Source organism: Mustela nigripes, chromosome 17, assembly GCF_022355385.1.
Source record: "Mustela nigripes isolate SB6536 chromosome 17, MUSNIG.SB6536, whole genome shotgun sequence".
NCBI classification, from domain to species: domain Eukaryota; kingdom Metazoa; phylum Chordata; class Mammalia; order Carnivora; family Mustelidae; genus Mustela; species Mustela nigripes.
Window position 1 is genome coordinate 32,978,019 of NC_081573.1, and position 131,039 is coordinate 33,109,057.

General features: G+C 50.7%; 3 protein-coding genes across 17 annotated transcripts in view; all 3 read left to right on the top strand.

The window, feature by feature from the left end:
• Positions 1-10,429, top strand: part of HERPUD1 (homocysteine inducible ER protein with ubiquitin like domain 1) — a 12,003-nt gene extending 1,574 nt beyond the window's left edge. Inside the window, exons 2-8 of one of the 2 annotated variants that reach the window (XM_059383690.1) lie at positions 1,551-1,628; positions 1,718-1,792; positions 2,887-3,017; positions 5,815-5,937; positions 6,431-6,781; positions 8,529-8,631; positions 9,667-10,429. In XM_059383690.1, coding sequence (XP_059239673.1) covers positions 1,551-1,628; positions 1,718-1,792; positions 2,887-3,017; positions 5,815-5,937; positions 6,431-6,781; positions 8,529-8,631; positions 9,667-9,831 — 1,026 coding nt within the window. In that variant the 3' untranslated portion in view covers positions 9,832-10,429. The remainder of the gene's footprint in view (positions 1-1,550; positions 1,629-1,717; positions 1,793-2,886; positions 3,018-5,814; positions 5,938-6,430; positions 6,782-8,528; positions 8,632-9,666) is intronic. The other variant, XM_059383691.1, reaches the window with a different exon arrangement.
• Positions 10,430-36,102: 25,673 nt separating this feature from the next.
• On the top strand, positions 36,103-121,029 carry NLRC5 (NLR family CARD domain containing 5). Of its 12 annotated transcripts, none has more exons than XM_059383269.1 (50): positions 36,103-36,184; positions 61,849-61,965; positions 64,851-65,157; positions 66,181-66,240; positions 70,677-70,745; positions 71,631-73,305; positions 74,378-74,461; positions 74,609-74,692; positions 76,079-76,162; positions 76,281-76,370; positions 76,993-77,052; positions 78,513-78,578; positions 79,067-79,150; positions 81,122-81,205; positions 82,088-82,177; positions 84,197-84,265; positions 84,816-84,884; positions 85,726-85,809; positions 86,242-86,325; positions 87,820-87,909; positions 88,655-88,699; positions 89,644-89,733; positions 90,619-90,702; positions 94,483-94,566; positions 97,285-97,374; positions 97,565-97,627; positions 100,358-100,444; positions 100,736-100,819; positions 101,478-101,567; positions 101,931-101,996; positions 103,470-103,553; positions 103,640-103,723; positions 106,479-106,565; positions 107,067-107,144; positions 108,106-108,189; positions 108,532-108,615; positions 110,066-110,149; positions 110,807-110,890; positions 113,309-113,392; positions 114,619-114,702; positions 114,840-114,989; positions 115,109-115,192; positions 115,491-115,574; positions 115,718-115,795; positions 116,487-116,570; positions 116,656-116,727; positions 116,994-117,077; positions 118,684-118,767; positions 119,062-119,145; positions 119,946-121,029. In XM_059383269.1, exons 3-50 carry the CDS (start codon positions 64,863-64,865, stop codon positions 120,055-120,057), a joined length of 5,757 nt encoding a protein of 1,918 aa, XP_059239252.1. In that variant the 5' UTR covers positions 36,103-36,184; positions 61,849-61,965; positions 64,851-64,862; the 3' UTR covers positions 120,058-121,029. The 12 variants fall into 12 exon arrangements, with proteins under 12 accessions (XP_059239252.1, XP_059239262.1, XP_059239251.1 ...); XM_059383268.1 differs by lacking the exon at positions 36,103-36,184 and adding an exon at positions 39,297-39,349; XM_059383272.1 differs by lacking the exon at positions 36,103-36,184 and adding an exon at positions 39,297-39,349 and having other exon boundaries at positions 100,361-100,444.
• A 7,789-nt stretch (positions 121,030-128,818) lies between these two features.
• The window catches only part of CPNE2 (copine 2), a 44,486-nt gene continuing 42,265 nt past the window's right edge, over positions 128,819-131,039 (top strand). For all 3 annotated transcript variants that reach the window (XM_059383873.1, XM_059383875.1, XM_059383876.1), the window contains exon 1: positions 128,819-128,917. The gene's annotated coding sequence lies outside the window, so the exon portion shown is untranslated. The remainder of the gene's footprint in view (positions 128,918-131,039) is intronic.

Below are 131,039 nucleotides of genomic sequence, written 5' to 3' on the forward strand. Positions count from 1 at the left end.
CAGTGTTTTGGAGGAGAGCTTCCCTTAAGGGCTTCCTTGGGTGACAAACATCACTCCTATTAGTAAGTCTGAAGACCCAAAGAAAAGACACCTCAGGTGTGTAAATTTGTGCTTAAAAATTATGGCAGGAGAGCACTCATCATTTGGTTTCTAAGCTGAGAAATCTTACTTTTATATAGTTTGTGTACTTTCATGTATAGTTGTTATATGCTTTCATATAGTTGTATAACATATTTAATTTTTTCAAATCAGCCTTCTGAGTGAAGACATAGAATGTCATTTCAGGCCTTTAGAAGGAAAACCACAAGAGCGCCTGGGTGGCTCAGTGGGTTAAGCCTCTGCCTTCAGTTCGTGTCATGATCTCAGGGTCCTCGAACGAGCCCCACATTAGGCTCTCTGCTAGGCAGGGAGCCTGCTTCCCCTCCCTCTGCCTGCCTCTCTGCCTACTTGTGATCTCTGTCAAATAAATAAACATTTAACAAAAATAAATTAATTAAAAACCACAGGCAGCTATGGTTTTCAAACCTTTACTAGTGTGGAACTTTTTAATGTAATGGAGGACCCCGCCTCTGAGGTAACATTTTACAAAATTATGTGTGTAGCATTACCTGTAAAGTCAATCAGAACAGTGGTGAACACAATATCCGATTAGGTTCTGTAGTTTGAGGTGCATAGTGTCCAAAAGTCCTTATTTTATACAGATAAGTAGATGCAATTATTGTTTTGATTGTTTTAAGCAGTTCATAATCTCCAGCTACTTGGCAGGAACAGCTTTATTCCAAATTTTGCATAGTAGTTTTTTTTGGCATTGGTTGATGATCTCCAGTGTACTGGCTTTGGTATATATCATTTGAGGCTATTAGTTTTAAGTATGATTTTTAAAGGAATTAAAAATAGATTTTAAAAGTGAGATTTGTATGAAAAGTGTGGAGGGTCCCTGTGGTTTTGAAATCACTGGGAAGGAGAAGAGAGGTTGGAATCTTTAACTCTTCTGGAGTAGATGACCTTAGACAAGTCAGTTTCAGACTTTTCCTCCCTTCAAACAGGGATACTAAATCTCACAGGGTTGTAAGAAGTACTACCTACACACCATCTCCTCTATACCTGCATTTGCAGGTAAAAGTCTCTTTGAGAACTTAGTTTAGAATTGCTTTATGTTATCTTAGGACAATACTAGGTGATTTTGGTGAAGGCTGACCTTGCTTGGGAGTACTTTGAGTTTTCTCTACAACTTGTGTTTTCTCTATAATCTGTGTTTTTAGTGGCAGAAAAGAATTTCCTTGGGAATTTATAAGTCAGATAGGTCACCATAGGTTTTGTGGACTGGAGATAAATTTGTCATCGTAAATTTATTTGCAGGTTAGAAATTCAAAGTTCACCACTTTCTAAAGAAGAGCTTTGTCTTTGAGACTTTTGAAAAAATGCTTTCCTGTGATTCTAGGGGGAAAAAAAGACCCATATTCAAGTTATTTGTATAGAAGTTTCTTCTGTGTTTGGGAACTTGTGGGAGCTAAATGCTGACCTGTGCTACTCTTTCTTTCCCTGACTAGCGTCCAGAGGACCAGAGGTTGATTTATTCTGGGAAGCTATTGTTGGATCACCAGTGTCTCAAGGACTTGCTTCCAAAGGTACATCATTTACACCTTAACTTTTGAACGTTTTTTAAGTGCTTACCAGGTCGAATTCAGGTCCTAAGGTACCTCCTTATTATTTTTAGCAGGAAAAACGGCATGTTTTGCATTTGGTGTGCAGTGTGAAGGGTCCTTCAAAAATGTCAGAAACCAGCGCAAAGGTATGTCTGTTTTTTCAAGATTATGACATTCTCTGTCAATTCAGACTCTCATGGTAGAAATAAAGGGAGTTGGAGAAAACTTGAGATTTTATTGCCTTTTATCAAGTAATAGTTTGTTTCCTCCCCAGTAAGAATCAGGAATTAGAAACTTACCAGTACAAGTGTATGTTTGTTACTACAGTAGTAGACTATACCATTAGTGGTACAGTGGAAAGTAGACTTCTACGTTACACTATCTTCTGGGATATGATTTGACCTTCAGTAGCGGTATATCCAACAAGGCACTCTAAAATGGGTTTTTATTGACTTTAGCACATAATAAGCTTCTTCTAAAGAATCACTAATTCCTAATATCAAGTGATATCTAAAGACTTACTTACGTTTGATGGCCAAAATCAGTTATTTTTTATTTCACAGTGTTGATTGAATATATAGTAAAGATATTCTAATGTAATGACACATTCTAAATTAGGATTATGACTCTGTTTCCTGAAACATCTGAACACAGTATAGGAAATTTCTTTCCTTTAGGTTGCTGGCTCGGTTGTACTTACAAATCTTGTTGGTCAGGTTTTATTTCTTGATTTAGTAAATTTAGCACCGTAAGATTTGTAGAACATTATCAGAATTCTTTCTGACCAATGATAACTTCGTTGGAAGATTTTTTTTTTTTTTTAAGATTTTATTTATTTGACAGAGAGAAATCACAAGTAGACGGAGAGGCAGGCAGAGAGAGGGAAGCAGGCTGAGCAGAGAGCCCCATGCGGGGCTCGATCCCAGGACCCTGAGATCATGACCTGAGCCGAAGGCAGTGGCTTAACCCACTGAGCCACCCAGGCGCCCCTCGTTGGAAGATTTTAATGAAATTACAGCATAGTTACTCTAGGAAAAAATAAGGACTTTTAAAATATAGATTGAAATTGGATTGACAAATTTCAGAATTTTTTTTATGTAACACTGCATCTGTTTAATTTTGTTAAGTTCAGAGGTGGGGTGAGGGACAGAAGCCATTCACAGCAAAAAAATCCTTTTAGTTTGGTTGCAGACAGTTGCATCAGATCCTTTGTTCTAATATTGATCTTGCACTTCCTTAGGTCGCTGAATCCACAGAGCAGCCTGCTGGTCTCCATCAGGGACAGTATCCTGGGGATTCCTCAGGTGATAGCTTAAGGCAGAGGGAGGTTCTTCGGAACCTTTCTCCCTCTGGTTGGGAGAGTATGTCAAGGTGAGTATTAGAATAGAGAACCAGGTTTATACTATGTGGATGGGCATCATTTGCATCAATTTTAAGAATAAAGTATGCTTATAGTTACAGTCAAGAACTTGAAAATGTACAAAATTTTGTTTTTTTAAGGGCTTCACTTTCATGTATAACTCTTCTTAATATAGAGAGCCTTTTAAGAACATATAAGTATATGGGGATCCACATGTCGAAATGTAGGTATTTCACCTCCCACATGGGTGTGCTTTGCATTGTGCTGACTTCATGACTGGGACTTAGTTCTGCTTCAGAGACAACAGCTGGTGTAAGCATCTCACAGCTGCTTTGCTGAGTGGCTCTGTGCTTTGTCTATCATAACAAAGAGTGACAAAAGATGAAAAGATTGTTTGAGAAATGCTGTGCCAAGGACTGAGTTGGCAGTACTGGAGAAAAAAGGTCTTTTCTTTAGACATTTTTTTTTCTTTTTGTTTTTAAGATTTTGTTTACTTGTCCGAGTATAAGCAGGGGGAGCAGCAGGCAGAGGGAGAGGCAGGCTCCCTGCTGAGCAAGGAGCCAGATGTGGGACTTGATCCCAGGATCATGACCTGAGCCGAAGGCAGCCACTTAACCAACTGAGCCACCCAGGCATCCCAAAAAGGTCTTTTCTTTAGAGCAAAAGTCAGGAGTGATTAAATGCTCTGATGTTTGGATTTCATAGCTCTTGGGACCTCCTCTTACAAAAGTTCTTAGGAGAAAAAATAATAATTACAAGTTAGAATTGTATAGCCCCTAAATTCCCCTGGTTTCCTTTTCCTGGTAGTTTTTAATATTTCATTTTGACAGAGTCAGGTATTTGAGGAATGATGAGTTGTTTTTTTTTTTTCCTCCGTAACGGAAATTTCAAATACAAAAGCAGAGGGAATGGAGTAGTGAATCTTCACACAGCCATCACCTGAGCCCAATAATAATGATCAGTTTTTTTTTTTTTTTAAAGATTTTATTTATTTATTTGACAGAGAGAGAGATCACAAGTAGGCAGAGAGGCAGGCAGAGAGAGAGAGAGGAGGAAGTAGGCTCCCTGCTGAGCAGAGAGCCTGATGCGGGACTCGATCCCAGGACCCTGAGATCTGACCTGAGCCGAAGGCAGCGGCTTAACCCACTGAGCGACCCAGGCGCCCCAGTGATCACAGTTTTGTTATGCTTGTTTTATCTACTCCTCCTTTGCTTTTTCCTTTCTGAAGTGTCTAAAAGTAATTCCTAGACATCATGTCAGTTCACCCCTACATACTTGAGTAAAACCTTAGTTACCTTGACTATCTACAATGCATGTCCTCATCAGAGTTACAAAAGCACTTTGTTATCCTCTCATTGCCTTGAGCTGTAATATTTTTAAATGATCAAAAACGATATCATACCAAGACTTACTTGATTGGAATACCATTTTAAAAACACTCTGGGTAGGGAATTTGGTTAAAAGATTGTCAGCATAAGGGCACATAGGTAGGTCAGTCAGTTGAGCGTCTTAACTCTTGATCTCAGCTCAGGTCTTGATCTCAGGGTCATGAGATTGAGCCCAATATTGGGCTCCACGCTGGGCATGGAGCCGACTTAAAAAAAGACTATCCACATATAGATTGGATAATTGGATAGAAACACTTAAAATTGCTTCCCTTATTCAAGCTATACAACTTGAAATTTGTGGCCCATATGTATATGAATTTTACCTTGATAAAACTTGTCGATTTTAGGGATGCCTGGGTGGCTCAGTTGATCAGCCATCTGCCTTCAGCTCAGGTCATGATCCCAGGGTCCCGGGATGAGGTCCCACATTGGCCTCCCTGCTCAGGAGGGCCTGTTCCTCCTCCTGCCTGCCGCTCCCCCCTTTTTGTGCTGTCTCTCTCTTTTGCTCTGTGATGAATAAATCTTAGAACAAAACGAAAAACAGTGATTTTATTCAACATATAATTTATTGAACAGCCAATACACATAACTTTAAGGTTGGGAGGTAACCAGCAGAGCTGATTATATAACCAGTTCCCAATCTTTCCACAGTACTTTTGGTTTCAATTTTGTGAACTGCTGCCAAAGGAGTTCACTGTGTCAGGGACACAAAGCCAAAGATGACACCCTAGGCTCTGCCCTAGGCTGTTTAAAAAACAGGATTTTGGTGTCAAAACAGGTCTCAAACTCAGGCCTGCTATTTAGCTCAGTGACTTTGTGCAAATCCCTTGTCTTCCCTGAGCTGTATTCAGGCTCCCTTCTGTGAAATGGAGGGGAATGCCCCCTCCCCACAAGGTTCTTGGGGATCTGGTGAGCTAACAGCCCAGCCTGTACAGGGCACAGTGTCAGCAAACACATGTGAGTGAGGCCACATAAGCACATAACTCTGACCCCCGTGTAGCTCAGATTTAGGGGTAGGGAGAAACGGGTGGCGGGAGAGGGGGTAGTTTTCTTTAGGAAAGGCTTTGAGAGAGATGTGGCTTTTTAGAGCTGCTCTTTGAAGGATAAGCTGTGGGTTGAGAGCTGCAGTGACACTCAGCAAATGGAGACTGGGGGTGAGGATCCACCTAGCCTGAAAGGGTCCAGCTGGTTTCTACATCCTAGTAATGACGCAGTGACCTTTGTGCCCCTTTGGGACCTGGACCATGGTGGTAGGGCTCTGTCAGCACTTCCTATGCTGGTATGACACAGGACATCACAAAGTAATCTGCCTGCAACTATCATAAAGCCTCTCTCTTTGAAGTCCTAATTATAATTTAGACCTTTCATTTATTCATACTAAACCAAGTCAAAATGAGTGTTTTAAAAAAATCTTTCATAGACCTGAAGCTGCCCAGCCAGCATTCCAAGGCCTGGGGCCTGGTTTCTCGGGCTACACAACCTATGGTTGGCTGCAGCTCTCCTGGTTCCAGCAGATCTACGCCCGGCAGTACTACATGCAATAGTGAGTCCTTCCTGTCCTGCTGGGGGCAGCCACACTGGGGATGGATGGGGGAGGGTATCCTCAGTGTGTGTGCAGAACCCTGCTCTGTCTGGTCCGGGGGGTGGAGGAGAATATACATCCTAACTGCTACCTAATTTGTGTATTAATTCGGGGGGGCTTGTGTCTGTACGTAGTTTGATGACTTCACTTAGAATCAATTACTTCCTTTTTAATACAAGGTATCTTTGGTTTTGTGAAAAGTTGAATTTGCTACTGTACCATACTTCTGTGGTTTATATTTTTAACTACAGATGAAATTTGCCATGTGGCTCTCTCAGGAGCAGAAGAGACATTTATAGATTCAATTATAGTGAAGAAATTCTTCACTAAGTTTTTCATGTACCTACTTACAATTCTTAACAGTAAAAGACCCTTTGTAACTAAGACTATGAGAAGCACAGTCTTCACAGTGCTTTGCTCTCAACAGTATCTGCCTCTGTTGATTTTATTTTAGTTTAGCTGCCACTGCTGCATCAGGGGCTTTTGTCCCCTCACCAAGTGCACAAGAGATACCTGTAGTCTCTGCACCTGCTCCAGCCCCTATTCACAACCAGTTTCCAGCAGAGAACCAGCCAGCCAATCAGAACGCTGCTCCTCCAGTGGTGGTTAATCCTGGGGCCAATCAAAATTTGCGGATGAATGCACAAGGTGGCCCTATTGTGGAAGAAGATGATGAAATAAATCGAGATTGGTTGGATTGGACCTATTCAGCAGCCACATTTTCCGTTTTTCTCAGTATCCTCTACTTCTACTCCTCCCTGAGCAGGTTCCTCATGGTCATGGGGGCCACCGTCGTTATGTACTTGTAAGCAGATGATTTTGCTTTCCTTTTTCCCCTTTACTACAGATTAGTGCGGCATGGTGGCTCAAACCAAGTACAGATTTTTCTCTTTTTTTGAGCTGTCGTAGTCATTATTTATGGGAGTGTGTTTTTGTTTTAAGATTTTATTTAGTATTTAGGGAGAGAGTGAGAGCAGGAGGGGCAGAGAGAGAGTCTTAAGCAGGCTCCATGTCTAGTGCAGAGCCCGATGTAGGGCTCAATCTCATGACCCTGAGATCATGACCTGAGATGAAATCAAGAGTTGAACGCTGAACCGACTGAGCCACCCAGGTGTCCCTGTGGAAGTGTATTTAATAGCATATTATTCTGGCACCTTCAGTGCAAAGAATTGACAGCCTCATTGGGCACTGCTGAGAACACATTAATTGTATGTTAATGCAAGAAGAACGTTCTGTTTTCTTCTGGGTAAGGTCCCTGCCAGGCTCATGAACCACAATAATATGGTCATTCTAAGCCATGAAAGGGAAAATTGTATTTGTTTTGAAAGTTTATCAGTCTGTAGTTGCTGCCTCCCAGGACTAAAGGTCAGGCACTTACAGCAGCACAGCTCTCAAGGGCCACGCAAAGCTCTGAACCTTTACAGACCTGACATTGGCTTTATCCTTGACTCAGAGTAGTGCTTCTCAATCAGGATGATTTTGTACTCCTAGGATGTGACACTTTGGACTGTCAAAGCTGGAGGGGCAGTCCTCCTGGCATCTAGTAGGTAGAGGCCAGACCTGCTGCTAGACATCCTAGAATGCACAGGACAGCCCCACAGTAAATATCCGGCCCTATATGTCAGGAGTGCCAAAGCTGAGAAACCCTCGCCTGGAGTGATATGTCTTCTTTGTGGTCATAACTGACAAATTTTTCCTATAGAGTGAAAATGGATTTTTATTTTAGTTTTAAAAATCTTAAGAGTGGGGCGCCTGGGTGGCTCAGTGGGTTAAGCCACTGCTTTCGGCTCAGGTCATGATCTCAGGGTCCTGGGATCGAGTCCCGCATCGGGCTCTCTGCTCAGCAGGGAGCCTGCTTCCTCCTCTCTCTCTCTCTCTCACTGCCTGCCTCTCTGCCTACTTGTGATCTCTCTCTGTCAAATAAATAAATAAAATCTTTAAAAAAAAAAATAAAAAAAATAAAAATCTTAAGAGAACAATATTTGAATAATATAATAATTACTCTTATATCCAGAATTAATCATTGTTAATATTTTGTCACATTTGCTATAAGACTTAGAGTTAATTGGATTTTCCAAATAAAATTTTAGCAACACTTTTAAGTTTTTTAGTCTCTAGAATCATATTTGTGACCAAATTTAGGTCTTATTTTTTATGTAGGTTATTAGATATTATAATCCCAGCTCTGTGTGCATGTGTGTATGTATCCCTCCCTCACCCCCTGCTCAGGGTTCAGCAAGTGTGAAGTTTAGTTCGGGATCAGCAAGAGCACTTAAACTGTATTCTGGGTGCTGTTAATGTTGAGGGGCATGCAGTGCTGAATGAAACAGTCCTCATAGTGACCCTGAAGAAGCTGATAGGCCGGTGAGGAAGTCTAGGAGATGGTGAGGAAGGAAGTCTCTGCAGATGGGCCTGTGAGCTTTTAATGAGAGCACTGCTGTGATTAGAGGAGGAGAGCAAGGGGGACCTTATCTAATCAAGAAGCCCCTTAAATTCTTGTACAAATTTCACTGTGATTAGCTAAGATGAACTTTTATGTGCTTCCTTTGAAGGCATCATGTTGGGTGGTTTCCATTTAGACAGAGGCCAGTTCAGAACTTCCCAAACGATGGTCCTCATGAAGCTGTGAATCAGGACCCCAACAACAACTTACAGGTAAGGAGCTCCGGGGGACCCAGCAAGCTTTGTGTGAAATGCCAGACTCTCAAATCCTTAACGTTTATTTAGCCTCATAGTTTACCATTTCCTTAGGCTGAAGTTTCAAGATTTTTTCAAATTTGTTCTTAGAGCACTAGGTTTTTGGTTTTTGGTTTTTTTATAAGATTTATTTTGAGAGTGAACAAGAGCATGCATGCGTTCAAGCAGGTGGGGGGTAGGGAGAGAGAGAAGGGTAGAAAGACTCTCAAGCAGACTGCCTGCACAGAGAGCAGAGCCCAGCACGGGGCTCAATCCCAGAACCCTGAGATTATGACCTGAGCAGAAACTACGAGTCAAATGTTTAACTGACTGAGCCACCCAGGCACCCTGAGCAGTAGCTGTTTTTAAAACACATTGAGTATGCCATAAAATCCATCAGGTATTTTAGTCTTCTGGCAATTTGCATTTTGGCAAATGTAAATAATGTTTTTTAAACTCACTATTTTGAGCATTCAGAGGCCTATAATGATGTGTTATACCATGGAAACTGCTAATGGATAGTTACTGGAATTAAACCTTAGGAAGATAAGCATGTCTCATAGAACAGATTTCCTGGAGGATTTCCCTAGATTTGTAGAATAGTTTAATCCATAATCCTAAAGGATATTCTTTTTTAATATAAATGTCACCCTTGCATCTGTTTACAGAACATTTTTAGTTTCTTAACTCAAAATACTGCCAAAATCAGAATATCCATATTTAATGAAGTGGTTAACTTAACTCATGAGTTTAATAATGAAGATGTAGTTACTTCATTTGTTCTAATACTTAACTGCCGGGGATTTTCAAAACTGTGAGAAGGTCACCAGCAGTTGTGCTGTGAGGCCTGAGAACTCCATCTAGCCTTGGACACCATTCCCTTGGGTCCTGTCTGCCTGATTGCTTGAGTATGAGACCAAGGATTAACTCTGTCCTTTGCTAACATTATTACATTATTTGGCATTTGTCATGGTCCTAATGGCTTTCTCACTGTGTTTCATTATAATGCTGTAGGAAGGCTCTGATGCTGAAATCGAAGACCCCAGCCGCCTCCCTCCAGACAGAGACGTACTAGACGACGAGCGGACCAGCCCTTCATTTATGAGCACAGCCTGGCTTGTCTTCAAGACTTTCTTTGCTTCTCTCCTTCCAGAAGGCCCCCCAGCCATAGCAAACTGATGGTGCTTGCTTTCTGGCTGCTGGAGGCTTCGACAGGCATGGACTGGATCATCTGACTCCGGCTGGATTTCTTCACCTGGACATGGCAATGGCACAGAATTTAAGAATCAACAAGGAGGAGGATATGCTTTTGTGATAAAGCAAAAGCAGAAACTAAGACGTGAAGCCAAGATACAAATTGATGAACAAAAAATGTCCAAGGCTTCTCATGTCTTTATTCTCTGAAGAGCTTTAATATATACTGTATGTAGTTTCATAGGCATTGTAAGTAGAAGGCATTAGTGTCGCATGTTTATGCCTGAGGAACTTTTCAGATGTGTGTGTCTGCATGTGTGTTTGTACATAGATATCATAGATGCAGAAATGGTTCTGCTGGTACGATTTGATTCCTGTTGGAATGTTTAAATTACACTAAGTGTACTACTTTATATAATCAATGAAATTGCTAGACATGTTTTAGCAGGACTTTTCTAGGAAAGACTTATGTATAATTGCTTTTTAAAATGCAGTGCTTTACTTTAAACCAAGGGGAACTTTGCAGAGGTGAAAACCTTTGCTGGATTTTCTGTTCAATAAAGTTTTACTATGAATGACCCTGGCAGAGACTCCTGTCATTTTAGCAGTTTGCTCCGTGTCCTTGTCACAGGATGGTCAACAGTTGAGTTGCTAACTTGTAAGTCACCTGCATGTTCTGCTTCTTTTTATAAAAGAACTGTTTGTACTAATAAAGAATGATAAGGTAAGGCCATGAAAGTTCTAAGTTCCTAAGAATATACTTGTGTTTGTCCATTCCCTGATTCCAACAGTACTGGCTTATGTGGTAACCCAACAAAGTTGAATTCCCCAGGTTTAAAGTTAGTGGCATTGGGGCACCCGGCTGGCTCAGTCGGTAGAGTGTGGGACTCTCTATCTCAGGGTCATGAGTTCAAGCCCCTGCATTGGGTGTGGAGCCAACTTTGAAAAAAAAAAAAAAAAGGTCACTACCTCCCTCCCACTTGGCAATTCTGTGATAATTACACCTGCTCATCTAGCACTGGCTTTTGTAAGCTGAGCTTGCTTTTGTGATTTTTATCTTTTAAGAATTAATTTTGAGACTAATCTTAAAAACACAGTTGTGTGTATTTTTCACCCATGAATAATGTTATAGGCAGAATGATGGAAGCCTGGGCAGGGTGTTTTTGGCACAGTAAACACTTCTAGTATCACGGTTGTGATCATTTAATCATTACTGAAAACTTCTTTTACATTAAATAAACATTGAACAGCTCATACTAAGGCCTTTTTCAAGTATTGGGTAAAAAAAAACATTGATTTTTCAGGGCAGGGGGCATCACCATCTGACAAAGTGCCTAGAGCTCCAGACAGATGGCGGCGTTCATCTCATGTTTCTGAAGGACTGGGGCCACTCGCTGTGAGGTCAGCTTGTGATGGTGAAACTCCAGATTCCATGGCCCAAAATAGTTCCAGGAAGATGGTCCTGAAGACAGCTGACAAGGGTTCACATTGGCCCAACCTGCACCAGGACAAAGGGAGGAATCTTCAAACATCAGATAAGGCTTTAAGACAGCTGATGGGTGGGGGATGTGGCAGAAATGTCAATGCTTCCACAAGAGTTATTAAATGTGGTATAACGTACTACCTACCACCATTCATACTAGAAAATGACTGGTTTGGATCTTCATGACAAAGTAGCAGTTAAATATCTAAAACCAGCTTAAACCATAGCAGCTTTTTAAGTTTGCATTTTCCCAGGTATGTTTTCTTAAATCCTGGTTGCACAGGAGAAACATTGCAAAAAATGAGCTCATGGTCAAGTAAATTTGAAAACTGCAGTTTGATCCTACTGTGGGCTTCTGGGATCTTCAAAAATGCTAATGGGCCTAAAGGGAAGGCATGTGGTCTGCAGCCTCTTCTAGGAAGGTGCCTAGGACCGAACCAGGTGGTATATTTAGGAGGCGATACTCCACAGGGCTGGGCCAGGTTTCTCCAGAAGGCTATATATACTCTAATCAATGTTGCCTTATGGTGCTATTTCTCACAGAGCCACGATTCACAGGTCCAGAGAGCAGGGGGCAGAAATGGGAGTGGTACCACTCACTATGACCCTACTGATCCATTAGAATAAAACTTTCTCTTTTCCACAATCTTCTGCTCTGCTCTAGAGGTCTTGTTTCCTAAGGGAGTGTATTCATTTCTTAGAACTACCTTAATAAAATCTACAAACTGGCTTAAAACAATAGAAATTTCTCTCAATTCCAGTAGCTAGAAGTCTGAAATCAAGGTGTTGGCAGATGACTTCCCCCTTCTGTAGTCCCTGGGGGAAAACCTGTTCCATGCCTTTCTCCTGGCTTCTTGTGGTTGCCAGCAGTTTCTTGATGCTCCTTGACATAGCTGTGTCTGTTTCTGCCTCCACCTTCTTATGACTTTCTTCCCTCTGTGTCTCTTGTGTCTTTATATGACCTTCTTATAAGCACACCAGTCATCGTATTTACACCTGCAGAGACCTCCTTTCACATTCCAAAGTTCTGAATGGACATGACCTTGAGGGGATACAGTTCAACCCCCAAGAGGAAATAATGCTTCCACTAGGAGACAGATTCCATTAAACTGGAAACTAAGATCGCCACCTGGCCACTTTGGGGTCCTCCTACTTTTGAATCAACTGGCAAAGAAGGGAGTTGTTCTGCTGGCTAGGTGGATCCAACCTGATTATCAAGAGGAAATTGGGCGGCACTATACAATGAAGATAAGATTTCTGGAATACGGGAGATCCGTTGGGGTGTCTCTTCGTATCATGCGCTATGATTAAAGTCAATGGAAAGTTACCACCCAATTTAGGTAGGACTCCTAATGGCTGTGACTCTTCAGGAATGAAGTTTTGGGTCACCCCACATTGTAGAGAACTATAACCATTTGCAGGGCTTACTGAAGACATGGAATGGGTAGTGGAAGATGGGGGTTACAAATAACCAATTACAGCCATGTGACCAGTTCTAGAAATGAGGACTGTCATTGTCACGAATATTCCTCATTTTGTTGTGCCTTTGTTTCTATATTCACACGCACACTTGTAGTACATGTTTTCTTCCCTTGTCTCCTTATTGTCTAACATAAGATGATGTAATCATACCTAACATTACATCACAGGCTTTTAATTACAGGCTATCAAGGAGAAGAGGGACCATCACCCAAGGATTTGGCATCCTCTCCTGGGGAAAGGGTCAGCATGTTTTTCGTGAGAACTGCAAGATAGTGGCATTACAATAAGTAGAAGCATGACTTTGTTACTGTCTTTATCTGGAGATGAAGTGTGGTTTCAGAACACGAGTGCGAGCACAGAACTGACAAAGGGTGATCTTGACTACGATTACTTTGATGTATCAGCCGTGGTGAGGCCCAGCTATGTAATAGTCATTAACTAGTGCTGACCCAAAGGTTATTTTGCAGATGTGATCAGTATCTACAATCAGTAGATTCTAAGTAGAGGCAATTATCCCCTCTAATCAGAGTGGACCTCTTCCAATTCCCAGAAAGGTCTGAAGATCAAAACGAGGTTTCCCTGAGGAAGAAGCAGTCCAGCCCACAGCCTACAAAGATGTTTTTGCAGTCTCCAACCTACCGGCCTGCCCCACAACTTGACACTTGCCTGGCCAGCCTCTTCAATCACGTTAAGTTCACCCCATGGAGTAAACAAACAATGAGCTCATCTTCTACAGGTTCTGTTTCTCTGGTAGAACCCTGACTGATACAGGGTCCTTGCCTGAAGATGATGGGTCCAGAGCCTCATCCTGGGGTGCCTTGGCCAATGGGAGCCTGCTTCTGGGACAGCTGTGTCACTCAGAAGAGGGTGCCCCTCTGGCTGTGCTTCAGACCAAATGCCTTTGGGAGAGGCTCCAGGGAAGGCTTTGCTTTGTGTCTTATAAAAGACTTCCGTTCCGGAGAGGGGGCCAGGTAGGCTTGCAGGAAGGAAGTTGGGAGGCCGGTAAGTGGCGGGATTTCACTGGCGTGAGGACCTGGGGAGTGGGTCAGGGGAGGCTGTCTCTGATTCAGTGACATCCAAGAGTAGGTTTGCTCACTGCAGTCCCAGTGGCCTAGGCATGGGGGCAAATTCTCTGATGCACATTGAATGTGTCCATGCCTAAGTGCGAATGAAGTACAAGGGTAAAGGAGGAGCTCCACTAAAGTCTGCCAAGAAATCGCAAATCCAGAGTCAGAGCAAGAAAGTGGAGCAAAGTCGTCCAGGGGATCATGGAGATTGCTGATGACAAGGCAGGATTAGGGGAAGGCAGAAGATAGGGTTTCTGACTGTAGTTCTTGAATGATCAAGGTTCAGGAAACACTCAACACCAAAAATTTTGTGAACATAGGGCCCATGAAAATGTTTTTTCAAAAAGACACAAGGAGGGACGCCTGGGTGGCTCATTGGTTGGGCAGCTGCCTTCGGCTCAGGTCATGATCCCAGCACCCTGGGATCGAGTCCCACATCGGGCTCCTTGCTCAGGAGGGAGCCTGCTTCTCCCTCTGCCTCTGCCTGACTCTCTGTCTGCTTGTGCTCACTTGCACTCTCTCCCTCTATCTCTGACAAGTAAATAAATAAAATCTTAAAAAAAAAAAAAAAAAAAGACACAAGGAGCGGCGCATTTCTTTGCATTCTGGGGGCTGGGCGGGGGGGCGAGGGGGGCGTGGACAAGTGTGAGCAGGTGCGTCTTAGAGGTAGATGCAGCTGGGGTTGCCACGTAGGCGGCCCGTGTGTGCACGCGGGTGGGCGTGTCTGCACGTGCGTTGCTTTATCTGGGGAAGGTGCGTGGGTATGGGGGCCTCAGGTGTGCGTTGTGAAGTGACACGCCCCCCTCCTGCTGCCCTCAGCTCTACCCCGTGGGACTGGTTGGGCGGGAAGCCTGAGGCTGGGTGGTCACCAGCCACCAGGGGGCAGCAGAGGGCCGGGCAGGGGCCTTCTCTGGCTTCCTCCCCAACTCAGCCTCTGGATCCTCGCGGCCTCTGCGCGCTGCAGGCTGCGTCCGCTCTGATCCTGGCCCTGGAGGCCATGTGAAGCCTCTCTCTGCCCCTCTCCACCAACCCCCGACCTCCCCCAGGCCGCTGCCCGTTGCCCTGGCTGAGGGTTTCCGGAAGGCCTAGGACTCAGTAAGTGGAATGTTGCTTGCAGGGTGGGTTGGAACTTGTCGGCAAACTAGGGTGGTCTCATGGGGACCTGGGAGAAGGGACCCAACTGGCCCCGAGTCCTGGGGTTCTGGCATCTGGCCCTCTGGTTCTTCCGCAGCTTGGGCTCTGTCTCTCGGTCTCTTTCAGGGGTGCTCGGTAGCTGTCCGTCTCCACTCTTCTCAGTACTAAGTCTGGTCAGAATACTGCTGAACCCCTTGGCCCCTCTGAGGCTCCGAGGTGGGTCTCAGAGGGGCAGCCAGAGCCTATGGCCTTCCCATTCAGATGTGCCCATGTCCAGGGCCACCACCTGCACTACCCCAAACCAGACCAGCCTGGAGACAGCAGCACTATTGAACAAGAAACCCTTCCTTATCTTCAGAGACCCCCAGACACGGCAGCCTGCTCTCTGCCTGACGTGTGCCCTACCTGTGACCAGACGCAAGGAACCAGGCAGTCCCCTGCATCGTGGGGGGTGACATTACTTCCCCATTCTTGCCCCGGCCCCAACCTGGGGCCGTGGTCCTTACCTGCTTCATGGAAGGGGGCGCCTATAATAGGCTTCTCTCCCCCGGTGACACTGGTCAGCAGGGTGATGCCCGCCCACCCCCCAGATAGGCCTGTCCTGATCCCTCGAACCTGTGAATGTGATTGTATAAGGCAAGAAATTTTTTTCTTTTTTTGCAGATGTGATTAAGCTCGTGACTTGAGACAAGGAGATTATCCTGGATTAGCCAGTGGCTTCTACATGTCATCCGGGAGAAGCAGAGGGAGGTTTGGCACACGGACAGGAGAGGAGACAGCCATGTGGACAGGGAGGCAGAGATGGGAGAGGCGTGGCCACAAGCCAGGGAGTTCTGGCAGCCACCAGAAGCTGGAAGAGGCGAGGAACGGGATGACCCTGCAACCTGGATGGGGAGAGCAGCCCCGCACACACCGGGCTGCTGATTTCGGACCGCTGGCCTCCAGACGGTGAGCAGATGCATTCTTGTTGTTTTAAGCCATCGAGTTAGTGGTAATTTGTTATTTAGGAAGCTAATCCAGACCCCAGATGTTAGCAAACCATCACCATAATCGCCATCATAAGGATCATAAGGAGATCATTTTTGAGCAGCAGGATACATAATAGTGGGTAATAGGAACCTGTTTTGGTAAAAAGAAATGTGTGTGTGTGTGTGTGTATCCACGCAGCCACAGAAAAATAGTGAGGGGGAATGAGAAGACAGACGTGATCCTTACCCAGCAAGACTTCCTTCCAGCAATTTAAACCCAGGACAGGACATAATTCAGGCCATACGTGAAGATTAGCTGACACAATACAGTCCCGTGTGGTTCAATTAATCATATTACAGCTGCTAAGTAGAACATTACTTACTACAAAATAAAATCTTTTTTTGAGAGAGAGAGAGAAATAAAGGGTGCACGCATGAGCAGGGGTGGGGGAGCAGAAGGAGAAAGAGAATCTCAGGCAGATTCCCTGATGAGCAATGAGCATGGAGGCTGACTCGGGGCTCGGACCCATGATTCTGAGATTATAACCTGAGCAGAAATCAAGAGTCAGAAGCTTAACCGACTGAGCCACCCAGGTACCCTGAACACTGTGCAAATTTTTAAACAAATTGTATAATTGTACTTATTTTTATAGAGATTTTTTAAAAAAGATTTTGTTTATTTGACAGAGATCACAAGCAGGCAGAGAGAGAGGAGGAAGCAGGCTCCCCGCTGAGCAGAGAGCCTGATGTGGGGCTCGATCCCAGGACCCCGGGATCATGACCTGAGCCGAAGGCAAAGGCTTTAACTCACTGAGCCCCCCAGGTGCCCTATTTTTATAGAGATCAAGAAGAGGCTGTAAGTAAGATGGCAAGTAAAAAAGGCAGTTATAAAAGAAGTTGTATAATATGATCTCATTTAAAAATAAATAATAATCACCTAGATATAAGGTAAAGTGTTTGAAGGGACACAGACCGAGGTGTAAACAGCAGTTGTCACTGGAGAGGGAGATGGGATCATGGGTACTGTCAAGTTTTCCTTTACTTGTCTGAATTATTTCCCGTAATGAGCGTGACTTATAATAAAGAAAACTATATAAGCAAAGAAAAAAGTTTGTAGGGAGGGGAAAAAGAGCCAGGCTGAAATAGTATGTGAGGACAGAAGAGGTGGGAAAGAATTTAGGGAGTTCAGGCTAAGAAATCAGGGGAGGCTTTCTGGAAGAAGTGTCACTGGACCTGGGAGGAGAGGCATGATAGAAGTGGACGAAGCCACGGGCTGGGTGGTAGAGCCAGTTGACTAGATTTCAGGTTCCTAGTGAGTGTTGGGTCGACAGAAGCTGAAGAATCAGTTTGGGGAGGTGGTGGGAGTGCAGAACAGAAAGCCTGGTATGTAGCCTTTGCCGGTTTCTGTGGTATAAGTACTCCCACCACTGACAATTTCAAGGTCCCACCATGATGTCACCAAATGCCAAGTTGGCAAGAGAGGCACAGTAGCCCAGCGTTATGTAGTGATTTCAGCTCCACACATACTGGATGTCAATAACCCCAAGGACATCCTCAGTAGTAAAGGAATTTGGAAGTGATATTTTGAATTAAATTTGTTTATAATATCATTTATAGCATTTAATTTCTAATAGTTGCTGTGTTTAATAACTGGCTTGGAAAACTCCTAAAAATTTAACAGTTGACTCCCACGAGTTGATCGGGGTCCCTGTCGACTCCGTGAAGCTGCCTCTGGGAGTATGATGTGCTCCGAGCCTGAGACCCCTCCACTGGAGTGGAGCTGTGACAGTGGCCAGGTCTGTGTCCTCAAGCATGCATTGACCAGCAGTAAGAATTTCAGCCCCTCTCTTGGTCCTTGGTTGCCAATAGGAGGCCACAGGCTCCTCATGTCCTTCTAGTGAAGGGGAAGGTCCCTCCTTGCAGCCAAGGTAAGGCCTTCCTGCCCCAGCTCGCTGACCCTTTGTCCGGCCTCTCTTTTGAACCTAGAGGCCACCAGCTCTGTCTCTGGGAGGGGCCATTCCAACCATCCCCTATCTCCCAGGCTGGGACTCTTTGCATGAGAGTGAAGGGGCTGGGCCACAGCTGCTTCCAATCCATGCTGGGGTATAGGTCCTGCCACCCCAAATCCTCAGTCACAGAGTCCCCCACACTGGGGCAAATGATGAAGTCAGTCCTCGCTCTTGCCTCAGCATCACCAGCCTAAAGCCTACATACACCTTCCCTTCTTCATGGTCAACACTGACTCTCAGGAAGGGAATTTGTTAGCAAGTTCTTATTATCGTGTAGTTGCCTAATATGGCAAAGTCAGTGGGAAACCCTTATTAGAATGGGGAGTTAGTGTTTCGTGGGGACAGAGTTTCAGTTCCAGTTAGTTATTCTGGAATTTTAAAAATGATTTAATTAATATTTTAAAAACCCACCGTGTGGATGGCAGTGTGTCAGAGGGACCCAGATGCCAACTGAAAGAGATCCCCGTGGCCAAAGACGGAGCCATTTTAGCAACAACAACCAAAAATAAAGTAGTGTTGGATTACAACCCAAAGTATGAAATAAGTACCCGTGAGTCCACACAGATGTAAATAAGTGATTGACTAAATTAGTGAATGAGGGAGAAGAGAGAACTCTTCCCATGTGGAAGAATTCCAAATAAACTAGGCAGATGCTCTGCCCTAAAGGAGGGGAGCTGTCTTAGTGACTTTCTTCACCTTGTACAGTATAGAAAGTACGAGAGTCACTTTACGGTAGAGAAATGCACTTTCCACGTGTACTAGAAAGTGCCTCGGCCAGGTGGTCAGGGTCAAGGTCAGCAGCCAGGGCACAAGTCCTGTCCATCAAACACACCCCTCAAAGGAGGAAAGGACACCCTAGCTGGTGATGTCCCGACAACCCCTTCCTCATGAGGAGACCAGCAGACAGGTCCCAGCAGATGGACATCCTGCCATATACCTGGCCAGTGTTCCCCCAAACCGTCAAGATCTTCAAAAGGAGTGTCCTGTAACTGTCCACAGGTGCCTAATAAGATATGACAAGCAAATGCTATATGATATTCAGGATGGGACCCTGGAACAGGAAAAGGACACGAGCTGAAAGCTAAGGACACCTGGACAGCTATGGCTTTAGTTCATAATTCATTGTATCATTAATTGTAACAAAGTTATCTTACTAATAATGCAAGGTGATAATATGAGGGGCAAGCAGGTGCCATAGGGGAACTCTCTATACTGTTGCTTAATTTTGCATTAAATCTAAAACTGTTCTGCAACAGTAAAGTCTAGGGGTGCCTGGGGGTCCTCGGTTGGTTGAGCATCTGCCTTTGGCTCAGGTCATGATCCTGGGGTCCCGGGATCAAGTCCCACTTGGGTTCCCTGCTCAGCAGAGAGTCTGCTTGTCCCTCTGGCTCTCCTCCTGGCTTGGGCTCTTTCTTGCTCACTCACTCACTCTCTCTCAAATAAATAAAATCTTTATAGAAAATTAAATTAAAAAGTAAAGTCTGTTAAAAAAGATCAACACAGGCTTTGCATCCCCTCCATGGGGAGAACTGGTTCTGTAGGTTAGCATGACAAAGTGGAAAGGACAGGTCAGGTGACCCCGGGCCCCTCCCCGCCCCAGGGTGCCCCTTCCCCAGGAGCCACACCAGGGTGAGGGGCACGGGAGCTGCCATCCTCTGAGTGTCCTTGGTCTCTGCATGTTTCTCAGATTCTGGACATCAAGGAACAAAGGGACAGCGTGGCCCACTGGCTGGCCTACCAGCCCCAAAGCCCAACTCTGAGTTCGAATGCTGACTTTATATCCTCATGTGCCCTGGAACACGTTAACTTCTCTCTGCTTCATTTTGTAACCGGTGAAGCAGGAGCGATCGAGGACCTTGGTGGGGTGGGTTCGCAGAGCGAACGAGATGGGAAATGAGCCAAGAGTCCATGAAGGACGAGAGCCGAACACAACGTGGTCTAGCCATACGGTGGGGTGCCGTCCAGCCACATAACGGAAGCAGGCCCAGGATGCCTGCCATGACAGGGACCAAGAAAGCATCATGCGACCTGGGAAAAGCTAGGCACAAAAGTCATTGTATTATAGGATTCCATGTAAGCTGAATGTCCAGAGTAGGCAAAACCATAGAAAGAGAAAGCAGATCTATGGTGGCAGGGTCAGTGGGGGTGGGAGGGCGGAAGGAAGCATGCCTCATGGGTATGAGGCAAATGTTCTGGAATGTGAGGATTATCCCACGTTGCCAATGTACTGAATGTTGCTGAACGGAACACTTTAAAATAATAAATCTTAAAGTATGGGTATTTTACTGCAACCAAAAAAAGGAAGAAAAAGGGTCAAATGAGATCATGCAAAAAGCCTATGGCCCAAAAATATAGCTGACGTGATGATGTTGGTTATGGTGGCGACAATGACATTTTAAAAGTCTAAGATGCAGGGAGAGGCATTTCTGGGTTTCTTTTGGTTTTGCTTTTTAATCTCAATCCCATGACCTCTCCTGCTCCTGGGCCAGGCCCCTGGCACCCGCTCCACGGGCGGAGGGACAGAGCTCCCTCTCCTTGGCAGGCACGGCCACTGACCACCAGTACCGCAGCCAGGGGCACCCACAGTCGCTGCCCTGCAAGGCCTCAGGAACAGAAACTGTAGCCACGAGGACCACAGCCTGCCCAGGAGCCCTCACCCCTGCCCTTACCAATTCTTAGGAAATGGAGCCCATTAATAAGGCTCCCCCAGCCAGATGGGGATATTGAGAGGTGTGGCCAAGCCAGTGCCCTCCAACCCCTGCCCTGGCGAGGCCAATGGGCACACACCAGGTCAGCTAAGGGGAGCCTCCGCAATGGCTGGGTATGAACCCCGGAGGACTGCGTGCCTGGGGCGGGGTGGGGAGGGAATGGGCCAAGTGGGCTGTGCCTTGGGAATCAGTGAGGCCCACCCCACTCTGTGAACGGGAGCACAGCATGGGGCTGGGCTGGGACCTCCCCAAGAGGTTCTGCCTCTGGGGACAGCATCGGGCCACCTCCTTACAGCCCTGGCTTCCTGCGCAGGAGCTCTGAGGAAGAGGAACTGACCATTTGGTCTTTGGCCAAGGGGAATTCTTGACTCCAGCTGTGGGTAAAATTATGTTGTAATGTTTTCTTATTTATTTGACAGAGATCACAAGTAGGCAGAGGCAGGCAGAGTGAGAAGGAGAAGCAGGCTCCCTGCTGAGCAGAGAGCCTGATGCAGGGCTTGATCCCTGGACCCCGGTTTCATGACCTGATCCAAAGTCAGAGGCTTTAACCCACGGGCCTCCCAGGCGCCCCTGTATTTTGTAATGTTTTTAAAAATAACACATTCATGTGACTCAAGTTCAAAAGCCACAGGGGTCACCTATTTTTTCTCCCAGACACCCGACTCCACCCAGAGGCAGCCCATCCTTCCAGCAACTCAGGTACCGCCCCAGAGGTACTGAGAGCAAATCAAGCGAAAGCCTGTGTCTAGGACGCTATGGGGTCCACCCCCTTAATCTCCTTGAATGCAAAGGACAACAATCGACACTTTCCCATTTTACAGATGAGAGAACTGAGACTCAGAGAGAGCCAGTGACCAATCCGTGGTGACATAGTGAGCGAGTTAGGGGGCGGCTAGGTCCCCTCCCTGACTCCCAGTGCTTGCCCTCTCTGTCCCAGATATGGGTCTGGGCCTTGTGTGTAAATCCTGGCTTTAAAGGCCACCAGCTGTGTCATCTAGAAAAGCTCCCTACACCTCTCTGAGCTCAGAGTCCTACCTGGGGGTTGGAGACAACAGATGGTGACTGCTTACAGAGTGTGAGGACAGAACAAGGCATGTGAAGAGCTCGGCAGAGCACCTGCTGTTTCCTGCTCCATTCAGTGAACATTTGTGGGCCTACTGTGTGCCACACACCTACTGTGTGTGGATGGGCTGGCTGATTCTGGCTCAAGTTGCTCACGATCTAGCAGACCCATAAGAGAGCTAGGGAACAGCCGCTACTATTACTCAGCAAATATTCACACGGCCTTCTGGCTCTGGCCATAATGACAAGACCACACCAGCAGAAGCCTGAGATAGCGTCTGCATCTCCCACTAGAACACAGGACCGTGAGAGGAAGAGCCAGCGGCTGTCTTGTTCTCCCGCCTCTGCGTCCCTGCCCTTGACTGTTTATTGCGTAGATGCTCAATAAATACTCATTGAGTAAATGGGGGTATGTGTCCGGGGACAGGCACAGTGAGGATCCATCGGGGAGGGAAGGGCAAGGACAGGTGTTCAAGGAAGGAGTCCTATAGCAGGCAGGGCGGCAACCAGCCATAAAGGCCAAGAACTTGGCACAGGGAGCCAAGGTCATTATCGGCCTGATTCCCTTTACTAGCTTAGAATGTGAGGCAGGTCTGCCCTTCACTCTCTGTGTGTCCCCCGGGCCTCCTGTCCCCTGGACCCAGGCTCCCCAGACCTCCCAACACACACCAGTGAGGTGAAGGTGGGTGCTGGCTTCTCCTGTCCTGTGTTCACTGGTCTGTAGGGCTCCTGGGGGCCACTGTGGTGGTCTGCATACAGCATATAGCATGGCCATGGCAGGCACTCCCTCAGACTTGCTCCCCTGCCATCTGGAAGCCAAGGACAGAGGAGCCCAGGTGCAGGAGTGGTCCAGACACCCAGAAAATTCTGATACTAGGCAGCTGTCACAGGAAGGAAAACTTGAAGGGTGCCAGCCAGGGGACCTGAAGTTATGTTCCTGGAGAGCACCTTGCTTCATCCTGCCTCCTGAAACAGGTTACTGGTGCATGGACAGGGTTTGGGAACCTCTAAGGAGGGCAGAAGTGCTGGAGCGAGGGCGGGTCAATGTCCCAAGACCCGAACGCCCAGGTTGGGGGTGACAGGCAAGCCTGGCTGGGGAGGCCCTTTCAGCCAGCCACTCTTCCCTCTCTAGGCCTCAGCCTTTTGCTCAATACAATAAGGGAATAGGGGGGCTAAATGCAATGACCTCTGATTGAGGATACCAGGGGTCAAGACCCAGGAGTGTAGACTCTGTTTGTATCTGGGGGGGAGGAGGTATCCCAGGAGGGACTGGTGAGGCTGGGCTTAGCATGGCCTGGTTCCATTTGACTGGGATCACGGGACTCCTGTAGGTCAGGATCAAGAAGCCAGCTTCGGACCGGGATCTCTGGCCAAGGTCAGGGGTCACTCTCTCTGTGTCCCCCGCACATAGCCATCTGACTTACACCAGCGTGCAACCCAGTCCCACCTCTCATCTTGAAGAAGCTGAGCTATGGTCCAAGGTGGGGATGGTTGTAGGGGCCTAGGCCTGAACCTGTAGCCCCTCACCGCTGCCCTCCATCCTAGTGAACCAGGAGACCATCCAGGTAGCCCAAACAGCCCTCCAGTGAGCTGGCTATGCAGATATCAAGGGTGAGAGGCCGTGATAATCATAATCTTGACCAAGTCAAATGTGGTCTGTTCAAGTAAGTCGGGCCTGGGGTGTGAACAGACTGGACATTGGGGTCATGGGGAGTAGCCTGATACTTGCCCCAGCCCAAAGAGAGAACTCGGGCCTTCCCTCCTGACTTGGTTCCTGGGGCCAGAAGCCTGATACCCCTTTACAGATCATGTCTCAGTTTATCTCTGTCACATCCCACCACTCGCCCTGCTCACCAAAAAAGGAGGAAGCAACTCAAAGAAGTCAGGTAGTTTGGAGGTCACTCGGACACAGACAGCAGCTGGCTCAGGCTGGGTCCATGTCTGCGTGTTTGTCTGAGCCCCAAAGGATGGGGAAGACACTGTTCAGAAACATTATCTCTGTCCTAAAACTGACCTCCTCGATTTCCTCCGCTTCCCTGCAGTTAAGCTCCCCCCAAGAGGATCCGGCTTTACCCAGATAATCTGATGATGGAGTCTGTGTAAACGTCTTGCAGCCACTAGGGGGTGCTGGTGATGCTGGAATGCCCCTTTACCTTTCTCAAGAAAGGCACCAGCCCACTGGGGCTTAGAGTGAGGGTATCCTAAATCCAGCCCCTCCTTCCCTGTGGGATCTTGGTCTTCAGTTTCCCCTTCTGTAAAATGAGGATAAAGCCATCCTAGACCTGTGTCACAGAAGGTCACAGGTGGCAAATGTACCTATAGAAGTTCAAGGAAATATTATTCTTAATGAATCATCAACTCAATAAAGCCAGATTGCCATAGAATAAATTTCATTAATATATAACTGTTATCCAAAACAGACATGGGTAGAGTAGAGTTAATATATGTTTGGCTATGATTGACATTAGGTGGGGCTGGATAATGGGGACAATGAGAATTCTCTGTATCACTCTCTCAAGAAGGAACAGACAGAGAGGGAAGACAGCAAGTATGTCTGGACCGGGGCTTCTGGGCACAATGCAGCACAGTGGCTTAAAATGCAGGATTTAGGGGTCGCCTGAGTGGCTCAGTCAGTCAAGTGTCTGCCTTTGGCTCTGGTCATGATCCTGGGATCCTGGGATTGAGTCCCACATCAGGCTCCCTGCTCAGTAGGGAGTCTGCTTCTGCCCCCTCCCTCTGCCTGTCACTCCCCCTACTTGTGCTCTCTCTGTGTGTTAAATAATAAATAAAATCTTTTTAAAAAAATTACAGGATGGGGGCGCCTGGGTGGCTCAGTGGGTTAAGCCTCTGTCTTCGGCTCAGGTCATGATCTCAGGGTCCTGAGATCAAGCCCCGCATCGGGCTCTCTGCGTGGCAGGGAGCCTGCTTCCTCTCTGCCTCCTCCTCTCTCTCTGCCTGCCTCTCTGCCTACTTGTGATCTCTCTCTGTCAAATAAATAAATAAAATCTTTAAAGAAATATACAAGATGGGGCTGGAACAGACTCAGGATCAAATCCCAGTTCTAAGGAGGCCACATAAGCTCTTTGAGCCATTTCCATCTGTGTTCAGTGGGTGCAACAGTAATAGGCACCTCGTGGGGGTGGTGAAGATCAGAGAGGGAAATGCATCCAGTGACTGGAACCCAGTAGATGCCTGGTGCATGAGAGCTAATTCCTTGTGTTGTGTTCCATGGGCTAAAGTCAGGCCGGTGGTGCAGGCCCGGGTGCGTCAAGAGGTGCAGGAGTCTGAATGTGTCCCGGTGGCCTCCTGCCTCCAGTGTCTGCCATCTGGTCTTTGCTTCCCCGGGGACCTCTTCAAGACTCCATCAGCCTCCTTGTGCCCACCCCAGAGATCCAGGACCTGACCCCTCAGCTGCATGGGTTTTATCTCCTGCACTCCCAATCCTGCTCTTTTCTCAGAAGCCCCCCCATAGCCAACAGCAGTGACAGCCATTATAACAGCTACCACTGAGTCCTTCTGGGTGGGAGGCCCTGAGCTGGATACTATATGCGTTGTTCCATTCGGTGCTCCTAACAATCCTATGAACAAAACATTTTTATGCTTATCATTTACAAGCCCGGAAACTGTTAGTAAGTTCCAGAGCTGGGTCTGAGCCCAGCCATGATGTCCCCAAAGATATGCCCCATGTCTGGATGGGTATTACGTGGGCCATATGGCCTAGGGGGAAGGAGGGGCTGAAATCCCGCCCCCCCAGGCTTAGAGGGCCCCCAGCAAGAGGTTGTGCCTTTCAGTTACTCCTAGTTCCAAAATTGACCTTTGGTCAACTCCCTGAAGGTCATAGGCTCTTTGGAGGTCATGGGCCCTGCCTGCTCTGCCAGGGCCAGTGGTGTCCATACTCCACTTCCCAATGTGAGATTCCACTAAGAATCCATGACTCCCCACTTTCAACAGAACTTTGCCCTTTCTGCCTAAGCCCTGCCTCCCTCAGCTTTCTGGTCAACCTACTTCCCTACCCACAACAATGACGTCTTTCATCCTTCCCTACCATCCTGAAAGTTCCAACTGCCCCCTCCTGTCTATCTTCTAGCTCTTTCCACACAGACAGCCTTGCCCCTACTTCCCAGATTGCTGGGCAGTGTGGCCAACAGACTCTCCCTCATCTTCCTGTTCCCCATACCACCGGCTCACTCATTTCCCGCTATTCTCCTGTTCTAACAGAGGATGGTTCTTCCCTTCTGAACCGCAGACCGCCCCCTTCCAGCCTGTGCATTCAGCTCGGGCACGTCTCTCTTCTTCCAGGTATGCAGCTCAGAATCCTAGGCTTGCCCTTGACCTGCTCTTCTCCCTCAGGCCCATCACTGAGTCCTCTGTCTCCATCTCCACCCTAGGCCAGGCTACCATGCTCTTTTATGGAGACTAGATCTACAGCTTCCTGCACCCTGAAATCCCCTGCAATCTCTCACCCACAAGAGTAGAGCAGCCTCAAGAAGCAAAACTGACCACTCACTGGCCTGCCAAAAACTCATCAAGGATAAAGAGAGTCTTAGGACACAGGAAAAATCATCTGACATGGGCTCCAGGTTCCTGCGTTATCTGACCTCAGTCTACCTCTCAACCTAGTTGTTTTGGACCTAGCATAATTGTTCAGTTCTGGATCATGTTCCATTCGCTCTGGAAAATTCTCAGTCACTGTCTTTCCCATTACTGCCACTCCCCTGTCTTATCCACTCTTTTTTTTTTTTTAATAGATTTTATTTATTTATTTGACAGAGATCACAAGTAGGCAGGCGGGGGTGGGGAGCAGGCTCCGCACTGAGCAAAGAGCCTGATGTGGGGCTCGATCCTAGGACCCTGAGATCATGACCTGAGCCGAAGGCAGAGGCTCAACCCACTGAGCCGCCCAGGTGCCCCTGTCTTATCCATTCTTAACTTCCTTAATTTCCATTAGACTTGTGTTGGACCCTCTCACTCCACCTTACATGTCTTAGCTGCTCGGCATACTTAGTTGCTTTCCACAGTGTTATGAGCTCTATACTAAGTTCTGGATCATTTCCATAGCTACCTCTTTCTTTCTTTCTTTCTTTCTTTCTTTTTTTTAAAAGATTTTATTTATTTATTTGACAGACAGAGATCACAGGTAGGCAGAGAGGCAGGCGAGTTGGGGAGTAGGTGGGAAGCAGGCTCCCCACTGAGCAGAGAGCCCAATGCGGGGCTTTATCCCAGGACCCAGGGACCACAACCCAAGCCGAAGGCAGAGGTTTTAATCCAGTGAGCCACCCAGGCGCCGCATGTACCTACCTCTTTCAATGCTCCCATTCTTTTTATACCTATGTCTAATTCATTTACTTATTCATGGAGCTTTTCATTTTAATATCAATAATTTTTTATTTCTAGAAATTCTATTGAGTTCATTTTCCAAGCTAACTCCTCTTCTTCTCTCTCTCTCTTTTTTTTAACCCCTGGAGTCCTGTGGTTTCATTATGGCTCTATTTCCCTAATCAGTGAAAAATTAGTTCCTTTGTGCTTTCTTCCAGGTGGTTCTATCCCATCAGATCCTTGGAAGATTTCATCCTCTAATTGGGTGTGTTTTGCCAGCTCTCTCTTGTGGTAGATGGTTTCCTTGTATGGCTTTTGAGTTTCAGTTTCAGTTTCATTTTCCTTACAAGCTCATCTTTCCTGGAATTTGGTTGTCCCATGGACAGACTGCTCTCTGAATTGCCTGCATTTCCTTAGAGGACGGTTTTGTGCCGACTCCCGCCAGGAACCCCGGAGTTTACATTATTCATTAGTCTGGATGTTTTTCTGGGCTCCTTCCTCAGCTCAGGAAGTCCCCCAGCATGCTGGCTGTATAAATACATTCTTTATCACTTCATGTGCATGAGCTAGAGTTTTCCATTTATATCCACACCCAGCCCCACCCCAATGTTCCCCATGGCTGCCTCATTCACTTTCTTTTTCACAGATAGGAGACGCCTTCATCCCACCTTCTCACCTTCCCTCTTTCCCTCTAAAGGTGTTAAAACCCCAGGCCAGTGTGGTTTGAACCCACATCCTCATCCTCATCTCTCTGGGATACTTTATGTATGGTTTTAGCTCTCAGTTCTTTGCATCTCCAGTCCCTGGGACTATCCCTTTCTTTCTTCTGAGCTCAGCTATGTATTAAATAAAACCTTTGATTGTAAGGTAGCCATTGGTTCAATTGATTTTTGAGGAGAGGCGTCCTGAAGCCCAGCCCAGCGGTCCACAAACTGGAGGTCCTGGGGCCCTGCCCAGGCCACCTCAGGTCTCATCCCCAGTTCCATCACCCGCATTAGCCATGCTCCCTCCACAGGGCCTTTGCACTTGCTGTTGCCTCTGCCCTGAATGCTTTCTATCTCCCTTCCCCCATCTGATCCCTCCTCATCCTCAGGGAACGCCCCTACCACAGACACACAGTAGGTCAGATCCCCTCTTGAGGGTCCTCAAACCACAGCCTGTTGCATTTCTCCAATAAAATACTGCTCAGGTACCATTTTCCGTTTAGTTCTGGGGTTATCTGATGAATGTTGGGCTTCCTGAAGGTAGAGAGCATGTCCATTTGGCTCTCTGCTGCAGCCCACCTTCTCACCCAGGACTGAAGCTGAGTCCATGTTCCAGGAATATTCTTGACTAAAAGCAACAGACTCTCTTGGAAGGTCCCCAGACAGCAGGTCCTGTTCTGAGCTCTATATGTGGATTATCTCATTTTCCCTCACAACAACCCTGTGAGTTAGCTACTATTATTATCCGTATTTTCCAGAAGATGAGGCACGGAAGGCTAAGCAAAGGCATCCTTCTCACACCCTGAGAGGCAGGCAGGGAAAAAGATTGCTTCACTACCACCAACAGGAAAGCCAAGGGCCAAAGAGGGCAAAGGTCATCACTGGCAAATTAGTGACAGAATGGGGCCTCGGATTCAAGCCATGGGGCCCTAGCTCCGGTCTTAGGCAGCTTCTTCTTTTCCCAGCCCTGCACAAGTGACCAGAGCTGTCAGTTTCATTCTTCCCATCTCCAGGGGAAGTACCACAGCTAGTCTCACGGGGCCCTGTCCTGGCCATGGAACCTTTTATGTCTCCCACAGCTTTTCCTTGGTTTCCCCACCAACCAGCCCCAAGTCACTGTCCACTCCTGCTGTAGGCCGCCCAAGGTTGCTTGTCAGGACTAGGTATGAGCAGTTCTTCCGTGATGGTATAATTCCTCCCCCCACACCCAAGCAGGTGACTCTTGGTGTCTTACTTTTGAAGAGGTGAGGTGGGTATGGGGAGAGGTGGGGGAAAAGGGGCCCCGGCCCACAGAGGCGTCTCTGAAACTTCCAAACTCTTGTCCCCAATTCTTCTCACCACCCCTGCTATGACTGGCTATTTCTCCAACATCTTCCTAATAATCGAAATCTCGAGTTATAGAGGGGTACATAGGGAGGTGTGGACAGTTTTAGTAATATTTCATTCTTAGGCTCAGGGGTAGGACAGGGGATTTGGTACACAGAGCCATACCCCTGTCCCTATCCATGAGGGCCGTGTGAATTTCCACATTCAGAATTTTGCAGATTTTGGAAAGGTGGGACAGCACGCATGCGCACTGGGGATATTGCTGGATGCCCCTGTGGGATGGGGGTAGCACCCCAATAGTCCAGCACTCTGATAGTTCTCCACATGTGAATATTCGCAGGAAGCGAGGTAAATACCGTAAATGGCCTCTTGTCCAAATGGCTGTGTTGACTGACGAGCTTAAGGAGAATAGTTTTCAGAGGTGGTTTGCTTCTGTTGTTGTGGATAAGGAATCATGGGTAAGGAGTATGTGTGTCCTCAGTATTTCTTAAAGCACGAAAACTAAAGACAAAGGGAACGCAGGCCCATCGTGGAAAATAAAGTATTTTTCAAAAGACCCCACAGTCATTCCTAGTCATGGTCGCTTTGTCATAACGGGAAGATTAATGCTGGTACATTGCTAGGAACCAGACTCCAGACTTTTCCCACTGATATTGCCTTTCTTCCCAGGATCGGATCCTGGCTAGCACACTGCAAGTTGCCTTTCAAAAGTCTCTTAAAATTTTGTATTATTTTATTCATCTCTCTTTGGTTGTTGGGGAATCCGAAAAGTTCAGAGTCCTCGAACACCTGTCAACTCTCTGTCCCAGCACGTCCTGTTTAAACCATCAGCCACCAATTTTTCTAGGCGTCCTTTCCTGTTTCTGGCTCCCAAAGACTTCCCTTCTTGCTTTTGAGTCTGACTGTGACATAAAAGCTTTTTAGCAATCTGTGAACCAAGACTTTTACGGGCAGGCGGGAAAGCTTCCAGAAGGCAGATTTAACAGGATCTCGAGGGGCAGGGAGAGAGCTGTTGGAAACTGTCCTGGCTGGGGTTGGGGGTGGGGAGAGACAGATGGGACAACAGTAATGGTACCTGAGGGGGCAGGAAGGGGAGGGGGACTCCCACTGTGGCTGAGGGGAGGGGTCGTTTTGGGGTGTAAAGGGGTTGAGACTCAGGTGAAGAGGCAGATTGAGATCATCCCTTAGAGTCTTAAAAGGCCAAGAGGAAGCAGCAGAAACCACAAAGGCTTGGGGTTGATGGGGAGGAGATGACATGAGGGAGCTGGTACGGGCTGTCTGGACTAAGGAGGCATGACACCAAGTCCCTGCTAAAATGGCAGAGAGCAGGAGCAGCCCTCCAGGATCAGCTGGGCTCACCCCTGCACTGTACAGAAGGAGCTCCAGAGGCTGGAACCGGAAGGACACTAGTTCAAGGTCATATGTCACATTCATCCCAGAGTCAAGAGTTTCTGCATCCCCAGTACTTGTATGTATGTATGTGTGTATGTACATCTGTATGTATTTTCTTTTTTTTAAAGATTTTATTTATTTATTTGACAGACACAGCAAGAGAGGGAACATAAGCAGGGGGAGTGGGAGAGAGAGAAGCAGGCCTCCCACTGAGCAGGGAGCTGGATGCAGATCTCCACCCTAGGACCCTGGGATCATGACCTGAGCCAAAGGCAGATACTTAACAACTGAGCCAGCAAGGGGAACCCTGTATGTATTTTCAACAATATCTATTGAATTCTTACTCTGGGCCAGGCCCATAGGAAGTTCCTAACTTTATGAAACTTAACAGTCTAATGTGTAGAGATGCCAATAACTAACCAGCCAAACAAAAGACTGTCTAACCACCAACTGCGCCCCAAGTTATGAAGGAAATAAACGGGTCGTTGGGGAAGGTGCTAATAGAACTCATGACTCCCACTCAGGAGGTTATTTGAAAGTTATCTGTGGGTCACACATGAGTATATATCAAAATCACCTGCAGGGGTGGCCAAAACAGATTCTTGGTTCTTTCCCTACCCCCAAACTTCAGATTCAGTGGGGACGGGGCTGGGAATCTGCATTTCTAACAAGTTCCCTCTCTGCACTGATGCTGCTGGCTAAGGGTCTACACTTGGAGTAGTGCCCAGCTAGTGGTCTCCAGAGAGTAAAAGTGCAGGTAAATTCCCCAACAGCAGATGAAGCCTCACCCTGCTTTGATGCTGGTTTCATCTGGGAGGCATGAACCCATTGTCATGGGGCAAGGTCCTGGGGCACGTTGTTTTCTGACCACCAGGAAGAAGTTGGTAGGAGGGAGGAAAAGTGAGAATCTGGGACAGGAAGGGCCCATGTAGCCCCAAAAGCACAGAAGCTGGGAAACCACTAACTTGATCTTTCAGCAGAGTGAGGCCTGACCCCATGATTCCCGGGGTCCGTGGTTGCTCATACTCTCCAGCCACTCAGTATAGGGAGTCCAGGGTCCCGAGAGGACCCCCGTGAAGTGGCTCACTTCCCCCCAGGATGCCATCACTACCAGCCAGGCCCTCTATTCCAAAAGGAAGCTCTTTCTAAGCCTCTGGGATTCCCCGTATGTGCTGCTGAGAGAGGAGGGGGTGGTGGACTCCTCAGATCTCTCCCTGGTCCCTCTGGTGTCAGACACAGACATTGGTGGGGAGATAGTATTCCTTCCTTCCAGGACTTACGGCCTAATTGCTGGGGAGACAGGACCCTTACCTAGACTTTTTTTTTCTTTTATTTTTAAATTTTTTTTTAATTTTATATAAACATATATTTTTATCCCCAGGGGTACAGGTCTGTGAATCACCAGGTTTACACACTTCACAGCACTCACCAAAGCACATACCCTCCCCAATGTCCATAATCCCACCCCCCTTCTCACAACCCCCCTCCCCCCAGCAACCCTCAGTTTGTTTTGTGAGATTAAGAGTCTAAGTAAGCTCTACAGCCAACATGGGACTTGCACTCAGGGCTCCGAGTCACATGCTCTACGGACTAAGCCAGCCAGGCAACCCGTTCTATGGAGACACTTCTAAATAGGAAGAAGAATCAGCATGAAGGGCACCAGGAGGGCATGTCAGGAGGAAGGGACTGTCTGAGCAAGGGCAGCTGGGTTGGTAGATGTCCAGAGAGGGGTCAAGGGGGCTCTTTTGAAGGGTTATAAATATTAGACAGAGGCACTTAGAATTATGCCTAGAGTTTATTTTTTCGGGGAGAAGGGCAACAGAGGGCCACATTCTCCTTTCTTTTTGATTTCACAATTAAACTGAAGACTATTTCTAACTTTTTTTTTTTAAGATTTTATTTATTTGACAGAGAGATCACAAGTAGGCAGAGAGGCCGGCAGAGAGAGGGGAAGCAGGTTCCCTGCTGAGCAGGGGGCTCGATCTCAGGACCCTGAGATCATGACCTGGGCTGAAGACAGAGGCTTAACCCACTGAGTCACTCAGCACCTTATTTCCAACCTGAGGTAGGAAATGGTCTTGGGTAGATGGGAAGAGACAAGCTCTCTAGTTCCTTCTGCCTTACAGAACAGACAGGAGGCCCTGCAGGAAATCAGGCAACAGGACAGAAGGCAGTAAGACTGAACAACCCTTCCCTTGTCTCTTCCTGTGACCTATCCCTCTCCCTGTGTGTCTGCTGGGAGGCCCTTAAGGTTTCCGGTGGTACGGATGAAGGGGGTTGAGAGATGCAAGAAAGCAGTGGACGACTGGCCGCTCCCCGGGCCTTGATTTCCCCTCTGTGGAATGGGATGAGAGTCGGAGCTCACTCCAGGGCCTAGGAGGGACCACTCGGGAGCGGTTCCCCCTGATGTGGGGAGTAGGACAAGAGGTGCCGGATGGGATGTACTTTATCATGGGCATAGAGATGAGTGCCGGCCAGACTTTAGGGCCCTCTGCCCCATGGGTCACTTGTGTGCCCAGGGAGCACACTGCTGGGCACAGCAGCTCCGAGTCCATCCAGAGCTTCCTGTGGCCAGTGATCACCAAAGAGGTCATCCCTGAGGTCAGGTGTGGGCCGGAGGAGTGCTGGGGGACATGAGTCTGCAGGGGAGGCACTCATTCACCTTTTAAAGATTTTTTTTTTTTTTTTTTTAATCAGAGAGAGAGAGCACAGGCAGACAGAATGGCAGGCAGAGGAAGAGGGAGAAGCAGGCTCCCTGCCAAGCAAGGAGCCCGATGTGGGACTCGATCCCAGGATGCTGGGATCGTGATCTGAGCCGAAGGCAGACGCTTAACCAACTGAGCCACCCAGGCGTCCCACTCATTCACCTTTTAGCTCTCCGCAGGCAGAGCTGCAAAGGCCTCTGACCCTCCAGCCACAGAGGATCCTGGGTCCCCTTCCTTCGAGGCCCCTATCCCTACTGGTGGCATTGCACGCCGGTACCACGGTCAGCGTGTGGATCCCTGTTTCCGGGTTGACCCAGAGAATACCATGTCTGCTACCACACAGGATGGCTTAACCCACTTTAAGGGTACAGGTCCCCTGCTGGCAACCTGATGTGGCAGAAAGGGCCGAGGGCTGGAAGGCTAGGACCTGGTGTAAGCCCAGCCCTGAGCCTCAGTTCCCCTTCCTATAAAATGAGAGTGTTGGATTGGAGGATCTCCGAATTCCCTGTTGACCCTGGCACTGTAGGATTTTCATCTATGTGTGGTGACACTAATGGGGGAATCTTAAGACAGCCTTACTGGCGTGTGCAGGGGGTACTTTGGAAGGCCCCATCCAGAGCTTTCTGCTCCCTTCCTCACAGGATACAAGTTGGCCTTGCCTTTCTTTTGTATATCTGCGTGCCTGTGTGGCTTTGGGAGAGGAAATGGTAGAAGCAGAAATGGCCTGGTTAGGTTTCCTTGTTTTTCCCTTGGTCAACAGAGTGTCTCTCAGACCCTCTCTCCCTTCCCACCCACACAGCATTGGCTCCTTTCAGCCCCTTTGCTCACCCAAACCTGGGCATCATAGAGGCCATCTCCTCTGACCAGCTTCCTGCATGAGTTGTCACTTATCCTCTGTTACATGTGCTTCCAGTGTAGGACAGGAAATATGGGGGCACCAGGGAGCTTCAGATCCCGAGGATAGCGGGGATTGCAAGGGGCCCTCACAGAGGTCTGCTTTCTGGTAGAAGAGGAGGAGGGGGCCCCTAAAAGGCCAATCAGGCTTTAACATGGAAGAGACATTTCTCATAAGCAGATTTTCGGCCAAACCGTCTGCTCAGAGCAGGTCTTCCTCCTACCCTCAGGCCATAATACAAAAGATTTCTATCATCCCAGCCTTGGGAGACACCAGGCTCCACAAAGGATGCGTGGAAAAAACCCCTATTACCACACTGGCCGAATGGGATGGGGAAAGAGGAAGACCCGAACATGTGCAAAGTCCCTGGGGCAGAAGGACACAATCATGATAGATTCAAGAAACAATGGAGGGAGACACCTGGGTGGCTCAGTCAGTGGAGCATCTGACTCTTTATTTAGGCTTGGGTCATGGGATCGAGCCCTGTGTTGCACTCCATACTGGCGGGTGAGGCCTGCTTGTTCTATTTCTCCCTCCTCTCTCTCTCTCTCTGCCCTTCCCCTCCCAAAAAAGAAAAAAAGAAAAAGGAACTGAATGGGGGCTGCTGTAGCACTGAGAACAAAGGGGGGGGGGGGGGGGGAGAGAAGAGATCAGGGCTCACATCAGGAATGTGCCCAAAGGGCCTAGCCTGGATTTTGCTGGTTCGGAGGCAAGAGAGCTGCCCCTTCACCTTTGGGACCATTTCATGGGAAACCACCAACTTCTGAGCCCTGTTCTAGCCCCTCCAAGTGCTCTCTTGGGCTTGTTTTTTGTTTTTTAAAAGATTTTATTTATTTATTTATTTTGAAGGAAAGAAAGCATGGCAGAAGGAGAAGCAGAACCCCTCTGAGCAGGGAGCCTGTGGGGGGGGTGGGGGCGGCTCGATCCCCAGACCCTGGGTTCATGACCTGAGCCAAAGGTGGATGCTGAACTGACTGAGCCACCCAGGTACCCCTCTCTTGGGCTTGTTTCTCTTTATCTCTTGGGACCCAAAGCAAGGGTGGGACACTCACTAAGCTGACCAGGACCTCTTCTGGGGACTGGCAGGCAGGGCCTTTAGCAGGGTCAAGGTGGCCCGAGTAAAGGTGTTTGGCCAGTAGCTGGAGAGCAGGACTTCAGTCCAGGGCTGTCTGACACTGATGTGACCGCTCTCCTGCAGTACCTTCGTACTCACATGGGACGGAAGTGAGTGGAGAGTGCAAGCCAGCCCAGGGAGGTCAGTGGAGGACCTTCCTAACAGGCTGACTTGTCCCCAGGACGGATGTGTCCCCAGCAGAATAAGGGGAGCTCCCTGTCCCAGGAGGGGTGCAGAAGAGCCAGAAGCTTGTAGTGGAGCTTTGGGAGGGTAGTTGGACCAGTCCTTGCTCAGGAGGGCTGCAGAGCCCCTCCCCGGGGAGCCTCATCTTCCTTCTGACCCACCAGCGCTCTTGGTTCCTCTCTTCCTCTTCTCCGCCTTTGTGACTGGGGCAAATTCGTTCGCCTGGCTAAGCCTCAGTTTGCTCATCTGTAAAATGGAGCCATGCTTGCGTCTGCATTTTAGGGTTATTCTGAGGATTAGATACTTTCCGAGATAGTGTCCTGGCACCGGGTCAGAGAGCCGAAGGCTCAGTTAGTAAGACCAATTATTGCTGTTACCCCCTTCACCCCTCCTTTCAGTCTGGAGAGCACCGCGGGACAGGAGCCGGGCCCCTGAGTTCTGTCTCCTTCTGCACAGCGATCGTCTTTCCCACCCTGTCCCTGCCTCCTTAGTGTCCCCACAGGCCGGGAGAGGGGAGTTCAGCCCGGGGTCCTCCTGGAGCACCCTGATCTCCTCCACGCGCGGCCCTCCTGCCTCCGTGTCACCTGCGGGGGCCGTGCCTGGGTCGGGGCGACCCGCATGCAGAGCGCGGGAGCCACGGTGCGACACCGCCCGGCCGCGCCCCCGCCGACGGCTGCACTTGGAATCCACGTGATTTCTCGGCAGCGGCCGCGGGCTCCCAGCACCAGCCCGGGTGCTCTCCGCCCGCTTTCAGTTTCGTGCGCAGCGCGGCGGGGCAGGAGCGCGCCGGGTGAGTGGAGAGCGAGCCCCGGGGCTGCGGGCGAGCTGCGTGGGGAGCACCGGGCCAGGGGTGCCTGAGGGTGCTGGGCGGGGGGGGGGGGGCGGGGGGTGCTCCGCCGGCCGCCGGCTGGGTGGCCCGGTGGCAGGCTGCAGGGACTGACCGACTGGTGGACAGATGGGGCGCCCGCTGCCCGGCCGAGTTTGGGGGCAGAGGTGGGAGCCGCAGAGGGAGGCAAGTCGGGGTCACACGAGCTGAGGGACGGGGTACCCGGCTGCGCTCCCCTTTCTCCCCAACCTCCCAAAGCTGTGGAACTTTAACTCTTAATTGCTTTTTAAAGAATTAGCAGGGATAGGGGCGAGATAGGTAAAAGGGATCAAGAGGTACAAACTTTGTTGGCTGCACAGGTCATTCCTAGAGATCTGTACAGCATCGAGCCTAGAGTTAACACGCACAAATAATAGAGGGCGGGAGAAACTTTTGGAGGTGATGGACGGGCTCATGGCATAGATGGTGGTGCTGATTTCACAGGTGCTTGCTCACCGCTAATCTCAAAAGGTTGTATACCTTAAACACGCAGGGCTTTTTGCATGTCCATCATAGCTCAGTAAAGTGCTTTACAGAAAAGAGGTGCAAACTTTCAGTTATGAAATAAGTAAGTCAGAGAGATGAATGTACAGTAGAAGGAATCTAGGCAAGGGTATCATCGTAGACGATAGCTGGACGTGTGTGGAGTTGTGGCCTTGCTGTTTTACACCTGAAACTAATATAACATTGTAGGCAACTCTACCTCGATAATAATTAAAAAAAAAAAAAAAGGCATTTCGAAAGTCTCGCGACTCATTCTGCACAATTCACGCTTTTAATCCTAAACATGCTTTATTATTATTACTATTATTATCGTCATCATCATCATCATTATTATTATTGACAATGAGGATAGAAGGAATGGAGTTAGTGAGGCTGAGCCTGCCAGCTTGCTGGTTTGGATGTAAGGAAGCGCCATGTAACCATCACTCAACCCCAGCGTTCCTCAGCCCACTTTCATCTCTGCCACACCTCATTTTGAAACAAATGGCCAACAGACATCATAGCATTTAACTGAAATATCTCCGAATGTACTAAAAGATAAGGAATCTTTAAAACAACAACAACAACAAAAACCCCACGGCACCATCTGAAGACTGGAAGCAGTTGAACAGTAATTTCTTCATGTCAAGACCCCCCAGACTATACCCGATGAATGTTTTAACCTCATAATCGGGTGAAAACATGGGCGTCATTTTGTTACTTGCTTTTGGCATTTTATCCACTGAGCTACCCAGGCACCCGCTTTTGGCATTTTATGTGGTTTTCAGCCGTTTTTCTCACTTGGGAGGTCAGGACTTGGGGTTTGCTGAGCCAGCCATTTAGGGAGGTCTGAGCGAGGTCCTTTGCCTTCAGCCTGGTTTGCATCCGTTTTATAAGTTGGGGGTTCTTCCATTTCCTTTTTAGAAGATTGGGGGTTTGCAGACTTTAAAAACAGTTGGGAAACCAGCACTTCCTAGCCTCCCAAACCTGGGAGTGTCCGGAGGTGGGCCATACTCACAGGCCAGTGCCTAGAGCCTCCTCCCTCCAAACTGCTTTTCCTTCTAAGAAGCAGTAAGTCCAGAAAAGCATTCGGCTTGGTCTCCCGCTGCCAAGCTGCTGATCGTGCCCACCTGCCTTGTCCCCAAAGCCCGGCACACGGCTTGGCCGGTGCCTGGTGTGGGAAGCAGAGGGATCATGGCCCTCAGCACCTGGTGTTTGCTGGATGACCATGTCGATTTCCTCAGGAGGTCAGTTTCTCATCTGTGAGCTGGGGGTGATAATATGTCCTTCAGAGCGTGCCTCAAGGTTGGACGAGATACGCCCCAGTTCCTGGTCCACCTCAGTGCATGGAGAGCAGTGGGTCCTCCGTGAGGGCAGACCCGCAGAAGGGAAAGTGCTCTGGAAGAGTTTTCACAGGTTGCCTAGCTTTGCGCCTCCGACTGGACGTTTGCAGGGCTGGGTCAGTCTCTCTGTTCCTCCAGGACACATGCCCACTGCGCCCGCGAAGGAAAATTTTGCAGAACTTCTTGGGGTGTCTTTTCCCAGCTGTGATGAATTGAGCTATGTCCTGGAGAAAGATATGTTGAAGTCCTTACCCTCCGTATCTCTGAGTTGTGACTTGATTTGGAAATAGGGTAGTAGCAGATGTCATGAGTTAAGCTGAAGTCATACCAGAGTTAACTGGGTCCTTAATTCAGTGTGACTGGTGTCCCTATAAAGAGAGGAGGTCAGCTTATGAAGATGCACACATGCCATGAAATGACAGCCAGGTGACAACAGAGACAGAGACCAGAATTGATGCCTCTATAAGGCTGGACACCCCAAGAATTGCCTGCAGGAACCAGAAAAGCCAAGGAAGGCTCCTCCCCCTGAGGGTGCTTTGTTCCAACTGTAACCAAGCTAGGTAGCTAATTCACCAGCCCAGAACCTAGCTTCTGCTTTCCAGAGCTGCATTAAGGCTCAAGCAAATTAACACAAGTGCCAATACTTTGTAAAAACTTTTTGTCAGTGTTCTGAGGACATAAACTACTGGGGTCCTTTGCCAAATCTATTTTTTGAGCATTGGCTAGTAGCCCCAAGTCTACCTTGGCTGAAACCCATTCTGCAAGGGAAACACCTAGAAGATTTGCAAAGAAAAAAAGAAAGAAAAATGATCAGTCTGGCTGTTGGTGTAGGCTGTGCGGAGAAGGGAAGGTTTTTTGATCCCTGTGGCCACCCTGGAGAACATGTGTTTGCCACACACTGTACTTAAAACCAGAAGGGATGGGGCAGGCAAGCGCTTGGTTGTATGTAGGACTTGTTGCCTGTAAACTGGGCATGATTGTATTACCCATATGCTATCTGAAGGCTCTTGGGTCCTTGAGGACTGAGTAAAGTGCATGAACCCCCATTCTGTTCCTTTGGGAAGCCCCACATGTCCTTCAGCCCTCTGTGAATCTGGAGGGTAGAGGTAGAGGGTAGAGGGTAGAGGTAGGTGTGAGCTTGGTTCCTCTGGCCATCTCTGATCCCAGACTCTTCTTTTTTTTGTGGTCATCCTTTCTCCCTGATTGACCAGGGCATGAAACCCGTCATTTTCCTGGGATGGAGAGATGAGAGTCATGGGGAAACGTGAGTTCACTCATTTATCTTGCTTGTTTCAAGCCTGACTCTCTGTGATGGGACTCCTGCTCCAACCTGTGGGTCACTCCAAAGTCTTCCAATAAATTCTCTAGACATAGGAGTCTTCCCCAGAAAGGTTTTTTAGCAGACCCTCTATCTGAGATGCCTCTGACATATAGCAAAGGAGAACTTCAGAGAGCCTGAGGGAACATTGACTTGACCTTGGATGACCTCTGCTTCTACTGTGGTTTATTTCCAGTCTTTTTTCTATGTTTGTATATTCATATTTTTCTGTGGACTCATACATAAAAACCAAAATGGAATTATACTTTTTAAACTGAATAAAATGGAATTATATATTAGAGGGAAGTACATCCTATATCATTTTAAAAATTATTTCATTTTTAATAGCTAACATATTCATATAGTAAAATGATATAAAATATACAAAGAGTTTATGATGCAGAGTAAGTGTCCGCCTTCCTGTCTCCCAGCCACCTGATTACCCTCGCTGAAGGCACCAGTGTTACCAGGTTCTCATGTGTCCTTACAAAGATCATTCAGGTGGGCCTTTACAAACATGGATATAGAGAGATGGCTAGATAGATACAGATATAAATATGGGATATACATATCCCCCTTCTTACGAATGGTGATATACTCTATAGTTCTTTTTTATCTAGAGAGGAGGAAGCAGGCTCCCTGCTGAGCAGAGAGCCCGATGCGGGGCTCGATCCCAGGACCCCGAGATCATGACCCGAGCCGAAGGCAGCGGCTTACCCCACTGAGCCACCCAGGCGCCCCTCTCTTTCTCTTTTTAAAGATTTTATCTATTTGACAGAGAGAGACACGGCGAGAGAGGGAACACAAGCAGGGGGAGTGGGAGAGAGAGAAGCAGGCTTCCCACCAAGCAGGGAGCCTGATGCGGGGCTAGATCCCAGGACCCTGAGATCATGACCTGAGCCGAAAGCAGATGCTTTACACCAGTGAGCCATCCAGGCACCCCTGCTTTTTCCTTTTAAACAGCTACAGAGTATTTCATTATACGGTTGTGTCATCATTAATTTAACTACTGTTAAATTGGGCATTTAGATTGTTTCCTAAATGTTTCTCTTGCTATCCCAAACAGTATCATGTTTGCATATGTGAGAATAAGTCTTTAAGAAAAACATTCAGGAGGACAGAGAAAAACTGGAGAAAAAGATTCCGTTAAGCCCTGCTTTCGGCTCAGGTCCTGATCTCGGGGTGCTGGGATCGAGTCCCTCATAGGGCTTCCTGCTGGACAAGGAGTCTGCTTCTCCCTCTGCCCCTCCCCACACCTTGCACACCTGCACGCGCACTCTCTCATGCTCTCTCGCTCTCTCTCATAAATAAATAAAATATAGAAAGAAAGAATGAACAAACGAACAGATCCAGGAGTGGATTTGCAAGGTCAAAAAGAAATATGCAGTTTGAATTTTGATAAATATGGCAAATTACCGTCCTTATGTGTTGGACTGACTCACCCTCCCAGCAGCTATGTGTGAGGGGACCCTCTTCCCACACCCGCCCCAGCATGTGTGTTATCAGACTTTCCCCTATTTGCAGATCTGCAAGATGAACGACGGTATCTTCCCCGCTCCATTTCTCTTATCTTTTCAAATATTTAAGGGTCACTTGCAGTTCATTTTCCAAAGACTGTCTATTCATATCTTTTTCCCACTTTTCTGTTGGGTTGTTAGTCTTTCTCCTATTTAGTTGTACAATCACTGTGCATATTAAGGAAATTCACTCTTTTTTTTTTTTTTAAAGATTTTATTTATTTGACAGAGAGAGATCACAAGTAGGGATAGAGGCAGGCAGAGAGAGAGGGAGGAAGCAGGCTCCCTGCTGAGCAGAGGCCCGATGTGGGGCTCGATCCCAGAACCCTGAGACCATGACCTGAGCCGAAGGCAGAGGCTCAACCCACTGAGCCACCCAGGCACCCTGGAAATTCACTCTTTATAACATGAGTATATTGGCATTTTAAGTGGCTGCATAGTTGTCCATAGAATGGTGGACCCATATTTGCCTTTTAAACATTTAGTTTGGTTCTTGTTTTCTTCTACTATGCATGGACTGTTTCCTCTGTTTTATTTATATATATATAGATAGATAGATACAGATATGTATAAAATATGGAAAGAATTTTTAAAAAATATATATTTATATATAAAAACATAAATAAATATTTATTTATATAATATATAATAATATATAATATAATATATAATTTTATATATATATATATATATATATATGAAGGTGACATTTTAATTCTTTCCACATTTCCCACCAGATTTCTCTCAAGAAGGGAAGTACTTTTGGGAAAGTACCTTGATTAGGATCGGGGTGGGTGGGGGCCATGTGCAAAGTGGTCAGGAGGGACCAGGACAGGGCAGCAACAGGGCAGGCTCTGTGTGGGTTGGGGTGCTGGGGGTCGGTACTGTATTTGCTCCCAAGAGAAGGGAGGAGAGAGAGAAGGTGGAGAGTGGCTAGGGCCATGCAGGGAGGAGACATCCCCCCCCCCACACACACACACACAGAGAAACTTCTTGGAGGTAGGATGCTCAGTACTGACTGCACCGAGATTCCCGCCTGGCTCCGCCCAGCGATCATTAACCACCACCCCCCACCACCCCCCGCAAAGAGTTTCCAGAACATGTCAGGTCCTGCGCCGGGCACTGGGTTAGAGCTGAGAACAGGACAGGTCTCACCGATGTGCCAACAGAAGCAAAACAAACAAGTACACGACGTGTGACTGCAGTGAAGAAACACAAGTTAGGCGAGGGGGTAAGTGCACGGCGGGTGCAGGGCTGGTTGTGTTCGGAGAGGCACAGAACTTCCCACGAGGGGCACTGGGACAGTTGAGGGGGGTGCCAGGCAGGGGGCCGTGGACCGTGATGATGTCTGGAGGAAGAGGGAACCAGGCAGAGACAATGGCAAGAAAAAGGAGGAGGAGGAAACTTTGTTTCCGGTCTTCTGTGCTCAAAATGCTTATTGCAAGTTTATTTTTATTTTTTATTTTTCCGTGTAATTGAGCAAAAGGCTGGGCTTGCCGCAGGAGCCCTCCACCCAAGGAGACCTCTCTCTACAGCCCCTCTCCAGTCCCCTGGGGGGAGGGTGGGGGCGGGAGCCGGCGACGCTAACCTTCCCGAGGCCCTGGTACTTGGGGTGGCTTGGTGTCTGAGCCAGTTTATCTGTGTCAGGAAAGATCGGGCACGGACATCCTGCTAGCTAGAGCTTTGCTCACATTCTGGAATGTTTCCTTAGGCTAGGTTCTCTTCTCAACGTGGACTTCTAAAGGAATATATAGACTCTATTTGTTCGAAGTTAAAAAGGCACATGGCATAAAACTTACTATCTTAACCATTTTAACCACTTAAAATATTCAGGAGTGATAGGCACCTTCACACTGCTGTGCAGCTCTCACCACTACCCGCCCCCAGGGCTCTTCTCATTCTGTACAATTGAACCTCTATGCCCACTGTCCAAGAATTCCCATTCCCCAGCCCCTGGCCACCACCATTCTGAAACCTTCTGTCTCTGTGGATAGGATACTCTGTGTGCCTCATGTAAGTGCAAGCATGTCACCTTTGTCTTTTTGGGACTGGCTCATTTCTTCTAGTGTTAACACCCTCAAGGGTTAGCCATGTTGTATGTTGCAAGATTTCCTTCCTGCTCAAGGCTAAATAATATTCCATTGCAAGAATATACCGCATCCCGCTTCTCCGTTCCTCCACTGAGGGGTACTCGGGTTATCTCTGTGTTTTAGCGATTGCAAATAAGGCTGCTGTGAACCTGGGAGACTGCTTTCTGTTCTTTTGAGTGGATGCTCAGAAGTGGAACTGCTGGTTCATATGGTAATTCCATTTTTAATTGTTTTGTGGACTCACCATCCTGTTTTCCACAGCAGCTGTACTATTTTTCCATGCCCACCAGCGGCACACAGGGGTTCTGATTTCTCCACATCTTTGCTGGTATTTATTGTTTTCTGTTTTGTTTTGTTTTGTTTTGTTTTGTTTTGGTAGTAGCCATCCTAATGGGTGTGAGGTGGGATCAGTCTCATTCTAGTTGGTTTTTTAAAAAAGATTTTATTTATTTATTTGAGAGAGAGAGAGCACATGTGTGCAGAGTAAAGGAAGAGACAGAGGGAGAGGGAGAAACAGAAGCTCTGCTGACCTGGGAGCCTGATGTGGGGCTCGATCCCCGGATCTGGGATCATGACCTGAGCCGAAGTCAGCTGCTTAACAGACTGAACCACCCAGGGGCCCCTCATTGTGGTCTTGATTTGCATTTCCCTAAGGATGGGTGATGCTGAGCATCTTTCATGTGCTGATTGTCCATTGTTACATCTTCTTTGGAGAAATGCCTCTTCAAGTCCTTTGCCCAGTTTTGAATTGAGTTGTTGGTCTCTTTGTTGTTCGGATCCACGCATTTAGTTTTGTTACTGAGTTCTAGGCATTCTCTATGTATTCCGATGATAGATTCCTTGTCAAATACGTGTTTTGCAAATAACTTCTCCCATTCTGTGGGTTGCCTTTTTACTCTGTGGATAGTGTCTTTCGATACTCAAAGTTTTAAAGATTTTCATGAAGTCCAATTTGTATGTGTATATGTGTATATATATGTGATTACCTGTGCCTTTTGGTAAGAGGCAATCATTGCCAAATCATTGTGGTTCAGCTTTTGTCCTGTGTTTTCTCCTCAGAGTCATATTGTTTTGGGTCTTATACGTAGGCTCTTGATCCTTTTTTTTTTTTTTTAAGATTTTATTTATTTGACAGAGCGAGACACAGTGAGAAAGGGGACACAAGCAAGGGAAGTAGGAGAGGGAGAAGCAGGCATCCGGCCAAGTGGGGAGCCCAATGAGGGGCTCGATCCCATAATTCCCCCGGGAATTATGGGTCTTACAGTTTTGTTCTTCTTTTTAGGATTCTTTTGAATAATTTGGGGGTCTCTGGAGATTCCATATGAATTTTAGGATGGGTTTTTCTGTTTCTGCAAAAAAAATCATGGGGATTTTGGTAGGGATTAGGTTGAATCTGTGGATGGCTAATATTGACATTTTAGCAGTATTAAATCTTCCAATCCATGAATCTGTCATGTGTTTCCATTTATTTATGCCTTTAATTTCTTTTGACAATGTTTTTAGTTTTCAGTGTACACGTTTTTCACCTCCTTGGTAATTTCTAAGCATTTTATCCTTTTTTTTTTTTTTTTTAAATAGGGTTTTATTTATTTCACAGAGAGAGAGAGATCACAAGTAGACAGAGAGGCAGACAGAGAGGGGGGGGAAGCAGGCTCCCTGTTGAGAGAGAGCCCAATGCGGGGCTTGATTCCAGGACCCTGAGATCATGACCTGAGCTGAAGGCAGCGGCTTTAACCCACTGAGCCACCCGGGCGCCCCTATTTTATCCTTTTTCATGCTATGGTGTGTGGAATTATTTCTGTAATTGACCTTCCAGATTCGGCTTCCTTTTTTGTAGAGAAACACAACTGATTTTTGTGTGTGGGCTTTGTATACTGCAACTTTGCCAGATTCTTGTATTAGTTTTGGCAGTTTTTCTATATATAAGAATATTGTAGGGGCACCTGGGTGCCTCAGTGGGATAAAGCCTCTGCCTCTGGCTCAGGTCATGATCTCAGGGTCCTGGGATGGAGCCCCACATCGGGCTCTCTGCTCAGCAGGGAACCTGCTTCCTCCTCTCTGTCTGTCTGCCTCTCTGCCTACTTGTGATCTCTGTCTGTCAAATAAATAAATAAAATCTTTAAAAAAATATATTGTATATCATCTGCAAACAGATAATTTTACTTCTTCCGTCCTGATTTAGATGCATTTTATTTCTTTTTCTTACCTAATTGCTCCAGCTAAAAATTTCACTACTGTATTGAATTGGGGAAAGCAGACCCCCGGCGTTGTTCCTTATTCTGGAGAAAAAGCTTTCGGTCTTCCACCATTGGGTATGTTATTTGCTGTGGGTCTGTATACTTGGCTTTCTAAATGGAGATTGTTTCCTTGTATGCCTGTTTGGTTGAGGGTTTTTTTTTTGTTGTTGTTGTTTTTAAGATATGAAAGGGTGTTGAATTTTGCCAAATGTGTTTTCTGCATCAATCAAGATGATCACGTGTGTTTTTCTCTTCCTTTTGTTGGTGTGGTGTGTTCCACTGATCACGTTATATGCGGTAAACCATCCTTACATTCCAGGAATGAGTCCCGCTTGGTTATGGTATATAATCCTCTTTTTTTTTTTTTAATATTTACTTATGTATGTATTTATTTATTTGAGAAAGAGAATGCACACAAGTGTAAGCATCAAGGAGGGACAGAGGGAGAAGGAGAGCGACTCTCAAACAGACCCCCTGCTGACAGCAGAGCCCAGTGTGGGGCTCCATCTCACGACCCATGAGATCATGACCTGAGCCATAATCAAGAGTCAGACGCTTAACTGACTGAGCCTCCCAGGCACCCCAGTGTATGATCCTTTTAATAGGCTTTGTATTCAATTTACTAGAATTTTGAGGATTTTCACATTAATGTTCATAAGTGATATTAGTCTGTGGTTTTCTTTTCTTTTTTTTTTAAAGCTTTTTTTTTTTTTTTAAGATTTTATTTATTTATTTGACAGACAGAGAGAGATCACAAGCAGGCAGGGAGGCAGGCAGAGAGAGAGGGGAAAGCAGGCTCCCTGCTGAGCAGAGAGCCCACTGAGCCACCCAGGCGCCAGTCTGTGGTTTTCTTAAAGTGCCTTTGTCTGGCTTTGGTATCAGGGTTATGTTGACCTAATAGAGTAAGTTAGGAAGTGTTTCCTCCTATCTCATTTTTGGGAAAGTTTGGGAAGAACTGGTATTAGTTCTTCTTTAAATGTGTGATTGAGGGATGCCTGGGTGGCTCAGTGGGTTAAGCCTCTGCCTTCAGCTCAGGTCATGATCTCAGGGTCCTGGGATCGAGCCCTGCATCAGACTCTCTGTGCAGTGGGGAGCCTGCTTCCTTTCCTCTCTCTCTCTGCCTGCTTCTGATCTCTGTCTGTCAAATAAATAAATAAAATCTTTTTTTAAAAAAATGTGTGATCGAATTCACCAGTGAAGCCATCAGGTCCAGGGCATTTCTTCATTGGGAGAGTTTGGATTACTGATCTAATCTCCTTCTTAGCTACAGCTCTGTTTCGATATTCTATTATTTTTTAGGTAGTCTTGGTAGGTTGTGTGTTTCTAGAAATTTCTCCATTTTATCTAGGTTTTCCAGTTTGTTGGCATACGGTTGTTCATTATACTCTCATAATCCTTATTATTTCTGTAGAACTGGTACACTTTCAGTTTTGATTTTACTAAGTTGAATCTTTTCTCTTTTTCTGTTAGTCTAACTAAAAGCTTATTGATTTTGTTGATCATTTTTAGAACCAATTTTGGTTTCATTGATTTTTCTCTATTGTTTTTCTGTTCTCTGTTTATTTCTGCTCTAACAATTATCATTTCCTTTTTTTCCCGTTGGTCTTGGTTTTAGTTTGTTCCACCTTTCTACTTCCTAAAATTGTAAGGTTAATCTGTTGGTTTGAGACCTTCCTTGTTTTTTAATATAAGCATTTGCAACAATAAATTTTCCCCTTATAATTGCTTTTGCTGTGTCCCATAAGTTTTGTGTGTTGTGTTATTTCATTTATCTCTGAATATTTTCTAACTCCCTTGTGGTTTCTTTTTTGCTCTGTTGGTTGTTTAAAAGTCCGTGGTTTGGGACGCCTGGGTGGCTGAGGAGGTTGAGCTTCTGCCTTCGGCTCAGGTAGTGATCTCAGGGTCCTGGGGTCGAGCCCTGCATCGGGCTCTCTGCTCAGCAGGGAGCCTGCTTCCCCCTCTCTCTCTCTGCCTGCCTCTCTGCTTACTTGTGATCACTGTCTGTCAAATACATAAATAAAATCTTAAAATAAAATAAAATAAAAGTATGTGGTTTATGGGTTACTTAGGTGGCTTAGTGGGTTAAGTGGCTGCCTTCTGCTCAGATTGGGGTCTAGCCCTGCAGCCAAGCTCCCTGCTGAGCCAGGAGCCTGCTACCACCTTTCCCTCTGCCCCTCCCCCACCCGGCTCATGCTCTCTGGCTCTGCACTTGTTCTTTCTCAAATAAATAAAATATTAAAAAAAATAAATAAATTCAGGGCGCCTGGGTGGCTCAGTGGGTTAAGCCTCTGCCTTCAGCTCAGGTCATGATCTCGGGGTCCTGAGATCAAGGCCCACACTGGACTCTCTGCTCAGCAGGGAACCTGCTTCCCTTCCTCTCTCTCTGCCTACTTCTCTGCCTACTTGTGATCTGTCTGTCAAATAAATAAAATCTTTTTAAAAAAATAAAATAAATTCAATTTAGTTAACATGTAGTATATTATTAGTTTCAGGGGCAGAATTTAGTGATTCATCGGTTGCGTAGGACACCCAGTGCTCATTCCATCACCTAATGGATCGGCCATTTACCCCATCACACCCCCCCACCCCCACTACAGCAACCCTCCTTGAGTTTTGTTTGTTTCCTAGAGTTAAAAGTCTCTTATGGTTTGTCTTCCTCTCTGTTTTGCTTTTTTTTTTAATCTTTTACTTTTTGTCCGTCTGCTTCAGTAATGTCCATTGTCCTCTCTTGTAGTTCACGGATTCTTCTGCCTATCCGCATCTGCCTTTGAATCCCTGTGGTGAATTTTCCATCTCAGTGATTGTACTCATCAGCTTCAGAATTTCTTTGTGATTTCTCTTTAAGTTTTCTCTCTATTGATATTTTTATTTTGTTCACACATCGTGTTCTTGACTTTCTCTTTCTTTAGTTCTTGGAGCATCTAAAACATTTATTTATTTATTTTATTTTTTAAATATTAAAAAAAAATTTTTGTATTTGACAGAGATCACAAGTAGGCAGGGAGGCAGGCAGAGAGAGAGAGAGAGGAGGAAGCAGGCTCCCTGCTGAGCAGAGAGCCCGATGTGGAGCTCCATCCCAGGACCCTGGGATCACGACCCGAGCCGAAGGCAGAGGCTTTAATCCACTGAGCCACCCAGGCACCCCTAAAACAGTTTTTTAAAAAGAGATTTTATTTTTGGGCGCCTGGGTGGCTTGGTCATTAAGTATCTGCCTTCGGCTCAGGTTATGATCCCAGGGTCCTGGGATAGAGCCCCACATCATGCTCCCTCAGGCTCCCCGCTCAGCAGGAAGCCTGCTTCTCCCTCTCCCACCCCCTTTCCCACTTGTGTTCCTTCTCTCGCTGTCTCTCTCTCTCTTTCTCTCTCTCTCTCTGTCAAATAAATAAATAAATAAATAAAATCTTAAAAAAAAAAAAAAAGATTTTATTTTTAAGCAGTCTCCACACCCATTGTGATCCTCAAACCCACAGCCCTGAGATCAAGAGTTTCAGGCTCGGCTAAGTGACCCAGGCGGGTGCCTCTTTGAGACCGTTGTTTTAAAATCATTGTCTGCCATTATGTCTCTCTCAGGGACAGATTCTGTTGATTTTTTTTTTCTTCGAATGAGTCATCCTTTCCTATCTCTTCATATACTTTGTGATTTTGTTGTTGTTGTTGTTGAATCCTGGACATTGCAGTTATAATAATGTGATAATTCTGGAAATCAGAATCTCTCCTTTCCCCACCGTTTGCTGGAGTTTTGTTACTGTTTCTGTTTCTTGTGTTGGTTTTTGCATTGCTGTGAGATGTCTCTGTGCCAAGGATCATCAGTCTGAGGGTAAGCCTAACATCTTCTGGTATCTTTTCTGAGTTTTCCTTGGGCATATGGGGTCATTTTCTAATTTTCTTCTTATATTGTAGTCATTTTTGAATGTCCGAGTCTTTAGTATCTAGCTCCAGAAAGGGGAAAAAGGAAGAATCATGATGGGAACAAAGGGATGTGGCCTTCTCAGTCTCCAGAGAGTTAAACCGGAGGGAGAGTGTCTTGAAGCAATGAGGGGAGACACGACAACAATGACTGCTTTTCTTTCTCCACTTCGGTGATCAGAAGCAATAACTAGCAAGCAGAGCACAAATCTCCAGTATTTGGAGGACAGGGTCCTTTTCACTCACCCCGATTCTTGTAAGTTGTGTGCAAGCTGCCCCAGGAACATGGGCGCATCTGTCCACCATGTGGCTGGGTCTGGGGTGTGGAAAGCTGCTCCTGCTTAGAGCTGGAATTGACCGAAATTAACCCCAGTTTACCACCCACGTGTTTCCCTGGACGTCTGGACGTGGCAAGCATTCAAAGACTCCAGAGTTTCAGAACAGTTCTGTCAGATAGATCGTTTTGCCCATGCTCATTCTGGTCTCGGTGGGGAGACAGAGTCCTGGTGCTTCCTGCCATCTTTCCAGCACCGTCTCCCCGACCTTTATTTCTCAAGTATTTGAGACCACATTTCTACGTTTCTCTCCCAAAATACTGTGCAGAGGTAGAAGCGGCAGGCCCCTGGGAAGTTGCATTATGCCCCCAGCACCCATCTCCTTGGTGGATGGGTGGCACCTATACAGTCACCAGACCGTCAGACCCACTGCCCCCCCCCGCCCCACCTCGTGCCTTGGTGGGTCTTTCTGCCCCTCATGGGAAAGGGAGGGAGCCTTCAAGCCCTGGGGAGCTGTGACTCTGAGGCACTCAGATCTTGTCGTGGCGTCTGGTTGTAGAGAGAAGTCATCAGAAACAGCTTGCTGACTTATATGTCTTTGTGACAGCCTTTTTCCTGCGGTCTGGAAGGTGTCCTGTGCATCTCTGGGCCTTGGGACCCAGCTCTTGAAATAGATGGGTCCGGACAGAGACTTATCCAGTAGGAGTCAACGGGATGATTTTAGGAGGCGTGCAGTCAAGGCATTCATGTAAATTGAGTCATAAAGGGAGAACATTATCTTCTTTTCAGTTCTCTTATATCTTTCCAGATAAGTCAAGGAGAAAGTCTCAGCTGGGGCTCACCTCATGCTTCTCACATGCCTGGTCTCCTTTTCAGCAACGGGAGGCCAGGTCCCAGGCCAGAGCTGTGCCCAGACAGTGACTCTGGTTCCGTTTCAACAGTGTCCTTTTGGTTTTGTTTTGCTTCGTTTGTTTGTCTTTCTCTTTTTCGAGGGTTATCTTCTGTTCGTGGTGAACACCATTTTAGGAAACGAAGCTCAATGCGAGATGCTTCTTAGAAAAATTTTAAGGAAATGGTTTTCTGAGTCTCAGATCAGGCAGACGTGGCCTCAGATGTGCATAGAATGACTTAGAAATTGGGTACCTCTCCCTAAAGGGTGAGATCATGAGCTATAAACTTCAAGTTATATATTTTTGCAATGTTCAGAACTTTTCAAATGACTGATTCTATTTTATGAGCAAAAAATGATCAAGAGCTGTGGAAGTGGTCACTTTGGAAAGAATTATTTATGAAGGTGGTATGGTGCTTCAGTTAGGAAAAAAGCCTCTGGGGTCAGCATAGGTCTTATTTTATATATTTATTTTATAATTTTTTTCATTTGGGGGATGCCTGGGTGGCTCAGGTAGTTTAAGCGTCCAATTCTTGATTTCGGCTCAGGTCACGATCTCAGGGTTGTGAGATGGAGCATTGGGCTTGGTGCTGGGCATGGAGTCTGCCTGAGATTCTCTCTCCCTCTGCCCCACCACTCTCTCAAAAAAAAAATTTTTTTTTTCATTTTTCCCTGCGGTGTAACTCACACGTGAAGTTTTATCAGTTTCAGGTGTGTAACATAATGATTTGATATTTACGCACATAGCAAAATGATCTCCCTAAGAGGTATAATGAACATCTGTCGCCACACAGTTACAAAATTACAAAAAACTTTTTTTTCTGGTGTTGAAGACTTTTAAGAAGTATCTCTTAACAACTTCCAAAAATGCAAGAAAGTATTGTTTTTTACCTTTTTTAAGATTTTTTTTTTTTAATTTTTAAGTAATCACTATACCCGGCATGGGGCTCACAACTCGGAGATTGAGTCACATGCTCTATGGACTGAGCCCGCCCGCCAGGTGCGCCTGCAATAGAGTATTATTAAGGCTCGTCACTCAGCTGTGTATTACATCCCCATGATATATTTACTTTATATCCCCATGATATATTTACTTTATAATTGGAAGTTTGTACCTTTGGGCGCCCCTCACCCATTTTGCCCACCCTACTACACCCAGCACTCCTTGACAATTCTCTGTGTCTTTTTTTTTTTTTTTTTTTTTAATTAGGTTGGTTGGTTTGGTTTGGTGTTTAGACTCCACATGTAAGTGAGATTATATGGTATTTGCTCTTCTCGGTCTGACTCTGGGCCCCAGAACTTCAAAAACATATTTCTCTGGGTTCTTCAGCAATGGCATGGTTGGAGATAAAGAGGGAATTTCCAGACCTCAGCTTTGTTTCCATTTGGATGTAGCTGTGCTGAGCCAGGGCCTGTGTGACAGCCATTGGCAAAGCCACAGAGCTGGAGCACAAGGTGCCAAGGAGCAGGGCAGAGGCGGAAGTGTTAGTCATTGGGAGACACCCACAGGATTTCATCTAAATAAGGCCATCTTGGTGGCTTTCCTGTCCCCAGCCTTTCAGAGGGCAAGAAGCCCTTGGCTCTGGTTTGCTGGAGAGGCAGGGCGCCAAATGCAAGAGAACACAAAACCATTCTCCCCTGACTGGGAATGGAGAGCCGGGTGTCATTGAACCCAGCCTGGAACATTCATTCCCAAGCTTGTCAGCACATGAGAGAGTTCAGATAGATGCCTACGTTCCACCTGGAGAGATGATACTATGATTGGTCCAGGGTGTGGCCCATTGGAATTTCTGGAAGCCCCCCAGGATGATTCTAAAGTGCAGATAAGTTTGGCAGCCCCAGACCTGGGCCTGGAAGATCCTGGGAACATGTTGGGTGAAAGTCTTCTCATGGAAGCCTCACTAGCCACTTTGGGTGCCCGGCCCAAACTGCCGGGGCTAAGCAGGAGAGGCAAGGCCACTACTTGGTCACCTGCTGGCTCTAGGGCATGCTGGTCCCAGAGGAGGGTGCATCTGGAAACCCTCGGGGGTTCTCTGCTGGAAGGACCAAGACTTTTGTGCAGGAAGGCAGGGGGGGGTGACAGAGGTGACTTAAACCAGTGGTATGGGCCAAGACCCAGATTCCCGAGTCTGCAGTGATGAGAAGAGAGAGACCTCCTTGGATGTGGGACAGGGACAGCCTGGGCCTGAGGCCCAGAGTATGGATGCGTGCTGCTCTGCCCTCTCCGGGTCCCTCCCTGCCCGCTTCCCTACACCCCAGCTGCTCACTTCATCCCCCCAGGGGCTCCAGGGCCTGGAGATGTTTGGTCAACTGCCGGTTCTGTGGCTCTCTAGCTGTGACCTGGCCAGTCTCCTCGCCGCTGGGAACCTCGACATGGATCAAGCGATGTGACCGAGTGTGAGTCCTGGGGACCCTAATGTTGTGAGGACAATGAAGATGATGGTTTTCAAAGGCACAGTCAGCCCACATCCTCCCTCTGTGGAAATGTGCTGCATCCAGGCCCCCTGTTGCCTGTCCCACCAGCTTTTGTGGGTGAGGGCGGAAATGACTGCTGACATCTCTGCAGCTGTGTGCTCTGGGGCACCCCCATGAGACGGGGGCCACTCCTGGGGTGGGGCTGCATCAGCCTCCTGGAAAGAGCCCACCTGGTCATCCGGTCAGGCCAGCCGTGCCTATGCTGCCTAGTAGCCGCGAGGGCTGCTCAGTCTCCCCGTCTGTAAAATGGGCCGGGCACGGACTCGCACCCAGGCCTCTTCCAGCTCCATCTCCCTTTGCCCCGAGGCTCAGGCATCCTCTGAAGCTTTGATTGTAGCCAGCCACCCCTCGGGGAGGGCGGGGGCCCCGGCTGCTGCCATCACCCCTGGCAGGGGCTGGCATTCTGGGAGGACGTGAGGGCCCCTGTGGGTCTGATTCACCCCAGGGTGGCCAAGCCTTTCATAGGGCCCCACTGACCATGGCCTTTCTGGTGCTGACATTGGACGTGATCCCTTATTACCTCTGTCCCTCTCTCCCCATTGGCCGTCCTCAGCTGCCCCTTCTGTGTCCTCGCTTCTTCCACTCTGGCCCAGGAGCCAGGGGCAGAACCGGGCCTGCCAGTGCCGTGGGGACAGGGCTTCCATCGACTTGACCCTTCCCGCTGGCCCTTGGGCACAGGAAAGGCAGGTGGGGTCCCCCCGGGAGAAGACGAGGAGATGGGTCTCAACAAGCCAGTCGACAAGTAGACAGGTCGGCCCGGCCTCCTGGGGGCTCCCCCGTAATCCAAGCCTGGGGAGTCAGGACGAGCAAAGAAACCAAAGGAGCAGCAATCAGAAGTCTGTGCCCCAAGCCGTGTCCTCTCTGCCATCCCTGCCTTCCTTCCTTGTACGCTGGGCTGGGCTTACGGAGGAAATAACAGCGGTGCCCTTTGTAATCAGCGTCGGCACGTCTGAGCCTTTCTCGCGAGGGCCAGATGCCTGCATCTCCCGTGGACCTTGCCTGGTAGATGATCGCACGTCCGCAGCAGACTCTGATGGTGATCCCTCTCACTCACCTGCTCCCCCCTCAGTCAGCCAGCGTTCCCATCCCCCATCCACTGTGGGCCTAAGCCGCCAGCGTCGGCACCCTTCTGGAAGGCTTACCGTTGGCTAATAGCAATGATCTCCTACAGTGCCTCCCTCCCGATCCGTTGGGCATGACCCGCAGGCAACAACTGACCGATATGGGTCAGTTGCCCCTTGACAGGACAGGACAGACTCTGTGGCGTTGTTCACACTCCAGAGCTACCCCTCTCCCAGCCCCCACGGTGTATCAGGCTGAAACAAGACTTTCCTTACCCTCTCAATAAATAACGTTTGCAGGGACCCCTGTCTCGGGCTCTGCTTCTAAAAAGCCTGATCTAGAAAAATCCCCATGCTACAGATGGGAAAACTGAGGTGCTGAGAGACAGTAATCCGACTAACGCCACACAGCTGGCAACTAGCAGAAGTTCAAATCTAGGACCCTGGTGCAAGGCATTTGCTCTGATCCAGAATCGGGCCGTGTCCTGGCCCCCAAGCTATTGCTGGCGTGCAGAGGGGAGCCGGTGGGCTGAGAGGAAATGGCAATGTGGGGCGGGGTGACCTGCATGGAGGAGAAAGAACAGAACACTAAGGAGTGAAGGACAGCGGTGGCGGGGGGGTGGCGTGGCTTGGTCTGGGAAGGCAGCCTGGAGGACTTCCTGGAGTTGAACTGGGTGCAGAGGAGGAGTTTGCCAGGGGGAAAGGGGCAGGGCATTAGAGGCAGAGGGTGCACCAAGCGGGTGGGATGGGGAGGTGGGGCCTTGCGTCTTGTCCCATGGACAGGGCAGCAGGTGCACGAGAGGGATGGAAGGTGGCCAGCAGCCCCATGGCAAAAGACCATTTGTTTATTCATCCTTTGAACCTTTCTGGGCCCCCGCATGTGGAGGTGGCACCTCCTTTGTGGCGGATGTATTAACGTGGTGTGACTTTATCTGAGAGGTGGTGGGAAGCTGATAGGCAGTTCCAACAGAAACGAGACCAGGACAGACAGCGGCTGAGTGTTAGAAATAACTGTGCCCAGACGACCGTGCCCGCGTGTTACGAACGCCATTCCGTGTCATCCCACATGGCTCAGCCTCGTCCTTTTTGATGCCAGCATGGATTTCCACCATTCAGGGACATTTAGAGTTTTTGCAGTCTTTCACTGCTATAAGCAAGCCAACACTAAGTGTTCCTGAACATCTGTTATTTTGCACGTGACAAATAGATGCATCAGCGTGGAATTGCTGGTTGTGGTTCCGTGGCATTTGCGATCTTCGTAGGTCAAGTTGTGTCGGTGTACACTCCCATGAGCAAGGCGTCCAAACCTTGCTAATTCGCAACCTTGCCAGCTGTACAATTCCCTTGACAATCTAAGAGCTGGGAAACTGTATGTCTCTTTTAGTTTTTCACATGTGTTTCTTTCACTTCCTGTGAAGTGGAACATGTTTTCGTATACATTTTAGAACATTCATGTTTCCCTTTCTGTAAACAGTTCAGGTTCTTTGCCGATGGTCCTATCAGGTCATTGGTTTTTTTTCTTATTGATTTGTACTCACTCTTGATATATTAGAAGCAGTCATATCTTTGTGATGCAGAGTGTAGACTTCTTCCCACTTTGCCATTTGTCTTCTTGCTTTATTTGCTGTGTTCTTTGATAATACAGAAGTTTCAATTTCATTCCCTTTTTTTCTTTTACGATTTCTGAGTTTTGTGTCATGCCCAGCTAGACCCTGTCTATCCTGATATTATGTTTTAAAACTTTTCCCCATGTGTTTTTCTAGCACTTAAAAAAAAAAAATTTAATGGCTTTGTGGTGAAATCGTAATGTAGAAAAAAATGCAGAAAATTCAATGTATAGCTTCATGAATTGTTGTAAATTGAAGAGCTGTGGTCTAGTACTTTTACCATTTAACTTTTCACATTTAAATATTGGCCCCATCTAGACTTTATTTTGGCATAACTTGGGGGCTCGAAATCTGTATTTATTGAAAAAGAGTAACTTTACAAATGTCATGGAATATTTTAAAATTTGTCATATGCCAAGCAAAAAAGGAAAATCTCAACATGCTTCCCTAAAGCAGAAATTGCAAAGGAGTCATTCTTTGTACAGCCTAGTGAAACAAAAGATTAATGGCAAAGGTTTAAAGAATAACTTGGCCTCCATTAAATGACCAACTTCAAAATTATAATTACTGGGGTGCCTGGGTGGCTCAGTCATTAAGCATCTGTCTTGGGCTCAGGTCATGATCCCAGGGTACTGGGATCGAGCCCTGCATCGGGAGGGAGCCTGCTTCTCCCTCTCCCATTCCCCGTGCTTGTGTTACCTCTCACTGTCTCTGTCTGTCAAATAAATAAAATCTTTCAAAAAATTATAATTATAATCTACTTGTAATGTAAATTTGATATAAACTTGACAGAAATTCATGGAGATTGGCCAAAAGTGGTTTCTCTTATTATTTTTTAAAATGGAAAGACTAGAAATTATTTAAGCAAGAAACTCACTCATAAACTTAATGAATAACAGTCTCAGTAAATCAGGGAAGAGAAGTCAGGAGATAAAAAAAAATTATAAAACTAAAAAAGAGAAATTTCCACATAACTGATAAATGGAAATAAAAGTTTTGCTTTGTCTCTTTAAACATGAGAGACAGCAGCTGTTGGCCAATCTAATAAGGAGAAAAAAAACCCAAAGCAAAATAAACTAAATTAAATGGGAAGAGATGAGATTTCTAAGTCCAGGAAAAGATCATATGCAACTGTGTGCTCTACTGTTTGAACATTTTCTTTTTTTTTGAGAGCGAGAGGGGAGAGAGAGAGAGAGCGCGTGCGCATGCACACTGGGGGAGGGGCCAAGAGAGAAAATCTCAGCAGATACCCTGACCCCGAGATCATGACCTGAGCCAAAACCAAGAGAATAACACTCAACCGACTGAGCCACCCAGGTGCCCCTCACGTTTGAGCATTCTTGACAAAATGAACAGTTTTCTTAACTGTGAACGTAAAGCACCAAACATAAGGTGCCAAAAGTTAATTTTTTTTTTTAAAAAAGGCAACAAATAAAGTCTTTATAAAAAGGGGGGGGCACCTGGGTGACTCGGTGGGTTAAAGCCTCTGCCTTTGGCTCAGGTCATGATCCCAGGGTCCTGGGATCGAGTCCCGCATCGGGCTCCCTGCTCAGTGGGGAGCCTGCTTCCCCCCCGCCCCTGCCTGCCTCTCTGCCTACCTGTGATCTCTCTCTCTGTGAAATAAATAAATAAAATCTTAAAAAAAAAAAAGACAACAAATGAAATTTTAAAGTGGTCATGTTTGGGGGTGCCTGGGTGGCTCAGTCCATTAAGCATCCGCCTTCCGCTCAGGTCATGATCCCAGGGTGCCCCATGTCCGGCTCCCTGCTCAGTGGGAAGCCTGCTTCTCCCTCTCCTCCCCACTTGTGCTCTCTTTTGCTATCTTTGTCTCTGTCTATGTCTCTCTCAAATAAGTAAACTTACAAATAAACACTTACTAAAATAAAGTTTTCATTTTTTTTTAAACTGTTCAAACAATCAGGTAGCGTTGGAAAGGACTCTGGCTCTCACTTGGGGTGCAGGAGGGTGCTCTGTGTGATGGAGGCACCTGCCGTGGGCCACAGCCTGACCAGGACACTCTGAGCCTCCGTGGAGGATGTTGGGGCCAGCAGAAGAGGTACCAGATCTCCTGGTCCAAAGGACCCAGTGAGAAATGGTGGCAACCGCGTTCAGGCAGCAGCCGCAGAGGAAGTGAGAGTCTGCAGCACATACGGGAAAAGTTAGTCCTCCTTGGCCGGAGCTCCAGGAAGCAGGAGGCCAACCTTCAGGGACGTGGGAAGGGTGGTGGTAGAAGCAGGCAGTTCATGCGGGAAGAGGAAGGTCAGAATTGCCGTTTGGGACTTTGACACTTTAAAGTGCATACAAGGATGGGGCACCTGGGTGGCTCAGTGGGTTAAAGCCTCTGCCTTTAACTTAGGTCATGGTCCTAGGATCCTGGGATAGAGCCTCACATCGGACTCTCTGCTCAGCGGGGAGCCTGCTTCTCCTTCTCTCTCTGCCTGCCTCTCTGCCTACTTGTGATCTCTCTCTGTCAAATAAATAAAATCTTTAAAAATAAATAAATAAATAAAATAAGATGCTCACAGAGCATCCGAGTGTTAGAGTTGTGAGAGCTGAAGTCGTGGAGGCCAAGAGGCCCTGACCCGTCTAGCCTGTATTCTTTATGCTGTCTGTTCACCCCCTTCAGCTCCTTTTCCAGTGCAAATGTCATTCTGTCCCCATAACACACACACCAACGTCCAACTGAAACGTAGAATAAAATATGTCCTTAATAGGTATGAATTACTTCTTGATTTGAATTTTTAGGCTCTCTCTGTCATACTTGACATATGTGTTCATCCTTATTAATTGCCTTCTAGTACTATTTTAGTTTTTGGTTTTTGGTTTTTTTTGTTTTTTTTTTTTTTTTAAAGATTTTGTTTATTTATTTGACAGAGATCACAGGTAGGCAGAGAGGCAGGCAGAGAGAGAGGAAGGGAAGCAGGCTCCCCGCTGAGCAGAGAGCCTGATGTGGGGCTCGATCCCAGGACCCTGGGACCATGACCTGAGTCAAAGGCAGAGTCTTTAACCCACTGAGCCACCTAGGTGCCCCTCTATTTTAGTTTTATTATGTAACCTAATGGAGGAACTTCCATTTCTGTGAGCCATCACTGATCATTTCTTGTGCTTACTTATCACCATGGATTTATCTTCTTTACACAATGAGGCAACATTTACTCAGTTTTTTTTAAGGATTTTATTTATTTATTTTAGAGAGAGAAAGCAAGATGGGGGAGGGGCAGAAGGAGAGGAAGAGAAAGAGAGAATATCCCAAGCCGACTCTACGCTGAGCACAGAGCCTGACACGGGGCTCGATGCCACAACCCTAAGATCGTGATCTGAGCTGAAATCAAGAGTCCTGTGCTTAACTGACTGAGCCAACCAGGAGCCCCTTCTGGTTTTTAATGTGAATGTCTTTATGTTTTTTTTTTTTTTTTAAAGATTTATTTGACAGACAGAGATCACAAGTAGGCAGAGAGGCAGGCAGAGAGAGAGGAGGAAGCAGGCTCCCTGCCGAGCAGAGAACCCCATGCGGGGCTCGATCCCAGGACCGTGAGATCATGACCTGAGCCGAAGGCAGAGGCTTAACCCACTGAGCCACCCAGGCACCCCTATGTTTTTTTTTTTTTTAATAAAAATTTGCCTATTAAAATGTTTGCATGTAAAACTGGTCTGAAAGAGTACAGAGTAGAGGATTCTCCTTTGTCTGGGTACCCATCCCCCTCCCCTGGCAAAGTCCTATCCCTGGTCTGTTGTGTAGCCCTAGAGTTGGTCTCTGTGTATGCAAACACAGACACACATGGGGACACACACACACACACACACACACACATACACACTTACCCAGTGATATACCTGGGAGCTTTTTTGCTTGGCCTAACATTTTTATGGTTCGTCCTTGCTCTAGTATTTGTACTTTGCTCCTTTTTATGGCTGAATAATATCCCACTGTAGAGATAGACTGGCTTTTACTTCTCCATCTATGAGCTTCTGGACATTTGCATTGCTTTCACTGTTGGGCTGTTGTGAATAATGAACATTCGTGTACAGATTTTTGCGTGAATATCCGTTTTCCTTGCTCTTGGAGAGAAATCTGAGGGTAGAATGGTTGGGTTCTGCAGTCGCTCTGTGGATAGCATTTTAAGGACCTGCCACACTGTTTTCCGAGGGGGCTGCTCTGTTTTCTTCCCCCCCCCCACAGCAGGATATGAAGTTCTCATTTCTCCTCATCCACAACCAACGCTTGTATTGTCTTTTCCTACATTATGGCCCTTCAGTGGGAGTGTGAGATGCCTCCTGCTTCCCAGACAGAACATTTTCATTCCGTTCCTTAATTAAACAGTAATTCCTTACATTTAAAACACTTGTATTACCATGTATGTTAATACGATGTGTTTTTCCATATGTCTTATCTTAATATCGTGATTAATGGGTGTGTTTTAGGTGCATGTGAAGCTACTTTGATTCCGTTCCTTTGGCCATTTTTTTCAATTTTTAATAGTTTTACTGATATGTGCTTTAATAAGATGCCCTGTGATGTTTGAAAGCCTCTCCACTACCGCCTGCCTCTCCCAACAGATAGTGCCGGCTAGAATGGTCTTCCCTTTCTCATTCAAACTTAAACTGTTTGTTATGAAATATTTGAGGTATATAAACACTTGTCATATCTGCCCTTTTCTGTCTAAATGACTGTTGTTATAATTGGATCACGTCCTCCTGAGTATCCTGCTCTAGTGTAAGCAGCACCGCCTTAAATCCACATGTTAACTCAGAGGGAGTTAACTAGTATTAGTATATTAGTTAACTAATATACTATAACTAATTACTATAACTAATATACTATAACTAATATTAGTATTAGTATATAGTTAACTTCTACTTTTTGCGGTCACAGGGAGGTTCATCCTAGTCAATTCGGGCTGCTGGAACAGAATCACTCCAGGCTGAGTGGCTTACATGACATGCATTTGCTCCTAGCAGTTCTGGAGGCTGGGAAGCCCCAAGCTCAGGGAGCCCACAGATCTGGTGTCCAGCAAGGGCTTTCTTCCTTGGTAGATGGCCACCCTCTCCGTGTATGGTGGTGAGGCGGGGGGGGGGGGGGGGGGGGGGGGCAGAGAGGAAGCAGGCTCTCCCCTGCCTCTATCTTGTAAGCTCCCTGAGCCCTCCCGAGGGCTCCATCCTCCTGGCCCCGGGGGCCAAAGACCCCACCTCCCAATACAGTCACACTGGTGATGCAGGCTTCCACACCCAAATGGGTGGGGAGGCACAAGCCTGTCTTGTCTTTTTTCTAACAACAGTGGTTAAGGGGCACGTGGGTGGTTCAGTGGATTAAAGCCTCTGCCTTCGGCTCAGTTCATGATCTCAGGGTCCTGGGATCGAGCCCCGCACCGGGCTCTCTGCTCAGCAGGGAGCCTGCTTCCCCCCCCCTCTCGCTTCCTGCCTCTCTGCCTACTTGTGATCTCTCTGTCAAATAAATAAAATCTTTAAAACAAAACAAAAAACAACAGTGGTTAACCTCTCTCGTGTTTAGAAGGCTCGGTATTTATGTGGATTTATCTAAAGCGCCGGAACTTCGTGGTTCCCTCCTTCCCTTTGTAGACACCCAGGCCGTGCACAACTGCTCTTCTGCCTGCCTGCCTTCGCTCTCCTTTCCAGCCGCCGTTCTTCTCGTCCATTCTGTATTGTTAGACAACGTCTCTCTCAGGCCCGTGAGCCAAGGTGTCATTTCATTGTGCTCTTGGTGAGGCAGTGATCAGTGCCTCTGGGTTTTCTCATAAAGAAGAATGTTTATTCTTGGGGCACCTGGGGAGGCTCAATTGGGTGAGCATCTGCCTTCTGCTCAGGTCACGATCTCGGGGGTCAAGTCCCGCATGGGCTCCTTGCTTAGCGGGGAGACTGCTTCCTGTTTCTCCCTCTGCCCTCCCCGCCACCCCGCTCATGCTCACTCTCTCTCACGCTCTCGGTCTCTCTCTCAAATAAATAAAATCTTAAAAAAAAAAAAAAAAGGAAGAATGTTTATTCTCAACTGCCTCAAAAATTCTTCAGATGTAGTAAGAAACAAGATTGCAAATCTTACCCGGTGGGGAGTTTACTGGGAAAGGAAATTGGCATTGGTGGTTTTCATCCAGATGAATTAGCTGTCGAAAGTCTGCTGGATTCCAAGGGCCTACTCTGATGCCACAGGTCACTGGAAGGCAAATGCCCGAGTTGGGGCCACATGTGGCAGGAGGTGACACCAGCGAGGGTTGGGCTGTGCACAGTCCAGGGACAAAAGGAGATGTGGTTGGGGAAGGATTAGATCTGTGCTCCAGGCGGGTAGAGGCCTCTTATGGGTCGAATGCCTCCGAGGTGTCTCCAGAGGATTTGGGATTTGGAATACTGAGGAAAGTGCCCTGTCTCCTCTCTTTAGGACCCTACCCAAAGAAGCTACGTGCAAATCCAGCTCAGAGCATAGGACTTGGCTCAGGAACTCATGAGACCGTCTTTGCGGACACCCTAGAACATCTATGATGAACCAGGAGGCCAAGTAGGTGACCTTGACCCTTCACCTCCTCTCTTTCCCTCCCACCCACTCCCTCACTCCCTTCCTAGTCCCTACCAAGACTGCTCCCTACCGGGCGCCTGGGTGGCTCAGTGGGCTAAGCCGCTGCCTTCAGCTCAGGTCATGATCTCAGGGTCCTGGGATCGAGTCCCGCGTTGGGCTCTCTGCTCAGCAGGGAGCCTGCTTCCTCCTCTCTCTCTCTGCCTGCCTCTCTGTCAAATAAATAAATAAAATCTTTAAAAAAAAAAAAAAAAAAAAAAGACTGCTCCCTACCCAGATTAGCTCCGTGGGCTGCCCCTCGTACAACAAACCTCGCCTTAGCCACCATTCAGCTTGAGAGTAAAGGTCATCAGACACGGAAGATCAGGGAGGGCATTGAGACAGAATCCAATCTACCCATTTTATAGATGTTGTGACTACGAGAATAGACTTGCTCAAGGCCAGACCATAAGTGAAGAAGCAGCTAGGATAGGCTAGTTTATGGTCCCATAATACCCACCAATGTCCTGGTAGCTTAGGACAATAAGAGCTTATTTCCGCTCCTGCTTCTTGACTCTTGTCAACCAACTAGGACCTCTCTTCCACATTATCCCTTTGCTGGGCCCCGGCAAAAGGAGTAGCCAAGATCTGGAATAGTGCTGGTCCCCAGGGTAGAGGAAAAGAAAGAACTTCGCGAACTGCATGTTGGAAATCTGCGCAGACATGACACGAGTCATTCTTTAGCATATTTCATTGACCAAAGCAAGTTTCGTGGCCATGGCTGACTTCAAGGGGGCAGGGGGTGCTGTCCAACCATGGGTCTAGGAGGAAGAGGAGAAGGAGAATATATGTGACCAATCCTAATACCTACCACAGAGAATTACAGGCAGAGCTGGGTCAGAACACTAGTCTTCCTACTCTGGGGCTGAGGATCTTTCTACTGTAGTCCTCTGTCTCCAAGGCTCTTTTCCATAGAAGCCTTACTGACTGATAATAATGTAATAGGCTTTTTTTTCTCGAGGGTGGTTTTCCTGAAAGGGCATGATGCTTTACCCCAAGGGGACCGAGGCTTCATGGCAGAAGAAAAGGCATTGTGTCATACGGGCAGGGTGGACACATTTGGGGGTAAGGGATTCCCCCAGAATTATACCATCTAGACACTCTTCACTTCCACCTGACACCTGGCTATCCTGGCTGATTTCTTTATGGGCATTGTGGACTTGGAACACCATAGCCCAGAGAAGAAGCTGTGTCCTCGGCCATAACCACACCCTCTGACCAAGATCACACCAAGTCCAAGGACTTAGTCCTTGGCTGCTGCCGTCTAGGGCTCCAAGGCCTCTGAAATTTATTGACCCGACAGGCAGCAAATCTCAGTTCTGAGCCTGGCTCTGCCATGGACCTGCATGATGACCTTGGGTACATCCTTGGCCTTCGTCTTCCCATCTGTTCAGTGGGGATGGTGATCTCTGCCTACCGCATGGATGTGAGCATGCTTCATGAATTAAAACCCTGTGGCCGAGCGAGGAGCTATTGCTACCAGTCCGGGTGCCAAGGGATGGCCAGAGGGGGCTGGGGACACATGCCCTTGCTGGGAGTCAAGGGGAGCAGATGCAGTCTGAACCCCGGGGCATACAGTCCTGCACCCCAGCCTCTGAGAGTTGGTAAGGCTGCTCTTCCTGCATGAGCCTCCCACTCTTTTCGGATTTGGAATTGGGGTCTCTGCAGTCATGAGGATTATATGAGACACATAAAGCACTTAGAACCACGCCTCACCCACAGTCTGTGCTTTCTAAGTGTTCGCTACTGTTCTTAAGGAAATAGTACCAGAAAGTAGATTTGGAGATGTGACAGCGTTTTCCACCTTATGAGGGACCACCAGTTAGTTAAATCCCCAGGTTTTGGACATTTAAGTTGTTTCCGTTTTTATCTATTATAAATAACCTTGCAGTGAAACAGCTTTGTAATTATAATTTTTATGTACACTCATAATTATTTCCTAAGGCTAGAGTGCTAGAAACAGAATTCCCACATCATTTAAAAAAATTTTTTTAAGCTTTGCTATGTAGTTCCCCTTGATGTATATTGGTACCCCTACCTACCAACAGCTTATTTGAGTGCCAGTTTAGAAGGGGAAAATCTGCTGAGAGAGAAGGAGATGGTTTGTATTAGCTAGCACTCAGTTTCAGTGTAAATAGCAAAAATCCCTAAACAATAGTGCTTTAAACAGAAGTGTATCTCCTTGTCATGTCAGAGAAGTTCAGCCTTACCCTCCACCACTGGAGGAACTGGCTTCCACCTCATGGTCCTCCGTGGCTGCCCAAGGTGCAGCCATCACTTTGACATCCCAACTAAAAGGAGGAAGCGAAGAAGGATATACAACACTTCTACCTTTATCCCAGTGGCTAAAACTTAATAAGATGGCCTATTCTAACTGCAAGGGAGGCTGGGAAATAGAGCTTATTCCAGATGAGCAGGAAATATTCAGGAGTTCTAATACTAAGGAAGCAGGGGAGAACAGATTGGGCGTGCGGGGACCATGAGTTGTCTCTGCCATGAGCTGAGCTCAGAGAGCAGCACAAATAGGTCCATGGAAACGGGGAAAAATAAAGCCTTCTCAGGAAAGCATCCACAGGGGATGGACTGGACCCTTCCAGAGCCAGGACACAGGTACAGATAAGCAGGGGGTAAGAAGTACCAAAGAAGCAGGCTGTTCTCTGGGACCGATCCCTGGGCACAAGCAAGGAGACTCCACCAAGAAGCCACTTGTCTGCCTGCCCACGGCCCCCCAGATGTGAGACATGGTTCTTGACTACACCTTTGGCTTCCTACCAGCTGACTTGTCCCCCTGTTCACCTGTCTCCCAGCTCACCTCTCCCCTGTCCCTGCAGGGCTGGCTCCTCATGGACCCCGATAGCCTCCAGCTGGGCACCGAGCACCTGTGGAACTGGCTTGTGAGGCTGCTCAGCAAAGACTCAGAATGGCTGAATGCCAAGGTGAAGTTCTTCCTCCCCAAGATGGACCTGTGCTCCGGGGACAAGGCCCAGGATGCCACACAGGGGGTCATCCTGCAGCTGAGAAGACTGCACGCTCAAGGCCGGGCCACGTGGCAGGCATTCATCCACTGCGTGTGCATGGAGCTGGACGTGCCGCTGGACCTCGAGGTGCCCCTGCTCAGTACCTGGGGCCACGGAGTCGGTAAGGGCAGGCGAGAGGGGTGCAGAGCAGCCGGCTGGCCCCTGTCACGGGGAGCCTGGGAGGCCCGGGAGGGCCAGGATCCATGCCTGAGTCACACGGGGGTGACGTGGTCAAGACAGGAGCAAAATTCTGTGTTTCTGAGCACTTCTCGAGTAAACTCCCAAGTTTCACCAAATCGGCTGGAGACCCAGAAGGCCCCTTCTTCCACCTTGCCTCACCCCAGGTGCCCGGAAAGGCTGGATACAGGGACAGAAAGGGCCGGTGTCCCATTCCAGCCAAGAAATTCCAGATGGCCCATCATTCTTTTTTTTTTTAAGATATTTTATTTTTTTATTTGACAGACAGAGATCACAAGTAGGCAGAGAGGCAGGCAGAGAGTGGGAAGCAAGCTCCCTGCTGAGCAGAGAGCCCAATGTGGGGCTCGATCCCAGGGTCCTGGGATCATGACCTGAGCCGAAGGCAGAGGCTTAACCCACTGAGCCACCCAGGTGCCCCGGCCCATCATTCTTATCGTGGTCAGGAGCAGCCATGGGCAGAGCCCTCCACCCCCTGCTGACAGGCACCCTTGTTCAGTTCTGGGCATGTTTTTTGGCAACTTCTACTTACACAGCATCGTGGGGAAATAGCACTGAGGGGCAGCGGTGTTCCTGGCGAGGAAGTGAGAACCCGCCTGGGGGCTCTAGCAGGAGGCAGAGTGTAGGGAATGCAGGGGGTTCACAGTGCATGTGTATAATCACACACACGTGTGTGCACTAGTGCACACGTGCACATGCCGAAACACATGTGCACATTTAGACATGCACACATGTACCTGCCCGTGTACAGACCTGCATGTACGCGCACATTTCTACCCACAGCTGCCTTCCCTGGTCGGGCCGAGTGTCGACCTCACTTCTCTCCTGCTGGGGACCCGCCCTGACAGATGAGCCCTGAGCCAGACACCGGGCCACAGCCAGTCCCAGAGCTGGTCCCAGAGCATCCCCCCACGTCCCCACAACATCTTCCATTCCCCCTCTCTTTCAGCGTTTCCCAGCCAGCTGGAGGCCAGTGAAGAAAGCCAGCCTGCCTCTCAGCTCCAGCACGGTGAGGCCCTGGGGGTGCGGAGTAAGAGGGGGGCAGTGAGGATGCTGAGGCCCCACCTCGCGCCCTGAAGGGGCAGACAGTGGCTGGGCACAGTCATTTCCCTTAAACCAGCCTCCTCATTCTGCAACACATCTGCACATATCCCCTCCCTGCCAACATGGATCCTAGGCACCCACCCCCCGCCCCCACCCCATCTCTCCCTCTGCAGCCCTGAAGGCTTTGGCCTGTCCTGATACCTGTTCCCAGAGGTCTAAGCTGGAATGTCCTGAGCGAGCAGGAAGGTGTCAGCCCTTGGGCAGTGCCGAGATCCCAGCCACTCTCACTAGAGGAGGCGTGTTCTCACCTTGTGCCCTAGCCTCAGGCCTCGTCCTCCAAACCCTGAGACTCAGGCCCCACATCACTGAGATGCCCTGGGCCCCGATATTAACCCACAGACCACTGTCCACACCCTGGCAACCTTGGACTGATTTTTCGGGTAGAACAGAGAGAGGTCAGTGATCAAATGGTGACCACCTCGGGATTCATGGGCCAACTTCTTATTTTTTTTATAGTGGCAAAATATACATGTCCATTTTTAAAGATTTTATGTATTTGAAAGAGAGAGTGAGCTCAAGCAGTGGGAAGGGGCAGAGGGAGAGGGAGAAGCAAATTCCTCAGTGAGCAGAGAGCCTGACCTCGGGCTCCATCCCAGGACGCTGAGATCATGATCTGAGCTGAGGGCAGATGCTTAACCGACTGGGCCACCCAGGCACCCCTATCTTAACCATTTTTTTAAATGTATTTTTTTAAAAGATTTTAATTATTTATTTGACAGAGAGAGAGAGATCACAGGCAGAGAGGCAGGCAGAGAGAAAGGAGGAAGCAGGCTCCCCGCAGAGCAGAGAGCCCGATGTGGGGCTGGATCCCAGGACCCTGAGATCATGACCTGAGCTAAAGGCAGCGGCTTAACCCACTGAGCCACCCAGTGGCCCGTTAACCATTCTTAAGTGCACAGTTCGGTGGTATTAAATTCACTCTTGGGTGACCATCACCACCATCTATCTTCATCTTGGAAAGCTGAAACTCTGTCCCCACTGAACCATAGCTCCCCAGTCTCCTCTCCCCCAGCCCTGGGGAACAACCATTTTACTTTCTGTCTTTATGATTTGACCACTCTCAGTAGCTTTTATAAGTGGAACCATCTTGTGACCGGCTCATTTCACTCAACATCTTGTCCCTTGTCCGTGTCAGGATTTCCTTCCTTTGTGAGGCTGATGAACATTCCATGATCTGTGTACACCACCCTTGGCTTATCCATCCATCCACTGCTAAACTCTTGGGTTGCTTCCATAGTTAAGCTCTTGTGAATAATGCTGCTGTGAACATGGGTGAACAAATATTTCTTCAAAATCCTGCTTTCAGTTCTTTTTTTTTTTTTTTTTAAGTTTTTTTTTTTTTATTTGACAGAGAGAAGTCACAAGTAGATGGAGAGGCAGGCAGAGAGAGAGAGAGAGAGGGAAGCAGGCTCCCCGCCGAACAGAGAGCCCGATGCGGGACTTGATCCCAGGACCCTGAGATCATGACCTGAGCCGAAGGCAGCGGCCTAACCCACTGAGCCACCCAGGCGCCCCTCTTTTTGAGTATATCTCAAAATCCAGGGTCATATGGCAGTTCTATCTTTAAATTTTTTGAGGCACTTCCGTACTGTTTTCTCATCCTCAGTGCCATTTTGCCTTCCCACCAGCAGCGCACACGGGTTGTGATTACTCTACATCCTCGCCAGCCCTTGTTTTCTGATTTTGAAAAATATAGTAGCTATCGTGATGGGTGTGAGGAGGTATTGATCTCATTGTAATTTTGATTTGCATTTCCCTAATGATTGGTGGTGCTGAGTGTCTTTCATGTGCTTATTGCCCATTCTTGTGCCTTCTTGGGAGCTGTGTCTCTTCAAGTTCTCTGTCCATTTTTTTTTAACTACTTTGTTCGTTTTGCTGTTGTTGAGGTTAGGGGTTCTTTATATATTATGGATACTAATCCTTTTTCAGATCTATGTTTTGCAGACCTCTCTCATTCTATAGGTTCTCTTTTTATTCCGTGGATAGTGTCTTCTGATGCACAAAATGTTTTTCACTTTCATCAAGCCTGTTTTGTTTGTTTTTTTCTTGTGTTCCCTGGGCCTTGGAGCCGTATCCAAGAAATCATTACCAAATCCAATGTTGTGAAGTTTTTGCCCTATGTTTTCTTCTAAGAGTTTGATTGCTAGGGGTCTTATATCTGGGTTCTTGATCCATTTTGAGTTAATTTTTGTATGTGATGTTAAGAAAGGGTCCATCTTCATTCTTTTTTGTGTGGACACCCACTTTTCTCAGCACCATTTTTTGAAAAGATTGTCCATTCCACATTAAAAGGATTTGACACCCTTCTCAAAAATTATTTAACCATATATGTGAAGATTTCTTTCTGGGCTCTCTATTCTATTCCATTGGTCTATATATCTGTCTTTATGCCGGTTGCCACCCTAATTTGCTTACTGTAGCTCTGTAGTAAGCTTTGAAATCAGGAAGTATGAGCCTTCTAACTTTGTTCTTCTTTTTTCAAGAGTCTGTGGCTCTTTGGGGTCCCTTGGGATTCCAGACGAATTTTAGGATCCATCTTCCTATATCTGCAGAAAAGGTCATTGGGATTTGACAGAAATTGTGTTGAATCTGTAGATTGTTTGGGGTAAGATTATGTTTTGTAGTTTTTTTTTTTTTAAGATTTTATTTATTTGACAGAGAAAGAGAGATCAGAGGTAGGTAGAGAGTCAGGCAAAGAGAGAGAGGGGGAAGCAGGCTCCCTGCTAAGCAGGCTCCCAGCCTCTTCGGAAAGGCTAAGCAGGGAGCCTGATGCGGGGCTTGATCCCAGGACCCTGAGATCATGACGTGAGCCGAAGGCAGAGGCTTAACCCACTGAGCCACGCAGGCCTCCCAGTGTTTTGTAGTTTTCATCATGCACGTTTTCCACCTTCTTGGTTAATGTTTAAACATTTTATTCTTTTGAAGCTTTCGTAAAGGGAATTATTTTTGTAATTTCCCTTTTAGGTTGTTCATCTGTGCAGAAATGCAGCTCATTTTTATATGTCAACTTTGTATTCCTGCTACTTTGCTGAATTCATTGATTAGTTCCAAAAGATCCTTTTGTGGAGTTTTTAAGGTTCTCTACATATATGACCCTATCCTCTGCAAACAGGTTTTACTTCTTCCTTTCCAATTTAGATGTCTTTTATGACTTTTTCTTGCCTAATTACTCTGGCTAGGACTTCTAGTACTATGTTGAATAGAGGTGGTGAAAGCCTTTACCCCTGCCTTATTCCCGATCTTAAAGGGAAAGCTTTCCATCTTTCACCATTGTGTCTCAGGATGGCTGTGCACTCAGAACCTTTATTTCTATGGGAAGTATGGGCTTTTTACCATAGCTGTGCATGGCAGTAACATCAACAGGCTTCAACAGAAAACATCCACCCCATAATCCCAGCTCCCCAGCAGATCAAAACCATTTAGTCCTGGTCCCTTCTGGCCGGTACCTATACCATTGAGCTGGTATAATTATCACATAGTTGTGACCAGACCTGAATGATGCTTAGCCAGTGGGCCCTTTATTAAGAGAGGACTTGGGGAATATTAAAATACCCTCAAACTGGTTCCAGTCCCTCTCAGGGGTCCCCAAATCTCCCTGCAGCCCAGCACTTTTACAGCCAACACCTATCAGGGAGAGGGTCCTGCCCAGGGGCTTCTCTGGTCACTGATGCCCGGCTGGGGGAGTATCCCACTTTACTTCTTCACATTTTTCCCTAAATCCTCTTTCCTCTCTTCTTCCCCTCTGTTCTCTCTCCCCTTCCTTCTTGTTTTCCTTCTTCCTCTTCTCCTTTCCCAGACTCTTCGGTAAGGCACTAAAGTATCTCTTAGGAATCCACAAAACAGTTAAGAATCTGAGAAACCAGTAAGGGAAGTGAGGAAACATGAGAGATGTGAAGTAAGGGTGATGAAACACACTGACCCCAGGGGGAGGGCGCAGAACTGGCCTAGTCCATTGAAAACCCCACTTTTCTAACCAGCAGTGGCCTCAACAAGACCTGCATCTTTCCCAAGCCATTCAATGGCCAAGGCTGAGTGTTTCTGAGGCTGCTGGCTGTGGGCCCAGCTTCCCGCATCCTGGCCTGGGAGATCAGCCATCCCAGAGCCCCCGAGTCTGTCACCCAGGCCTGGGACTCCCTTCTGCCAACAGAAACTGGTGTTGATGATTCAACCTCTACCCGCGGCCTGCCTTTGCCTTTGCCCTTGCCCAGGCCTGCCTTGGCCACTGCCTTTGCAGTGACACTTGTCTGTCTGTTTGTGACCTGGAGCTCCCCAAAGGTGCTTGGTGACCCCTCAGCTCAGGCCCCCAGACTTCACCCCTTACTCTTCTCTCATTCTTTCCAGGCCTCAAGCGGCCTTATCAGAGCTGTGGGTCCTCACCCCGCCCGAAGCAGTGCAAGAAGCAGCAGCTAGGTGGGTACCAAGGTGGGGAAGGATCCAGACATCAGGACCTGCCCTGGGGCCAGGACACAGATCCTGGACTCTGTGCCCCGCTGATAAGCTCCCAGGAGCCCAACAACTCTGGTCTTCCTTCCAACAGAGATAGACTGGACGTCCTGGGTGGATGGGGAGAGGTGACCAGTATGACCTCAGACTTGGGGCCTTATTGGCCAGTTTAGAGATGGGCAGAATACCAGGGAGATTTTCCCCCACCACAAGGCATGGGAGCTGCTGAGGACCGGCCAGGCCAGAGGGAGTAGAGTAGACGGAACTTCTCTCACTCTCCACCCATTGGCCAAAAGAATCCTTGTTCTCAACCAGCTGTCCCCAGCATCCCCTGACAGTGGCCCCAGTTCTTCCCCTGGGCCACCCAAGTTTTCCCGGGGATCCAACAATTAAAAAGTCAGTGCCCGGCATAGTAAGGGCCCAGCTTCCAGTTCTGACTGGCGAGTGCCTAGGCCTACAGGTGACTAGCCCTCACCCCTGGGGAATTGCAAAACTGAAATATTAGGTGGGGAAGAGGCTACTCAGATACAGAAGATGTTGCAATGGGAGGCCCCCCTTCCCCTCCCCCATCTCACCAACAACTTTACACCATCTATATTGTTGCAAAACAAACAGAGCCATGATCTGCGCTCCCCCAGCCGGACTTCTCCATTTGAATGGCCCCCAGAATCAAGGCTTCTGTAGAACTAGGAACCAGGGACTGGGGAACCAGTTCCTTCTAGGAATTGTGTGCTCTTGCCAATCCCCATGCCCTTGAACACACAGCTGAGGCTCCAGGCTCCCAACAGCCAGTGCTGGGGTGAGGGGATCTGGGGGTGGGAGGCCACTCATGCCTTGCCCTGCCCCCTGCAGAGTTGGCCCAGAGGTACCTGAAGCTACTGAAGACCTCCACCCAGCAACGCTATGGCAGTAAGATCCCTGGGCCAGGGCAACCCCTAGCCTTCCACCAGGCCTACATCCCCCCAATCCTGCAGTGGAGCCGGACCCCGACACCCTTCCGCACCCAGGAGGGGATGGCGCCGGGGGATCCCAAGGCAGAAGATGGTGCGGACGTGAGCATCCGGGACCTCTTCAGCACCAGGGCCGACAAGGGCCCGAGGGTGACGGTGCTCCTGGGGAAGGCGGGCATGGGCAAGACCACCCTGGCCCACCGGCTCTGCCAGAGGTGGGCTGACGGCCAGCTGGACCGCTTCCAGGCCCTGTTTCTTTTTGAGTTCCGCCAGCTCAACCTGATCACACGTCTCCTGACGCTGCCCCAGCTCCTTTTCGACCTGTACCTGAGCCCTGAGGCAGGCTCCGACCTGGTCTTCCAGTACCTGGAAGAGAATGCTAATGGAGTCCTGCTCATCTTTGATGGGCTGGACCAGGCCCTGCATCCCCGCTCCAGCAGAGGGCAGGCAGGTCCTGAGGACCCAAGTCCGGCCCTTGACCTCTTCTCCAGCCTCTGCCGGGGGACCCTGCTGCCCGGCTGCTGGGTATTGGCCACCTCCCGCCCAGGGAAGCTGCCCAACTGCCTGCCTACAGAGGCAGCCAGAGTCCACATGTGGGGCTTTGATAGGCCGCGGGTGGAGGAGTACGTGGGCCGCTTCTTCCCGGACCAGCCGGGGCAGGAGGCAGCCCTGGCGGAGCTGCGGGGCAGCAGACACCTCCAGAGCTTGTGTGCCGTGCCTGCGCTCTGCCAGGTCACCTGCCTCTGCCTTCTCCGTCTGCTCCCGGGCAGCCCCCCAGGCCAGTCTGCGGCCCTCCTGCCCACCGTGACTCAGAACTACGTGCAGATGCTGTCCACCCTCGGCCCCCGTGGGTACCTGCCTCCCGAGGCCCTGCTGGAGCTCAGTGAGGTGGCCCTGATCGGCCTGCAGACCGGGAAGGTCATCTTCTCTGTAGGAGACATCCGCCCACCCACAATGGCCTTTGCGGCTGCCCTCAGTTTGCTGACCTCCTTCTGCATCTGCACTGGCCCGGGGCACCGGGACACAGGCTACGCCTTCACCCACCTCAGCCTACAGGAGTTTTTTGCTGCCTTGTACCTGATGACCAGCCCCAAGGTGGACGGAAATGCACTTGCCAGCCACATCACTCTCAGTTCTCGCTGGGTGCTGCGGACCAAAGCTAGGCCTGGCCTCTTAGACCACCTCCCCACCTTCCTGGCGGGGCTAGCGTCCCGTGCCTGCCGACCCTTCCTCAGCCTCGTGGCCCAGCGGGACGAGATGTGGGTGAGTGCCAGGCAGGCCGTGGTGATGCAAGCCTTGAGGAAGTTGGCCGCCCGCAGGCTCACGGGGCCGAAGATTGTGGCGCTCTGTCACTGCGTGGGTGAGACCCAGGAGCCTGAGCTGGCCAGTCTCATGGCCCAGAGTCTCCCCTGTCACCTGTCCTTCCACAATTTCCCACTGACCTACGCTGACCTGGCTGCCCTGACCAGCATCTTGGTGCACAGGAACGCCCCCATCCACCTAGATTTTGAGGGCTGCCCTCTGGAGCCCCACTGCCCTGAGGCCCTGGTGGGCTGTGAGCAGGTCGAAAATCTCAGGTGAGAGTAGGATCAGGGGAGGACGGGGGAGGCCCTGGGAGGGACCTGGGCTTCGGGAGAGTGGAGTTGGTCAGACCCTTGCCAGGGGAGGCTGGGCGTAGATCTTGAACGTGAGGACAGAGTCCAAACTGCCCCTCGACCCGAGAGCCGGTGCAGAAGCTCCCTTCCTTCTGAGACCTTAGGGTCCAGGTGTCCTTGCGTTGGCTGGGAATCTGCTGACTCTCCCTGTCCCTCTCAGCCGTAGACTGGAGCCTCTGACTCCAGAGGTGGTCTGACTTTGGGCAGGTTACTTAACCTCGCAGCCTGAGTTTCTTTGTCCCTAAAATGAATCAGTAATAATACCAACTCCATGAGGAGAGTTGTGAGAGTTGTGAGTTATTGTGAGAGCCTGGTAAGAGATTGCTGGGAAAACCCTCCTTAGCAAGCGCCTAGTGCACAGCAAAGGCTCAGTATGTGTAGCACGATTGAGAGAAAAGGTGAAGCCCAGAGAACCCAGTCCCCTGCCCCCCAGTACAGTGAGTGAAGTAATGTTGAATTTTGTGGAATGCTCAGAGGTAAGCGGTCCAGGTCTCTAAGCTGGCTGAGCTCCATGTGGTCATGCAGGGACCCAGGCCCCTCCCCCTGATGCTCCATCATCCCCTTGGGCATCTAGATCTGCATGGTCAAACCCGGGTCATGGGCATCTCTGCTCCGGCTTCAGGGAAGGGAAGGGAGCGTGCATTAGATACACCCAGTTTGTCAAAGCCCACACACATGGAGATGGGACACGTCCCTTTGGCTCACCTTTCAGTGACAAGAACATATCTACATAGCCACGCTGAGCTGCATGGGAGGCTGGAAATGTGAGTGGGAAACTATTCCCAGTTAGAGCTGCATCCGTGGAGAATGGGTTTCCGTGGGCAGTTAGCAGTCTTTGCCATACTACGTGTTTCTTATTTCTACAAACAACAGCTCCTGCTACTACTATTAATGTCACCATTCAGTTCCATCTGGCAGAGGAAGGGGTGGGAGTGATGGCTTCTAAGCCCTGCCCAGCACTGAGGCTCTGCCATCTTGCTTCTTCCTGTGGCAGCTTTAAGAGCAGGAAGTGTGGGGATGCTTTTGCCGAAGCCCTCTCCAGGAGCCTGCCGACAATGGGGAGCCTGAAGAAGCTGGGGTGAGCCAGGGCTTGGGTCCTAGAGGAATCCTCAGCTAGAAATGCCTGGAACTCTCCCCTCTCCCTTTGACCCCGCACAGGGCAGATTCCTGGCCTACCCCCCTTTCCCACCCCCATTCTTGCCCACCACGTTTGCTTACCCTGTAGGTTAGCAGGAAGTAAGATCACTGCCCAAGGCATCAGCCACCTGGTGCAGGCTCTACGCCTCTGTCCACAGCTGGAGGAGGTCAGGTGAGTGATTTCCAGGTAGACCAGCTGGCTAGGGGGACAATTTATTTCCCAGGTCCCTGGGCTCCCCACCCCCACCCCAGAGCCTATAATGAGTCCTGCATTTTCCATCAGGATTGGGCCTGTTTTTCAGTGAGACCCAGAGAGGGGAAGCTTTGGTCCAAAAACGGGGTGGGGATAGATCCAGACACAAGTCTCCCCAAAACCTTGGAGCACTGCTACCTTCATCTAATAGTTGGGGCTGTCTCGAAGGACCTTGAGTTTTGAGGCCCCCGTTCTCCTCTTTCTGTGACCTTGAGAGAAGGGATGGCCATGTGTAGGCAGGTGTCAGGCACAATGGGTCCACACAAGTGCATGAAACACACACATACCTTCACACTTGTGCACATGTGTGTTCACACGTGCACTCGTCTGCTCACTTAAATACATTCCCTTCACATGCACATTCATAGCTGTATACATACTTGTGCATACTTAGAACCACATACCATTTAGTTGCAACTTACATGCTAACTGATTACATCTGTGCAGATATAGTCCTGCCTTGTGTTTGTGATGAGTAGCCCAGGAGGGATGGGGCTGGGGAGCATTCTCAAGAGCTCATGGGCAGAACCACCACGAGCTTGTAAGGCAACTTTAGGAGATTTAGAAGGGCACCCTTTTGTCCAGACCCATGCAACCTGACACTAAGTCATCCCACTTACTGAGTGGAGTGTTAGCCGGACCACAGCTCCTATCCCCTCAACTGGGTGCCTTTCTGTGGGATCACTAGCTGGCAGGAGAAAATACAAAGATCACTGTTAATAATCAGGAGGAAAAAAGTGTCAACAGGTTCACATTCCTAAACCTTTGCACTAACCAGAGCAATCATGCACAAAAGGACCCTTGCACTTCTGTCCCTTTGGCTAGGAACTCAGGCAAGACTGGATTGGAGACTCCATTTGATGGGGAATTTGAGGTCAGAAAGAAAGTGCTTGGCCTAAGGTTCTGGGTGAGTCAAGACCAAAGCTGGGGCTGGAAGCAGCATCTCCTGTATCCCAGTCTAGACTCCACTTATCACCCAGGAGCCAGGAGGCCCTGATAAACTCTGGCCTCAGGCACATCCCAGATGTAGCCCTAAAAGCAGTGTTCTGGATGTCCTCTTCCCACCTCATGAGGCCTTCACAGCCCGTTATCCCGATCTCTTGGGCCATTAGGCAGGAAGTCCCCCTTGGGGCTGAATAGGGACAGACGTGAGGACAGCAGAGGGCTTCTTCTAGCTGGGCCTACTGGGTACTGTGGAGGAGGTCACCAACATATTGTGGGCCTATGACTTGGGGCAGCCATGTCACCTGCCAACTGGGGCCCCCAAGTCCCCCAGCTCCATGGCTGAGGGGCTGGGGCTCTCAGCTTTCAGGATAACCAGCTCAAGGACTGGGCTGTGCTGAACATCGTGGAGGTACTTCCTTGTTTGCCGCAGCTTCGGAAGCTTGAGTAAGCAATCTTTCCAACCCCTGCCTGAGCCCCTCACTCCCGGCCTGGGAAAGCAAAGAAAGTCTGGGGCCCCTGGGATATAGGATCCACTCCTGATACCCTCGCCACAATCTTGCAGCCTGAGCCGCAACAATGTCTCCGTGTCAACACTTCTCTGCTTGACAAAGGTAGCAGTCGAATGTCCTACTGTCAGGACCCTGCAGGTCAGGTGAGCAAAAGAGGTGGAATCTGGGCCTTCAGAGGCTTGAGAAAAGGGAGGAGAGTGTAGGGAGTGGGGAATGCAGCACCATGTCTGCAGTACGTATGTATGTGGGCCTGAATCCGTTTTATTCACTTCAAGATCTCCAGAGCCCAGCTCAGGACTGGCACCTGGTACCCAGTATATAGTGGCTGAGCGGAACGATGCATGGATAGATGGGCAGAGGGTTGAAAGAGTGGGTCAACACATCTAGGAAGCGGTAGTTTTAGCTGTGGAATCCTGAGCCGCGTGTCGCTCTCCATGGTGCTGAACGGAGTGGGTCAAGTGCCGTCGCTCCTTACCCTAAAATACAGTTAATTCCCACAAAAGCTCTTTGCATTCCTAATTTCAAAAGTCCTCTCTGTAAATATTGTTTTCCTGACCTTTAAAAATACTCTCTCGGATTTATCAAGCAACGACAGTCACAAATTTTACTTGTCTGATTTGGGGCATTTCTGCCAGTTGTTTCTCTGTTGGTTATAATAAAATAGACTTCCTCTGGATGTCTGGGGCTGCAAGGGGAGTGCAGGTAGTGGGCGATGTGCTGCTTTCCAGTCCACCGGTTTCATGGCTCAGTGTCTGACTCTTGCAGGGAGGCAGATCTCATCTTCCTTCTTTCACCGCCCACAAAGACTGCTGCAGAGCTTCAAGGGTAAGAACCTAGGGAGGCGGTGGGTCTGGGCTCATTCCAAGGTGCAATCTGGGCTCAACCATTGGCAGAGTAAGATGGCCAAAAGAGAGCCTATGAAGATCTGGAATGTGGGGCTGCCCTGAGAAATACCTTTCTTCTCAAAGTTGACAAAGGACTTTACCTTCCTCTAGCATGTCTGGACCACATCTGGTCCCTGTGCTGGAGGGAGCATCCCCAGAAATCTCAGAGCAAGTCAAGCCCTTAGGGAAGGCATGACTATAGATTGGTGTTAGTATGTGGGAAAAGCTCTGGAAAATTCTTCCATCTAAAAAAAAGTGTGTGGGGGGGGGGAGAAATGGTGATACCCACATCTCAGAGTACTCTGAGGATGAAACGAATTAATATACCGAAAATGCTTAAAACACCGCTGACATCCTGGTGACACTCAGATGCCGGCTAATCCAGCTGTGCATGGATTCCAGTTTGGCTGGTCCTGCATGGGCAAAGAAAGTGAAGCAGCTGTTCCATGAGAGAACGTTCCAACTGGACTTTCTCTCACTCCTTCTCGGCTGACCAAGACTCACAGACTTGGTATAAAGTATGTCCCTGGGCAAGTCCTTTCCCTGCTCCGAGCTTCCGTTTCCTCACCCATACAACAATCTAGTCAGTCCAGTATCTTTTTCCCCTCTGGCTGTATGGAGCTGAGATGCCAGTATGGTAGCCACTAGCCACATGTGGCTAATTAAGTATATATTAATTAAAATTAAGTTTTAAAAAATGAACATTTTAAGTTTATCAGCCACATTAGCTGCATTCCAGGGACTCAATGGCCGTGGAAGACTAGTGTCTCCCACAGTGGATGGCGCAGATCTAAAACATTCTCTTCATTGTGGAAAGTTCTGTCAGATGGTGCCAATCTAGAGGTCTATGAAAACCTGGCCAGTAACATGCCAGCTTGTCTGCAGCCCCCACTCGTCCCGTGGCCCAGTGGGAGAGAGCCTGGAGGTGGCACAGCCTGGACCCACACACAGTCCATGCTCCCAGCCATTAGAACCACAGGCGGCACGTGTAGAAATAGAGAGCTTCACAACATAGGAATAGCAACTTCTTTTTGCTGAGCTTCAATTCTGTGCCCGTTCTGGGTGCTTGGCCAAACATTGTCTCATTTTTAGTCCTTCAATCACTGTGTGTTAGTGTCATTCCATCTTGGGAAAGAGACCATAGAAGCTCCGATAGGGGAAGTGACTTGGCCAAGGCCACACAGCTCTGGCAGAGCCAGAATTTGAATAAAGTTTATTTGTCCTCAAACATTTTGCTCTGGCTGCTTTGCTGAATAGCACATTTAGCTCCTCCAAACAACCATCTCTGTTACTCATTCCCGGTGGGTGGTGCCCTGGGCTCTTCAGGCGCGGAACCCAAGACAAGAGGTTTGGCCCTTCAGGACTCTAAGGCGAGGCCACTGTTGGATTTGTTCTTGCCAGAGCGCCAGACCTGCAGGGAAATGCTGGCCAGAGGGAAGAGGCTCAGAGTAGAAGTCTGACACTCAGGTACCTCTGTGGGCTCCATTGCCTTAAGGGGAGGGATATGGTAGGGGGATGGGGGGGTGCCTTCCTAGGAGAGGTATAGCAGGGGTGAGGAGGCTAAAAGGAAAAACAGGCATGGGGCAGAGAAAGGACCTGAATAACCCATCCTGGCCTGAATAAGGAACTTCTGTCATAACGGCAATAATTACAACTAATTTAATGGGCCCTTGCTACACACTGGGCACTGTAGTATTTGATATCCTTTTCTCACTGTAATTCTTTTGAAAACCCTGCCAAGTATACTTTATTATTCCTATTTGATAGAGAAGGAAAGTGAGGTTAAGGGCTTTGTCTAAGGTTGCCCAGTTACTAAGAAGCAGGACCAGGATGAGACCCTGGTCTGACTGCCTCCTGACTCCTCTGGCTCCCACTCCCGGCAGTGGCCCTTGGGGCCGGAGGAGGTGTGGTGTTGCTTCTTGTCCTGAGCACCCCTGCATCCACCCTCACTCCAGGCTCCAGCAGTGTGAGCTCAGGTTCCATGAAGCACAGGGGCTCATAGCCCAGCTCCAGGAAGGTCCCCGCCTGGATGAAGTGGAGTGAGTATTACAGAAAGTGCTGGGGTGGGAGGTGCCCACTTTGGGCGCGTGATGTAAGGAAGGGCATGCTGCCTCATTAAGAATCTGGGGAGGTGCGCCTGGGTGGCTCAGTGGGTTAAGCCTCTGCCTTCAGCTCAGGTCATGATATCAGGGTGCTGGGATTGAGCCCTGCATCAGGCTCTCTGCTTGGCGGGGAGCCTGCTTCCCCCTTTCTCTCTGCCTGGCTCTTTGCCTACTTGTGATCTCTCTTTCTGTCAAATAAATAAAATCTTAAAAAAAAAGAACCTGGGGAACTCAGACCACAATGGCATCTACCACTGTTCAGCACTTGCCCTCGACCAGGCTTTTTTGCATATATCCTCTCATTTGATTTTACCGTCTCTGAGATGTGTAAGTATTATTACTATGCACACTTCATGGAGGAGGAAATTGAACTACACGGAGGCTAAGTTTGCTCAAGGTCACACAGCTAGGAAGAGTCCAGGCCAGGGTTCAAACTCAGACAGTCTGACTCCCACCAGCCTTGTCCTTGTAAGCGGTGTCATTGAGAGCTGCAAAGTAGAGACCTTATCACATGTGTCTTCCAAACCACAGCCCTCAGGGTCCCTTCCCCCGTCTTCCTCCCAGAGTACAGTGAGATCACCTTCCCTTTTGGGGCTGGAGAAGTTCTGTTAATGCCCAGCTCCTTTGAGAGTAGGGCTTGGGATTGGTAGAGGCCCTGTCATGTCCCCAGGACCGGGGACCCTTGCTAGGACTATGCCAGGAAATCAAATGGGCATGAGGGTGGAGTGATGGACTGCTGTAGTGTGAGGAAAGCAGCCCCAACCTAGGGAAGGATGAATGGGTGAGGACCTTGGTGACTAGAGCTTGAACCTTGACCTTGTCCCACTGAGAGAAGCAAGACAGGATTAGAAGTTTCTGCAAAACACAGGACATCACCAAGCCTGAGCCTCCCCCACACCTGCCCTGGTGCTCTCACCTGCAGTATGGCCTCATCACCCACCTGGCTAGCCAGACCAGACATCTCTCAGCTCCTGCACCCTCCCCCAGAGCCAGCCCATCCCAAATCTACCCACCACTTACATAGCTCTCAACACCACCCTCTTTTCATCCACTTCCCCCATCCAAACCACTCTCACTCCTCACCCAGATGACCCATCAGCCTCCTCACTGGGTTCCCTGCTTCGACACTGGCCACTTCCATGTAGCAAAGAGTGACCTGCATTTCACTGCTCACTACTGCCTGCCCCCCCTTTACGCCTTCCCACTGCTCGTGGTGAAGCCCAAATCCTAAAATCCTGTGTGATCCAAAACGCTGCCTCCAGCCCACCAAGCCCCATCTGACCCTGTCCTGTCACTGAGATCTTCAGTCCTACACAGTGCCTTCCTTTCAGCTCCTCCAGTGGGCTATGCCCCAGGACCTTTGAATGAGCTGCTCCCAATACCAGGAACATCTTTCCCCCATCTCTGTCCCACCCCTTACCTACTGAGCTCCTGGTGCTTCAAGCAAGTAGTTCCAACATCAGGGAATGTTTCCCTGATGCCCATGGTAGATCTGATGCCCCTAAAATCATGGAGTTTATCATAAGAAGCAATTACGCAGGTTGGAGCATAAAAAAGCAGCTGGGGTGGGGCCTTGAAATTAGGCTGCCTGGGTTCAAACCCCAGGTCCACCTTTCAGGAGGTGCTTTAACCTCTGTCTACCTCGATTTGCTCATCACTAAGATGAGGATAGTAACAGGGCCTGCCCCACAGGGTCCTTATGAGGATGAAATGTCCAGTAATGGTAGAAGCAACTGGACCAGTCAGGACTCATCATACACAGCCTTGTGGTGTTTATCATTATTAGGACTCATTTACCAGAGTGCTGCTTTGCCTAAAGTCAAGGAGGGACTGTGCGAGTGCTAAGGCTGAAGGGGGGGGGGGGACCCCGCCCCAATGGCACAAGTCATGGGGACCCCTCTATCTCAGCCTTTCAGGAAACCAGCTGGACAATGAGGGCTGTCGACTGATGGCAGAGGCTGCCTCTCAGCTGCACATCGCCAGGAGTCTGGAGTGAGTCACCGGCGTCACTGCTGGGTTGTGGGGGGTGAGGGGAGCCCCAGAGAGAGCCCCAGCTAGACCCTGGCACCCCGGTCTGCACCTGCAGTGGCCAAAGATAGTGCTGCTCCACTGACCTGCTCTCCCCCAACACCAGCAAAGCTGGAGCGGAGTCTGCCCATGACTTGCCTTTGCCTCTGGCAGGAGCCCCTGTCTCGGTTCCAACAACTAAAACCCCCCAGCGTGTGTAGAGCGGGTTCCTCGTACTTCAATGGCTAGTGCTCTAGTTCATCCTTGCAACAGCCCTGGGGCGGGGTGGGTGTTGTACTGCGCGTTGCATTAGGGTTCGGGGTGGGTGGGTTTTAGGGTGTTGAAGTGGGAAGAGGTGTGTTAGGGGGGGGCTACGGTGCCAAATTAAGGGGTGGGTTGGGGTTTGGGTGGGGTGTGTTGAGATCTTAGCATGCAGCGTGGGTCGGGTAGGGGAATGGTGAGGTTGAGTAACATGGTTTGGGATCTTGCCTTGGGAGTTCAGCCCTGACTCTGTCCCTTAGTAGCCTCAACATCATTTAATGTCTCTGGGCCTCAGTTTCTCCATTTGTAAAATGGGATGAAAATGGTGGTGATTTTTCAGACCAGGAGGCAGACCTAGAGAGGTGAAAACAGTGAGTCTGCTCTTCCCACACAAGCTGTGGAACCTTGTTCTCTGAGTGGGACAGCGAGGTCCTGAAGCTCTTGGCTCATGCACATGGCCCAGGATCCTTCAAGATACCCTGGTTAAGGACCCAGGACATCCCAAGAGTGGCAGCAAGCTACTGTGCCAGGAGGAGGGGACTGGAGCCTTCTAGGCCTGAGGACTTGAGCTGCCTGCTGACTGCCACCTCCCCCTCCTCTCCACAGCCTCAGCGACAACGGGCTCTCTGTGGATGGGGTATACTGTGTGCTGAGTGCAGTGAGCATGTGCCGGACCCTGGCAGAGCTACACATCAGGTAGGACCTCCCAGTGGACCCCAGTCACCCACTCCTCCCTCCAGCCTGGAGCTCCGGGGCTCTCCCAACATCCTCTTGAAGACCTTAGCATTCTTTCCGGGCCCAGGCCTTTGGGACCTGGAGGAGATGCTGCTGGTGCCCCACCACACCCTCTTTTCCCAGCTGCTATGAACTGGCTGCTTACAGCTTAGACCTTCTCCAGAAAACTACCTCAGGCTAATAGGAGCCACGGATGACACCTGGCCGGTCGTCCTCCCAGTTCCCCCAACCAGGAGTGGCCAATGACAGAGCCAGGGCCATCACTCCCTAGCCCCCTTGCCGCAGGTGGGACAAACCTTTGGTGCCCTTTACGCTCCAGAGCTCCCTGTGGGATCAGGCTGAGGACCTGCTCTGTTCTGCTTCCCTTGGTCCCTTCCCAGCTTCTCCTGAGAGCAGGCCCCCAGGACATCACAGACAGAAGTGATCAGGTGAGGCTCGGCCCTCTACCCCATTGGGAGGCTCAGGCTCTGCTTCTAGGAAACCTGACCCGAGGCAGTACCCAGCCTTACCTTATTTCTGTAAGTCTCCGGATTCAGTCTGGGGAGCTGAGGCCAGGTGCTATATTACTGTCAATGCAATCCCCACCCCGAGGGGCTCTAACCGAGTAGGGTGGTCCCTGCTTTAAACGCCCCTTGAAGGAGGAGAGAGACCCGATTAACCCAAAAGAGAGATGAGCGGACCTTGATTCACCGTAGGTAATGATCCAATAAAGGATCCTCACCTCGTTCCAAATGGTGCTCCGTTCATTTCTAGGGATTTACACTAAAGAAATCAACTGGGGCAAACACATTTAGATACAGGAATGTTCGCCACAGTGTTGTTTATAATAGGGGACAATGAACATGCCTTAAATATGTAGCCATTGGGTAGGAGATAAGTAAACTGAGTTACCTTCAGAGAGAAAAACTCAATGAAAAATGATGATATAGGTACAGTCTTAGTCTAGAGGGATGACTGTAATATAACTTTAATTCACCATTTCTATAGTAAAGCTTCTGAAACATACTCGAAAGGTAGGGAGAATGGCAAACACTCCAGCTCCCACCAATAATTATCAACGTTTTTGTCACCCGTATTTCACCTATCCCTTGAAAAATTACGTTTTAAATAAGAATCTGTCCTTTAATCCTATTGATTAAGAAGAAAAAAAGGAAGAGCATTCATTGCATTTTAAAAACAAAAGACTTTAAGCCCCCATTCCCAAATGTTATCCGCAGAAGAGGTGGTGGGTGATTTTTCTTGATTTTCTTCTTTCTTTTATTTGAAAGTTCTCCACACGGAAGAATTATGAGCTCTGCAATGAGTAATGTGTATTTAGAGGCGCTTGGGTGGCTCAGTCGGTTAAGCCTCTGCCTTCAGCTCAGGTCATGATCCCAGGGTCCTGGGATCAAGCCCTGCATCAGGGTCCCTGCTCAGCGTGGAGTCTGCTTCTTCTTCTCCCTTTGCCCCTCCCCCTTCTTGTGTTCTTTCTCACTGTCTCGCAAGTAAACACATAAAATCTTTAAAAAGGAAGGGAGGAAGGAAGGAAGGAAGGAAAGAAAGAAATGTGTATTTAACAGTCCGTTTACACAGTCAAGTTTAGAGATGCTCCTGCTGTACGTTACAACCCCCTGTGCACTGTCAGCACCTGTCCTGGAGCTGGCAGTGACCTCTGGCAGTGACCTCCCTGTGCTGGGTTGAGTGCCTTCACCTGCGGGTTCACACAGCAGAGGAGGGTTTCAGCCTGAGGCAGAGAAAAGGCAGAACTGAAGTTTTCTCTCAAGGGCTTTCCAGGAAACGAGGGCTGGTAAGTTTGCAAAATCTCTGTGGTAGAAAGATTCCAGGTGCCCAGAAGCTCAGGAAGTCACTGCAGAGTCAGGGGAGATGGCCTCAGCTAGAGGCCCGGGAATGGCGCCTTTGAGGTCCCTCCGGGCCGGGTTAGAAAATGGCCCCAGGACCCCCCTCAGCCTCTTGTCTCCTTCCTGTCTTCTCTCTCGGCAGCCTGCTGCACAAAACTGTGGTCTTCACGTTTGCCCCAGAGCAGGAGGAGCAGAAGGGGAGCTGGGACAGGTAGGGCCCCACATCATCCGGGCCCTGTCCTGAGCCAGGCCCAGACCCTCCCCAACCTCCACCGCTGGACAGCATCACTCAGCTCACAGGGGACCGAGACAGACTCACAAAGGAGCAGGAAGCCAGCAGGCTTGGCAAGGGACGCAGCCCAGAGGAGGGGAATGTCAGAGGAACGACTGCCCCCCCCATTTCCCTGTGACCCGGAATGGCCTCCTGGGGTGAGGGTGGGGTAGCCAGGGAGCCTTTTCCCCAGACACGGAGGCCCTCGGGCATAAACCCTAAGGATCTGCAGATCGCTTGGCCAGTAGCTCTGATTTTCGTCAGGACCTTCTGGCTCCCTCTGGCCCATGCCGTGTTAAAGCCATGTCCATACCTTGTCCCAGCGAGAGGCTGTGAGATTTATCCCGGGTCACACAGCCAGGATGCCTAGAAGCCCCGGGGGAAGCAGGGTCTCCAGGCCTCGGGTGGAGACTGAACGGTGGGTGGTAAGGCTGAGGCCGGAGACTGGCTCGGAGTGTGCTCAGCCCTGCCGTGGTATGTGTCCCTCTAGGACTGTGCTGCCGGTCAGCCTGACGTGCCAGATGCCCTCTGAGCTGCCCCCACGCCCCGCAGCAATCAGGTACAGAGATGGCCTTCCTCTGCTCAAAGCCCCTCACAGGCCTCCAGCCCCCAGGCCTCCCTGGAGGACACAACCTGCCTGTCCAGGAGTTGTGGCCTGGCTTCCCTGCCTGCCACCTTCCCCACCTGGGGCCCCCCACTTGTCTTAGCTCCCCTGGCCTCCAGCAGCTGATGGGTGGTGGGGACTCTGGATGGAGAGAATGGGGACATGTGTCACCTGCTTTCCTCATCCTGGGGCTGAGTTCAGCCCCTATAGGGCTCCTGTCCATGTTCTGGCTTCTCACTTATTCTGTGTCCATCTAAATCTCTCTGTCTCTGTTGTTCCTTATTTCTCTTGTATTTTCTGTTTCTCTGTCTTTGCTTGCTGCCCCTTCTGTCATTGTCTGTCTGTCCTCCCCTGGTGCTGTGTGTGCAGGTGTGTGTGCATGTGTGTAGGTGTGCACATGTGTAGGTACCCTTGTGTACATGTGTGTAGGTGTGTGTGCATGTGTGTGTAGGTGTGTGTTTGCAGATGCATGTGTAGGTGCGTGTGTGTAGGTGCATGTGTGCATGTAGGTGCACATCCCTATGTATGCCTGCATGCATAAGCACACGAGCTTGTGTGCGTGTCCGTGTGTCTGCAGCCATCTCCACTGTCTCTCATCTCGGTGTCTCTCCATCTTGGTCTCCCTGTGTCTCTGACTGGCCCTCGGCTGCCTGTGCAGTCTTAGGTGTGTGCTGGTGAGTCTCTGTCTCTCTGGATGCCAGACGCGTCCCTCTTCTTCCAGCCTCTCTGCCTGCATGCCTGGGGGCGGTGGCCGCTGTTGTCTCTGTCCTGAGGGGCCGCCCTTCCTCCTCTGCAGGCTGACACACTGCGGCTTGCAGGCCAAGCACCTAGAGCAGCTCTGCAGGGCGCTGAGAGGAAGCTGCCACCTCGGTCAGCTGGAGTGAGTGGCGGTGGCTGGGGGGTGGGGTGGGGGTGGGGCTCACAGGCAGCAGGTGTTTGCCTGAGTGGTTTTGTTTTGACTTTTTTAAGATTGTGATCAGAGGTGTTTCCCTGCTGCAATCAGGAACCCCTAAGGGAGTCCGGGCAGGGTTGTAGCCCTTCCCCCTAAAACATAGGTCCCGACATATGACCCCCTCTAAAGCCCCTCCCTGACCCCCAAGGGTCACGAGCCTCAGGATGGAAGTTGGGTAGGAAGGAAACTCCAGCAGACGGGGGAGGGGGGGGGGATCTGCTGAGACCTGGCCTGGTCACCCAGGGCCCTGTGCCAGTTTCAGGAGAAGCAGAGTGACTGAGCCAGAGGTGGAGACGCAGAGCTCCTGCGGCCGGGTGTGCCCACCCGCCCCTAACCTGCTTTCACTGTTGCCCCTCCCAGCTTCTCAGGCAACGCTCTGGGAGACGAAGGTGTGGCCCAGCTGGCTCAGCTCCTCCCAGGGCTGGGAGCTCTGCAGTCCTTGGAGTAAGTAGCCAACTAGACGAAGCCTCTAGGCTTGTCCTCATCCCGAGGGGGGTGTGTGTGTGTGTGTGTGTGTATGTGTGTGTGTCCTTCTGTGTCCAGTCTCATTCCTTCCTGGGGGTTTTGTAAAGACTGAATCAGAAAACACACGTCAATCACCCAGTCCCGTCCCTGGCACATGGGAGGTGCACACAGAGGGTAGTTCACTGTCCCGAGTCTCAGGAAGAGAGACTGGCCTCTGGGACTCAGGGATCCAGCTGCCGATCTAAGGTTGTACTTCTTGAACCTGACTTTGTGGCTCTGCACAGGCTCTCTGGGAGGCCCAGGCCACCTGGGACCATGCGAGCTTGGGTGGGAAGCATTAGCTAACGGTTAGTTAACTACCCAAATGACTGGGAGCCCTTCTGGGCCTGGGTGGCTGGGAGGGGCTGTTGCTAGGCTACAGGCTGGCTGGGGAGGATGTGTACCAGACAGGACGCCCCGGCAGGATGCCCAGTGCAGCTGAGAGCAGAGAGGGGGGAGATGTTCAGTGCAGGCGGGAAAGCCCTGGGAGGTGACCAGTAGCCTCCAGACTTTGCCTGCAACAGATCAGAGTTTCCAGATTCTAGAAGGCCCCTGTGTTTTGGGCTCCCACATATCCTTCTCCTCCTCCTAAGTTCTTCGGGGCTAAAGTGAGAGGAGAGAGCTCGCACCTGTTGGATTCTCTGTGTGACCTTAGGCAAGTTCCATGACCTCTCTGGGCTTCAGGTTCTCAGGGAACACCTAAAGTGGGGGGGGGAGGGGGCGCGTACGCTTGCGCCTATGGATGTGGTAGGGGGCTTTGGTTTTGGCTACAACTTTAGAATGGGTTCTAGCCTGAGGGCCCTGCCTTCTCAGTCTTTCTGGGGGATCTGGGAAAATGGGGTTGCCTCTGTTCCTGTTCCGGCCTGTTTGTGGGCATTGCAGGCAAATTATATGTAGATTGGTGCTTTGGGGCAAATCCCTGTGTGGCCTTCTCAGTACTGAGGAATCATCTGAGCCCCGGCCTGTGAGATCTGTGCTCCCCTACCCATGCCTGTGCCAGAGGAGGGCGGCATTTAACGGCAAATAGAAAACACCCTGACAGCTTGACAGACCCGAAAAAAGGAAAAGCTTTGTCCCTGCCTTTTGAACAGAGGCCTTGCATTTTTATTTTGCACTGGGCCCCACCTTCAGATGGGGAAACTGAGGCACAGCACCGGCCTGAAAGCACTCCCCAGATTCATGCAGACCCAGATAACCAGAGTTCTAATCCCAGCTCTGTTGCCAACATGTCTCATAACCTTGAGCAAGACCTTACCACTTTCTGGGCCTCAATTTTCCCATCTGTACAATGGGGAGTCAGAAGAGGTACCTTCTAGCCGTCTGGGGGTCATCGGGACTCAGGGACAGCCCTCCCTTGCCCTGGGCTCTGACCACAAAGAGGGTGTCTGTGAGTCTCAGGTGAGCTCCATCAACATCTGCCCTGTGATTCTCCAGCCTCAGTGAGAACGGTTTGTCCCTGGATGCGGTGTTCATGTTGACCCCGTGCTTCTCCACTCTGCCTTGGCTCCTTCACTTGGACATCAGGTCAGTGTGGCTCTGGGCCCCCTCCCTGCCCCACTGTGCTTCCTTGTCTGTCCCATTCACAATGTTGCCTCTCAGGGTCCTGCGTGGCACCAGGCCCCGTGAGCATGTGGTAGGTGTCTGCTGAATGAATGAATGGACGATGAATGAAAGTAGCCTCAGGACACTGCTGTCTCTCCAAGTTTGCCATGGGACATGATCCATGATCTCCCTTACTCACGCTCTGGATCCTCCCAGGAGACGTTTATGGAAATCTGTGGCTCCCTGATGGAGGTTGGGTGCCCAAGAACTGGTCCCGGTTTCTGGAGCTGATAAGAACATAGAAGGGAGGCCTCCCAGCCAGGCAGCCTGGGCCAAGCCATGCAGATGAGCCATGGTTTCAGTGGGGTCTGCCCCTTCCCCCAACTTTCTCCTTCCAAGAACGGGAGGTATGGGCACTGACAGATCAAGTTCAAATCCAGGCTCATCACTTAACCTGCTGTGCAGCTTTGAGCAGTCACTGGTCCTCTCTGTGCCCATTTTTCTCATCCTTCAAAGGGGAGTAAGACTATGCCCTTATCTGACAGCCTTATCGTGAGCGTGAAAGGAGGTCCCGGTGGAGGTGTGCTTTGTATGTGCCTCAGTCTGTGTCGTTATGCTTAGTATGTTATACGTTGTTGTATTTGCTGAGAGAGTGGGCCACCATCCAGGCCCTCCGTGGCCAGGCCATCTGGTCTCTCTCAGACAGCTGCGTCCTCTCTGTCTGCAGCTCTGACAGCCAGCGTGTCGTCCTGAGAGGTGACAGAAGAGGCAGGTGAGGAGGGAAAGCTCCGAGGAGGGGAGGATGGGCTCCCCCTCCCCCTGGCCTCCATTTCCTACAGGAGCCCCCTACCCCAACCCCACACTGACCACTGTTGCTCTAGAGTAACCCACTCAGGTCTGGCACCCCTTCTGCAGATGAACCCCTGTGTCCATCAGTTCACAGTAATTGGCTACTTAGCTCTCTCCGGAAAGGAGGCAGGGCAGCTGGGGAGGGAGACACGATGGGGGGGGGGGGGGGGGGGGGGGGGGGCAGAACAGGTGCTCGCTCAGGGCTGCTGAGTGGGAGGGAGGGCGGCCAGCCTCTGCCCCTCGGGACCTCTGCAGACTCCCGACTTCATATGAGTCACCACCCTTCACACTCTGGGTATGGCGTTCGAGAAGCCAAGAACGGTTGGTGCTCTGAAAAAGTTTCCACACCTTTGCAGTAAACAAGGCATCAGTTCTGCACAGATGTTCCCAGCTGCCCCCTAGTGGGGCTGGGCCCCCTGGTCTCTCATGGGAGGTTGGCAGGCCCAGGGGCGGCCTAACGTGGAGCTGGGGAGCCGGGCAGCTGGGCAGAGGGCCTTCCCAGCTAAGGTGTCAGGGGAGGCATTGTCAGACCAGCCGGGCTGACCGAAGCTGGAGTGGCCCAAGGCCAGGGTGGTCTTGCGTCCTGGGCCAGGGTCTCAATTTCTGAGCACTCTCTGGGTTCTCGAAGCCTAGAAAGTGGAAGGCCGGGTATGATCAGAGGGAGGAGGGGTTCTGTCCTGGCCCCCCCCTGACCTAGCCAGGTGCTGCCACCCGGGCAGGTGTAAGCTCCCAACTTTTCTCACTCTGGCATCTGTATAGGGAGGGACTTGATGGTCCCTAGGCCCCCTGCAGCCCTGACCTCTGAGTCTTGTCTTCCCATGTGTGTGTTGCAAACTTTCCTCTCAAAAATGGCCTCCCCACTTCAAGGGATCGATGGACTGGTGGGTCCTTGCCAGACTTCCCAGCTGGAGCCCAGTCCTCGGCCTTTCATCAGCGCTGCGTCCCCAGGAGCCTCTGGTACTGTCTTTACCCACTTCTTTTTGGGGGGGAACCATGATACAGTGAAGAGTTGGGGAGTGAGGAGAGCCTGGGGCCTGGGGCTGGGGGAAGAGAGTTTGAGAGAAGGAAAAGAAAGGGGGCCAGTATGAGGGCTGGTGAGGGGGCTGCTGGGCCCAGTGTTCTCCCCAGAGAAAAGATTCCACACTGTTTTTCAGAAGACCTCCCAGCTCTGCCATGGCCGTGTGACCATGGCTGGGCCCCTCCCCTCTCTGGGCCTTGATTTCCTCACCTAGGAAGAGAGATGCCTCATCTGGGGCCCAAACGGGGTTATCCAGAGGAGAAGTGGGAGGAATGTCCTAGGCAGGTGGGTCAGTCTCGGCAAAGGAAGGCCCTGAAGAGGGAAAGTTTAGCTCTGGAGAGGCACGTCAGTGTGGCTGGCATACACAGGGCCCGTGGAGGCAAGAGAAGCCATGGAAAAGGCCCTTCGCTTTTAGCCTGAGAGTAATAGGGAGCCACAGGGGGATTAAGCGCCTGAGAAGCATGGTCAGATTTGCACAGTTAAAAAATAAGCCACTGGTAAGTGGAAAAGTATTGCAGGGACGCAGGAGCAGAATTGGAGGGTGTTAAAGTGGTCCCAGCAAGTGACAATGGCGGCCCGGACTCTGGCAAGGGCAGTGGGGAGGCGCCGGAATGGAGCAAGGGCAGCTAGGCACTAGGAGGCCTTTACCGTCACTTAGTGGTGGGGATCGGGCTGTAGGGGAGACTCGGGGTGCAGAGCGTGCCCTGCACGGGGACGATCCTACAGCCTGGAGATTGAGAAGGAGGGGTGGAGAGAGAAGGGGAGAGCCCCTGGGGCTGTACACCCTGGGCCCTCTCTGACCCCCTGCCCCTGCCCCCTTTTAGCCTCAGGCAGTGTCAGCTGGAACCCCTGAGCCTCGCCTGCCTCTGTGAGACTCTGAAGAAGTGCCCAGGGCCTCTGGAAGTCAAGTAAGTAAGGGGGAGCACAGTGGGGGCATCTGCCCAGTGACTTGGTTGAGAGTGTACTGGTTAGAGACCGGGTGAGTTCTTCCTGGTCCCCAACCCTTGGAGCCCTACCCTGCCCCTCACCTACCTGTAGCAGGCTCCTCGCGTCCCGTTAGGGCACCCTACCCTTCTACCAGTAGAGGCTGTGCTAGGCCCAGGGCTCCCTCTTCAGCATTTGCTCAACCCGGGGCATCTGGGAGCCCCAGTCTGCTCCCTCTACCCCTGGAGCCTCACCCGGCACCCCCCATGCCTGCCTCCGTAGCTGGAGCATGTCCCTTCTGAGGGCCGCCCCCCAGGGCCTCCCTCTCCTGGTTACCCACTCATCTAGCCCAGAACCCCCAGGGTCTGGGACCAGAGACTCAACCTGGAGTCAGGAGTCCCGGCTCAGCCAGCTTCGGGCTGGGTGACCTTGGGCACATGGTTCTAACTCGGCATGCCTCTGCTTGGTCACCTGTAGAGATGGGCAGCTTTGTCCTCCTTGTTGTCACTTTATCACAATTACCTTACAGGAAAGAAATCCAAGACAAGCCTCCTTCCCCTAAATCAGCCCTTCTCCACATCCAGTCCATGTTGTCACTGGGCCCGTGACCAGTCCCCCCACCTCCTGCCCTGGTCTGGGCACATGATCGGCTTTGGCCTATTCGGAGCTACAGACCCCTCTGTGTTCCCCGGCTGCACTTGACATGGTTTTCCCATGATGACGGTCATTGTTCTTGCTTTCCCGCTCGCATCTCTGGTGCCCTCCTGGCCCTTGCGAGCAGCTCATCTACGGTCACCCAGGGTCCATCCTTCTGTGCCTCTCTCCATGTGCGCGCACACGGGGGCCCGGAACAAAGGGGGTTTTAACATCATTATCAGACATGGGATTTTACCATGTCAGATCTCCGCAGCCAGCTCTTGTCTCAGGACAGTACATCATGACTTCCCTGGAATGTGCAGTCCAGGAACTTTTAAATAAGCGCTTATTTTTGAATAAGTTAAGGCTTGATTTACAGAAAAGTTGCAAAGTTAGTGCAGAGAGTTCCGCTGCCCCTAGCCCCCCGTGGTTAGTATCACCCGTCATGGTCCATTTGTTGCGACTGGGAAGCCAGCCTTGCTTGCTACATTCACCACACTCCAGGCTTTCCTCAGATGTCCCCGGTTTTTCTTCCTAAGACCCTTTCTCTGACCCAGCATCCCGTCCAGGATCCCGCATGGCGTTTAGGCGTCATGTTCTCAGCCTCTCTGGTCTGTGACGGTTTGTCAGTCTTTGTTTTGCATAACTTTGACAGCTTTGAGGCGTACTCAATAGAGAGTTTGCAAAATGGCCCTCCGTGTGGGTGTATCTGATATTTTTCTGATGGGTAAACTGGGGTTCTGGGTCTGGGGGAAGAAGACCGCAGAAGTGCAGTACGCTTCTCGTCCCATCTCAGAGGCGCGTGCTGTCGACTTAGGACTGTTGATGTTGACCTTGACGACCTGCTGATGTTGACCTTGACGGCCTGGCTCAGGAAGTGTTTGTCAGGTTTCCCCACTGTGAAGTTACTTTTTAATTAAAAAAAAACACACACTTCGGGGACGCCTGGGTGGCTCAGTTGGTTAAGCGGCTGCCTTCGGCTCAGGTCATGATCTCAGCGTCCTGGGATCGAGTCCCACATCGGGCTCCTTGCTCGGCAGGGAGCCTGCTTCTCCCTCTGCCTCTGCCTGCCTCTCTGTCTGCCTGTGCTCACTCGCTCTCTCTCCCTCTATCCCTGACAAATAAATAAATAAAATCTTTAAAAAACAAAAAAACAAAAACACACTTCTATTATGTACACTTTGGAGCATATATGAAAGCAGAGAGAGTAGTGGAATGGACCCTCACTTTCCGTCTGCCTTCCTCAGTAATTACCATGCCGTGGCCCCAGCACACACCTGTACACACAGTATTTTGAAGCAAGTCCCAGACACCTCTTAACTTCGTCTGTAGTTATTGTAGTATATGTAGCTCAAAGGTAAGTGCCTTTTTTTGAAAGGTTTTATTTACTTATTTGAGAGAAAGTGAGTTGGAGGAGAGGCAGAGGGACAAAGAACCTGAAGCAGACTCTGGGCTGAACGCAGAGCCCAGAGTGGGGCTTGATCTCACAACCTGAGGTCATGATCTGAGCTGAAGCCAAGAGCTGGCCACTTAACTGACTGAGCCACCCAGGCGCCCCTGTTTATTTTAGTATAACCACAAAACCATTATCAGACCTAAAATATTTGGGGGGGGTCTTTTGTTGCTCTCTCTCTCTCTATCTATATATATACTTTTTATTTAAATTCAAGTAATTAACATAATGTATTACTGGTTTCAGAGGCGGAGGTCAGTGATTCATCCATCTTATGCAACTCCCAGGGCTCATTACATCACGTGCCCTCCTTCATGCCCATTTATTTTTTCATATCTGTGCCTTTTAATATTAACCCTTCATAGTTTAGATGTGCCACAGGCTCCTCAGCCACACCCGTCTAGAGTCTAGATGGACGCCCAGGCCACTTCCAGCAGTGCGGGAGCCAGGGCTGTAGAAAGCGCTTTTCTGTTGTGTAACTGCTAAGCACCTCCTGTATACCAGGCACCGGGCCAGGCCCTGGAGGGGGCACAAGGATACAGCTGGACGTCCCTGCCTGCTGTGGCTCCCCTTCTGCAGCTGGAGGCTTTGTGTCAGCTGCCCCCAGCAGCGCTGGGTGTCTGAGCACAGATGGGGGTCTGAGGGCCCCCCTCCCTCAGCCGTGGCTGGAGAAAGTGGGATAATAGCATGAAAGCACTTTGCTGACTGTACGTACCAGAATATTGTTATCAACATGCTTAATGCTGAACTCCAGTAACCGGATGCTGGGGAAGGGGATGGGAATGCAGCCCCCTCCCCGAATTCTACCACTGCAGGTCTGCTCTGCCTGGGCACTGCTGGCATTCCATGTGAGATGTTGTAATGGGTTAAGTTGCCATTATTGCCTTAAAACAAAAAAGTGTCAAGCCCACACTGACTCAGCCAGAGGTCATGTTACTGTATACTGGGGGACTGGTGGGACAGGAACAGGGACAGCAAAGGGTAGAAGGGGAGAAGGCACAAGAAAGACACAGCTCAAAAGCCTCTGGGAGTGGGGAGGTTGCTCCAGACCCCTGCAGCAGCTCTATACGTCGCAGAGTGCTTAGACACTCTACTGGTCCCGGGTCTGCAGCCCAAGCAGACCCCAAAGGGTGGATGTCTGCAGTTTCTCCCAAGTGGGCTGCGTTCTGACAGATTATCCTGACAAGCGATCCGCTGGTTGGTCTGGTTTTGACGGACAACCCGAGACCCCAGCTAACCTGCACCTCAGCCCCTTTGCTGACCGGCTGTGGGCCGAGTGGCCGCCATTGATCTCACCGTGGGTCAAGGTGTCGTGCTCTTCCTAACAAGTGTCTTCTGCACAGCGCCCATCTCCAGGGCCCTCCAGATAATGCTCCCGTGAGTCCGTGACATTCGGGGAAAAGTATTAAGAGTTCCCTGGGAAAGTCACAATGCCCAGCAGCGTACTGAAACTCTGAGACGTCCTGCTGCAAAGGAAAACAATTTCGTTTGGCTTAACCAGCACTTTCCAGACTTGTGTGACCTTCGTTTTCCTCCAGCCTCAATGATAACGCAAGGGCCCGGCGTTTGGAGGGAGCGTGCTGGACAGCTCCTGTCCAGAGGGCTCTGGCTGCGAGGGTGCACTCCTAGCTTTTCCCAAGCCTCCCCCGCCTCATTCGGATGCTTTGTTTCACAGATTGTCCTGTGAGGTCCTGAGTGACCAGAGCCTGGAGACCCTGCTGCACCACCTAGCCCGGCTCCCCCAGCTCAGCCTGCTGCAGTAAGACTGCTTCCCCCATCTCCCTGTGCTAGGCTGAAGGTCTTAGCTTGCAAAGCCGTCCTCTCCTTTCCCGCCACTCGTTTTTCTTGGGCTTTTATTTTATCTGGGAGCTCTTCCCTAATACCTTACTCACCTTGGGGGGGGGGGTGGGGGGGGTGCTATGTGATCAGTTTCCTCATCTGTGAAATGGGACTCCTGTTCCCCAACCTCTCCCCCAGGGCTGGGGCTCCAACAAGACAGGTGTTCTCCGGGCACGTCGAGGAACGGAGGGGCTATGGCAAATGGGCTGTCGTACTTCTCACCCATGGAAAGGTCACCAGCTCCTCGAAAGGGACTTGACAGATGTAGGTGGTGTCTGTGTCACACGCCAGTTTTTAAAGGTCACCGTCTAACTCCGCCAAAGGGGAACTGAAGCAGCATCCTCCAAAGTATTTAAAACTCCACTTTCTAATTTCAGCGCAGACTGGTTAGAATTTAAAAAGGATTTACTTTAAATACTCTTCCAGCAGGGGGAAAGCAGCTGCAGCTGGGATGGAAAAACACAACGGGAAATTAAATCATACCGTTAATAACAGCAACATAAGTACTAAGGCTAAGGCTCTCTGGGACGCCCGAGGCAGCTCACTTCGCAGCCGGGATCTTGCTTGTCCCCGAGTCTTACTGGGCAGGGACGGAGGAGCCGTGGGACATTCCAGAAGTGGGCAGATGTGGCAGAGCTCGCGTCCACGCACGGCCCCCACAACGGGAGGGGCTCCTTTGAACATACAAAGTGGCAGGCTAACATGACCAGGTGGGAAGCCCCGGACCAGCGAAGGACTTCTCCGTGCTCCTAAATCTCTTCTGTCTTTGGAATGAGGTGGCCAGCCTGCCCCTCACTCGGGCTCATGCTTTGTACTACTCAATCCATACACTGTTTGGAGGGCTGGAGACACAGCTAGGCAGGGGGAGAAAAGAGTAAGTCCTCATCGTCTTGGAGCTCACCTTGTAATAGAGGTAGCTGGACCATAAGCAAGTAAGACGAATTCAGATAAGGTATCACGAATTCAGTGATAAGGTATTTGTCTAGGTGATGTGGAAAAGGGTGCCTGCAAAGGTGAGGGCAGCAGGGAATGCCTCTGAGGAGGGATGCTAAGGTTCGACCCAAAGGACGAAAGGGATCCAGTCTTGTGAAGAGCAGGGAACAGCATTTCAAACAGAGGGAAGAGCATGCAGGAGGCCCTGAGGCATGATTAAACTTGGTAATCTAAAGGAACAGCCAGAAGGGCACTATGGCAGGAGGGGAGGTAGAGAGAGGGACCTGGGCAGGGTCACACATGGCCTGGGAACCATGGGGAGGAGTTTGGGATTTTTGTCCAAGGGGACTTGAAGGACTAGAGGTGTGATGTGTGTTTTCTTTTTCTTTTTTTAAAAGATTTTATTTATTTGTCACAGAGAGAGAGCACGCATGAGCAGGGGGAGTGGCAGGCAGAAGGAGAGGGAGAAGCAGGCTTGATCCCAGACCCTGGGATCATGACCTAAGCCAAACAAAGGCAAACGCTTAACCGACGAAGCCACCCAGGCACTCCTGTGATGTGTGTTTTCAAAAGCTCAGTGTAGGGGCTCCTGAGTGGCTCAGTTCGTTAAGCATCTGCCTTCACCTCAGATTGTGATCCCAAGGTCCTGGGATCGAGCCCCATGTCTGGCTCCCTGCTCTGTGGGGAGCCTGCTTCTCCCTTTCCCTCTGCCTGCTGCTCCCCCTGCTTGCATTCTTTCTCTGTGTCAAATAAATAAATAAAATCTTAAAAAAAAAAAATAAAGAAAAGAAAAGCTCAGTCAGGGTGCTGGGTAGAGAACAGGTTGGGGGACAAGGGTGGAAATGAGAGCAGGGAAGAGGCTGTGTAAGGTTGGAGATGGTGGGTCCGGGATTGGTGGGGCTGGGGCGGAAGCAGGTCGATCCAGGATGCATCTTGAGAGTAGAACAGACAAGACAAGCAGAGGCGGGTTTATGGGGCGAGGGAAGTAGAAAGGCCAAGGACGCCTCCAAGGGCAAGACGGAGCCATCTCACTTTCACTAAAACAGTGGTTCCCAGCTGGGGGGACTTTGCTTCCCAGAAATACATGGCCATGGAGACATTTTCAGTTGTCGCGGCAGTGGGAAGTGGACAGGGACAGGGAGAATTACGGAAGAGTTCAGTGTGTAGAGGTCTGCTGTACCGCTGAACACCCTACTGGACAGCCCCAACAACGAGTTATCTAGCCCCAAATCTGATAGATAACTAGCCCTGGATTTGGGGTTGAGAAACTGCTCCAAGGGCCTAAAGCTTCCCGCACCCCGTCAGGAGGACTGGGCTGTTAAGTCTGTACTTGAGGCCAGAAACAATATAATCATAAAACAAGCATGGGTATCCCTCTAGGCAGTACAGCAACTTGATGTAATTAAGTCTTCACGACACCCTAGAGGAAGGTATCCCACAGGTAGTCCTGTTTTCTGGGTAAGGAAACTGAGGCTCAGAGAGGTTAAGTGACTCTTCCAAGGACACACAGCCGGTAAGCAGAACTGGAGCTCAAAGCCAGGTCTACTCGACTTGAAGTCTCTATTTGTTCCCCTTGAGTCCCTGCCCGCCTTCTTACTGCCTCGCTGACCTCCCTTTGCTTCCCCTTCGGCCCATCCAGGCTACTTGCCCACTCTTGGCTTGGCTCCAACTTGCCTACATAAGGCCCCGCTCCTTTCCTTCTCAGGCTAAGCCAGACGAGGCTGTCCCCGAAGAGCCCCCTCCTGCTGGCCGACTTCTTCAGCCTGTGCCCACGGGTTCAGAAGGTGGATCTCAGGTGGGCATCACCCTAGGACAACCGGCTCTAGCCTTGGAGGGTTGTGCCCTGTCTGGTGGGTGGAAGGGTGTCAGGTGGAGGAGGTAGGACCCAAGTCAGGGGCATGGCTTCTGCAGGAAGGGGCGCCTGCCCCCGGGGGCATCCTGAGGCTGTGGCCAAGGGCGGCTGACTCAGGTGCTTTCTGCTCCAGGTCCCTGTGTCACGTGACCCTGCACTTCAGGTCCAGCGAGGAGCCGGAAGGCAAATGCTGTGGGTAAGTCCCTGAAACCATGCCCAGGCAGCTGGTAGGTACTGGGGACAAGTAGACCCGCCTCTTGGATGCCTAGAGCAGAGTACAGCTTGCCTCCCATGGGCCATTTCCTTGAAAGGACCCAGTAGGGAGCCTTGTTTCCTTCAACACAAAGAAGCAGAGGTCCAGAGAGGGCTGGGCTTTTGGCAAAGGCACATAAGGAGGACCTGTCAGACTAGGCCAGAGCTCACCGGCCTGGTCCAAGGAAAATGACTTTGTAACAGGCCGACTGGGCTTTAATCCCAGCTCCACGGGGCCTGGCCCCTTGCACGAGCTCCTTAACCTCTGTGTTCCGCGGCTTCCACAGCAGAAGAGGGAGCCAGCATATCGAAGGCTGTTTGCAAGGATTAACCGAGACGATGTGTAAAGCAGGTCTCACTCCCAGACACGGGAGTCCCTGCACAGCTGCCTCCTGGACCCGTGCTCCATGGCTGCCTGAGGTACTGCCTCAGAGGCAGGATAATGGGGCAGAGGGCAACCTTCACCTGCAGAGATGATGTTTCTGGGAGCCGATGCTGCTGGCTTGCCGAGAGGCCTCGGACCAGACCCTTTTCTCGTCGGCCTCAGCCTCCTCAGCTGTGAAGTCACAATAAATAGGAGAATCAAGATATGTTGAATATCTGCAGGATGCCATTCTAGAGCCTTCTGCTTGTTGTGTCCCATATGCCTCACGGCTGTAATCCCACAGTAGGAAGGGGGCCATTGGGACTCTGAACCCTGGCCATTCCACTGTGCTCCTCAGCCCAGGGCAGACAGACTTTTCCCCGTAAAGGTTAGATTGGAAGGAGTTTGTGGTTTTTCAGGCCACACGATCTGACAGCCACCCAACCCCACCATTGTAGCTTGAAAGCGGTGCAGACAGTAGGTAAAGTGATGCCCCCACACCCCCCGTGCTGGTAAGACACGTTTATAGACATGGAGACTGACATTTCGTGTGTTGTGCGTGTGTCAGAAAGTCGCCTTCTTCTGATTTTTTTTTTCTCCACCGTTTGAAAAATGGAAAAATTTATTCTTAGCTTGCAAAAACCAGGCGGCCCTGGGCCGTAGTTTCCCACCTCCTGCCCGAGGCCAATGCTACCCCTGAATTGTTTCTAGAATGCCTGAATTGTTTCTAAGCCCACAGTTTCCAAAATGCAAGACAGAGACCAGGATGAGAGGATTTTTCAGGAGGTTGGGCACAAGTATGGTAGTACAACATAACCCGAGTCCCTTCGTGAGGTCATTATTCCCGTTTTGATTCTCAATTTGATTAAGGCCAAGAGGAAGTCTGGGTGGGGGGTTGGCCTGACTTCAGCACGGTTCTAACACTTCCTGGGTCCCGTTCTTAATCAAGGGGGAGAGCCGTCAGCCAGAACATTCTGGCTCAAATTTAAGGATGATATTTGGCTCTCATTTCACGTGTCCCTGTGGTTTGTTTGCGGCATCCATGTCCCTTTTCCAACTGAGCGAATGATATGAGGTTTCCTTTTGCAATAAATGCATCCAGTGAAAAGAATGAGCTGATTTAAAAATAGGAAGTAAATAATAGTATAATAAGGAATTTGGGAATGGGAGACAATCAAGAAGGAGAGAAACAGCAATTAAAAATTTGAGATACTGGGACGCCTGGGTGGCTCAATGGGTTAAGCCACTGCCTTCAGCTCAGGTCATGATCTCAGGGTCCTGGGATCGAGCCCTGCATCGGGTTCTCTGCTCAGCAGGGAGCCTGCTTCCCCCTCTCTCTCTGCCTGCCTCTCTGCCTACTTGTGATCTCTCTTTCTGTCAAATAAATAAATAAATCTTTAAAAAAATTTCAAGATACTGATTTTAGATACTTTCTGATTTTAAGATTCTTCTTCTTTTTCCCTGTTTTTTGGGGGGTTTTTTTGTTTTTTTTTTTTTTTTTTAGTTGTTAGCTGGTGACGATAGGTCCTTCTTTTACCTGACTGTATAGTCTTAATTTAGACCTTCCAAAGGCAGATCTACTGTTACTTTTTGTGTGGCTATTTATTCATTTTTATTAGAGTAGAGGTGGCCTTCAACATTGTGTTAGTTGCAGGTGTACAACCTAATGGTTGGACAGCTCTGTGCGTTAGGCATTGTTCACCGTGATGGGGACAGTCGCCGTCTGTCACTGTACAATGTTATTACAGTATCGCTGACTATATTCACTCTGCTCTACTTTTCATCTTGTGCTTTACATCATCCCCTTGACGTATTTTGTAACTGGAAGTTGGTATCTCTGAATCCCCTTCACCTCAATTCCAATGGCAAAGGCAAGAGCAGACATCACACTTCGTCTCTCCCTCCCCACCTCGCATGTCTGTTCATTAACGTGACCCCCAGGTCTGGAGCTGTCCAACTTGAGCTTGAATCAACCACGGAGAGATCCTTGGCCCTACGGTTTCTGATTCAGTAGTCTGGGCCCAGTTCTAGAATAGAATTTGCATCTGAAAGAGTTCCCAAGTGATGCGGGGGTGCGGCTGGGAGTCCCTGTCTGAGAACCACCTCCCCAGAAGGAGCCCAGGGGGGCGAGGTGGGATCTGCTGTGCCCAAGGGGAAAGTGGTGGAGGACAGAGAGTTCCAGAGAATCCAGCCTTGGCTGAGGTCCCATGGGAGCTGGAGGCCACACCCAGGACAAGCCCGGGCGTGGGCAGAGCGGGTTTGAGTGGCTCAGCGCCACCCCCACCCCTGGGCTTGCTGCCCCTCTTCCAGCAGGTTCACGGGCTGTGGCCTCAGTCAAGAGCACGTGGAGCCACTGTGTTGGTTGCTGAGCAAATGTGAAGACCTCAACGAGCTGGAGTAAGTTGGGGCATGGGAGGAGGGAGAGGAGCACGGGAGCACATGCCTGGGAGGCACTGGAGGGGGGGGGTAGGTGTGTGTGAGCATGCGTGTGCGTGTGTGCAGGTCCTCAGCACCTGATGGGGGCAGTGCAGAGCTGTTGTGTCCCCTGGCGATCGTTCTGGGGTGCTGGCACTGACGGTGTGGTGGGGGTGGGCATGGTGGTCTCCATTCACGGTGATGGGGACTGCGGAGAACGGTCTCTGGCTGGAGGGCCAGAGGCTGACGACCTCTTCTTCTTGCCTCTTGCAGCCTCTCAGCCAACATGCTGGGTGATGACGGGCTCAGGTGCCTCCTGGAATGTCTGCCTCAGTTGCCTGTCTCCGGTTCGCTTGAGTAAGTGAAGAGCAGCCTGGGGGACAGCCGGGAGGAAGACCCCCACCCCCACGCTAGGCAGAGCCCCCACCAGACATCCAGGAGAGGCTGTGACTACAGCATGGTGACCCAGGCTGACTTTGGGATGGGGAAGTGACAGTGGCTAACCCGCAGACCCAGGGTCTCAGCTGTCCTGGCTTCTACTCCCTCCTGTCCCTGAAGCCCCTCTGACTAAATCTGCAGGACACAGATTTGGAGATGTCCCCACAGCAGGGAGGGTCCCTGGGAAGTCACCATAGTCTCAGCCGATCTCCCAGGTGATCTGGGAGACTAGCGACCAGAGCCCAGATACAGCAGGTTGCTAGGCAACTGAGCTTTGGACTCTGGGTGTCCCTGAGCCCCTGAGCTGTCAGCCTGGCCCCGCCAAGCCTGTGTCAGCCCCAGTGGGTTCAGCTCCTGAGGACACAGGGCCCGGTGCCCATCCTGCCCATGTGGGGAGAGTGCCCTCTGGCCTCGCTCTGGACCGCAGTGTCTGCTCCTGGAGAGTGGACGCTAGGACATTGAGGACTGTCCTCCCAGAGATGACAACCAGAGGAGAGGAGAGAAGGGGGACTGGGCAGGGCTGCCCTGAGGTGCTGCCTCTACCCACCACTCATCCCGAACCTCATTTCTCTTCCAGCCTGAGTCACAACAGCATCTCCCTAGAAAGTGTCCTGGGCCTGGTGAAGATTCTCCCCTCCTGCCCACGCGTCCAGGAGGCCTCTGTGAAGTAAGACACTGGTGCCACTGCTCACACCGGGAAGAAGCAAGACTGCCGTGCTTAGCAGTCCTCTGTCTGTGTGACTTGGGGCAACTTGCAGCCCTCTCTGAGTCTCAGGGTTCCCTGAATGGAGGACCATGGTTTTTATCCTCTGAGGCCTAGGTGACGTGGGGACCGGGGAGGTCACCGAGTGGGAAAGGCCAGGATTCAGTGTCCTCACAGAATGAGTTGGGGGGGTCTCCTGTGGTCTCGCCTTCTGGGGCTTCCACCTGCTTTTGTCCCATGGGCCCAGCCCCCTTCCCTCCTGCACCCCCTGGTGTCTAGGGCTCTGGAGTCTGGGCTTCCGGCTTCCCCACACCCTTCTCTCCACAGCCTGGGCTCTGAGCAGAGCTTCTGGATCCACTTCTCCAGACAGGAGAAGGCCAGGAAGACCCTGAGGTAAGTCCTGGTCTGGAGTGTGGGACCAAGGGGAGGGAGTGGGGAAGAGGAGGCTGACCCTGAGGCAGCTCTATTATTTGCCAGCTGTGTGACCTCGAACAAGTGACTTAACTTCTCTGTTTCAGTTCTTCATCTGTAAAAGGGTAATAATAGTTAAGACCTGGCCCTTAGTGTTATTACGAGGCTTAAAGGAGTCGATACGTACAAAGGGTCTGGCAAGGGCCTGGCTCACTTGAGCCCTGTGTCAGTTGCTGGGAGCCTGGGGTGTTCTCTCTCTCAGCCTAACCACCACCGCCTTGGGTCACTTCCTCTGTATGTCTTTCTTCCTCTGTGATCATGGCCTCTGAACTGGGCCCCTGCCTCTGGCCAGGCCTCCTCCAGTCCCTTCACTTCATGGCACCCAGAGGGATCTTCCCAGAACACTTGGGACGGTGTCACTCCAGAGTGCTAAGCCCTGCCGTGGCTCCTCATTGCCGCCAGGATCACGTTCAGATTCCTTATCTCGGTCTAGCTTGGTCTCCTCTCCCTCAGTCTGATCTGGGTGCCACTTCCCATCATGGTCCTCCTCACCGCCCCCAACATTGTACACAGATACACCACACCACACCCCACCACACACGTAATGCACACACTCCACATGCATGTACACAACTCACACACGCCCACACACCGTACAGACACACGCCACCCATACATGCCCACACATCCATGGAACACACACATACACACCCACAACACACCCATAACACACATGCACACACATAATCAGCCCAAGGGACCTTCACTCCTTACTCAGTGAACATACACTGCCCGATGAAGCTTCCCTCCTGCCCAGCATTCAGCCCGACGCTCTCTTCCTTGTAGTTGCCAAGATAAACGTCTCCCAGTCCTTTCCTGTCCAGCTGAAATGTCAGCCTCTTGGAAGTCCCCAGGTGTCCCTGTCCCATGACCATGACCGGCCCTGTGAGGCCCGTCTGCAGGCCACCCAGGGCTACGGTGCCAGGAGTGTGGGGCCCCAGCAGGAATCCCAGGCCTCGTCCCTCCCAGGGAGCCTGCAGTAAAGGGGTACGGGGGAGGACGGCCGTGGCGGAGGTTTGGGCCTAGGGTCAGGCTGACGTGGACCGAAACAGGATTCCGCCCATAAATGACATGGTTGGAATCGCATGAGATGCTGTGTATAAGGCAAGCTCCTCCAGTTACCCAGACGCTGGCCCAGGGCCTGGTAGCATGGAGTGCGGGCTCAATAAGGGACACACCTGCCCTTTCTTGGCAGTGGGCGGGGTGATCTCTCTCAAGAGATATCTCTCAAGAGAGCCGGAGCTGCATCATGGGCCTGTTCTCAGGTCCTGATTCCAAGCCTTTGTCCTCTGTGTGGGGCACCCCGCCGGCCCTAGGGGAGATGGGAAGAGGCAGGACAGCAGCCCTGGAGCCCCAGCAGGCCTCACCTGGGCTCTGCCCCTTCCCCTCTGCCAGGCTAAGCCAGTGCAACTTTGGGCCAGAGCATGTGTCCAGACTGGCCACCGGCCTGAACCAGGCCCTAAAGCTCACGGCTCTCACGTGAGTCACTGGGCCCACCCATGGGAGTGGGGGAAGGGTGGGGGCTCCCGGTGAGAGCTACCCCGGTAACGGACCTCTGTCCCCAGGCTGACCCGGTGCTGCCTGGGCCTGGAGCAGCTGACGCGACTGCTGAGTCTGCTGAGGTGGCCGGTGGGGCTGTTCAGTCTCAGGTACTGTCTCGCTCAGGGCCCCCGAGAAAGGGTCTCCCCCAGGATCGTGCCCCCAGCCACATCCCGTACCCCACCCTGCCACCTGAGCCCTGCCTTTAGCCCCAGAAACCCCCTCAGGCCCACGGAGAGGCTGCCGTCCTTGAGGTGGGCATCTCCTTGGGCACTGAAGAAAAACAAGAACCCGAAGAGGACACCCTGCTGAGGTCAACAATAACATAGCAGATACAGGGTGTGCCTGCTCACGGGGATCATTTTAAAACTTCCAGAAAAGGGTTGCTGAAGGGGAGGGGGAAGGGAGTACGGGGACACTGCGTGACAGGCATTAAGGAGGGCATGGGATGGAATGAGCACTGGGTGTTCTAGGCCCCTGAAGAATCACTAAACTCTGAGTCTGAAATAGTAGTACACTGTAAGTCAACTATTGTGAATTTAAATCACAAAGCAAATAAATAAATAGAAAAGAAATTTTTCAGAAAAAGCAGAGAAGTTACCAGCAGTAGAGAGAAGTTACCAGCAGTAGAAAGACTCCTGTCCTGAGACCCTGGGCTTGGCGGTTATTGGGGGTTCTTTATGCTTGCTTCATCTTTTTTTTCTTTTTTTTTTTTTTGGCTAAATTGTCCTCAAGTTGTAGATCTTGTAAAACATGCCTCCTAAACATTTCACCACGAATTTTAAAAAAACGAGGGGCGCCTGGGTGGCTCAGTGGTTTAAGCCTCTGCCTTCGGCTTGGGTCATGATCTCGGGGTCCTGGGATCGAGCCCCACATCGGGTTCTCTGCTCGGCGGGGAGCCTGCTTCCCCCTCTCTCTCTGCCTGCCTCTCTGCCTACTTGTGATCTCTCTCTGTCTATCAAATAAATAAATTAAAATCTTAAAAAAAAAAAAAAAAGAGGACATTTTGCACACAATCGCAGTTGAATGAGGATTCCCAAGAGAATCAGATCCAGTCTGATCTAAAAGGTCCCACTGTCCCCAAATGGGGTAGCTGGTACGTCGGACCCAGAAGCCAGTCAGGCAGCACACTGGCGTGGAGTAGTGATGGCTTTTAGGACTCTAAGTCCATGTCACACACGCCCCCGCCCTGCTTTCCTCTTTTACATCACTGACCTGTGGACAAAAGCGCCAACTGGGCCGTGTCTACACTGGCTGGCTCTGTCTGGTAGCTTCCCCCTGACTTTCCTGGAATGGAACTTAGACCCAAATGCCCCATGAGACTCAGTTACATATCTGGGTCCCAAACCCTGAGTTCATGGCCGGGGCTCGGCACGTCTCAGCACAGCCAGTGACGAGGCCGGTGAGGTCTCGTGGCTGTCCCAGATGCCGTTCTCCTTCGGTTGTGGTACAACAGACCTAACAAAATCTATCCTCCTAACCATCTTCAAGGCTGAAGTTCAGGAGTGTTAAATGCAGCCTCATTGTTCTGCATCCACAGCTCTTTTCTTGGAAAACTGAAACTTCACTCCCAAGACACACAACCCCGCTTCCCCCTCCCCCAGCTCCCGGCAGCCACCATTTTCCTTCTGAATCCACGGTTCGGGCTGCTCTAGGGACCCTGTCTAAGTGGGATCGGGCAGGATTTGTCCTGTCTATGACTGGCTTGTGTCACTGCATCACGGCCTTAGGGTTCATCCCCATTGAAGCAGGCATCAGAATTTCCTTCCTTTTCCAAGCTGACTGATGTTGCTTTGTACATAGACACCGTGTTCCGTTGATCCGTCCGTCCGTCCGTCCATCCGTGGACCCTTGGGTGGTTCCACCTTTTGTCTGTGGTTCTTTATGCTACTGCGACCATGGTGTCCAGATACCTCTTTGTGTCTCTGCCTTCAGTTCTTGTGGGTATCTACCCAGCATTGCTGGCTCACCCAAAATAACGCTTTAAAATAAAACTTTTCATACTCTAAAAATAATCCTTCCTCGTCGTAGAGATTTGTGGAAAATCCAGATGAACATAAGAAAATAGTACTTTGAAAAAGAAAAAAAAAACTCAACATAACTTCAAAAGCAGAAATATCTTAAACAACTCTCTTTTTTCCTGCTCCTAAATTAATGCACGCACATTGTAGAAAGTCCGGAAAAATATTGGAAACTAAGGAAGAAGGGGAGAAACCACTCGTGAGAATTCTACCATCTAAACAACTGTCGTCAACTTTTAATAGATTTTTCTTGAATCTCTGTCTTCCCATTTCTTTTTTCCCAAAATATTTTGTTTATTGGTTTGAGAGCGAGTAAGCAAGAGAGAGAGCACAAGTGAGGTGGAAGGACAGGGAAGGTGAGAGAGAGAGAGAGAAGCAGACTCCCCACCGAGTGGAAAACCCAGCATGGGGCTCGATCTCAGGACCCTGGGATCATGACCTGAGCTGAAGGCAAATGCTTAACTGAATGAGCCACCCAGGCGCCCCTGTTTTCCTGTTTCTATCCATGTTTTCTTCTCTTTCCATACATATTTTTTCCTTTTTTAAATACAAAATGGGGATGTTCTATATAGGATTGTATTTCCTTGTCTTTGCCATGCAACGCTATATGGACCTTTCCTTAAGCCTAAAACTGCTGTTTTAAAAAAAAAAGAATATTTTCCGTTGGGATTATAGCAGTAACTGTCAGAGCAAGGGTGTTGTTAGTTTCCTGTTTTATGCTTGTGCCTAGTTGTGTAATTTTATAGTTTTTAAATAAAGCCAAAAAGTGTCTGAGCCCCGCCCTTGCCCCCCCACCCCAGCTCCCACCCCAGGGGAGCTTCATCTCCTTCTGTTTCTGCAACAGGGTGGAGGAGCCGTGGGTCGGCACAGCCGGGGTGCTCGCCCTGCTAGAAGTCTGCACCCAGGCCTCAGGCAACATCACTGAAATAAGGTGAGTGGAGGGAGAAGGCCCCTCAGAATTCTTCATCTTTTCATGACCATTGGGACCGTCCCTCACCTAGACGTCAGTCTCTGGCCTTGTGGAGTAACAGCTGTGTCACTAGCAAATTCTCTGGATCTCCAAGATGGCAGGGGCTACACATATTTGTTGGGACTTGTGCAGTAATCAAGCCACAGGGCCAGAGAGAGGATGGCAGCCACAGAATTAAGACAAAGAGCTGCTGGATCCCAGGTAGACACAGCTGGGCATCCACACTGATTGTCTGGAAGTGGCCCCTGGGTTACAGTCAGCATGCACTGTGGCTCTAGGACTAGAGGTGACAGAATGACGTGGAGTAGCTAAGAGCAAAGGCTGTAGAGTCCCACTGACCTAGGTCCAGATGGATCCTGGGTCTGGGAGCTCAGAGTCAGTAGACCGGCAGCCCTGGGTGGAACTCAGCCACCACAGGAAAGCTGCTGTGCACCTCGCACTGGCTACCCGTTCTCTCCTCAGCATTTCGGAGACCCAGCAGCAGTTCTCTCTCCAGTTGGAGTTTCCCCATCAGGAGAACCCAGAGGCCGTGGCCCTCAGGTAGGACCTAGTACCTGGGCCCCCAGGGGTAGCTGGTGATGGGCCAGGGGTGGGGATAACTGTTGCTTCTGATCAATGGGTCTTGTGCCTTGCTTAGAGTCCTTTGATATCCAGAGTGTCTACATGGCCAAAGAAGTCTGGCCCAGCCTGCCCAACCCCACCCCAAACCTCAGTATCAGCTCTACTCATCCCTACCACCTTTCAATTCCCCCAACACCACCTTGCTCCCTTTGACCTCGGGGCCTTTGCACAGGCTATCACTGGACCAGAATGTTCTCTCCTCTCCTACCTTCTTCCTTCTTTACCTAGTTAGCTCTCCCTCATCCTTCAAGTCTCAGCTGAAATACCACTACCTCAGGAAAGCCCCTCTGAACCCCCAGACATAGTTAAGTTCTCCCATGACCCACCATTACAGATGCCTGGATTCACAGCATCCGAATCCATACAGCTCATTTTGGAAATTAAAATGTCACCCCTTTTGGGTGCCTGGGTGGCTCAGTGGGTTAAGCCGCTGCCTTCAGCTCAGGTCATGATCTCAGGGTCCTGGGATCGAGTCCCTCATCGGGCTCTCTGCTCAGCAGGGAGCCTGCTTCTTCCTCTCTCTCTCTCTGCCTACTTGTCAAATAAATAAATAAAATCTTTAAAAATAAATAAATAAAATAAAATGTCACCCCTTTTGAATGAATGCAGCCCTGCCTGTGTACATTCTGAGGATCAGACCGTAGCTGGATATCAGCCCCAACTCACCTCCTTAGGTATGTTCCCTTGTGCAGTAAACAACCTGCACCGCCATACCAGCTGCCTCATCTGGACTTCTCCTTCATAGCACTTGCCATAATTGAATAGAAAATTGTGGGACTTTATTTCATTCGTGTTTATTTACCCCTCAAAGGTAAGCTCCTTCTAGGCAGTGACTGAGTCACTGGTGTTCAGAAACTTCTGCCTCCCTATCTACCTCCAGGTTGGCTCACTGTGACCTCGGGACCCATCACAACCTTCTCGTCTGGCAGCTGATGGAGACATGTGCCAGACTGCAGCAGCTCAGGTCAGAACCCTGAAATACCAGCTAGGGCCCTGAGTTCTCTGATCACCCCCCAGTGCCCCAACCAGGCCACATGGGAGAAGCTGACCAATCCAGGATGTGGTCAGCATGGGAATGAGCAGAGCCTGGGGTAACATTACTTTCTCTGGCCTTTTTGCTTCCCCAAGCAGGAGAGAATCACACTTGGCCAGTGGGGGTAGAACCCCAGGATGGCCTAGGTGCCCCCACTGCGAGCGCTTGGGTGGTTCTTTCCCCTCTTTTGGGCACCCCCGTCTTTGTATGCTGGATGACCCCCCGAGGAGCATCCAACCTGAAATCCTCTGGAATGTGCTCTGGCCTTTACAGCTTGTCCCAGGTAAACCTCTGTGACACCAGCTCTCTGCTGCTGCAAAACCTCCTTCCGTCCCTGTCTGAGCTGAAGACATTCAGGTATGCAGACGAGACGTTCACTGGGAGGCTGTGCTCTGCCCCCACACTTCCTGCCCCCTCCCCCAACCCAGGGGCTGAGACTCCTTGAGGCCAGGAAATGATAGCAGCGTGTGTGGTCATCCACATTGCCACATGGCAGGAGTGATTTCCTCTTTTTCCTTTATTATTTGAAATAACTGCAAATGAACAGAAGACTTAGAAGCAGTTCCATATATCATTTTCCCAAATTCACCCCTTGTCAATATATTTTCTCCCGTCTTCCCTCCTTCCTCACCCCTCCCTTCTGCTCTCCTCCCTCCCTCTTTTACCGAGCCATTTGAAAGTCGTTGCATAAATGTGCCCCTTCACCCTTTGCTATTTCAGTGAATTGCCTAAGAACATTCCCTCCTGTAACCCAGTAAACCTATAAAATGCAGGAAATTTAACATCCTGCACTATCGTTATCAAAACTACTGTTCATATTCCAATTTTGCGCCAAAAGTCCCAGTCGTGTTGTTCGTGGCATTCCCCGCCCCCCCCCCCCCCCGCACCACCCCCGCCCAGAGTCCTGGATTCTACCTAGGATCACTCGCTACACTTAATTGTCATTTGCCTTTTGTCTCCAATTTGGACGGGTCCTCAGGCCCTCTTTGTCTTGCACGATATTGTCATGACATTTACATCTGTGATTTTGTCCACAATTTCCCCTCTGTTTGGCTTCAGGGTTCCCTCAAGTTGAGGTTTAGGTCCTGCCCCTGGGGCAGAAACTCACAGAGGTGTTGTTGTGTTCTCTTCGGGGAGGCACACTTTGTCCCCCCACACCCCGCTCCCTCCTCCCATGCTGGCAGTAACAACTGTGATTCCCCGCTGAAGGGGGGAGTGCCTGCCAGCTTTCTTCCCCTGCAAAGCTACTGTTTTCCCCTTTCTAATTAACCCATATCTTGGAGGGAGACACTTTAAGGCGCTGTAGAAAATCCTGTCCTTTCTCACATTGTCATCTGCCGATTTCCACCCTCCCTGAGAAGGCTTGCCTCAATCCAACGTCAGTATGATGGTTGCACAATGAAGCTTTTCTCACTTTTAATTCTCCTGTAAACCAACTGATTGCATCCGGGAGCAAGTGTCCTTTTGGGGCCAGTGTCTCTTGAACACCTCTCTAGTACTTGCTACTCAGCTTTGTGGTTTAAATAAAGATGCAGCGCTCGTGGTAAAAGCCCATCGCTAGCTAGATTTACAGTGAGGCCCGACTATGGCACAGGTGGTGAAGTTGCTACCTGAGTACGGTTTAGGGAAATACTCCACTGGTCCAGGCTGTACTAAGTGTAATGATTCCAAGGTGGGGGAGATTTATGAAGGGAGAGAGGGCACCTTCCCCCCTGCCCCACCCCTCCTCCTTGGCCTCTGCTAGCAACACTTAGAGCTCTCAAGGCCTTGAGTCCCTGTCTGACCTTCTGCCTTTGACCCCCACCAGGCTGACCTCCAGCTGTGTGAGCTCTGAGGGCCTGGCCCACCTGATATCTGGTCTGAGCCACTGCCACCACCTGGAGGAATTGGAGTGAGTCACGGAGGTGGTGGGGGCGGGGGGTGGGGGGGGGGGGGGAATGGATCTGGGAAGGGATGGCCCAGCCGAGGGCAGGGGTGGCGCGGAGAGCTGGGCCTTTGGTAAGGTGGGTGGTGAGACTTCGGCCTGTCTCTTGGCTCCCTGATGAAGCCCAGCAACCCTGGGTGTGGCCTGGGAAAGCTGAGCACTGCCTTCCTGGTCCCAGCTTACCACTGGCTCCGAGCGATCCAGGATGAGTAACCATGCCTGTCTGTCTTTACATTTCACATGAAATGTAAAATGGGGGTCATCGCCCTTCTCTGCCAGGGGGTCTGTGGGGTCGAAGGGATCACTGCACATGTGTGTCTGTGTGTCCCCTGGTCCTGGCTTCCTCTTTTGCAGCCCTCATCCAGGGCATTCTTTCTCAGCTGGATCATCTGAGACAGCCAAAGGCCAACGGCCATGCCCCCTCCTCAGGGACCCCAAAGCCCAGCCCTTGAGCCAGCCAGGAGTGCCCCGGCGGGGCCTGGACAAAGAGGGTGGTCCGAGATCTGCAGACCCCGAGTTGCCCCCACTGAGGGCACTAAGAGATGCAGATGGCTAGTGAGATAGCTCAGCTCCAGGAGCCAGGAAGGCTTGGCTGACACTCACCTCGTACTTGGCCCCCTCCAGCTTATCCAACAACCCATTTGTTGAGAAGGACACCGAAGCGTTGATGACGGTCCTTGAGGGGATGTGCTGGCTGAAGAGGCTCGAGTAAGTGGTGGTGGTGGTGGTGATGGGGAGGGAGGAAGGTGGGGAGGAGCTGGGAGCCTAGGAACCTTTTCCTCTCTTGTGAACACAAGCTGTGACATCCCTGGATGGATACAGGTGAGCCAAATTACCCTCCCTTTTACTCCCTTACCTGGCTGAGTGCCAGCAAAATGCTTGATCCCTGGAAATAAAATCCTCAGTCACGCTGACCCAAGCCAGACACTGACTGGCTCATGCCACAGGAAATTAGAAGGCAGCTAACTTCAGGCATGCTGTATCCAGGGGTTCTGTATTTGTTCTCTCTCTCCGCCCTGTCCCCACCCCATCTTGACTTCATTCTCAGGCAGGTGGTCTCTGTGGGTGGCAGGTTTCCTCTCTCCAGCTTCACAGAAAAGGAGCACCTTTCTCTCTGTAGTTATAAGCTCTAGATGATTCTCACTGGACCAGCTCAGGTCACATGCCCACCCCTAAGCCAAGCACTGGGGAGCAAAGCTTACAGTCTTCCAAGTGGCCAGATCTGGGTCACATGCCCACCCAACTGCCTGGACTTGAGGGACCGGCGGTGTTTCTGGACACTATTGTCAGAAATGGGAGAAACAAATTGTGGGCAGGTGAGACGCACAGCTGTCGGCTGCTCTTTGTTTACAATCATTTCCTTGGGAACTGGCAGTATTTTTACTCTCACCTATAATTTGGAAGTCCCCGGGTTCCAACAAGAGCAGAGATAGTCTCAGTGTGAAGGACAGCCACCCCCCCGTGCCCAGTCATATCAGTATCTAGACAGAGCCTTTTACACAGTGTCTTTTACTGTTAATCTCTAAGTTTCTCTGATGACAAAAATATACCCCGGTTATAGAAAGTTTCGTAATTACAGAAATATGTAACAAAGGACACGAAATCCTCTGGCAGTGACACCCCCTGGGGAAACTGCTCTGAAGGAGCAGTGTGTGAATTTGCTTCCAGATTTTTTTCAACATATGTGTTGAATAAGGTTTAAAAGTAGCCTTCTGACTTTTTGCCCGGTAACAGTAGAATTCTCCCACTTTGTCCCTTTCTGCTTGTCCTGAGGACCCGGGGCATGGATGGTATCAGAGAGACGTTTGACCAGAGGACCCACGTGTCTTTCTCCCAAGCTGTTTCTTTGTCTTTCCCCCATGTGCCTTCACCTCTGTCAGCCTTCCTTCTGGAAGCTTTTGTTGGATGGGGGCAGGGAGAGGGGGTGTTGGAGGCCCAATGAGATCGTTGATTGGCTCATGCATGCATTTAACAGGTGTTTGCCAGGACCCGGGGCTGGAGGTACCACAGAGAACAGGACAGATGTGTGATCTGTCCCTGGTTTCCCAGGCAACTAGTGCCACTCTCTTTACCTCTCACCTGCTCGGCCACCCCAGCTCTAAAGGGGGCATGATGAAGAGAGGGGATGGATTCCCCACTGTCCAAACGCCCCTGCCCGTTTCAGATCTGTCATTTCTGAGTGTTTCCTCCCCGCCACCAGCTGACGTCTTCCACCTGCCCCATCTGTGGCCGAATAGTCAGGGGTATGGCCCCTGGTTAGGAGCCATGCCACCTGGCTTCAACCCTTGGTAGGGTGACTGCTGTCCCAGTTTCCCTGGGGCTGAGAGTCGCCCATCCTGGAGCCCCCCTCAATTCTAGGCAGACCAGGATGCCTCTGAATGTGTGAGCTTGGGCAAATTACTTCTCTGTGCTTTTCTCCCCATCTTAACTTTGGCAAAAATAGCTGTACTTACCTCCTAGGGGTGTGGCAAGGATTAAATGAGATAATACATAGGAAGTCCTTAGAACAGAGCCTGGCACAGAGTTCACACTCTGCAAGTACTGGCTCCTGTTTTTTTATTTATTTTTATTTTTATTTTCATTTTATTATTATTATTATTATTCCCCTCTCCTGCCCCGGGTGGGGGCCTGGAGTGTGATCCCAGGGGTGACACATGCTTGGGGTTCAGGAACGGGAGTCCTATGACCTTGGGTTCTGTTGTGTTGCTTCTACTTTCTGTGTGGCCTTTAATAAGCTCTCTAATCATGCTCTGAGCCTCAGTGTGCCTCATCTGCAAAATGGGGATGAGAGAGTTCTACTTCTCAGGATGGCCCCAAGCTCAGTGCTCAACCTCGAGTATATGCCCGCTCTGGGGCCGCTAGGATGCCTGGTCAGCAGACTGGGTCCCGTGTGCTTCGGAACACAGACCTGCTGCCTGGGTGGCCTTTACTCATGCAGAGAAACGGCCTTTGGATGCCTCATGCGGTTTTGTTTTATACAATATGTCTACTTCGTGTGGATGTAAATGGCTATCTTGGAGGACCCTGGGGATTGCTGAGCACCAAGGCCTGCCGACTGGATGGGGCCTTGGTCTCTACCGGCGACCCAACCCCAGTGATGTCCTCCTCTGGCCTCCTCTCCTCCAGCCTCAGCCATCTGCCGCTGGGCAGCTCCGCCCTGGCCCTGCTCACCCAGGGACTAAGCCACATGAGCGTCCTGCAGAGCCTCCGGTGAGTGGCCCAGTGACCGCATGGGAATGAGTGGGAGGACACACCCGGGGTCTGCGGGGACCGCCCGCCCAGGGAAGCACTAGAGGCATTTCCCTGAGGACCGCCCGTGACTCCCGGGCCTGGGGACGTTGCTGCCCTCCCAGGTCAGTGCCCACCGCTCTTGCCTTCCGCTGCCACCAGCTCCCTCCCGCTATAGGAGTGACCGCCAGGGGCTGGGCCCGAATCCTGGAACAGCCCTAAATGTGCACCGTTCTCCCGGTGTGCTCGTTCACATTTCTGATTCCACAAGCTTGCGCTGCCTAGATTCTGCATTTCTAACAAGCTCCCAAGTAATACCAATCCTGAGGGTCAGTAAGGACAGTATGGTCTCTGACCTGGTGACCTTGGCGTTCTTCCTGTGGGCCCCTGGCCACCTTGATTAACAGATATAACACATTCTGTTCTCGGGATTTTGCAAAATATAAAATGCGGCGACTACAGATAAACCCAAGAGACTTTGTGTCTCCCCGAGTCCCCTCCCCCACGTGGCTGCCTAGAGTGCGTGACAGATGAGGTCAGAGAGTTCTGAGAAGCATATCAGATGGGACTAGGTCATTTCATCCAAAATTAATTCTCCGAAAGGCACTTCCCTAAAGTTTAATTTGTGAAAAGAAGGAAAACAAAACAGCCTTCAGATCCTTGACACAGGGCCTTGACAGTTTGCCTCCTGTGGTTTGTTGGGTTTGGGTTTTCGCCACTCATGGGGGCAGGGCAAGGTCAGGGTGCAGAAAAGGTCAATAAACCGGCTTTATGGAAAAGCCCAGTGTTTGCATTGCTTAGAACACCTGTGCCGGGGAGAAATGATTTGCCTGGATTACGGAGCCCCATGAAACTGGCCATTAGCCAGGGTGGCCCGGGCGTTCCCTGACATGGAGGCTGAGGCAGAGACTGGCCAGACGAAACAGTGTGGCCACAGCTCCTGGGCCGGGGGAGCAGGGAGCTCTGGGCTTGCGTTTCCGCTTTGCCTGGGAGTCACCAGCAGTACATGGCCAGTCATGGTTCCTCCCTGGACTCAGTTTTCTCATCTGGACTCTGGGTACAGTCATTCCCACCTTACCTGTCCCCCTCCCCAACCAACCCCTCAAGTTGAGCATATGGGTTCCTGGTGTGTAAAAGCTTTGCAAACCTAACCTAGCACCTTCAAAGGCCTGGGCCTCTGCTCCTGACCAAGGCCTCTGCTTCTCCAGGCTGAGCAGGAATGGTATTTGTGATGTCGGCTGCCTCCAACTTTTGGAGGCTCTCAGAGCTGCCAGCAGCTTGAAGGAGCTGGGGTGAGTTGCCTCTCTGTCCCCCAACTCAAGACAACTTGGGCAGGGCGAGATGGGAAAAGCAAGGGGATCCTCGATTGAGTATGCTCTGCCCAGCCTCATCCGCGTGCCTTCACCCGCTTCCCCCTTCACAACCCCAGGCCTAGACCGTCAGGAAACCCCAAGATGGGTTGTGAGATTGTGGGCTGCAGCAAGAGGGATTCAGGTCAGACACCAGGGAGAACATCCTGGAAACAGAAGACAAGGGTCGGAAGTCCTCACCTCAGACGGGCTGAGGGACCTGCCTCAGTGTGAGCTGGGGCCTCTCTCTAGACATCACTACCTCTTCTGTGCTGAGAGGGGGGCTGTGGACGAAATGACATGGCGGCCAGGCGGATGGTTCCAGTCCTCCTGTTGTTCTCTCCCCAAGCTTGAGCCACAACCAGATCAGAGACTTCGGTGCCCAGCACCTAGCTGCCATCCTCCCCGCGCTGCCTGAGCTCAGGAAGATAGAGTGAGTGGTCAGGCCTCCTGACAGGGGCCCTCAGTAGCCATACCGCGGACGGGGAGACCCTGGCCCCGCCTCAGGCTGACCTTCCTGTGCCATCCTCAGTGTCCAAGCGGTGGGGCTGGGTTACGTGCAGGCCCCGCCAGCCGTGGGATCTTCAGCCAGCCCAGGCCCTGGTCTGATCCTTCCTGCCCCCTCAGGTAGAGAAGGTCTACGGCGGGGGTGTGGTCTCTCGGGGCCCTAGCAGGTGCGCTCGGGTGGGGGGACCTGGGTATCCCAGGGTCTGATGTCTACCCACCCTCAGCCTCTCAGGGAATGGCATTGGCCCAGCTGGGGGAGTGCTGTTGGTGGAGTCTCTCGCCCTCTGCAAGCACTTGGAGGAGCTAATGTAAGTGTGGGTCCTGCTGGCTGCCCTCTGCCCTTCGTATCCCCTAAGCCCTCCTGGCCTTTGTGTTCCCCGGGGCACCCAGGGCAACACGGGGTCTGGAGCCAGCCGGCCCGGTGCTCACCCTCATCTCTGTCCTCTTCCAGGCTGGGCTACAATGGCCTGGGAGATGTCACAGCCCTGAGGCTGGCACAGAGGCTGCCCCACCACCTGAGAGTCCTACAGTGAGTGTCCCTCCGCCGGGCTCTTCTGCACGGCTGGCCGGGAGGGGTTCGCAGGCAGCGCTGGGGAATCAAGGCCTCCACTAACGGAACTGCCAGCCCTAGGTCAGGTCGTGGTACGTGCTGGGACGGCCTGCCCCGCCCTGCCCACTCCTCCCCTGCTTCGGGAGCCTGGGGCAGGGTGGTCAGGAGACCCAGCCTCATCCTGGGTTGTGACCAGCGCCTTCTGGGCCGTGAGCCAAGCCGCTACCCGTTCTGAGTCTTGGTTTCCTTATGTGCAAAAGAAGTACCATGGTCTGCACTCCGTGTGTCCCTGAACCGGTCTCTGAGGGCGGGTGAGGCAGTGTCAGCAAAGGGCTGGGCCATAGAAAAGCACCGGTTTCTGCCCCGGGCCTCGCCAAAGCCTCCCAGCAGCCAGCCCCAAGGCCAGATTGCTAGCTGCTCCGTTTTCCAGGCAAGGGAAGCCAAGCCAAGAGACGCATGGAGAGCTTGCTTTACTGACACATGAAAGAGCTGGGGGCCCTTACCACCGCCCTCCCCCCAGAGTCCTGTGTGGATGGGGAGAAGGTTTGGGGTGACAGTGACCTGATGGTCTGATGGGGCGGCCTGAAACAATGCTGAGCGTGGGGGCTCTGGGAAGGCTCCTGAGCCCTACACCTACCCGCCTTCCACTCACCTTCTCCCCTTTCCCCAGCCTGCCCTCTAGCGGCCTGAGCCTAGAGGGGGCGCTGCTCCTGAGCCAGGCCCTGGATGGACGCCCATATGTGGAAGAGATTAGGTGAGTGTGGGCCGTGGAGTGTGGGCAGAGGAGCAGCCAGGGCGGGTCTCGGGGCTCCTCTCACAGGTGTCTCCCTATCTCACAGCTTGGCAGTGAACAGTCTGGCGACAGGGGTCCCACATTTCCATCAGGGGCTCCCACTGCTCAGGCAGATCGAGTGAGTCGCCTTTCCTGACCACCTGGGGAGCTGGGGTTGGTGGGGAGGGAGGCAGCGTCTGGCACCTGGGAAGGCTTTTGAAGGGACAGAGACCTCAAGTATAAGGAAGCCTGGGGCAAAAAGGGGCACCTTCCTAAGTCTCCCCCCACCCCCACCCCAGGCCACTCCTTTGCCTCGGGCCCCGACTGCACGGTGGGCAGAGGCAGGCTGGCTGGAGATGCCCCCGACTCAGTCACGCTTCAGCCTGTCCTCTTGTTTGTCCCCAGCCTGGTTTCCTGTGAGATTGACAACCACGCAGCCAAGCCTCTAGCTGCCAGCCTGGTGCTCTGCCCCGCGCTGGAAGAAGTCCTGTGAGTGCTTGGAACAAGCCCTAGCGGGAAAGGGCGGGGGTCTGGGGGCTTGGCCTGGCTGCCCACCTCCTTCCGGCCTAAAGCTCCCCGACCGGTCCCCTATCTGTAAGTGGGGAAGGTCTTAAGCCTCCTCTTGAGGAAGTTTGAACATTGTGGCCATGAGTGATGTTGGGCAAATCCATTCAGCCTCTCCTGCCTGTTTCCCCCACTGTGGGCTGGAGCAGGGCAGGCGGGGAGGTAGACTAGTGGGTCCCTGAAAGCTCTTTGCCCCTGACCTTCCCTTTGGGAGGTGGTTGGGTAGATCACCTCATCTGGTTTACAGAACCTCGATTTATAAACCTCTTGCTCGTGGTGAAGCATGCTCCCCACCAGCCCCCTGCTTATGCCCACTCCCCTCCTGGCAATCAGATACGGTCTGGCCTTGGGCAGCCACAGGGGCAAACCACACTGAGGACTAGCCTGGGGCCCTGACCACACAATGGAAGAAAATGCTCTTTCCTAGGGTATAGGACACAGGGGATTCCAAGAGGGTATTAGGTTTGCATCTTAAAGGGTTTTTTTTTTTACATTTTTTATTTACATTTAATTAATTAACATATAATGAATTATTGGTTTCAAAGGTTCAGTTTTATACCCACTGCTCATCTTATCACGTGCCCTCCTTAAAGCCCATCACCCAGTTACCCCCTCCCTCCACCTCCCTCCCCTCCAGAAACCCTCAGTTTGTTTCCTGTGATTAAGAGTTTCTTATGGTTTGTCCATCTTAAAGGTTTTAATCCTTCTCATTACATGACACCAAAGAGAAAGTCTCCAGATCCCTGCTAAGGCATCTTTAACACCTAACACTGGTGATTCTCCTGATTTATTTTTTACTTGATAAGCCAAGAAATAGTGTATATGACCATGGAGCAGATAATTATTTCATACCAAAGGTAAATCAGAGATGAGCCAGTGCAACCTAACTGCTGCGGTCTTGAAATATCACCAGCCAGAAAGTGCTTGAATTTTTTCTGCTTACGTTTTTCTTCGTGATTCTCCCTTTGTAACCAGCAGGGGGCAGGCCACAGGCTCAGCATCTTCGGAAGGACGGAGGTTCCGGCTAGAAATGATTACTATTGTCTGTGCTGTATTTGTCGTTGTAACTGCCTTCTGTTTAGGATTGTCAACGCAGGTTTCCCATTGATAGTAGTGATTAGTATTACCTAAGATTAATCTCTTAAAGTAAAAAAAAAAAAAAGCAGAGAGGAGGACCACTTTAGAGAAAATGGGGTGCATGGATATGATGCTGAAGGCACGTGCATGGTAGAAGTTTGCATCAGGACGTTGTTGCTGCAGACCATGTGCTCCAAATTCTCTGGACAGCCAGCTCTCAAGCTGTCTGGGTTCTTGAAAGATGACCAGCGCAACAAGGGGGTTGGGGAGGGGAAGAGACTTATCTCCACCCTGAAAAGTCTTCCACGCGGGCGCACAAGCACCCTATCAAGTGGCCTTTCTCACACCTGTGTGGCAACCTCCTTAGTCCCCAGCCCTCCGCACCTGCCACCGTGTCTCTACCCCTTGACCTCACTGTTTTCCTGCCACTGACCTTAGGACCCCTCCCCTGCAGGCTGTCCTGGAATCTACTTGGGGACGAGGCGGCTGCAGAGCTGGCCCGGGTCCTGCCGAGGATGAGCAGGCTGAAGAAAATGGAGTATGAAGGGCACATCCTGGGAAACCAGAACTGGGAAGCATGCCAAGGGGAACCCCTGCCCTTGGGAAAACCAAGAGGCCACTTCCTGCCATAGAGCAGGAACTCACGGAGTTGCACATTCTGGTCCAAGCCCCTCTCAACCTTAGGTCTCCCTGGGCCCTGGCCTTCAGCCTTCCTGCTGTACTGTGTTGGGTTCTGCAAGCATCTTGGCCTGGGGGCGGGGCATACAGGGAAGCCCATCGCCCCCCACTCAAGCCATTTCTCTTTCCCCTTTCTCTGCTATCTATTGAAAAGCTTGGAGAAGAACCAGATCACAGCTTGTGGAGCCTGGCTCCTGGTCGAAGGGCTGGCACAAGGATCTGGCATCCAAGTCATCCGGTAAAAAGGGCTCACGGTGGGGGGATGATGGGTGGGAGGCCACACCAACCTCTAGAATATAAGGGGACTCCCTGTACAAAGAGGCAAGATCTGGCTTGAGGGTTATCAGAGGAGACTTGGTTCTCTCCACCAAGAATTTGGCAACACACAGACCTGGATCAAATCCCAGCTCTGCCATTTGCCAATTATGGAACTTTGAGTCAGCAACTCAACCTCTCTTGACCTCAATTTCCTCATCTGTAAAATGGGCTCAATGATAGTATCAGGGAGTTGTTGTGAGGACTAAACAGTTCTATACAGCACTGAGCACAATGCCTAGCACATAGTAAGCACTTAAAATGGTAGAATCAGAACCACCACATACAGCCATATAGGTTGTGCACTGCACAAGAGCATTGCCTCTGTGGGACACCATTCATATATTGGTATGTCAGATTTCTAGTAAATGGTAGTGAAGTGGCTTGTTCAATAGAAATGAATATTTCATGACAACTTCAAATGATGGAAGTAAAGTGTCATGAAGAAGGGGAGTTTTTCCTTATTTGCACGAACATGTCATATGAGTGTGGTCCTGGCTGGGATCATGAGCTCCTAGGGATGAAGACTGAGTGGGAGAAATCAGGAGGTGGGTGTGGAGGATATCCATCTCCTTAGGGTAGCCATGCTGGTCTAACCTGCCAGGTAGCTCTGGGCATGGCTCTTCCCCGTCTTGGGCCTGGGTCTCCCCATCTGTAGGGGATGGAGACAAGAGTATGAGCATGCCACTCCTGGTGCTCAGTGCCTGTCTCTGTGTCCTGCAGCCTCTGGAACAACCCCATCTCCCCCGACGTGGCCCAGCACCTGCAGAGCGAGGAGCCCAGGCTGGACTTCGCATTCTTTGACAAGCAGCCGCAGCCGCCTCGGGGTAGTTGAAGGCCCCCCTCAAGATCCTTTGAATTCAGCCAAGTGAAGCCAACTTCCACTCACCAGGACAGTGGGCTCAGGAAAAGAGCCTCCGCTGGGGGCCCCTGTGTGCTGCCCCAGGAGGGAGGGGCACATTGGTCTTGCTATGGTCTTCAGGAAGGGACCAGGAGCCTCGTGTGGCCAAAAGACTACCCCGTGTTGCATGTGACATGCATGACCAGTCAGAGACATGTCACACAATGAAAGTGTCATGATGTGATGTGTGACACAGAAGATCACATATGGTAGAATTCTCTGTGACGTTACATGGAACTTGCAGCGTGGCCTGTGGGTCAGTGGGATAGGTCCTGGTATCACCACGTGGCAGCACACATGATCCATGGTTCACATATGACATGTGACAGATGCTCATCTCATAGGACTTATGACTGGCCAGATACCCGCAGGCTGGTAGAAAATCTAATTTATTACTTTTTAAAATCAAGTATATATTTATACATTGCACTTTCAGAGCAGCTAAGCCGGGGAATGTTCTCCACTCAGAAATGGGATGGGGAGAGTGTCCAAGCACTGACTAGCCCAGTGGCCTGAGGGCCAAACCCTAGACTCAGCTATGAGACTTTTGGATGAGGTCCGTCTTGCCTCAAGCCTCGGTTTTCCCATTTATAAATGGGACGACTCCCTCCTCTTAAACCCAAGCTTCCAAAGACTTTGGGCCCAGATCTAGGGACGGTCCTCGGGAACGGATGGACCCAGTCTGACCTATGTCCCGGAAGAAGCCTTGTCTAAGGATGTGGGGGTAGGCACTACTGGGATAAACAGGCAAGGCCACTGGGTTCAGACACTACCTCAGCAGGATCCGGGTGAGATCCCAGGGGCTGCGCGTGCTACCTAACATTATTTCCAGAAAGGCCCAAGGATGGCCTTGCCACACTTGAAGCCAAATTTGACCAATAAATGTGGATGGTGTCCCAGCCTCTACCCTAAGTCTGATGTGTGCTGCTAACTCACCAAGGTCCGGAGTGGTTCACCCCCTGCCCCAGGGCCTGGAGAGGAAGACAGACCACAGAAAGGTGAACTGAGAGCAACACTGGCCCAGGAGTCAGAAGACATGGAGTCAAGTCCAGACTCTGTCTCTGCTGTCACAGGCTCGTGGGCAAGCTGCCTACCCACTCTGGAATCAGCAGTACTGTGAGAGTATTACAGAAACTCAGAGTGTTAGAACGGTCCTTTGTTTGACTTGCATGCTATTTAAACTCTTTTCGGAATCAGGCATCAATATTTAAAAGTGGGAGCTTTTACATAAATCCAGATTTTCAGCTTTCAGTTTGGCGTTAGTCCCCACATTCCCACTCAAGGGAAATTCGTGGAGTCATTTGACCGTGCCCTTTAGGTATGGCACACATCTCTGTTTGCCACAGTCCTCACCACTCCCCAGTGTGTCCCCTTCTCCCTTTTGCTGCTTGCTGGGTCCTACTGAAGGCCTGGACTCTCGGCCCTGGGGGGGGGGGGGGCGCTGATGGGTGGTATATAAAAAAACATGGCTTGGGAAGTCAGATGGGCATGGAGTGCACTGTGACTTGACTCCTTGCTGCTCTTCAAAAGCAAACTATTTCTGGACATGAGTTAGTAATCCCCCCTGGTCCCCAGGACTTTTGGAGCTGTCCAGGAAGGATGGTGTACAAAGTTTCTGGTAGGCAGCAAGTACCGGTTACATGCTAGTTTCCTTCCCCTTTTAGGGTTGAATATCATATGAGGTGAAGAGATGCTTGAAATGACAGGAGAATAGCACCCACTCCCTGTCACCGGCCTGTGGGCTGAACAGGTTGATGGCTGGAGAAGCTTTCCTCCAGAGCTTCACCCCGTTGTAAAAAGCATGCAATCGGCGGTGCAGTTACTGCTTACCACCACTAGAGGGCAGGTTGGCCCACTAGTGATTTCCTGAGACCGCTTCCTTGGCCATTGGGCCCAGAATGAGGTTAAGAGTGATGCCAGCAGAGGTTCCCACCTAGCCTAGGACCCTGGGATGTCCTGCCTGCTGGTGGCTTACCTGGGCAGCTCAGCCCTGACCTTTGCCGCCCTCCACGTTGTCTCTGGTCCCCCGGCAAGCATGAGGAGAAAGTCCTCCGGCCAAGTGCCAAGCATCCACACCCCTCAGGAGGACACGCTTATCGGGCCCGGGTCAGGGCACACCTGGCTCCGGATGGTGTCATCCACCTGGTTGTGAGGGAGGGGACGGTCAGGCAGAGGTTCTAACAAGTGTGCCTGGAAAACTCGAACCCCAGATTCTGTCTTGCCTCCCCCAGGAAAAGATAGCAAGGTGACCGTGGACCCTCGGGGTGCCCCTTCCTACCCAGGGGGCCCTGTGCTGTCTTCTCTCTTTCCCCAGCACTGGAGCAGGAGTCCCTCCAAGCCTGAAGATGACTTGCCCCATGGCTGAGGGAGGAACAGAGCACCAAGCCGAAGCTCTAGGCCAGGTGAAATGCACACCGGGAGGGCCTCGAGCTCGGGGACACTCTCTGTTCATTTGTTTTACTTGTCCCTCCTCTCCCTCCCACTCTGCCCAGGTTCTTAAAAACCCCAAGAAACTTTCAGCAGCTGCCCTGAGATTAACAGTCCCTTCAGCACAGCAGACCCGGCTGGCCAAGCCCACTCACCTTGCCCATTTCATTCATTTTTGTCTTCTGCCACCTGCCTGCTGGGAGGCCCGGACTGCCTTTCTCTCTAGCACGAATGAGGTCCACTCTCCCCACTTCCTTCCTCTGAAGAGTAAGCTGTTTAAATATCTACACAAGGGGCGCCTGGGTGGCTCAGTGGGTTAAGCCGCTGCCTTCGGCTCGGGTCATGATCTCAGGGTCCTGGGATCGAGTCCCACATCGGGCTCTCTGCTCAGCAGGGAGCCTGCTTCCTCCTCTCTCTCTGCCTGCCTCTCTGCCTACTTGTGATCTCTCTCTGTCAAATAAATAAATAAAATCTTTAAAAAAAAAATAAATATCTACACAAAACCAACACAATTCAAAGAAAAGTAAGGCTCCGGCCAAGTGAGGAGTGAAATGAAAAGGGAGCCCCCGGGTTCGTGACCCTGGAATGTGATTGGGCCAGTAGGTGTCCATGTCTGTCTGCAAGGCTGGGAGAAGCCCGTTCTGCAACTTTGTCACTTGGCCTCTGTCCTTTCTGATGGGGGTCACCATCTCCCTTCTTGTCCCCACAGGCCTCAGATCCTCCCAAACTGCCCCTTCCGTCCTGTCCCCAAACACACCCATCTGAAATCCATGGCCCAGGCCAATACTTCTCAAATGATAAAGTCACAGTTATGGAAACTGTCACACGCGTGGAATCATCTGGGCATTTTGTTAACATGCTGGTGCGGGTTCAGCAGGTGTCGGGCGGGGCCTAGGATTCTGCATTTCCAAGAAGACCCCCTCCCCAAGTGATGTCTGTCCTGTTGGACAACATTTAGCTTTGCGAGGCTGTCGACCAGGGAGTGGGGCTTACCCTGACTACAGGTTAGAATCACCGGGGGAACTTTTTAAAATCCCTTTTTAAAAAACAGAGTATTGGGGCGCCTGGGTGGCTCAGTCAGTTAAGTGTCTGCCTTTAGTTCAGGTCATGATCCCAGGGTCCCGGTATGGAACCCCACATCAGTCTCCCTGCTCAGCGGGGAGCCTGCTTCTCCTGCCTGCTTCTCCTTCTCCCTCCACCTCCTGCTCCCCCTGCTTGTACTCTCTCTATCTCTCTCTGTGTGTCAAATAAATACAATCTTTAAGAAAAGAGTATTTCGAAAGCCCCTCAGGCAATGCGAATGTGCAGCCACAGGTAGGTGGGGACTCTGGGGAAAGCTCAGCAGGGCTCTGCCCCATCCCCCTTCTTTTGTACCGAGGATCCTGGTGACCTTCTCTTTGCAGAGGAGGACACTGAGACCCAGAGATTTTTCCCCGACTTGTCCAAAGGCACACAGCTAGTAAGGGGTGGTGCCAGGAATCCAGCCTGGGTGTCCTGACTTTTATTTTCGCTCATTTTCCCCTCGAGTTTCAGTGAGATACACAGGACATGCAGCACCGACTGAGTGAAATGATGACCACAATAAGTTAATTAATATCCAGGATCTCCTAGAGTTACAAAAAGAAAAAAAAAAGTGAGAAAGAAAAATAATGACTTTTTTTTTTTTTCCTTGAGAGGAAAGCTCTTAGGATCTACTCTCTTAACCACTTTGAAATTTTTTGCGACTCAGTCCCGCAGGGGAAGACCCAGTTTTCTCATCTGCGCAGTGAGAAGGCACAAGGACCCACTTTTATCAGCACTGAGAAGGTGACCTTCTGGTTAATCCTCCCTCGGGGAGGGTTTTGAACCCTCTGTCACCTGGCTTGCCTGGTTATTGTTCTGTAGGGCTTCCACCATCTGTGACCTCCTCTAGACCCATAGCCATCATCTGGGTAACAATCTACGGCCCACTGACAAAGGAGAAAACGGAGGTCAAGGTCACAATAGCCGGCATTCAGCAAAGCCACAATTCTAATCCTGCACCGGGGCAGGAAGCTGAGGTGGTCCTGGCGGGGTATTTAACGGGTCTGCAGGTCTGTGTGTCCTTCAGGAAGCCCCCCGCCAAGTCTGGAGGGCTGGGAATTCTACCCAGACCTGCTCTGCCCCCAACCCCCCTGCAGGGCCAAGGCCAGGCTGGAGGGCGGTGGCCCCACCCCAGCCAGAGCTGCACATGCCCTCTGGACACATCCCAGAGCTTCCTGGAAAAGAACAGGGCTCCTTTGGAAAAGATCCTCCCAGGGCTGGTCTCAGGAAGTTCTGGGGACAGCTGGTCTGCCTCCTGCTCCTGGCAGCCACCCTGGTGAGGCACTCCGCCCCCACCCCGTGTGTCTCCAGGCCTCTAGCCTCCAGAACTGGTGTCCTCCCTGGCCCTGGGCCTGGGCAACTGTACCTTGTTGCTCATCCCACACAAACTCCAGCCCAGCCCAGCTGCCCAGAAAGTGACCTTTGCCCTGAGGAGGAGAGGACTGAAAAGGAGCTTTCCCTAGAGAACAAAGGCCAACTGGGGTCCCCAGGTTGAGTGCCTAGGACAGAAGCATCCAGTTTCCTGGGCTGTGCCTGTGGTCCGCACCCCCATATGAATATTTCAGCACAAGGTTGGGGCGGATGGAGGTGTCTGGGGCTGGCTGGAAAGGCAGGGGGTGCCTGGGCGTCCTGAGCCTAGAAGCAGGGTTCCCTGCATTACAGCGACCACAACTCTGGAACTTAAAGACAGTCCCGATGTCTAGGAGTGCTTGGTACCCTTCTAATCACACAACGGTCTCTCTGAATTCCCACAAGCATCCCAAGAAGTGGATACCAAATCTATCCTCCCATTTTATTGAGCAGGAGACTGAAACCCAGAGGAATTAATGATCTCACCCAGGCAATAACGGCAGCCACTGGGATTCAAACTCAGAGCCATGACTCCACGCCTGGAATGTGGCTCTGGAGTCAGCCATGTGATCCTCCAGGGGATGTCTCCATCACGGATATGTCTCCGTATCAGCTCCCTGTGTGGCAGATGGTGTTCTCCAAAGACGGCCACCGCTGTATCTCCGATAACAGTGACAGTCCTCTCAGAGAGGAGGGTCTATGGAGAGAGCTGGTGACATCGTATGACTTCCAAGGGTAAGGTTCTATAAAAGATAACAAGGCTTCCACCTGGTCCTCTTGGGATGCTCGCTGCTCACCCTTGGAAGCCAGCCGCCATATTCCAGGGAAACCCAGGTCGCACCAACGGTCATGGACCACTCCCGCTGAGGTCCAAGCCAACAGCCAGCGTCAACGGCCAAACATAGGCCTTCTAGAGAACGCTAGCCCCTCTTGTAATCTGACTGCATCTGCTTGAGAAATCCTAAGCGAGGACCACCCCAGCTGAGCCCAGGTGAACCCCCACCTTCAGAGCCTTGAGAGATAGATTATAAGGTTTGGGGGGATTTGTGATGCAACATTAATAACTGGGAGCCCCTCCATCTTCTACCCCCTCCCACACGTCTGAGGCCAGCCAGGGCCTGGTACGCAGTACTCTTTTGGAGTGTCTTAAATTCACACTCAAGTGTAGAGGCAACCCTGGTTGTTCTCATCTATCTGTCCAGACAGCCTGGACTGTGGACATAAACACCCAGACAGCAGGTGTTTCATACACGTGCACACACACAGACACACAAACACACACACTTAGACCTATTTCAGGAAATCAAGGCCTTCTGCTTTTGCAGAGAGTACCCCATGTAGGCGAGGAAAGACTCCCTTCAGCATTGAGCTGTGATGGCCTTGCGTTGTGTGTGCATCAAGTGTAGAATCAACACATGATGGTCAGTTGGCCTTCGTCGGTTGACCTCTGGTCTCTCCTGCTCCCTGGTTTTGTATTAGACATAACATTCATCCCTTTGAAGTCTACAAGTCAATGGTTTGAGTATACCTACAGCTGTGCAACTCCGTCATCTAAGTTCAGGACATTTTAAATCATCTCCCAAGAAATCCCCCCCCCCTTTTTTTTAAAGATTTTATTTATTTCTGCAAGAAAGAGAGAGAGCACATGAGAACAGGAGCAGAGGGGAGGGCAGGGGGAGAAGCAGACTTCCCACTGAGCAGGGAGCCCAAGGCATGCCTCCATCTCAGGACCATGAGATCATAACCTGAGCTGAAGGCTGACGCTTAACCGTCTGAGCCACCCAGGCGCCCAAAACCCTCATTAATAGCAATCACTCCCCAGTATCTCCTCCCAGGCCTAGACAGCCACTAGACTTCCTTCTGTGCCTGAGGACTCGTCTAGTGTGGACATTTCATGGCAATGGAATCACACATATGCACCATCTTTTGTGACCAGCTCTTTTCACTTAGCATCATGACTTCCAAGTTTGTCCATATCGTACACATACCACCCCCTTCTATGACTGAATAATATCCCATGGTGTGGAGAAAGCTCATTTTGTTTATCCATTCATTGCTTAATGGACATTGGAGTTGTCCCTACTTTTTGGCTTTTCTGAACTCTGCTGCAGTGAACATTTGGTAGGAGTTTTTGTTTGGACACAGGCTTTCATTTCCCTTGGGTAGATACCTAGGAGGGCAGTTGCTGGGATCCCTGACCTTTATTAAATTCTGTCCCTGTGGCCAGGGATCCAGGATCTTCTTCACCCTGGGCAGACCCAACTACTTCATCCTTTGGGGCTCCTTGGGGAAGTCTGACTTCTGTGGCTGAGTGGGGTCTTCCGGGCCACCCCACCTCCAATCTTTGCACTTTTCACCCAATAATACAATTACCTGGGTCATGGGCTTGGTCCGGGGAGGTGAGGAACTTGAGGGGAGGGACGCTGCTTGGGTTCACCATAGTTCATCCCAGGACCTGCCACTCCTGTGTCTCTGAAGCAAGGAGAGGATAGGGATGCTGAGGGCCAGATCAATCAGGCAAGGCTTCCTGGGGGAGGTGGGGGCTGTCGCTAGTATGTCTATGGATTGGTTTGCCCCAAAGCTGGGCTGAGAGGGCTTTGAAGACTTAGGTGGAGGAAAGGTGAGGAGAGCTTGGAGAAAGGAAGGATGGATGGGGAACAGGCAGGCAGAGAACAAAGCTCAGAGCCCTGGGGTTTCTTAGTGGCCGCCCCTCCAAGGCTGCTAAGTGCCCGTGACTCAGACTGGAGGGAGGTTCACAGGCTGCAGTGTGAGTCTCTTAGTTAACCCTCTCCTACCCGGATCGGAAAAACCACAACCCAAGCACGAGGTCCTTGAGCCGCAGGGCCAAAGGCTTTGGAAGTGGCCTTGAGATCTCCCACAATCTGGTTAAATGGGGCTGAGCCACCGTTGGCCCAGATTTTGGGGTGTGTGTGTGCAGATAAATACCGCTGAGTGGTCTGCAGCGGGAGCGCCCGGAGGCGATAAATGCGTTTCTTAAGAATTGATGCTTCTTCTAGGGTAAAAGAAGGCCTTCACAGAAAAGGGGGACTCAGGGCCAGGGCCTCAAGGCCCCCCCTTAATTACGCTCCCGCTAACTATCCCCAGGCACCGTTGAAACTGTCTTTATCTTAGCGTCTCTGCCAGAGAAATATGTGTCATCTTCCTAGTGTCTGGCGACAAGAAAATGCGGAGCTCTTTTACTACGGGAGGAGGGGGAGACTCTGCGGTCCTAGCGCGGCTCAACGCAGCCCAGAACCCAGCCCTGCCGCGTACCCCCCGAGGGCGCAGCTCGGGGCCCTGGGGGTCGAGGCCACAGGCGGCGCGCTGGGGCCCCGCAGGCCCGAGCTGAGCCCACCCCTCGGTTCCCGCGCCCGCGGCCCTGAGCGCACGGTGCTCGGAACTCGGAGGTGCCCGCGGCTCGCGGCGAGGCCAGCCAGGGAGGGTGCGAACCAGCCGCGCTCCGATCCGCGGAGTCCCAGCCTCGAGCGTTCGGACCCTCGGATTCCGGCCTCGAGCGTTCGGACCCTCGGGTTCCGGCCCCGGCCGTTAGGCCCCCGCGGCGCCGAGAGCCCGGAGCGCTAGGGCGCGCCAGCCACGGGCTCTGAGCGGCGGGCGGCGGGCGGGACAGCGCTCCCGCTCCGCCCGTGGGGAGTGCTTGCCCCTCCAGGAAGAGCCCGCCTCGCCTCCCCCCTCCCTCCCCACCCCCGCCCCTCTCGGCCGGAGGGAGGAGCCCGAGCCGCCGCCGCCGCCCGCCCGCCCGGGAGGAGCGCCGGACCCCGAGCGGCTGGGAGCGCACGCGAGCTGGCCGGGGCCGCGCGGGCAGCGCCCTGAGCCCGTCCCGCGCCCGCGGGCCCTGCCGAGCAGGGGAGCGCCCCGGGATGTTCCGGCGGCCCGGAACGCGGGCAGCGGCAGCCGCGGCCGCGCCGTGAGGGCGGCGGAGCTCGCGGGACCCGCGGTGAGTGGGGCCCGGGCGGGCCAGGGGCGGGCGGGGCGCCCTGGCGCCAGAGCTAAGTTCGGCCTTCGGGCTCGGCTTCTGGCGCCAGTGGCTGGCTGGAAGGAAGCTGGGTTCCGCCTCGGGGGCCGTGGCGCCCCGAGCCCCCGTCAGCGGGGGGCACCCACGCTCGGGCGCTTGGGTGACTCAGCTGCGACCCGGCCACGCGGGGGCGCTCCGGCTGCGCCCCGGGGCAAAGCCGGGAGGGTGCGGGAGGAGGGTGGCGCCCCTCGGGGTTCGAGCCCAGCTGTTTAGGGACTCGCCTACCTTCCCCGAGGAGTCTGGGGGCGTCCGGAAGGTAGAGTCCCCGCCACTGTAGTAGCTGCCGAAGACTTGGGGTCGGGCTGGCCCTTGGCCCCCGCACCCTGCTCTCAACCTCCAGTACCCCCGCCCCAGAGCCCTGCCGGAGAGCCAGCTCCCAGCCCAGAAGAGGGAACGAAGGGAGGGAGTGGAGCTGGGCAGCTTCCCAGAAGTCGAAGTGTGTTTGCAAACTAGTTTTTTTTTTTTTCCGCAAAATCTGTCTGGCACCTGTGTGGTTAAGGGGGTGGGGTGGGGGGACATGGGGAGAGAGAAAGAGCGAGTCTCCTGCTTCCTTTCCTTTCTCCGCAGCCCTGCTTTTCTGAGAATAGAGGTGTCTTACTCCCCTCTTCTCATCCCATTCCCCAGCCCCGCCCTCCGCCCCCCCCCTTCCTTGGACAAACTCCCCGGCAGGGCCTCCTTTAAGGGGGCTGTGATTTGCCCAAGATCAGGAAGGGGAACTGGAATCCAGGGCTCTGGTAGCCAGGCTCATGCTGATGCCAGTGATTCTCCCAGCCCTGTTATGTATTTGGGGAGAGTGACACCAGCAAGGGATCTGGGAGAATTACAAGCGGCCTTTTGTTTTGTCTGCCCTTAGTTTTTGCTTGCCTTAGGGGTGTGGGCTGTCACCCATGGGTGGAGTGCTTTTTCTGTTCCTTGGGCCCCCCACAGCTTCAGTAACTGGGGGGAGGAACCCCTTTGTAACCTTCAGCAGCTGCTGTGGCCAGTCTTGCTGGGGCCTGAATGGTGAGCTGGGGGACCACTCCTCCCACTCCCAGTCTCCCCCGCTTATCTGTAAAATGGGCTAATGGTCAAGGACCTGTGTGCCAGGAAGGCAGGGTGCAAACATAAGGAGTGGTTTTATTGCAGTCCCTCTGGCATAGGGCCCAGTGTGTTCTGGTACTGCCCCAGGCCTCTGTGGGAGGGGCAGGTCTGGCCAAGGAAAGAACCAGGGACTAAGAATATTGACAAAGGGATTCTCCTTGCCCTCTGCCACTTCCTGTGTGTGTGTGCCTTCTCACTCGCTGGGCTCAGGGGTTTTTTCCATCTGTAAAATGAAGCACACTATGACACATTCCAGTTTATAGGGTTCCTGGGAGGCTGCAACCAGAGAACAGGGGTTCTGCAAAGTGCAGTGTGCTTCATGAATGGCATGTGCAGTGTTTCAAGGTACCCCCCACCCCGCCCCGGGGCCGTGAAAAATTAAAAACTCAGGGAGAAGAGGGCCAGGGATAGAGCCTCAGTGTCTCTACCTGTAAAGTAGTAAGAATGATACTCTGTATACCTTTGTCATCTTTTAGGGTAATTGTGTATTTATTTAAAGGGAGTTGTGAGGATTAGACGACAAAGGGGTCATGTGCCATCGTTGTGACTCGTCTGGTGACAAGCACTCGGTCACTGTTAACTGTCAGTGTTGTTATTCCTGGGAATATCCGTAAGCCTGATGAGGGCATTTAGGATTCCTTCTGGGGTTTTCTCAGGCCAGACTCTTCTCCCTTCTCCTGCATCCTTCTTGGAGAGAAGAGTAAGAGCCAAATGTCAGGCTTCTGGACTGTTCAAAGTGCAGAGTCCCGAGTGGGCAGGTTCTGCCCAACAGAGGAGGACACTGTGAGGGATGGTAGATCTGATTATGTTCCCATTTTAAGGAGTGACAGAAAACAAAGAACATTCTCAGAGCAGGGAGCATTGTCCCCAGGCAAGGTCCCCTACTGAGAAGCCCCCAGCCCAGGGCCAGGGTCCCAGCTGCACCGCCCCCCCCCCCCCCCCCCCCCCCCCCCCCCCCCCCCCC

What these genes read in the sequence shown, in the direction of transcription:
- NLRC5 (XM_059383269.1), top strand. Translation starts at nt 64,863, where the DNA reads ATGGACCCCGATAGCCTCCAGCTGGGCACCGAGCACCTGTGGAACTGG. An exon ending in CCACGCCCCGCAGCAATCAG is followed by an intron (nt 84,885 to 85,725) that starts GTACAGAGATGG and finishes CCTCCTCTGCAG; the next exon opens with GCTGACACACTGCGGCTTGC. An exon ending in CCACTGCTCAGGCAGATCGA is followed by an intron (nt 116,728 to 116,993) that starts GTGAGTCGCCTT and finishes GTTTGTCCCCAG; the next exon opens with CCTGGTTTCCTGTGAGATTG.